Raw genomic sequence first — 144,179 nt, 5'->3', positions numbered from 1 at the left:
AGAAGAATTTAAACTGATTTTTTCTTAGCATTCTTCAAATCATACCAGACAAGTTCCTAGTTCTTTTCGGAGTTTTGATAAAGATTGTATCAGATCCTTCATTATATGTTTTATGCGATTTTCTGACTCTTAGGGTTTTCATTTGAATTCCTCAAAGATTTTCTCCAGAGCAACTTAAAAAGCAAAATTTAAACAAAGAAACCTTCCTTTGATTGAAAGATTCAATTTCAAACATCTTAATCCATACAAGCCTAATAAACTCAAATCTCCGGATCGTCTGTCTCAAGAGCATCGTCAAGAGGATTCAATATCAAAAGGAGATACCGACTTCATGAAAGTACATCAATATTAAGCTGCTACTTGTGTCTTTCATCTCAGCAGCAGCGAACTCGGCATGATACATTCAATAATCAATAAAGAACCACAATAACCCGAACGAAGACATATCCTTTTCTTTATCCATCGCGTATTTTTACCTTTCTTTCCTCGCCTCATAAACAGGTCGTTGGCATTTTTCTTTACACACATGCCAAAAATATCTCCCCACTGGAATGCATTGCAAATGTGGCAGCGGCACGCTAGCCTACCCGATCGATTGCTCCATCTCCGTACGGCATGCCTCCACACTTTCTTTTCCATCAGAGCATGTTAGCAAGTCAATTATTCCACGATTCCGATTCTGCCAGCCCTATCGGCAAACGCCGCGAGCCTTGCTTATCCCTTAAAAAGCTTCCCTAATCACCAGAGCAGTTCCATTTCATTGGGCTTGTGTTGCCCATGTGCTCGGGATATCACACTTTTCCTTCCGAATCGATGTATTTATTGGATAGAGGCAGCAGGAAAACCGTGCTACCAGTGAATGGGTATGGTGTGTACACATAGATAGCCGTGAAATGTGAGCGTGCTAGTTAACGGAGAAAAAGGAAAAAAACAGTTAAGGGAACGAGTACCGGGGGTACCGGAGCGAGTAAGCGAACGATGTTCGGTGTCTATTAAATTTATGACTTCTCTTCCGGTCTCCGGTCTCCGCGTTGGTCGTGTTAGGTGTTCATGCTCGTTCCTCTTTTACTTTGCTGCTGCGTTCTAAAACCTCCTGAAGACGATGCACTACCGTCGCACACGAGTCTTTCGAAGCTCTACAACCAGGACAAGCATTTTTTCCCCCCTGAACATCGCTTTTCATTGTGTCGTATCGATGATGAGTTTCGACTACACGTTCCACCCGACATTGTTCGAAGTTGTGTGCGCGAAACCATCGTTTTATGGTCCATCTGTTTTTTTTTTGCAATGGGGCTGAAGTAGAGTCCGTAGAATGAATGGTTGTGCTGAATACGCGCATTGTATGCGTAAAAGGTGGAACCGTTCCGATGACTGAAACAAAGGACGTGAAAGCTGCAGAACTCAGAAGAGCAAGTTTTTGTCACAGAAAGCCTTTTTTCATGCTGCACAAATACTTGATACTGTTGTAAACGTATGAAGTGTAAGCAGAATTTAAAATAAAATTAAACTTTACGAGTAAAGCTTCATAATTTAGTTCATTTTTATGGCTTTTCTTTAATGATGCAGATGGATAATAAAATTAAACTAGCATTTTCCCAACGGACTCAAGCTAACCTATTGGATTAGATAAAATAAATTCAACAAAAAAAGAATTTTTCTTAAAACCAACAGCGCGGATGAGCCATCTTCGCGACCTTCAACTTTTCCGAAGCCGGAAGATGTGAGCCTCAGCTCGATCAGCTTAGTTCGCGTTTCGTAGCAGCACGACAAAGTAAAAAAACAACATAAAGAAAATATTGATTCACTTTATCCTACTTCCGCCCTTTGGCCTGCAAACTTTTTGCTCGCGCAACAGAAAGAAGAGAAAAAAGAGAGGCAGCGGGGTAGAAAGAAAAAGTTTTCCCTCCACTTCACGGTTCTCGTTTCGAGCTTCACATCGAAGAATCGAGAGAATGGTGTGCCAGTTTTGTGACAGGTTCGCGCGACAACACTGGAATACATAAAGATGCAACCGATCATAAAAGCGTCGCCTCATTGAGTAGGGAGCAGAGACAACCCCAGGACAAGGACTGGTGGTTGGCTTGAGAAAATGGCCAACGGCACCTCATCGTTTTCCCATTCAGTTCCTCCCTCAGTCACCACAGTCTTCTGAACGCGTGTAGCTTATTTTGCACAGTGCAGAAAATACACTGTTTTACGATGTTTGCAATTAGTCATCGATGGGAATGGGAGGAGCACCGCGGGTGAGTATTGCTGGGAGGGGGAAAAAAGGGAAGCTTACAATCAACTACACCATATCGGAAATGCATGACATTCCAACAGTATCCTGTACGGGGTGAACTGTATCGCACGTCCCAGTTTGAGCATACAATCGACTCACACTAACACGCACACAATATCATAAGCTGTCAAGAAAGGTCGAAGAAAACATACAGCAGCGGTGTCGCTTAGCTCGGCAGAAAGTCGGTAAACAGATAAATATCGAATAACGTTGTTTCCCGGGTGGTTGTTTTCTTTTGTGAACGCACTCCGTTCTGCCGTTCTCCCACACTACATAATGCTTGGCCCGTTGGAGCTGAAAGCCGGGGAAGCTGTAGCCGACCCCCACTTGCACACTTCAAGTTGTCACCGATACTGGGAAGGGCCGGGGGAGGAACAAACCTGTCACATGTTAAAATTATGACAGCCCTAGAACCTGCGCTCCATCGATCGAGGGCCGAAGAAACGACACCTCTTATGTAACAGCGGGACACAGACGGGTGTTTGCTGGTCGTATTTAAATTAATTGCATGCTTAGGCTCGATGATCGAACTGTCGATGGCTTGAACACTGCCGGACGGGTTTAAAGCGATCTGTAAATACGGGCGTTGGTAAGTTGGTGCTTGTAAGCCATTGGGATGGGGCGAAAAGGTGACAATAACTTTCACGCCTCGTCGCATCAGATTGGTAGAAATGGTGGGGGCGATGGGGCGAGAAAGCGTGAAAGAGTTTTCTGGAGTTGTTTTGATGGACTGGTAAATACGATTAGTGAGACTAATCCTTTCTCATGTCGATCAGTTGTCAATGTGGTGGATCATTCACTGCTGAGTTTCAGGCATTTGACATGTACGAGATGTTATTCGGAATGTCCAAGTAAATGGTACATTGAAAGACATGTTTTACTTTTTATTACTTGTTAGTTTGTGCTTGTTACAGTGTTTTGTAATGGGATTCCCAGATATCGTTAAGAGAAACTGGTTCTGAGAACCCATACCGGTCTTGAAATTTATTCTGAGTTCTAGAACTCGAAGTTCAGAAGTTTAGTCTTTAAACTGATCCCGAGTTAATTCTAGTGCAGAAACTCTATCCGGATCAGTTTCCTACACAGTAACTATTCCGATACAATAGCTGACTTCGATGACATATAAGTTAACAGACTTAGAAATCAGCAAAGAAGTTCAATTTCACTTCTAAAATGTTTAATTAGGCAGTCAATTCAATAATGAACGACTTTATAAGCCTAGAAGTGTTTGAAATGTGTAATTTGCCATCAAACTCATAGAATTTGAGTTTGTTTACCTAACCAATATTCTGAGACAGAAGGAATGGCGTAACGCACAGATAGGTGAACGCACTTTTGAAGTCGTCCCACAATTCACCTATCTGGGGTCAAAGGTCAGCAATGACAATAGCATGGAAGCTGAGTAGCGCGCAAGGATGCCGGCTGCCAACCGGTCATTCTACAGCCTGAAAAATCAGTTCACCTCAAAGAACCTGTCGCGACGAACGAAGCCGGGACTATATAGTACCTATATAGTTCCGGTATTCACATACGCCTCTGAGACATGGACACTGTCCACAACTGACGAAACCCTCTTAGCCGCGTTCGAGAGGAAGATGCTCAGAAGGATACTTGGCCCCGTATGTGTGGAAGGACAATGGAGGAGCCGATATAATGACGAGCTATACGAGATGTACGGCGACCTCACTGTCGTACAGCGTATTAAGCTCGCCAGGCTCCGGTGGGCTGGCCATGTTGTACGCATGGAAACGGACGACCCAGCCCGTAAAGTCTTTGTAGGCCGTCCACAAGGACAGAGGAGGCGTTGTAGGCACAAATTGAGGTGGCAAGATGGCGTGGAGGCGTCCGCCATTAAGGCCGGGATAACGGAATGGCAGACGAAGGCGCGAAACCGTGAGCGGTTTCGGACACTCCTGAGGCAGGCCAAGACCGCAAAGCGGTTGTAGCTTCGGATAAGTAAAAAAGTAGACAGCAGGAAAGTGAACATTTCTTCTAAATCAATCATTAAATTTAACATCTATTATAATACGGGTCAACATAATCAGCTCAGTGTGGTACACTGTTAATAATCTTGCATTAATTCTCTTGCATTAACTGAGAGACCTTACCTTTAAAGATAATTCCTACCGTAGTTGATTGGATGACTACAAAAAAGCATTTGATATCAATTTTATGGTTTTATCGTATCGTGTTAACCTAGTTCCCGACCACCAACCGAAGCAAAATGGTGTATTTGGCAATGTTATCAGATTTTCCACGGAAGTCCTTGGATTGATATCTTCAATTGTATCGTTTACTTAAATAAAAGCTGTTCATAACAAACGTTTCTGGATGTGGATTGCTCATGTCATTCAAACTCTCCAAAATTGTGATTCTCTAGCTGTCATCGTGCAGTGAAGAGGGAATTATACATCCCAATCTCAAAACGCAGTTGCTCTGGGATCCAACTGGGATATACAAAGCTTTTCCCAGTACAGTTGCTGTACTGCCTTTGGCATGTCATCTGTCAGACTTATTCAATACGTTCGCAACACGGAAGTGTTTGCCACAAATTGCATGGCAGATGAAACAACTGCTGTAGATGGGAATATGACAAATTGTCACTACCCAGATCTTCTGCATGTTTCACACACATTTCATAGCTATTCCAAAAACATGAGTATTTAACATTCTGCATCTCTCAACAAATTGTATTAATGCTGTACGCACCAAACGACATCACCATTCTATAGAAAATTCGTACACAATGCCCAATTAATTTGGTTTTCAACATTCAAAACACAGCCACCCGGCTGCTCCCGCAAGCAATACCACCTGCTCAAGTGCATAAACTGACCTTGGGCAACAGGACACACGTACAAAAACGCGTGTTTTGAATCCATTTCCACCGGTGTGGCACGCCCGGCAGACCAACCATTTCAATTACCCATTCACCGCCAGGCTTTTCTTTACACGCAAAACCCACCAGAAAAACTCGCCTGCGGCCTGAAACGTGCCAAAGACAATGTACTCCGAGCGTGTGTGTGTGTGTCTGTCTGTGTGCCTAAAGTGAAAGCTGATTGCATCGTATTGTAACAAACACAGGTGAGTAGTAGCAGCGCAGGTTTCATTGTAAAAAGGAAGTAAAATGTACTAAAAAAACCCAGCCAGTATGCTGACGGCGGTGACGTGCAACGATAAATAAACACCTTGGCATAAGCCTCACAAAAAATGGAATAAAACGTTCCCATTTTCTTCTCAGGTCACGGGAAAACTTGAAAACTGTTTGAGCAAAAGATAAGCTCACCTTCACCGTCACCGTCAAGCTCAGCGGTAGAAAGACACCCGCGCGATACAGCAGCGAACGCAGAAACGGGCGTCCGTGTGCACTTCAACCTTTGCTGACTTCATTTCCATCCATCCATTCCTTCCACATCCATCGTCGGTTGGGTTCGTCCATCCGTTGCAACGGAATGCGACTTGCTTTTTTGCTCTGCTTTTTTTGTCCACGCTTAAAGAGGGTTAGGAGTCGTACGGCTTCCGCATTTTTGGAGCCGTCCCCGAAAAGAAAGTGAATGAAAATTCAACTTACACAACAACCCCCTTCCGTTACTCCAGCATCTCCCTTCCCCTTGCTCGTTTCATTCGTAAAATGTTGGCACGTAAATACGGCCACCAGCAAAAAAAACGAAAGAAAGGATAAAGCCGAGCTCTGTGCCACCGCCTCCCCATGCCATTCAAGCGACACCCAAACGCTCACGTCACACAGCGCGATGAGTTCCGGGGCATGAGTTGCAAGCGACAAAACCACACGGGAAAATGGTTTTGTTTGTACATGCGCACTGGCCCAACTCCCAACGATGTGGGGTGGGAATTTTCCGCGCGATGAGTTACCGCTGAGTTGCCACACGGCCGGAGCTGGATGGAAAAGGATATCGCCACGGCCAGTCAGCCGTACAAAGCTTCGGGACGGTCCGCTCGGGCTAGGAGTTGTGCTCGGGAGTTCACCGTGGCAGGACGGATCACGCGGAGCCATGCAGCCATACACAGCAGACAGCAGGCAGGCACACACACGTCCATAGGAAGGTCTACACAAGCAGAGATTTGGAAGGTGCCAGGTGTGCGTTTGCAAAAACCTTCCCGGGTGAGATAACAGATTCTTCAAAAAAAAAGAAACAAAACAAAAAATCTAGCCCACACAAAACGGCAAAATCCTGGCAGCGGTTTTTTTTCCTGTGCTGGCACGTGTTGTTTGGCTCGGTTGTGAAAGTTTCGGCACTTGATTTGGCAACAAATCGATCGAGCGTGGGCACACAAACTGTGGCATGCAGAAAACACGCTTAAATCCTTAATCGATAAGGTGAAAATGTGAAAATCAAGGATCTAGGAATGGAACGTCGTTGAACAGTGTTGCCGAAAAGAAGGAACGGCCTCTGTCCCGTGCGCGTGAAGAGATGTACTTCATCTCAGTGAGCGCGTTGCCAGCGCGTTGCTGTAATGGGCGATGGGACATATCCAAGCGGCCAAACACGCCCGGTCGGGTTGACGCCGACCACCAGTGCGGTGTTTAGTGTTGTTTTCGCGACGGTCGGTAGTGGTGCCGCAGTGCCCAGTGCTCTTGTTGAGAACGTGCTACACAGTGTCTGTTTTGACTCTTTAAAGCAGCGGCTTCGACCGTGCCACAATAAATCGAGCATCGAGGATTAGGGCAACCGACTGGTGAACGCTGACTTTATGGACCACTTGTTCGAATCGCTTCCGATTCAATACTGCCGCAGTCGCTATCGCAAATCGCTCTTGATTGGCTGCCACCCCTAGTTGTTGCGCCAAAGGAAGACGTGGGGGGAATTTTAGATAAAACCCATCCAAACGACCAGTTGGACGCAGTTGGACAGAACTAGTGCTTTCGTGGTGTGTGTGATAGTAAAGTTTTGGATCTTGCTTGTCTCAGCAAATCCCAATCCCTCCTCGTGGGTGGTTTTTGGCTGGGTGGTACAAGCGTTGTTGGGAAAATCGAAGAAAACAAAACCCCATCGAAGACAGCAAGGACCGGCAAACAGGGGACAGAAATAAATAAAAGTGTAGCAAGCAGTGGATCGTGTGCGTTGTGCGTCATATGCGTAACACGCGAAGCAAAAACAAAGCAATTCAAAATCGAATCAATGTGTACGAGCGCTGTCTTGACACACCATCACAGCACTGACACAGAAGACACCGAAAGGGAGAGAAAAAAGGGGGAGGAAAATGTTAAATTACCCCATCTTTAACGATTGAAATCGTTTGCAGTGAAGCAAAACGCTGTCGACTGTTCGCTGCTCATTACAAGTGTAAGGAGTGGGTCGGACAAATAACGCAAACGGCGCAAAGTGAAGCAAAGTGAGTGAGATAAAAATAAATCCTACCGTTTTCCACCACGCCAGGGTATGCCAGTGCAAGATCACTTTTATGACACATCTCGTGCAATCGCGTGAAGAGCAGAACAAAACGCAAACTCGAGGTCGTGATTTCGTGTGTCGTCGTGGAACCAGCAAGCCGCAAGTGATATTTGAAATAAAATCGGTGTCACATTTTATTACCCAACCGGTGTGTTAAAGTGCGTGCGTGTGTGTGTGTGTTTATATTTATATGAGCGTTTGTTATTGTTATTTTCGTTGTGCTAACACACCGACCAGTTCCAACGCTTGATCGCCGGGTGCAAGCAAAAAGCAATCAAAATTGCACGCAAACTCATCATGGCCTTACAGAAGAAGTTTTCCAGCAACGATATGGAGCTGATATCGATCAACAAAGTTAATAATAATGGTGGCGGCGGTGGGGGTGGAGCAGGTGGCAGCGGGCCACCGAGTGCCACCGATCCGAACGGCAACGGGCTGTCGAGCATTATGAGCGTCGGTGGGATCGGAGGGGGCAGCGGCAGCAACAACAACAGTGTGAAAATGCCATCGAAAAAGATCCAGTTCAGCAATCCCGAGTTTAGCATTACGCCGATCGAAACACTGCCGGGCAGCACGGTACGGCCAGCGCCGAGTCGGCGAAGGTAAGGTTTAAGGTTTTCCTTTTGGAGGAGGGAGAAGAGATGAGGTGTGATTGGATGGTGGCACACCGCAGTGCGATTAAATGAGACAGTAATTGCTTTCTAAATGGGCCATCGGGCCCTTCGATAAGCTGCCGAAGCCGCCCCTGATTAGCATTTGTTGTCGATGGGTCCCGTGGGGGAAGGGGAGCCTACGAGTTCATAACGGTTTGCCAATGCGTTGTGTTATTGTGTGTGAATCGGGGTTTCGAGTTTGAATGAAGTGGAGGAATTGTGTTCGGTGGGTGTGCTTGGAGGCTTGAGATGATTGCGTCAGGATGTGAGGATAAGGAGAGCGCATAACAGGGAAAATTAAATGTATTCTCCTGAGAGGCAAAAGCAACGGAAGTACAATGCAGCGTAAAATTTGTGTTGGAAAAAGCTCTTACTGATTTTTTATTTATCAAATCCCAATCTCAAAATATTTTTTTTAAAGAAAGGAATACCTTGCCTCAGAATCAGTAGTTAAATAGAGCAAAAATAAAATTTGTAAAACACGAAAGGATTATCAACATATTTTGCAGTATGAGGAAGGGTATTTTTAATCGGCAATAGCAGAAAGTATCATGTAACAGGACAGTTATTTTTACGCTTTATGGCATTAACTTCGGAGCTTACCACCCCTTACCCGAAACCCGAAACCCTTTCCATAACCTTTGGAAAGTAAAAAATCATAAGGTCTTTTTGAGATTATGTCGTAAAGAATTCAAAATTCTAGAACAATGAGAACTGAGAGAATTATTTGACAAAAGCATCATTGTCGTTGCTTCCAGCTCAGTTGATTATTACCACAGAATCAGTTTTACATTAAATAACATCAATAACATAAGATTTACCATCAATCAATTGTGAAGTACAGCTTATAAAATTGATGCTTAGTGCTAATTTCTAGATTCTAAGTCCTATTAGTAATACCAAGAGGTATCTTCTTCTTTGGCACAACAACCGCTGTCGGTCAAAGCCTGCCTGTACCCACTAGTGAAGTGAGCTTTGGCTTTGAGTGACTTATTGTTACCATAGCAGGATAGTCAGTCCTACGTATGGGGGCACGGTTTATTCGGGACTTGAAGCCATGACGGGAATGTTGTTACGTCGTGCGAGTTGACGACTGTATCACCAGACCGCCCAAGAGGTATATTTACTCAAAAATTAAAGTATTCTCATCTATTTCCGCTATGTTTTTAAATCTCGCAAGTCAATAATGGTTAGTCAATTATTAGAGAAAAACACAAACCTTTGGCCTTTTTTCTAACCGTTTAAACATGTTTACCAGCGAATCGTTCGTTGTGTATCAAAATTTGGAAGAGGATTTATTCCACGAAATGCACTCATATTTATAAACTATATCTGCCCTAGCTGAACGCTCTAGACTTAACGAAACTATTTCAATGTTTCGTTAAACTTTCGATCATTTGTCAGGGCTGTTCCTGGACAGTGTTAATTTTCCCGATCATGCTCCATTTACCTCAAAATACTGTAATCCATAGAAGTAATGCCTAGGCTTAAGAGTGGGTTTGGTACAACTACCCGCTTCAATGTTTCATAGTATTTATCGACTAAGAATTAGTTTTTAGTTCATATCAACTCTCATTTTTGAACCTTTCAAACTACTTTCAACAAGTGCGAGCTACAGCATGGCTACCACAAACTCCAACCAAATGATGGTTTTGGGAAGACTTATAACATTCTCCATGCTTGGAACTTATAAAACCCAATTGGGTACCCAATGAAGGATTAATCTTTCTTAAACACTGTGCCACAGCAAGGCAAAGCACACACAACCCATGACCCGTTTAGTGCAATCTTTGGATCGTTAGGTCGTTAAAATCTTAAGCACTCATAAAACCCGCTCGCATCTTTGTTTTACCCTTCTAAAACCCTACCCAAACCAGACGCTGCATATAGATGTCACAAACAAACCGGGCGAAAAATGCACAAACCCATTGTAAGCGGGTCCCGCTCGTGTGGCAACCGCAACAGCTTGCCGAGCAAACAATTAATAAGAAAACGGCAACTTGAGCCTTCATCAAAAGGCATGCTGCACAAATACACATCAAACAGCCACAGTCCTGTCGCTGGTAGACTAACACGAAACGAGAACCGAGATGTTACGTAAAAGCGTTCCCCCTGCTGAACAGCAGTGGAAAGAATAATAGCTTGTGACAAAAAAATACCACAACCCGTCGCTCCAGCATCAGGAAAAAAGGAGAATAATCTGAGGAAGGGGAAAAAGTGGCCAGCGAACCTTAGTAGCGAACAGTAGAAAACGTGGCGTAGAAAATGTTGCTTACGACAAAACGAACGCTGAAGCTGGCTCGAAGTTGTCGAGTTAAAATTAAGACACCTCGTAAAGCCCGACAGTCGAGTCGTTCCCTTGCAATGCCCTGTGCCGTGCTGTGTGTCCCTAGCGGTGTGGTTTTGTTGCTGTGTGGTTGTGTTGACTTTAAGCAAACTAAAGCTAACCATCCGATGCCGCCGGGAAGCCGAAACTAAAGGCTAACACTCACGGTACGATGTAAATAATACTTCCCCATGGTTAGCTTCTAGGGAAGTGGGAGAGACCATTTTGCTCGCGTCCTTCCTTTGCACGATCGTTTGATAGTACTTTCAGTGACAATTTTCACTAGCAGTGGTAAATTGTATCCCTTTCCCTGTATCCCAACGGTTCCCCCGGTCTTGAGTGTACCTGCGCTGAAAGTTGTAGTAGAAATAACCCGTGTGACCTGGTTGTATCCTTTGGCACATCGCGTTTTGCGCCCGAAAGATATGCAATCGCGATAGCCAGCGTGGTGAAAAACTACTACTACTACGAGAAGCATTCTTTTCGCTGCAAAACCCACCCACAACTTGTACCAAAGTTTCTGCAGCACTGCTGGAATGCTGCTTCAGCTAACCATAACCCTGCCCATCAGGCGTACGTGATGCACGTGGGAAACTTGCCCGCAACGGCCAGGGAGATGGTTACCGTTTTTGCACGCTCCAACCATCCAACCAGGACACAGCCATAAATTGTCGGAACTTTTACGGGACACAACGTCTGCACAACCTTCACCTACGCTAAGGTACAAAGAATTCTCTTCGCTTTTTTTTGTGCCTCCCCTTTGGATTGCACTTTCTTGACGCGTTCCTTGTGCTAATGGAAAATGCAACGTTTTAGCTACTTTATTACCAAACAGTGCAAATGGCAGTACCATCACCGTTCGTCTGTAGCGGCCATTTTCTCGCTCGTCTTTTTTTCGTTTTTTTGTATCTTGACCTAATTTCAGGAGCAAAATTTCTCCCGCATTTTCTGAAAGCTAACCAGCTAACCCGGAAGCAAATACCAACACGGGCGCACATAGCTTCCCAACGCCCCGGTGGGAATTGTGTGCACAGCAACATATCAATCTGTGATAAAATGTCACACGGTCGGTTGCAGGAACGGCCGGGAACGGCCGGGAACGGTGGTACCAACCGGCAAGTGTAAATTCCGTTTGCTGCTTTGCTGATTGGGTGATAAATATTCAATGCGATTGGTGGGACGGTGGGGCATAGGTGTGCTGGTAGATGGGAATGATGATTTCTACCCTCGGTCGGCGCGGCTCGAGATGAGCAACCCGTGGGGCATAAAGCAAGAGAGAGGGGGACAGAGTACAGTTTCACACCAGAAAGGAGGAAGCGATATAGATATTTTACCTCGACATGGTTGAATCGCAATCCAATTTCATATTTGCATTGATATCGAGATTTTTGCACCTCACCCATCGCTCCTTTACCGGTTGCCCGCAATCAACGGCTTTGGAGGGAAATGTATTTTTTACGTTTATTTCTATTTTATAGATGATGTGTTTTTTATCATGTGTTTTATATTCATTGTAAATGCGTTCATGATTACGAGAAAGATGAGCAATGTTTTGAAAGAAACAAGATTTTAAAGATTTTTACATATTTAATTTCATCACACATTTTTACATATTTCATTTTATGGTGTGTCTCTTGACTTATTACTTTAAATATTCGCTCAATAATCAGCATTTGAAACTTCATTCGAGAATGAACGAGGAATTAAGAATGAATTAAAAGAATCTTATGTTATACCTATATTGATGTTTGAAATACAGTCGTTGCCGTTAAATTGGGGCTCTAACTTACCTATTTTTCTCTCTAAGGCAATTTATGGCAGATTGTCAAAATTGCTGAATCTAAGGTATCTCGTTTTGACCGTAACTTACTTTTTAAGTTGAATTACAAATAAAACTGATTAAATTAAGCAACCAAGAACTTCGTGACCAAGTTTTTTTGCTACCAAGAATTTTGTTGGCATGTATTTTTAAGTGTTATGTTTTGAAAATTCATTAAATTTTCATTTCATTTCATTTAATAATTCAATATCCGCCATCAAGGCTAAATAAAGCAGACTTACAACTAAATAAACCCTGACAAATAAACAAAATAATTCATGAAAAACTAAGCCTAACTAAACTAGTCATGACCTAAGAAAACAAATTAACGAAAAAAAACAGAGGTAGAGTGTAGAGACTATCATAAACTTTATGAAAACTTAGAAGAATAATTAAAGAGAATTAGAAGAAAAAATACGGTTACGGAAAGAGTTGAGAGAGGATTTTATAAGTCTTTTTTCACAAAAACTCCTATAACACGGTTTTTGTACTGCATTTGTAGTGTAAAATCACAGTTGTAATAGATCTGTTCAAATGCCTTTTACATTTTTCATCATTGCTACAAGAGAAAATTGTTGATTTTCAAACAAAAATTGATGCGTTAGAGTATAAAATTTACGAGGACTGTCAAATATTCATCCCTTAGAGGCAAAATTTAGCGATAACGACCGTATTACTGAGCCCATACCGTTCCTGGAAGCGATCACGAAGCTGTGAACTTGATTTTGAAGCTGATATTGAACCTAAACCGAACTGGTACTGTACCTGGACCAAATTTCACATCGAACATATCGTGAATCTGTTTCAGTTCTGCAACGTATACAGTGCCTGATCTTGATACAGTTTTGATCCTGTAATTGATTCTGCAGCGTAGAATTTGGTTAGCGTATTGCTTAGCGCCTGAAGGTTATGCAATATGCCTATTTACAAATGCATTAGCCAAATCCCCACAAAAACCGTTGTGGAGTAACTTTTTCTGATGTTTAGGTTGGTAGACCCGGGGGATGTCAAGTATTTACAAATAACAGTCAAGTATACAAATAAAATTTATTTGAAAAAAAAATATAAAAAACTGTTAAATCAATGAAATGCCAATTCCATCAAAATTTACCACGTAATGCATTCAACTGTATAATAAAAAGTGACGTATAACATTATCTCTTTCTCATGTCACGATCATAGGTTTCAGTTGAATTGAATGAAATATATTCCTATTTATCAACAAACACACAAAATGAAGTCCATTTTCTCCTTTTAATCCACCAAACTGTGATGCAGCGTGCAGCACAAGCATAAACTAACGTGATGCGAGACTTCTGCAACACGATAGTGTACAGTGAACCTACACTCTATGTTTCAAGTCATTTGGCAGCACAGCATTTATGACAGCAGTAAAGTGAATAATAGCACCCTTTTGCTGAAACGCTGCAACTGCAACAGGTGGATATAGAGGGTGGAACCACCTTGGCAGGGCGTTTCAAGTTTTAACTGTCATTAAATTTATGTGCTTGTTTATGCCGTAGTTCCTTTCGGTTTAACGGCCCGAACAAAATTGTGATCCGTCGCAACCTATCACAATTTCAAAATGTAACTGTTAGAGCTCTTCACAAGAACAAAATCATAAAGCACTCCGAAAGAGTTAATTTACTTTATTATTGTTAGTACAAATGATGCTGGTTGGAATGAAAATGAAAGAAGGAAAAATGTTCAGGAAAATATAACTACCTCTATTATAACTTCAACACTAAGCAAGAGATGTGTGGAAAGAGATAAAAAAGCTAGAACATTAAAGCACCTGCCCTTTGGCTACTCACATTACTTTAAAAAGACACACGTAGCGTAGATAACCTTCCACGGTGGCTGCTGTATCCATTTAAACTTTTCAAACAATGCTCCTAAAATCAACACCGTTTAAAAGTTTGCCACATTCCAGAACACCCCTTTGGCGCATTGAACACCGAAAACCAGCAGTATTAAAACCAACAAAAAAAAACAACTTCTATGCTACGCAAAGAATATTCGGCACTGTGACCTCGAGAGTGCCATGAAACAAGAGTGCGAATAAAACTCCCAACGAGCAAGAAAGATAGATTATTCTATCCGATTGCCCACACAGCAGCAAAAAAAAAAAAAAATGACAAGAAAAAAGCCAATCCAAAGGCTTGCTTTTATATCCTCCGACAGGCGGATACATGCTTTTCCTCTTCTTCTTCACCGCTTTCAACCGGTTGCACCAGTAACAGCATACACAGTGCGCTAGCAGTGGAAGGAAAAGTTTTAGCTAAATGAATTGGTTTTCCTTTTTTTCTTGTTGCTTTCCTAGTGGGCTTTTCTGCCGATCCTCTCCCAAAATGTCAAGGTTACAGTGTACACGGGGTGCCGTAACGCGCGCGCCACATCGGGTTGCAGTTGCGCCCCGAAGCGGTCAATTTTATCGCCTAAAAAGAGGGATAAAAGGCAAGAGCAATGCGATTCAACGAGGGAAAAGTTTTGCCCGGTGCGCCTCGCTGCTTAATCGTTTGCGGAGGGCAGCTTACTTAGCAGATTTGCCCGGGAGGAAACAAAATGGTGAATATATTATGGACGATATGAGTGGTTGTTTTAATGCTGTCGAATTTGGTTGCTATTAGGATAATTGATAAAAGTAATCTTTTACAATCAACACTTTTGATAGGAATATAAGATCAACTTGGCAAGTTTAAAAAAATTGTTGCCAGCATAGTTACAGAACGCAAACAGGGCAAAAGCCTATTGGTTGACTATTTAGCTTGATAAAAAACATCCTTGTTTTCGTTTCTAAATCATCAATGGATAGTTAAAGATGGGTTTCTTTGTACTTCGGATTCCCCAACATACAAGGGATTTCATCAAGTTCATAAATGGAATCGTTCAAATCCCTGTCCAACCTATAGCTATTGAAATATACACTTTTAAGATAGCAAAAGAGGCAGTAGAGCATTATAATGGTTTCAAAGAAATTAATAAAATGTGAACATTTATTAGATAATGCAATTTTGCGATTTTTTAGGTGAACTCAGAAATAATGGAATAAACTTCAATGGAACTCAGTTGTTTTAGCAGAACTGGTTCGTCGAATTTTCTCTTCTTGTTCGCTACATTTTGATTTGCAGCTCCTTTCCCTGAATATGTCGTTTCAATTGTACAAAACACTTAAAAAGTTTGAATGGAGTTGCTTTCCCTCTGCCCTGTTACCCTACTTACTGCAAATGGGCAATTAAGACCACCGAAAAACACTTACAACAAACACACACACAGAGACGAATTCCATTTGCGTCATTTCGAAAATATCTTCCACGGAATTAATCATGAGCTTTTCCGCTTCATGCTCACACCACAGAAACATACACAGACACATACAAACAAACTCCCCAAAAAAAAAAAAAACACCGTCTCCATGTGACGCACGACACCAGATGCTGCTGCCATCTCGCCAGGCACGGTCGTACACAGTCGTACACGTGGCCCCGCACAGTAACCGAAAAGGTAATTGAGCTTGATAAACTACGTTTCCTGCGGATGGGAGGGGGGGGGGGACTCACTCGGATCGAACCATTCGTTCGCCCGGTTAGCGTTAACGCCGTGTGTCCACAACAGTCCCGGAGCAGCCGCTGGAAGATGTAGAAATCGGATGGAAAGTTACGCCCGGGAGTCACCAAAATGGAGTCCCATCGACCGTCCTTCACGCCGCTTTAAAGCGTAAACCTAATGGAGTGTTGAATGGTGTATTTGGTGGGCCGGATAAGATCGAGACGCTGAGGCAAAGGGACGATTGGGAGAAAATTGATGATGGCATTAAGCGAGCGCAGAACTGTCCCCATTGAGCAACAAAACACGGTACAGAAGCGGCAACATTTCGTAGAAAGTTTGCATGTAATTTTGAATTTTGCGTCCTGACGCCACCTGTTGAAAATCAAAGTTCCAAGACTAAATCAAATAACTGAGTCCAAAACTCTCATTGAAGTGAGTATTTTGGTTGGAATAATAGAAGCGCCCATTCATCACAGATAGCTGTCAGATTAGTGTTCCCCAAAACTGTAGGCCCTACCGAATGCCTAAGCTTTCCTTAATGCCTTTCGCTCGACGGTTTGTGTTTGTGTTGTTTTTTAATCATAATGTGAAAACGTGATTAAAACCGCTCCATAGAACGTCGTAGCGCAAACGTGGGCACCAAACGGTCGTTCCTTTTCCTAATCTGAAAGTAATTTATGTTAATGATAACTTCCACAATGTCGTGCGTGAAGCGTGCAACCAGGAGTGCTAGGCGAAGAATGGCCAACGGCCTCCCTCCTTGCCATTATGCATGCGCTTTTGTGCCCGAAAAGATGGAAACGGATAAATGTTGGCCAACACCGTGGTCCGTGAGATGCGTGAAGCTGAAAATAAGTCATAAATCAATGAAGATAACAGTCAGCTTGGACGTACTCCCAGCCACGCCTAGCAAAACGCTTGCCCAAGTGTCACGCAAACGCGCGTTCCCCACTGGAGGAAGCAATCTGAGCCTGAGGTGGATAGCAAAAATGAAGGAAATTAATGAGTAGTTCCAATTACTGTAAGTCCTCTGAGCGTGCAGAAGCGGCCACTTTTTAAGCCACTAAGGGCGTAGTGATTTAGTGGAGTGAAAAATCAATTGCTTATCTGTTTGTGCCCGGTGAGGTACCTCGTGGCCTCCCGTCACCTGTCAACGTGAGCATAATTTTATACGATATTCATCCACTGAGGATTGGTTGCCCTAGTAGATGAAGAGCCATCGGTAGCTCTCGAGAAGACGCATGCAACGTCGCTCAGGTCATTCCTGAACCAGCAGCATGCTCTCGACCTGAACCCAATACAGCCATAGTCACATATTTTATTCACTTGCAGCCTCGATGATTTAATCTGTGCCATAAATTTGCCGCACTGGCTACACTTGCGAGCCAGCACGGCCTGGATATCGCACCGGAGAAAAGGGACCACTTACCCAGCCCGTTGTGTTGGAATGCAGGAACGTTATGGGGAAATCTTTTGCCTCTTTCAAACTGAACGGCCGCATCTGGAGCATTTTGTTGCACTGCAGCATCAGGAGAAGTGGACAGTCATCCACTACTTCTGTGCCAGACCGTACGGAGCCAAGGTACTTGAACTACTTTCCGGGTTTTTGTTGGTGGATGGTTGTCCGACGAAGCGTTCGGAATTAATTATAACGATGATGATGTACGACACGAACCAGTTGACAGCTGTGTTTGCTTCCGTCTGTGGGGAAACGATGAGAGGAAGCAGATTAATTGAATGGCGATGTAGCTTCTTAAAAACAGACAACAATAAATGTCACGGCGCTTGCAGTCGTTGTGCCAACGACTCAACAAAACCCAGCCGCATTTTAACCTCTTCTTTCACCGTCTCTTCTCTGTCCATTCCACAGGGAGGAAGCGATCGTGATGGCCAACCTTCGGAAGCGTGTCGCGGCCTGTGATTTGAACAAAAACGTACGCAAACCGGGCGGCCCTGGTGGTGGTGCTGCTGCTGCGGGGACGTCAGGTGTAAATCTCGATGACATCAGCATCAATGACACAGGGCAAACGCAGGACGCGCTCGACAATCGTCCCCTGCTGCCGAAATCGACACCGACCGAACAGCGCAAGGACCGGTCGGGCGGCAAGCAGAACGGGACGGACGCTGCCGGAGCGTCGACCAGTGGTGGTGGTGGTGGTGGTGAAGACTCGCCCAAGGTAAAGATCGTGATGGACAAGGAGTTCATCTTCGAGTGTCTGTGCTGGCACAACGAGTACCGGATGCGGCACGGGGCGCCCGCGCTGAGCGTTTCGTCCGAGCTGTGCGAGTACGCGAAACAGTGGGCCAACCATCTGGCGAGCACGAACGAGCTGTACTACCAGAGCGGCACCAACTATGGGCAGAACATCTTCTGCTGCCCTGCCAACAGCCTGCTGACGGACCTTTCTGGTGAGTAGGTGCTGGGAGGCTTTAGAACTCGTTTCAAATATACATATTTTATTAGATTTTTCCAAGATGCTCAACAGGTAATATAATATATTTACTGCAAAAGAATGCCAGTTAACAGATGATCGACTGAAATATCAACTTTGTTTTAAAAGTGGTAATTTTGAGTTCTATTAAATGGAGGTTTTGCACTAGTGAACCTCATTATTTGGACCTTTTGGACTAATGAACCTTACTAGTCCGTTTGTTGATTTGTTGGTAGTGAATACGAGCAATAGTAGCCTCTACGTTCCATAGATCTAGCGTCAAAAGAATAAAAATTAAGATAAGAGTAAGATAAATTGGTCAAAATTTGTCTCTATGTGCATGTTTTGCACCTACAAGCGATTACGTCGACAAAATCTATGAACAATTGAATGGTATTATCCTACAAGGGGAAATAATCTCGTAAAGTATCAATTCAGATTTAACATTTTAAGCATTTTATCTTCCAGTATATAAATTTCCCGAACGATTTTTTGACTTAAAAATATCTTTCAATAGATACTATTAATTTTTAACCAAATTCAAACACAGCATCGCCTTCAAAGAAGTATGTTTTAAGGCTATGTTTAAATGTAACATCTGTACAAGAAATCTAGTTAAATGCAAGTATACCATGTATGCACAAAGTCACTCTATGTACAAACATCATACGATCTAAAATGGTTTTAGCTATTCTAAAAGAGTATTATATTATGCCCTTTAGGTGTGCTTCTTCAATTCATAAGCAAATAAACGCCTGAATGTATACAGTTTGCGCAGCAAAATGGTATTTTAACCCTTTGACTGACTCATGTTTCGCAAAAATGAATCAAAAAGCTGTCACCAGTCTCACTCAGATAAATTACTACAAAAGCGCTCGGCTGGCCTGACTGAGGCTCAGGCAAATCATTTATTGGTTTTATAATTGGCATGCTCCGATCTTCTTCAACAGAAATGATAGCATGTATAGTACAATGCTAATGAAAAACAAAACTTTAAATGATACTGTTTATACATAAGAGTTAGGATCTGAGGATGAGACGATCTGTTCGCACAAAACATTTCAAAATAGCCATGCTAAAATTAAAGTACCATAATTGCGCAGCCATCAACGCGTTGGTTGGAGTGAGTGAGAGGGCAACAGTCCTACCCTACATATATCAGATACATTAAAAACTTGATCAAGCACATATAGCCCTCTCACTAAAGAGGTTTTGAGGAGAAAATGAAAAAAAAGTCGTAAAAAAACTCGTTTAAAACCCCTAAATCATTTCGCGTTTGCTCTCCACCCACAGGTCAAGAGGTGGCCACGTACTGGTACAGCACCAGCCGACGGTACGACTACTTCAAGGAGCCCCATCTGCTGCACACCAACGTCAACACCGGCCACTTCTCGCAGATGGTGTGGCGGGCCAGCCGGTACTTCGGCGTCAGCAAGTCCATCTCCAAAACGGGCAAGCTGTTCGTGGTCGCGTACTACTACCCGGCCGGCAACGTTATGGGTGAGTTCCGACCGAACGTGCTGCCCCCGATCGTGACGAACGATCAGGAGGGCGGTCAGCAGCCGGCCCACACCCTGTCCCGGCCACCATCCGCCAAGGATCTGGAGAATCTGAGCGCTTCCCACTGAGTAAATAAGAAACGGTGTTCCATAATGTAACAGATAACGCACTTCCTGAGCAAAGCGCTAGCCGAGTGGATGAAGTCGGTCACGGTGTGGCGGGGCGGTGGTGCCGGGGGATAATCGTTCCCCGAGCGCCGCCGAGATGCCCCTTGCCCGCGCCGGCTAGAACACGATGCTAATGAGGCTCTTCGTCTGCAGCAGTTGTCGCGCACTTCTTCGTACGCAAATCCTCCCATGCACCTCAACCATTCCCAGGGAAGGTGTTTGGTGATTGATGACGCTAATGATTGGATCACTGTGAACGCCTCGAGAGGATCTTGATCCTGCTCGGGAAGAGTCTTCCAAACTCGATTCATGCTTACGCTTCTGACAAACTTCGAACTAGAACGTTCAAACACGTGAAAGAACTATCTTCCAACAAGACGTCTTCTGAGTTCCAGCGTACTGAAAACCATGTATTAGTGATAAAAAGGTTTAGAGCTCTTATTTTCAGAGCTGGAAAAGTATCATACTTTTTTGTAGAATTTGTGGTTGACTTGCTGCAAAACAACATTTCCGCCTAAAAGTAGGCAATAAGCGTTGCAAGAACATGCTTTTAAGCGACAGATAAAACGGTGTGGCTCACACTTTCTACCACACAAGTTTTGTAAGTTGGAACACAATTGAAGGAGTTTGAACATTTGGAAAACTCACCCAAAAACTAATGCTAACGCTTGAAGCGGCAAACGATCGTCAAAGCTTTTCAGAGAGATAGAACAGTTACGTATAGTACTACTTCCGCTAGTTGAAATGTTGCTTCCAGGTACGGTGCTTCCAAAGCCAGTTTAGCTGCCGTAACAAGCAAGGCCCGCTCTGTCCAAATCAAATCAATGTCTAGCTTACGCAAAACTAACAACAACTAAACCTTAGCCCATCGGGATCTGGATCTGGACACACCAAACTGCAACACTGGTTGGTTGGTTGGTTGGATACCTCCAAGGAAAATAGTTCACTCCGCTTCCGAAAGCTTTTTAACTGAGCTTTTTTTTTTAAACGAAACTCTGTGTGCATTAAACATTACGAGAAAGCAATTGGACACCGTTTTGAAATCGAATCAAAAACCGTAACAGAATATTCTCCTTCCTCTCCCCCTCCCCCCTCCAGTTTCTACTATAGAGTGTAAGGGAAAGCCGGCCGGCAGCTTATGTGAAGAACGAACCAGAGTGATGTGAATATGATGCTTGTTGTGTGCGCGTGTGTGTGTGTGTGTGTTTGCGTGATTGTTGATACATTTTTGTGTGCGCGTGCAAGAGAAGGCGTGAATGGTAGAGTTTAAGGTGTATAGAATTAATTAACAAAAAAGAAGAAAACAAAAACATTGCGAAAACATGACTCCACAAACGAGCGATAACGAAGGAGCTATTTATAGAGAACCGCGTTGTTTCCCAAAGCAAAGCAAACAACTGTGTGAGCAAGAGGTGACGAAGAAGAAGAAAAAAAAACGAACGAAAATTATGATCATAATGCTAGGATTTATTGCTGAACCCCGAGAAGTGATCGTTCGCACCGTGATAAGAGAGCAGCTTCGTCTAATTATGGCTCCAAGATGGGCCCAAAGCGACCCCCATTCCACACCCGTTCGCGTACGTCGGTTCAGGTTGCCGAAAAATGGGAACTCTCTCGTAACCACTCGGTTTGTTTTTTTACGTGCGCAATCCTGCCCACGTCATCCACGTCCGCAGAGTAACTGTCGAGCAGGGTTTTACGAGCATCAATTTTTCGAATCAAGCTTCTTTTACTCTATTTTTTGTTTAATTAAATTTCTCTTGTCCCACCCAGGTAGCAAAAAAATCGTTGCCGTCGTCTGTGAGGGTGGTTCGATTTGTGTGCTCCAACACAAGGTGCCATTAGTTATTCTTATAATTAACATAAATTCATTAAACAAATCAAAAGACGTAGGAGCAGTGAGAAGACGGTGAAGGTGAAAAAACAGCAGTACCCAGTCACCGGTTGATACGCATTTCCAGCATTAAACATCTGGGCGCCGTTGGGCTGCGGGTCAACATGGCATGCACGGAGTGTAGGACCCTTTTTCCTGGGACCGGCTGTCAACCGTGAAGCGCGAAAACAAAACAATTCGGAACATTTCTCCTCCCCCCAGAAACCCCAGGTAATTAATGTCCTCTTGTACCCTTTCCACACCATAGCGAAGAATTCGCAGTTTTCACCTTGCTTTTTGGGAGAAAGAAGCGTTGAAAGCAGTAAATGCGAAAGGTTGGAAACATTCGTACACATGCCGACTGTCTCATGACGTCTGGTGTGTGACAATTTTTGACTGCAGTCTTTTTGGCCTTTCCTTGCTGGTATTCTACAGCTGGTGGAAAGAAAATAGCGGTCACCAAAAACAACCGTAACAACATGACTTGATAATTTGTTGTTTTTCCTGCTGGCCTGTTCGAGACGCTTGATGTGCTGTGCTGAAAAGACGTTGCATTTTATCTACACTTGTCGACACATTTTGTGATTGATAAATTGAAATGAAACACTCACGCTGACACAATCGACACAGTCGCAAAGTTTTGAGTGGAGAAATTATTTGCCTTTTTCTCTTCATATTGCCACTGTGAGTTTCTGTCGCACGGGCTGCGGGGAAATGACGCAGCTGTTGCGAGTTTCACTCATAATTAACTCGTGGCTTTGCAGCATAAGGAGACGGCAAGATGTGTAGCTCGTGCGATACGCGGTTGCTTGTGGTGATTGATGACGTTTGAATACGATGTGAAAGGCTGAGCTTTTGTAATTATTCAGGAATAAATTAGAGTTAATGCGAACTGCACGCCATGTCGAGATGACATGCAAGTGCGGTGAGCGAGTGAGAAGATGGATTTGTTGCTGTTCAAATCAGGTTTCTTGTAAAGTTTGTGGTTGCCTGAGCAGAGTGAAATATTTTTAAATAATTTAAAAGAACTTTTCTATGCAAGGTATCAACTTCCACTTGTGTTTAAAAAAGAATTATGTGTACTTAACATTCATCCAGAAGGCGATATGATTCTATTTTCTTTTAACCAAAGCAAGACAACAGATTGTTGTTCTAAAAACGTAAAATTGTTTATAGGTTGTTGTTGAATTTTTGAATGATAAATTTACTATGCCAATCTGTTAACAGGCTGTGAAAGAGTAAAAAACTGCTTAAAGTTATTATTTTGCATACTTTCAGGCGCTTGGTAACATCCCAGAGGATAATATTTCATTTTAGCGTAGTGTGATGTATAGCAATGTGAAACAACAATTTAATACTTGGTCAAACTCTTTTTATGAACAAAAACTGAGACTTAAACTAGGACTGCAAAGCAACTAAAAATGGTTGACTTAATTTTTCACGGGAAAAATGCGCCTAAAACTATGCAATTCTCCTTACATTTATTTATTAATTGCATCGCTTGAAATAATAAAATTAATGAAATAAGAATCCTGTAATGAAACATTTCAACCAGTTATTGAACGCGACCAGATAATCGTTTTATAAATCCAATTAAAACTCCAGTAAGAATGTAGAAACGGTTTAGAAAGTTTGCGCACGCAGAACATTGCACGAAACAAACCTCATCCAAACCACCTTTCCCAACCCATTGCCAATGCAATGCCAATACCGATCGAAAAGCAAAACTTCATTAAAATTCACTCAACCCGTGATTGAAACTGAATCCGAACAATTCAAACCAAACAGTGGCTCCCCCTCTACCGCCCCTTTGCCGATCGGGCCGATTTGCACCTTGCAATTTGATTCTAATCGCACACGGGGCGATATAGCGCGTTTAAATTTATTTCACTCACGTTTTAAATGTACCCCACACAACGGCAACCGAGCCGAACCGTTCCCGTGGCACCCAAGCTTGCCCTTTGACTACCGCCCCCCCCCCCCTTGACATTTCTCGTTTTGATTTCGGATGCGGAAATGCGGACAAATCCGATTCCCGGGCTTAGACCTAATTCCGCCGTGCACGTGCGGCACACGCCGGTAGGAAGAAGTAGGTACGGGGACCAACGGACGGGTGTGCAACGATGCCTTTTCCTTCGGTGACGGATGGCGAACCAAAAAGAAAAAAAAGAGAGAGAACGAACAGAGCAATTGATTTTGCATTTGCACCCTGAGGGAAGGTCTCGTCGCTTTTTGTTCTTTTTGTACGCAAAAGAATGTTCTCGATCTCGGTGCGCCATGTGTTCCGAAGCCTTTTTCTAAGCCACACACTTTCGCAGCCACACCATCGACAGAGTGAGAAGCATTTCTAGTGAGGTGAAATGTTATGACTGTGCGATTGTGCACTTTATCATTTCACTCTGCCAGGCCCAGAGTGCACGCAGGATCGCAGACACCACTACCATCTACCCCCGGCTCGCTTGGCATTGAAACCAACCGCCATCCACACCCCATTGCACACGAATCGGTCCCGGTCGGATCGGGTTTGGGGTGGAAAAAAAAGCGCATAAAAAGCGCACACTAAACTTTAACGCTCCCGTCAGGTTTCCCCATTATCCCTTGTAGCCTGAATGCTGAATGTGTCGGGCGGCAACACATGCACAAAAGGAACTACCCCGCAAGCGATGCACTAGCGACACGGGCGACAATGGCGTTCGATTCGTCGACAATTGCATGCACGTGCTCAGTAGCGCCGCCACACATGCCACACACACACACACACACACACGTCATCGCATTTCCATTCGGCAATAGAGGGAGGGTTTGTGGTTCGGGAGGAAACTCATTGTCAACCACCTTCACCCCACACCCAACTCCTTGCAGCCTATTGTGTGCTTTTGTGCGCTTTGCCACTGTGTTACCCGTTACCGGGCTGAATTGAAAATGGCAACCTTTCGTGCCACTCTCCCCCTCTACCCCGGAACGGAACAATTGAAGCGAGAAAATGGAAAATTTCGATTAATTGCTTTTCTATGCTGCTGCTGTTGCTGTTGCTGCTTTCTGCCAGCTGCAGCCAGATGGACGGCTCTTTTCACAGACACGCTCCGTTCGTGTGTGTGTGTGTGTGTGTGTGCGTCTGGGTGTTTCATGTTGTCAAACGATAAATTACGATCGTGTAGACCACAGAGCGCAGGGCACCCGTCCATTTTGTGCCCGGGAGACAGAATGACACAGTGTCAGATAAATAATTAGGTTTGTTTAATTTACCGTCGGTCCCACTTTTTTACCCCCCTCTGGGTGTGTCTGTCTCAGTGTGTGTGTGTGTGTGTTTGTATTGGTTGCATCTCGTACTGCAACAATGCTTCGGTGGTAATTAGCTTTATCAAGCAGAACAATTACAGCGTGTGGCATGTACTTATATATTTATGTATTGTTCGGTGAATGTCATTGCCATTCTGTTTTTTCAACCTTGATTCCCTCCCCCGCTAGAATGTTTGCCACATGGGGCATGGTGTCAGTTGAAACTGTTTAGCTCAACGGGGTTCGATTGCGATTGTTTTTGATACATTACGAATAGAACATTTGTCTTACTTTGCTAAACAATCGAAAACTTAGGATAAGTTATTCATTATTAACCGTTACTTGTTTTGTACTTCCCTTAAACATTAATTATGTCAGCCTACTTGCAAAAGCAAATCTAGGACTTTGTGAGCTACCTAAGACATGGTATGTCGGTTTGTTTTAAAGTTCTGTATAGGATTTTTATCAATTCCTCTTAAATTTTTTGTCGACAATATTGTTGGAGTAGAGCTTTTGAATCATGTTGGTCCAGAAAATGTCGATGAGACGCAGCTGGGGTATGTTGGACCGGTTCGCGTACTAAGATGCCATATCGAAATTCAGCCGCTTCTCCAACTCCTAAAATGATTGTATTGAGTTGTGGCGTCATTACTCGACGCTGAGAGGCTAATAGATGCGATTTCTGCTTTCTGACATGTATGTGTATGTTTCGCAGGTACTTTTTTACTACCTGGCCGGTTGCATCGATCTCCCGGCTAAGCGAACGCAGCGATAGAGCAACTTTTCCCTCGGTCTTAATTTTCAGCATTGTTTTCAGCCTTCCAATTTTGTCTACTGACTCATGGGAGACTATTATTGAAAGTGCAATTAACGTTTCGTTAATACGGGTAAAGATGACCGATGAAAAATCAGAAAAAGGCAATTTTTCTGTATGCAAACGATGGCCTTGCTTTGCGCCTCAAGGTATGCAATATGGTGGGTTAAAAATACGACTTACAAGTTGTTGTTTTAAAAACTGATTTATTAGAAATGAAAGGAGATAGATATTATTGTGTTATAACTCGTGGAAGGAAGACACATGTGTTTCGTTCGTAGTTCAGACACAGAGTGCCGTTTATTCTCACTGACAGCTGTTTGCTACCCAACTAGCAGTTTCTGTCGATGGACAGCTGTCAGACGTATATGACAACTCTCTCCTCCTAACAATATAAAGTGATTACTTGCTAAAGTGTGAAAGACAATTCATATTTATATTCTAAATTAAAGTAATAATCCCTAATCACGGTATCTAATTGGTGGTTGTCGAGTTCTTGTTGATCTCCTAACTTGAGTTTGAGATTCTTCTCCACAAGCTAAATCTTCATTGATATTATCAGATCTAACCATCTTCGTTTCTGAATCATGAGGGAGTTGAAACTCTTCCATCCTATCTGGCAGATAAACTGATTCATCTATCCAAGGTTCTATGTTTTGGTTACTACTATGGTGGATTGATATTTCTTCAGGACCAGATCTCATTTGGTTTATGTGCCTTTTCCACATCCTTCCATCGTCTAATCGTATTTCGTAATGCAGTTTTCCTAGCTTCTTTGTAATCGTTCCAAATTTCCACTTTTCGGTCTGGGAAAGGAAATCTCTTGCTGCTACTCTTTCGTTTACTTCAAATGATCTTGTCGTTTTGTGTACTACTTCGGAATTGGATTTCTTTTCGATTTTTGGTACCATAACATCAAGCCGAGACCGTATCTGTCTGTTTAACATTAACCGCGAGGGACTTTCCCCTGTGCTTGGATGAGTTGTTTTCCTGTACGCTAGCAGTATGTTTTGTAACTTTTTTGGAATTTCAGATTTATGGCATTGCATAGTTTTAATTTTATCTTTAATTGTTTGTACATATCTTTCTGCCTGACCATTTGTTGCGGGATGGTAAGGAGCTCCTGTTTTATGGGTTATTCCGTTAGATTTTAAGAATGTTTGGAATTTTTCTGACATGAATTGTGTACCTCTATCGGTCACTAAAATTGATGGCAAGCCAAAAGTGGCAAAAATTTCTCGCATTTTGTCTATAGTAGTGTCTGTATTCATATCCGGTGTTATTTTTACTTCAGGCCATTTGCTGTACGCATCTACTAGAATAAGAAAATATATACCCATAAATGGCCCAGCGTAATCCGCATGTACTCTTTCAAAAACTGATTGTGGACGCTTCCATACATGAGTTGGTACTTTAGGAGGATCTTTTCTTACTTTTGCACAAGAAACACAGTTTTTTGATAATCTTTCTATGTCGTTATCCATATTTTTCCACCAACAATAAGATCTAGCAAGAGATTTCATGCGTGATATGCCGAAATGGCCTTCATGAAGTTCGTCTAAGACTCGATTTCGTAATTGAGGTGGAACGTAGACCCTAGCGCCTCTCATAAGACATCCCTTTTGAAGAGAAAATTGTGTCTGGTCGATTCCAAAACGATCGTTAATGGATACTGTTCTCCCTGAATTTAATCCGTCTATTAGTAATTGAACATTTATGTCTTTGCTAGTCTCTTTACTAAGTTCTTCTACTGATACGGGAAGATTTTCTATTTGATTTAGTTCAATTTCATCGGGTTCTTCTGTATCCTCCAGCTGAATGTCTCGGATTGGCAATCGTGACATTCCGTCAGCATTTCCGTGTTCTTTTGATGGTCGATATCTAATCTCAAAATTGAATGATTCTAGAAATACAGCGTAATGTTGCATGCGAGTTGCTGATAGCGTTGGCAAACCTTTCTGTGGTGATAGAATTTGAGAAACTGGCTTGTTATCGGTTATTAAGATAAATTTTCTTCCATAAAGATATCGGTAAAACTTTTTAACTCCGAAAATAATCGCATATGCTTCTTTATCCACCTGAGTATATCTTTGTTGGGTTGGTGATAGTGTTTGAGATGCGTATTGAATTGGATATTCTTTGCCATCTGGATAGATGTGACTTAAAACGGCGCCAACTCCGTAGGGCGAAGCATCTACTGCTAGAGCTATTGGTAAGCTAGGATCGTAGTGTACCAAGATCCGTTCAGATTGCATTTCCTTTTTGATCCATTCAAATGCGTCCTGGCAACCTTCATGCCATTCGCAAGGAATTTCGTTTTTAAGTAAATTATTTATGGGATAGATCTTTTCACTTAAATTTGGGATAAATCTCGCGTAATAATTCACAAGGCCTACAAAAGCTCTTACCTCATCTTTGTTCCTTGGTTTTGGCATTAGTTGAATGGCAGTAATTTTCTCCTTCATTTTGTGAATACCGTACTTGTCGATTCTGTATCCACAGTATTCTATGCAATCTGCAAGGAAATTACATTTGCTATCATTCACTCTCATATTATGGTCTTGAAATCGTTTTAAAACAGTGCGCAGTCTTTCCACATGGGTCTTGTCATCAGGAGCTGTTATTTTAACATCATCTAAAAATACAGAAACGCCTGGAATTCCTTGGAGAATCTGTGTGATTTCTCTTTGGAATATGGCTGGGGCAGAAGCAACCCCGTACATTAACCGTGTTGGTCTGAATAGTCCCATGTGAGTGTTCAGTGTTAAAAATTCCTGATGTTCAGGTTTAACTGTCATCTGTAAATATGCCTGCGCTAAATCTATTTTCGAGAATTTTTCTCCCCCAGCCATGTTAGCAAAAAGCTCCTCTATTGTGGGCAAAGGAAACTCGTCTATTACCAAGTTTTTGTTCACCGTTAATTTATAATCTCCACACAATCGTACACGGTTTCCTGATTTTTTTACGGGTACTATTGGTGTAGCCCATTCACTGCGATTGACTTTTATTAAAATTCCGTGATTTACTAAATCGTTAATTTCTTTCTCGACACTTTCTTTTAATGCAAATGGTATAGTACGATTTTTTAGAAATATTGGCAACGCATTTTCTTTTAGGATAAGAGATGCTTGAATATTTGAAATCTCTCCTAATGACTTACGAAAGACTACCTCGAATTCTTCTTTTAATTTTTTTATCACTTCTTGATTAGTATTAGAATGGGTGACAATTTGATTTACGTACGAGTTCCCCTTACTTAATAATTCGTTCCAATCAAATTTCAAATCTCGCATCCATGTTCTTCCTACAATAGGTCCTCTTTTAGACTCTACCACAAATAGTGTTAATTTTGTTTTAGCATTTTCCACTATAACACTAATTGTACCAAATAACTTTATAGATCCTCCACAATAGCTTTGTAATTTTATATCTGATTCTCTAATAGGGATATCTTTAAACCATCTTTGTTTGTCGTTCATACTGATAATAGAAAACGGGGATCCTGAATCTACTTCAAATTGAATTTTAGTATTATTGACTTTTAGTGTTATGTATATTTTTGCGGTATGGTTTGCATTTTGGTATAAATTGTTGATCAAAATTGAGTTTACCTCTTCGTTCTCCTCGCTGTCTTGATGTTGTTCATCAATTAACCTCACACTTTTGCTTCTATTGTTCGTGCGACAGACGCGCTGCAAATGTCCAATTTTCCCGCACTTTTTGCAGACGGTTCTTTTGTGCTTGCATACATATGCAAAATGTGATTCTCCACATCTATAACACTCGACGTTTTTCTTCGTTGTGTTGCTCACGATGTTTACTTCTTTCACTTCAGCACCTCTGCTATTCAGCACTTCAGCACTTCTGCTATTCAGCACTTCAGCGCCATCTCCGGCGGCTTCCATGGCTAAAGCAATTTGCTTAGCTTTTTCCAGTGTTAGATTTCTTTCTTCAATCAGCCGGTTGCGTATTCTTGGATTCCGTACACCAAAAACTAGCTGGTTCCTGAGCGCCTTTGTCAAATATTGCCCGAAATCACAATTAGCCGCCACTTTTTGCAAAGCCGTGATGAACTCCGTTACAGTTTCGCCTTCAGTCTGAAGTCGTTGACGAAACTTCCATAGTTCCACCATTTCGAGGGGTTTCGGGTCGAACAGCTCATCCAAACACTTCACTATTTGTTCGTATGTTTTGTCTTCTGGTTCTTCCGGAGAAATATGATCACACAATAAATTGTATGAATCAACACCCATGTAATGCAGAAGCATGGCTTTTTTATTATTCGATTTCACCTCAAATACCGACATTGCTCCTTCGAAGCGTTTCACCCAGCGGGCCCATTGCATGAGCCCTTTGTTAAAAGGTTCCATATCGAATTTTGCCATTGTGGTGCGTTGTTCACTCTGTGCGATGTTCTGCTTTGTACCACTGCTTGTTGGTTTCTCTTCGATCATGACACTGTCTCCACTTATACCCGATTGTTTCAGCTTTTCTTTAACTGCGTAGCGCTAGCGTTCCAGGGTTCTCAGAATTTGTCACTCGTCGCCAATTGTTATAACTCGTGGAAGGAAGACACATGTGTTTCGTTCGTAGTTCAGACACAGAGTGCCGTTTATTCTCACTGACAGCTGTTTGCTACCCAACTAGCAGTTTCTGTCGATGGACAGCTGTCAGACGTATATGACATATTGTTTGTAAACTTTACAACAACAATAAAAAACGAACAAAGCAGCAACACATACGCATTTGAAGCTGCGATGCTAAAATAAGAATTCTTATCTAATTCTACTATTATTCTTATAAGAATTCAGTAATTTAATGAACATGAAAAATAAAGGACAATCTAGGGACACCTCCGTTTGCAATTGCAAAAGAAGAGAATTTGCTTTTAGTAAAATAATTTAAAATTAAATATCTTTTCACCACAAACCAATGGCACTGAATGAACTACTGAATGATACATTACATTTGTGTCATTTATCTTTAATACTTTTTATTATTTTCCTTTACTTCACGAGACACCCAGAAAGGACAGCTAATTATTAACGAAGTTACATCGGCATTACTTCCCTTCCCGCTGCAATGCAATTGCATCAAATGATTGTATATATTTTTAATTATAATTGTTCCAACGAATTGTTCGTGTGTTTCCGCCCGCTTTTGTTTGCTGCCTCTCGGCACTTCCGCAACCGTGCGTGTGCGCTGGTTTGTTTTTGTTGTGATTCATCCGCACCGGGGGTGATAATTATTCCGAACCCAACCCCTGCTGACACGCTCCACCCAAAAAACACGTGAAAATGTGCGATGCAATCATGAAATAAGGGGAAAACTATCAACACCTCCATCGAGCGAGTCGTGCACGGCCCAAGGTCGATTAAATATTACACCCCAACTTACGCGCCACCGGGCGTCTCCATCAGCGGACCGAAGCTCGAAATTGCTGTGTTTTTCCAAATTGTTTCCGAGCCGATGGAAAAGCGTACGCATCGGCCACGGTCGGCAGTACACAGTGCGGCAACAACAACCCTGGCCAGAAACGAATAATAATAATTTCCAAACCACTAACCTCCTGCTCCCCCCCCCCCCCCCTGGTTGTCAACCCCTTTTTCATCATGCTGGCGCGTTTCGCGTAATCACTTCCGCACGGCCAGCCCAACCCGCACTCCCACCGCACACAGTGGATTGCGGGTGGATTGGATACGGATTGGATTCTGCACTTCCCGGTAGCGCTGGCAAAACAATCAACCCGTAGAAAATTAAATTAAACACTGCCAAGGAACTCCCTGGCCCCTCGTCGCGTCTACTTTTGCAGGCTTCCCTCAAATCATACGCTGCTGCCGCACGGACGCTGACGATGATGATGCTGCGGAAGAAAGTTGGCCGTCCGGCTAAGAGCTGCTAGCTGGCTGGCGGCTTTGCCCTTGCGGTTTCGATGATGCAGATGGCAGGCAAACCTTTGCAACAACAACCCGTTGCCTCATGTTGCCCAAGTTCTCTCCTTTCCAGAGGGGAGTGTTCCCATTTTTTGAGCGGAAGCGTTGACAAAACTGTGGGCAGGACGCACGATTTGTGATTAAGCATAACTTTTCGATTTTACGAGCGTTCGAAGTAAGCCATGGAGCCGCAGAAAAGGGAGGGAAGGGTACATATTGCGCAGAACAGAAAAACAACAAACGCTTTGCTTTTGAAGGTTGGCGGTTCGGTACATTTCAACTCAGCCGTAAGTGGGAAATTGATTGGGTAATTTCATTACTCGTTCACACTGGCGCCATTTTTACGTGAATCTGGGCGGTAGCTATTGCGCTTAATGGTGAAATGATTGTGCAATGTTGGTGCAGTTTATCCATTTTACTATAACTTAAGCTAAGCTCGAGTTATTCCTAAATGAAAATAGTTCTTTTTCTTCTCAAAAACAGTTGCTAATTTATATCGAAACTGTATGATAACTAAACTTTTCTGAACTATTGAAGGTTTTCTGACTAGAAAACGAATTTCATTAAATTGCTACTAACGTGTGGAGTAGCGAATCGATGCCTTGTGATTGAAATCTTGGCATCATCTACCCCATATACAAGAAGGCAGACAGGTTGGACTGCAACAACTACAGGGGTATTACGGTGTTGAATACTGCCTATAAAATATTCTCCCTGATCCTTCAGGATCGCCTTGTCCCGCACGTCGAAGAGATAGTCGGAAACTATCAAAGAGGTTTCCGAAACGGAAAATCAACCACCGACCAGATCTTCACCATGCGGCAGATCTTGGAGAAGATGGCTGAAAACAGACACAACACATACCATCTCCTCATTGACTTCAAAGCCGCATATGATAGCATAGCCAGGGTAAGACTGTATGACGCTATCCTGGCCAAACTGATAAGGCTAGTTAGAATGATTATGACCAACGTCACTTTGCCAGGTGAGGGTGGACGGAAAACTCTCAGGACCTTTTACTACCACCAAAGGTCTACGCCAGGAGGACGGGCTTGCTTGTTTCATATTCAACCTGGCGCTAGAGAGGGCCATCCGCGACTCGAGGGTGGAGACTACGGAAACCATCTTCTGTAAGTCAACCCAGATCCTGGCATACGCGGATGATATAGACATCATTGGTCTAAGGCCTATTTGAAGTATGGTCAATGACAAGTAATTGAGCATTTTTATATTCTCTCTAAAAGAAAGTTTAAATTCTTGGCAGAATATGGATATTCATCGGGGAAATTAATTGCCTTCTATTTAATATATTAATCGTTACGCTTTTATGTTTTTCTTAAATGTTTCGAAGGAAACTTAAATTACCCGTTGAGCATCGTATGGCTGACTAACTATTCTTTACATTCTATCAAATCCTGTTAAAGCGCCCCTGAAGTAAATTAAATATCCCTAAAATATCATGTATCTTTCTGAGGTATTTGATGTTTGATGCCTACACTCTGAAACCTGACTACTGTTGTAGCCTATCTTGAATGCTTCTTGAGAATTAGTTTCAGTTTAAAACAAGGGATATGAAAGGTTTTGGTCGGAATCGATTCTAGCTAGCTTCGAAGTTCTTTTGGAAACGAATCACTTTCCAGAAACGGAACCGGAGCCTGAATCGAATCCAGAATCGGCTCCGGATTCGTAATCAACTTAGAAATTGGAATCGAGTTTGGAATCTGCTCCGGAATCGAAATCGGCTCTGCGATCAGAATTGGCTCCGGAATAGGATTTAGTTTGAGCATCTTGAGAAGAGTAGACGTTTGGGTCCTATACAGTTACAAATGTGTCGATAGCCTCAAAAGATAAAAATTTATCATCTTATTAAATTATCCATTCTCATGGAAATTCTGGAACTGATTCCGCTTCTGAAACTTCAGGTTTCAATTCCAGAACTAATTCTGATTCCGGAACCAATACCAATTCTGGAGCTAATTCTGATTCCGGAACCAATTCCAATTCTGGAGGTAATTCTGATTCTGATTCCACACCCGATTCTGAGTGCGGAATAGGAGTCGGTTCTGGAACCGGAATCGGAATCAATTTCAGAATCGGAATCGGCCCCGGAATTGATTCAGAACACGGAATCAGAATCGAGTAGTTTCGATTCCGAGCTCCCATCACTATTTAAAACAACATCGGACACATCAGACAACACGCTGACATGTGTGCTGACATGTTGGCCATATTGGACCTTCCCAGCAATAAGCTACCGAAGATTAAACGAAGCTTTACCATTACAACCCCAAAACCGACAGCCATTCGCTTTAATTCTACCATCAACCTTTCCGTGAGCCGTTCCACCGGCTCCGACATCAATTTCTAGCAAAATTAATCACACGAAAGCTTTCTCTCATCCACCCGCACGGAACATACGGCCAAAATCACGGCTTCATTCGGCCTGCAACCGATACGGGGATAATTTTTCAGCCTCACGCGCCCGTTGACAACCCGCTGGGAATGCCCGAGGGGAAGGGGGGCAGGAGGTGGGTTCACGCGTGGTGCACAAATTGTTACAAATTACCGTCCCCTGTGGCGGTGGAAGTAAGAAAACAAAAAGAAAAAAAAGGAAAATCCCATACAACAGCTCCATTAGATGGGTGAAGAAAAGCTCGTAAACGAAACCCCTCTGTGTACCGAGCGACGAGAGACTGACCCCGTCTTGGCGTGTGCCGTCCCCGGAATGCTTGATAAGTTTGACCACATCGGCCGAGAAGCGACGTCGTTGTCGTTGTCGATGATACGAGCTGGCCGTTTCAAACCGTTTCGATCGTTCGTTGGTCTCACACGGATGGCAGTGTAACGAGCATATAGTAAGGCTTCTTCTCACCATCACCATCCCAGTGGAGTGGAAACGATGAGATAAAAACCGAAGCCAACCGAAGAAAAAGAATCGAAACAAGGGTCTCAATTATTCATCCTGACAAAAGATTTCGTCATCGAAGCATGTAGTAGAAAAGAAGGAAAAATGACAAAGAGCCCACACCCCAACTGGAACCTCCGAAAGGGAGAGTAGAGTAACAGCGAAAAGGCGGGTGTGAGCATAGATGGAAATAATAAAAAAAGACTTGTTGCATTTTTTATACCCCTCCCTCCGACTGGGTGGTGCGATATGAATCTTCGCCATGCTCGTGGTGGAACTGGTGGCGGTGCCCAAGCGCATATCGATGAAAATGACGATAACGTGTGTCGTTCACATGCTGCTTTTTCGTTGCTTTCCTTTCCCCAGCTTTTTTTTTTTTTGTTACACGGATGCTGTCGGTGGAGGAGGGAGAGGCATCGGGCAACGGGGGTCGGCGAGAGATGGGTGTTGTAAAAAATGGATCACTTTTGAATTGAAAGCATTCGCGTAGAAATGGGGAGCGTTCGCTGGCAACGCCAATGGTTCACGTTCGCGTGCGCGAGGCGGTTCGAGTAGTTTTCCATATCAATGAGCATGGGTTGTAGAATTTATGTTTCTTTTATTCGATTTTCACCCAAGAACATCGGGGCGATCGAGAAGGGTAGAAAGCAATCCGCACTCCAAATGGCAGTGAGTTGGGCAAAGTAATGCGACACAGGGGAATGGAAGAAATGTTTCAATAACACGCTAAAGAGTTGCAGATGAGATCTGCAGCTGGCACATTGTTTGTAGTAAAAGTTTATGATCCTTTTTCGCTTCAAATACTGTTTAATAATAAATTGAAACCTGCGTTCTATATTTGATGCAATAATGAAAAAACCTATTGCTCAGCAGTGGTTGATCATAAATGCCAATTGAGCAAAGCAAGAAGCTAATCTCATCAGATAAACTGTCTGTATTAAAAGATAACTGCGCCTATAAAATTACTGAACTGACATCAGATACAGTTTAAGTTAGCACTATTCTACGCTCTATCTACTCTCTATTCTACACAAATTCTACTTTTTTCTATGCTATTTCCTACGCTAATTCCTACGCTAATTCCTACGCTGAATTCCTTTCCTAATTCCTACACTATTTCCTACGCTAATTCCTACTAGAACTGGAATTGTATCGGTTTCATATCCGTAACAGCTCCAAGTATCGTTCCAAATCCAAATCCGGAATAATTCCTGGAACTGTTCCTAAAAATAAATGACATCAGAAGCTTTTTCTGGATCAGCATGGGATTATGATCGGTTACAAGACCGGCATGTGTTCAGTATCAGTTCCAGGTTTTATATGGATTTACTTTCAGTTCCATGACCGGTGATGGTTCACGATAAGTTCCAGAACCAGTATGGGTTCATGATAGGTTCCAGGGCCGGTATGGGTTTATGATCAGTTCCAGGGCAGGTATGGGTTCATGGTAGGTTTCATGTCCGGTGTTGGTTCACGATTGGTTTCAACTCCGGTAAGGCTTCAAGATGGGCACCAGGGCTGTTATGGGTTTATGATAGTTTGCCAGGGCCAGTATGAGTTCATGATAGACCTGGACCAAAACCGGTGTGGGTTAATGATTAGTTCTTGGACATGTATAAGCAATATTATTTCCAGAATCGATTTGGGTTCAGTATCAGTTTCTGAACAGGCATTGGTTCAGTAACCGGGTGGAAGACCGGTATTAGGTCAATTGGAGTTCTTGAACCAAAAAAGGTTATGTTTTGGTGTCAGGACCAGTATTGTTTAGATTTGCCAGTAAAGGGAATCTTTTAAATTTAGTTGCGTAGCCCTGTAACCAGGCCCAATTAACTAGTGATAACGAAATGTTATTAGCTAAGGGTGTCTGATATTACCTATATTTTTCCTTTTTTATCTCATGTTTAGTTACTGGCTCATGTTACTGTTACTTGCTAAGTATATCGACCCATGCTCTAGTCTGCAAACTCCAAAGCTTTATTTTGCGCAAATAAAATATCAATCCGACGCGACAGCATTTCCAATCCATCCTTACACAGGAATCACGGAACCGTCAGGTGATCAAAACTAATTTAAATCATGCTGCACAACAAAAGCTCTTCGAGAAATTGATGCTCGTACACCATTCTGCTGAACTCCCATTACGACAATCAAGATCGTTTCATCGTTCCTCAAAAAAAGCAACAAAAAAACAGAGAGAAAAACACTTCCCGAGAACTTGTTCCCGGTGTGAGACGGTGGTGGTGGTTTAGAGTTTAGTTCCGCGAAATCTTCAACCAAACCAAAGCTTATGAGCAAGTACTACCTTGCCCACAACCGTCAATACAATCCAAAACCACTGAGAGCTTTCAACTGATGGGAAACTGAAGTAAGAAGAAGAAGAAGCGAACAGTTCCGCGAAAGCGAACAGGATACATTGATTGACATTGACGCACAATCGCCAAAGGCAACGGGAATAAAGATCCAATTTATGCTTCACGCTGTACAGAGGGCGCTCTCCACTGCTGTTTAGCCCCACTAACCAAACTACATAACCTTACACTCGAACCACTAAAGTGAGACACTAAATTAGGCAAAAAAAAATGTAAGCTAAATTTAGACAAAAAACAAAGCGTTAATCTACCTATCTCTACCCATGTAAGTGTCGTTCTTTGTGCTGCTAACCGATCGACAAACTGCTGCTTTTAGGCAAAAGAAAACATGTCAACACATGGCATACGAGCTTCGTGGACATATGTCGTGTTTCAATGATTTGTAGAAGCTTCTAGTTAGTTAGTAAATGAAACATCAATCACAACCATGCTATGAGTATGACAGCAAAAAAAGAAACACACAAAACTAGAGCCTGTAAATGTAAATGCAATGCAATCCAAATGTACACAACAAACCAAACCGAAGCTAAACAAAATCCCATACACATTGCCTTACACATTTGCCTAAAATCAAAACACAAAGACAAACAAAGAAAGGGGAAAATTGTCAACAAAAAAAAACAACAACAAGTTACATCATTCAATGCATCAACGTAAATTATATAGTGAAAATATTAACACAAATATCCGCTGATAGGTAAAGTGTGTAACGTATACACGGCAAGCAATGAAAGCGTCTAAGAGAAACTCATCATTGTCGATTTCAAGAAGAAACAAGTTCCGTACCGGGTAGTTCATGAGTGTGTGTGTGTGTATGTGCAAAATTCGTCAAGCATCCTTTCGTGTTTCGTGGCGATCCGTTAGCACTGAACACACAAGGGTTGCGGGCCGATGCTACCGTAGTAGATATTATCGTTATCATCGAGTGTGAGCATTTTTATGACTATTATTATCATTACTACGATCATTATTGCTGAGCTGTGCAGGCACCGGACCTTGCCCGGTTCGTTATCCACCGCAGGCGTCAGTGTGGGCGGCGTGTTGCCGCTTTAGATATGTAGCCAATGTTAAGCAAGTTTTTAACGCATGTTTTATAATGGCATTTGTTGAACAATTTCTACCGTTAAAAACGGATGGGCGGGTGTGCGATGATTGTAAATAATGCTCACGCAAAGGGGCGCGTTACACACTGAACCCTTTTGCCAACACAAGTAAAGGGGGAGCGGGGTAAATGTTTGCTCCATCGTATAGCGCGAGAGAGTCATGATAATGATCATTTGATACGTTGTTACAAATCAAATTGTGATAGTTGTAAATGTGTATTGCGCTTGTTTTATTTTTGATTATTTTTAATAAGTAAAAATGTAATACAACAAAGTACAGTTCAACTTACCACATGATAGAGAAACAAATGAAGAAAAAAAAAATGCAAAACAAACAACCTTACTCACAGAAAGGAAAGATAAATCAAATCAAAATCGATTCTTAAATGTACTGCATACAAAAACAACATAGTTGTAAATAAAGATTGAATAAAGAGAAAATAACAGAAAAAAAACAGCATACATATGCAACGAACTCTATAGCTGGCTGGTAAAAGCAGAAAAGCAGAAAGCAAAAAACCGCAATGTATACAATGAAACGCTAAACCCTAAATGGCACTGTTGTTATGATAATAAAACACAATTACAAAACGCTAAATGCGCGCTGCAAGTTAAACAAACGATTGAAGTCGGTGGGTGCTTCAAAAAGGGAAGAAAAATGAGCAACAACGAAAAAACTACTACAAGGTAAAAAGGTTTGCAAACAGTCTGAAAATCAAGCGGCAAGCTGCTGGAACAGAAGGATACAATAACTTATGAACAGAAGAAGGGGAAGAAACAGAAGAAGGGGATGAAAAATGATAAGTAAACGTAAAATTATGGCAAAAAAGGAGACAAATGAAGAAGAATGAAGTAAAACAGAAAATGAGATAAAAGCAACATAAGAGTAGAGAAACGAAAGCGCTGCAAATTAAACCGCTAAAACACCATTTAACATGAGCATAACAGTTACGTTACCCTTAGTAGTAAGTAAAAGCAAAGGAAAACGAAGAAAACAAAACAAAAATATGAAAACAAAACAAAAAGACATCAAGAAATTAGCAAAAAACCACCAGCATAAACGTAAGTGTGTGGGGGGGGGTCCCGAAAGAGTGAGAACAAAAAACAAAAAAAAAAACTAAAAGAAAACTACCAACATCACGGAGTCACCCGGTCCTCCGGGATAGAAGCGGAAGAGATAATCGACAAAATAGTAAACTAAAGAACTAAATCGGTTGAATCGGTTTGTATTCTGTAGTGCTACCCCAGGCATTTCGATCGGTCAAAATAGCGTACTGGTTAATAAATGACATTATTTACTTATAACAATGTTGCGTTGCGCGCTTGTCCCGTTTTTTGTTGTAGTTTGGCGGGTAAGTATAAAATCAGCGGCAAGTTTTGCACAAAACGGTAACGCGGTACAACACGCGAAAGTAGCAGCAGCAGCAATGATGGCTTAATTATCGACCCAGAGTTGAAGTTTCTGCGGTGGAAATGCCCCATACTCAACAAAGTACCCCAAGGTAGGTCGCGAGAGATTGCTGAAAAATACTACGGCACCAGAAGCGAGCGGTCGCCCCGGAAAGGAAATGGCCAGCGACACCATCGTCAGCACTTTGGCACGTGCAAATCCGTTCTCATAGGAACGCGCAATGCGCGATTTCCTCCTGCCCTGTTGTGGGTGTCCCTTGTAGCCATTTTGTTGTACCCTGGTTTTTCCTTTGCGCCACCTATACATTGCGGTGTTCAGTGTGGCGTGTCCGACAGGCACGTGAACTATTTTTAAAAGCTTCTTTATTTCTGTTTCGTGACAATTATTAATTGCTTCTGTTTTAAATTCCACCACACACTGCACAGAAACGGGTTTCTATTTAGCCGGTTTTTGCAGTGGCAGGAGCCCCAGAGGTCTGGGCCCTGTGTCTTCTTGGCATTGGATTACAAACTACTTAAGCACTTGTGTATTTGTGCGAGAAAGAGAGCTATTCAATAGAACCGGAGCCGGTGCCAGCTAATGACCGGGTTACCGTATTGCCAGAAGCAGAAAGAAGCAGAAGCACATGCTACAAGCACAGGGACGGATCGTTTTCGTGGATTAGAGCGCTTTTAAAACCAGCCGTCACACAAACATAGCATAGTAACATTGTTTCATAAAGCTCTTTCAGGTCCGTTTCAGAAAAGCTATATAACCCTGCATCGTTTTGCTTACATTGCTGCACGAAACTCCTCCTTTAGCCTGTGCCTGTGCCTGCGGTAATCAAATCCAAGCGACTGTCGGGGCTTAGGGTCTTGGAGGTCTTGGTCACTCGCGAAGAATGCGCCCAAGTTCAAACTGCACGTTGCCACCACTGACCACCGAGAACCGTGGAGGACTGGAAGAATCCAAGCGGGTCATCCAAAGGCAAAAGCCACATAGCCTGGCTGTCACGATACGACGACTGTCCAAACGCCACGAAATGCTGTTAGTCGGTTTGGTGTTTTTTTTTTTTTGAAGTCCCTAACCGTGGTTTTGTGAAACCAAAAACGCTGCCAAAACGGGGTTTGAGATTGAAGGGAGCACTAGAAAGAAATAGAACACAGGGCTAAAGGGACAAAAACATACACACACTCACAAAGCCACACAATCACACATGAAAGGCTGGTTGAAACCCCGGAAAGGAAGTTAGGATTTATGTTTGCCACGTGCAACTACTGCTGCCTTTTACTTGGACGAAGGGGAATGGACAGAACTGTGTGTGTGTGTGTGTGTGTGTGTGTACGGCCATGGCGGGTGTTGAAGTTGGATGGCAAAATAAAATGACACTTCCTGGCGCCGTTGGTCTTTTCGCGTATGCACCACAGCAGCGCAGCGTTTCTCTTTGTGCGGTTATTAAAACACGGCAACGGAATAGATTGCGGCTTTTGCCGTTTTGAAAAGTGTGGCAAATGCTTTCTTCTGTTGTAACTGATTTTTATATGAGCAAACAAACGAAGTTCCTATTAAATTGGTTAGTGATATGTAGGACAGGGCCAATTTCCGAATAAATAACTATAAGAAGTAAATATTGTGAATGCATCTGTTACTATTTACACACACTTTGCACACTAAACGACGCAGTGGCTTATTATTTCATACTTAAAACATCGTTAGAAAGTATCATTTTATGTCACAAATAATTTCATAAAATAAGTAAAATGTACCAGGTGGCAAATTAAACTCTGGAGGTAAGTAAATAAATATATGAATACAAATAGGTAAGTAACTAAATAAATGAATTCTTGTATAATAATATGAAATAAAGGCAAAAATAAATGAAAAAAAAAACAGTGAAATAAATAAGCAAAGAATGCAACTGTTCAAATAAATTGTATGTCATTCCTAATAGTATTCCTATTGGAACGATCTAGTTTTCAGTTGGAAATGTGTGGTGTACAATAAGTCCCACAGAATCCACATCTCTCAAGATTCCCACATGATTCTAAAAGGGAAAATACTACACCTTTTACGCAAATTTTGCAAACATTTGTTGAACAGAGAACCTATTCAGTGGCGAATGTCTTTGCGTTGCATTCAAGCGCTTCTAAACTCTTTGTTCCATGTTTTGAACATGCAATTGTACAGTTTGCACGTGCGGTTAATTTAAAACCCCCATTCACTTGAGCCGTTAAAAGCACTGCAAAGTACTTTCCGTCAGGGCACACGAGAGGATTTAAAACTCCACCACGAGACGAGGAATTAGGTTGCACTTTCAACTTTGCTGATCGCATTTTACATGATGCATGCAACACACGAAAGTGCAGTTTCCCGCAAATGCTAATAAATTCCCCCAAGCGTGCAGCGTAAGGTTCTAAATTCTTCCCATATTTTGTTGTAGCTATTGTTGTTGTGGCACTGTAATAAATGCTAAAACACCATTACATCCACCACACACCGAAAGGATGACACTGAAATTCCCGGGGAGAGGAAGGAATGGTACGGGTGGCGTTGTAAAAACCGATCAATTTCACCATTGCGGCGGGCAAGCATACGGTTGTAACACGCATGGTTACCCGCTGCGGGCAGTCCTTGAAAGTGGAACTTCAAATGCAATAGAAGAATGAGAAAAACCACACAATTTACATACCAGCAGCAGCACCAGCAGCAGGGTGCTTTGCCATGGGTGTGTTGCCATGCTCCAAGTGTGCACTCGATACACACCGGTCAATCGGACGGGAAGTGCAATCACCAGTAGCCATGCAAATGGAAAGCACACCGGTAGTAAGGTGGCAACGCACCACGTTGCCATCGTTTTCCATGCGCTCTTTCAAGTGCATTTGTACAGAGGTAGCGCAGTAGCAGAAACTACTATTTGCAGTCAATTTATTATTTATTCAGACGGAATGTGATCTGCAGGTGTGCAAGAGCGATTGCCAGACGATACACCTACACCTTCCATGGCGTAACAGTGAACGTTGTGAGGGCGGTGGCTCGATTCTCATTAGTCGCTTCACAGACGCACCCCAAGCGGCGTGCCATCAGCGTCAGCAGTTAGACAGACGCCGGTAAAAGTTGTAAATTCGTTACCGAGCCTTGGAGAGAAAAAAAACAACCGCACCAGAGCGATGGGCAGAGTTTTGTGTTTGCTGCGCTTGATGAGCACATTGCTTGTGGTGCTGTCCATCGTGGGTAAGAAGGTCAGTGCTGCTCCACAAGTGACTGAGGCACCTGGTAATGTCGGCAGCACTTACTCTCCGATGGCTGACATTGGCCGGTTGGCTACTGGGGCCACCAGACTGTTTGGACAGTTTTGGAACACGGGGACGCGCTTTGGGACAGAGTTGTCCCGCCGGACGTTTGATTTTTTCCGAGTGAAATAGTGACAATGACTGGGTCGAAGCAGTGATGGATGAATTCTTAATTCAAAATATCTTTAAATAAATCTGTCTTCAAAATGCAAAAAAAGCTTTTTCTAGTGTTGTTAGACTGTAAATATCACATTTTGTCTTATACGTAGGCTTATCTACATGGTCTCCAGCAAGAAGTGATTATCCATAGTTGTGACATAATGTTCTTTATCATACAACTTGTTTTGGAGTTGTCAGAATGTATTCTGTAAGAGGAAAGACAGATATCAGTAGAGTTTCTTTACAAAAAACCTGAAGATTGTCAACTAACCTTGTAACATTCATATCGATGTTCCCTCAACGACAAAAGTATCTGTTTGTTATTTTATTTGAAAAACAATGGACTTATAGAGGACGATGATCGTAATCAGGTAGAGAAGTTCTGCTAGACACAATTGTTTCTCTGGATAACGTTTTACGCAGCGATATCTTCATGGACATCTAGAGAAGCATTCGAGCTTCTTAGACCCTCTAACTCATGTATCACACACTGATATCTACGAGGCAGGTATTATTCTAGCAGAGATGCCGCTAGTCACGATATCTTTGATGTTTAAATACATGGTTGATGTGGCCATGTGATTCCTGCTGCCCTAATGAGTTGATGCAGATGTCCATCAAGGAACCCATTCAAAAGGAACAGAAAATAAGAGAGGTTATATGTAGCCGAATATGAATCAAATAAAGTCCACGAACAACGTTCTTCAAGTTTTTTGCTGGTTTGTGTATCAAAAATCATAAACCAGCAAAAACTAGTATAGATAGAATGAAAATGAATTCTTCCCGTTATTTCCATTAATTCTACATATCTTATCTGCCACCATTTTTTGAGAAGATTTCAAAAATTGTCTTCACAATCTCCCAAACCAAACAGTTGAGTACAAGAATGAACAGGTCTTGCATGAAATTGTACAACGACGATACCCATTATAAGATGATTATAGATCAATGTGACGTTGTCATGTAGTAAACTGAAGTCAGTAACTCCTACCTTTTAAAAAAATGTTCCTAACCTCTAACACTTTGACATAATAGCCTATACTTTCAGTTTGTAACACACTAAATTTGAATATATAAATCTTCTAGTTCAGAACACAGTAACGATCTGAATAGATGGAGAGAGAGAAAACTACTGTTATAATAAAAACCGTACGTGTGCACTTACTCCTTTCTGTCCACATTCTGCCAGTTGATGTCTAATAAACTACGCTAGCAGTTGACTAATGATACGATTGCTGGTTGCCACACCGTTTAGCGCGTGATCTTTATAACGCAAGATTTAAATAAACTTTGATCTAAAGGAATGACATCCGCTATCGTGTCTATATGCACAGATGCGCTATTGGCACTTGTCTCGCCATATCGCAACAATCAACGACTCTCAACTAGCTCTATAAAACGAACCTTTCCCAGATCGAACCCAAACATTTATTTGTTACAGATCAAGTCAGATCAAGTTGTTACGTACCTGTTGTAAAATGAAGTTCCTTACAATCACGCTACTGGTGTGCCTGCTTTCCGTTGTGTGTTGCGAAGAAGCTAGTACCGCAGCAGAGAAGGAGCAGGCGACTACCGAAACTTCCGACTCGGAGGAAGCCGCCGAACAGCCGAACGTAGAAAAAGACGACAGCCCGAAGGACAAGCCAGACATCGACCCGGTCAACTTTCTTGTGGATGTGATCAAAAACGGGATGAAACATGCTTCCGGCTTCCGCGATGCGATCAGCGTTTTGCCCTTCTCGTTTTCAGGCTAAATTTTCGGATTCTTCTTGCAAAAATCAGGAACAAAGCATGAAAAATACAAGCTGCTTCTCAGCGTGAATACTTGACAGTGGATGTTTGTTTGTTTTTTTTTTTGTTGCTGTTTTTTTTGCTTTCCATTCTGTTTTATAATTTAAACGCCCTAGTAGGACAGATTTGATGATCATACGAAAAAACTAGACACAAAAAACATACTGAGTGCGCGAGTTACATACATACATACACAAACCCACACGCACACCTTGAACGGGTATTTTGATAAACTGCACCACTTTTCAGTGCGTGCTGTGTGCGGGTTTTGTTGCCTTTTTTTCTGCAAAATTAATTACTCCATATGTACTGGGCTCGGGAAGGGGGAGGCGTGTGCCAAAACCCAAGAGAGCAAAAACACGTGGCATATCCGAAAAAGGGATTGGGGTTTCTTCCTCCTCCATTTCGGAAATGCAACCTGTGCACATTAGCTAAAGGGCGCGGTTTTGATATTGCGCGCTGAAATATATCTAAACAATTATGATTAAAAAAAACACTACACTGCATTACACGAAAGAAAAGACCCACTCACGACGCACACAACACACACTCACACGCACCGTTCTTCTTTGCTATCGCTGTCCGGGATAGCCGGGAAATTAAATAAATACTTTTTGCGCCTCTCTGCTCGCAGTGCACACTCTGCTCGATCACCTTATCACTTGCCGTTAGCTTCAACTGTTCTGTCGTTCTCGCCTGAGCATGAGACAGAGAGAGAGCGAGGAAGGAAAATAATGCTACCCTAATCTGTACTAAACTGACGATACTATGTTAGTACGCTTGCTAACGATCCATTTTGCTAACTGTTCCCATTAAACCTAGCTGGGATAGAAATAGTAAGTGAGGAATGAATGAGCCTATTCATAATAATGAATTTGCCAATGTAGAGGGCATTGTGTAACGTTCTTTTCCCTCGTCTGTTCAAGATTCGTTCCAAAACAGAATCAGAAGTCGAGAGAGAGAGAGAGAGAGCAAAACTAAATTCGATCGTCTTCGATCGCTACCCTCAAAAAGGTCATCGAATCAGTTTGAGATCTCGGTTCACGTCTTTCATTGTGGAGCCTGCAGGGGAAAAGCATACATCTCCGGGGGTTATAAAGATTATCGCACTACTCTCTACAGCTAACAAGTACGAAGAAGGAACAAATAGATTGTTTATGTGTGAGTGTTTGTGTTGTTGGATGTGTGTGTTGGCTATCCTAGCTTTTTGTAAATTATTCCGCTCGCTTAAATCACTAAACCGAATCAGTACGGAAACTGTTGCCATATACACGTATATATAAGTATAAAAAAACGCACAAACTAAGCATATATAAGATCACGTGCGACCGGTTACGCGCACCCGGTTCGGCAGAGTTTGCTAAAATTGTTTGTTTTTTATGTTTAAAAATCAGTACGATCAAAGGTGCGGAATACTTTTTGCTTATGTTTAACTGTCCCATCTGTACGCGTTGCGTTTAATTGCCGCTCTCTGCTAAACTAACCTTGTCTTGTATTCGACTGCACTGTCAATACGCTACGGGATCAGTGCGAACGCCTAACAATGGTCCTGCGTGCAAAACGGTACGTAGACTAGCCCCGATGGATATATTTTTCCTACTTCGCACTGGAAGTGTTCGAACCTTCCCTTTGCCTAGCTGTACTGCACGCATCGCTACTTCCTACCTAGCTCTAACTACTAATACAAGAGAGTGAGAGAGCACCGTTCCATTCCGCAGTCTCGTAGTAACCCAAAGTCAAACCCAAATGTTGTTGAACCGAGCAAACGTGTGTCCTTAGCTGTTTTGACTAAAGCAACAACAAAAAAATGGCAGCATGTTGCGTTGCGCGCCCTAAGCGGCGTTGGTTCGATCTCTTTGTATCTGTTTATGTGTGTGTGTGTGTGTGTGTGTGTGTGTGTGTGTGTGTGTGTGTGTGTGTGTGTGTGTGTAAGTGTGTGTGTGTGTGTGTGTGTGTGTGTGTGTGTGTGTGTGTGTGTGTGTGTAAGTGTGTAAGTGTCTATGTCTGTGAGGTGTTCTAAGTAGCTTAAAGAGAGTATCTTTTCACAAAAGGTTACCATATAGTACATGTAATGTATACCGTAAGCAATAGAAAAGATAGCCTTCCGGTCCGGTCCCGTTTGTGTATGAGATAGCCCGAACGATGGAATAAGAAGTAGAAAATGTGCACCGTCGTAAAATGGCTCTATCCTCTTTTCCCTACATCCTTTCAGTGCCCAAAACGAGAACGATCGATCGATAATAGCAATGTACTTGATAACACGCATTTACACACCAGCCTGAGGTCCTCGGTACTGTTCGCCTTCTGCTGCATCACCATCTTCCCTTTCTTGCTCATTTTAACACTTCTTTCCCATTTCCGCTAACATTACTCTTCCGCAAAATTGACAACACTGCTATGCACATTAACAGCCGCTCATCAGCGTGTTATGCTTCTGCTGACTATCGTATCACTCCACTGCTGCAGAACCACAATCTCTCAACAAGCACCGTGCTGTGGTGGCCGCCAGACAACCGCGCGTTTGAATTTCATACTAAATTTCACACAATAGTGTGCGCTTATTTATGCTACCGCACCATGCGGGGGTTCGGGACTGCTGCCTGACTACGGGAAGCCAATGGTTTTAAAAGCAATACTGCTAGCTGCTTTCCGCTCTACATGCGAGCGAGCATTAATACATTTTTATATCTCTCTCCTTGCTTGCCTACCAATGGATATGCGGTAGTGTGTTTCATGCAAAAAAGAGACACACACACACATACACTAGTGTCATTTGTCTAAGCATCCCTACAGCAAAAGCACTGCGAAAGGTAGCTTACGACGCTGTGGGTCGTAGCCCGCTGGTACAAAAGTTTCGTTTCCTATTCCTGCCGTGCGTTTAAAATCGATTGTTGATAAGTCTACTGTTTCCCATCCCTTTTAGCCAAAGGGGGGAAAGAGAGTTCAGATGGCAGTAGCGTTTGGGGGGGGGGGGTGCTTGAAGCTTCTCCGTGCATCGGCATGAATGATGGCGATGAGTTTGGATGAAGCTAATACACACTACGCTGCAGTTGGGAGGAAGAGGAGCTTTACTGCATGATCATGGTACCAATCTTGGGCACAAATAAAAATGCTGCCCATTGCGGAAACAATTCTAACACGCACGCATTCTTCTATGACGGTGAAGATGATGACTGAAATGCTGCTGCAGCGATATACTTGCACACTTTTCGCTATTTTGTTTTAATCGTTTTTCCCTTCGTGCGACTGCTATTTACATACCACAAACATTCCCACATACACACACATACACACACCTATGCACCTCAACACACACACCCATACACGGCCCCCTGTATCCAAATTACACAGCTGAATGTGCGGATGGTGTGTGAATCGAATCGGATAATACTAAAATCGTCAATAACCATCAATCAACACTCATTGTTTTTCTCTTGCCCACCGTCCGAAGAAGGAGAGGAAAGGGGGGGTAGGAAGGGTCCTGCCCAGCCGAAAATATCACATGCCACAGGGTCTGCCCCTCGCACTCATGCGTACGTTGTGCGCCCCCCACCGCCCTTACTTTGCCGCGATCGTGGCCGCACTGGTGGTTTCGTGGATTTCACCATCGCCGCCGCCTCCACCATTGCTGGCATTATTGCTACCACCGTCCAGATGGTACGCGCCACCGTGCTGATGGGTACGGTGGTTAGCTAAACCGTGCGACGGCAAAGCATCCGGCATGTTGTCCTGCAGCTTGGCCTCGGTTGGCCCGGTCGATGCGGCCCCGGTAGCTGCCGGCGTGGCCGGTGCGGAGGTAGCGGAAGATAGCCCAGCCGGTAGCACACTGGCCACCACCACCGGGGCGGGAGGTTGTTTGGTTGGTGTGGTGGACGGGTCCTTCTTGCTGGAGGCGGTGTCCGACGCCGCCGCTGCCGTCGACGATTTGTTGCGGCGGAAAAAGTTAAGCCCACTCTTTTTGCTGCTCGTTTTGGCCGCCTTCGGGGTGGGCGGTTCGGGCGCACCCTGGGCACTGTCAGTGGTCGGGGCGGAAGACACGGGAGCGGCTGGTTCGCTGCCACCGTTCACGGTCGGTTTCTCCCCAGCCTGACTGCCGGCGTTTAGCTGTGCGTTGTTGGCAGTGTTGTTGTTAGCACCACTGCTACTATTGCTGTTAGTAGTAGTGCTGCTGCTGCTGCTGCTGCTAGAGCTGCTTTTCGACGAGCGAAACATAGGAAAAAAGGTGTGCCCCGAGGAGCTTTTCGTCGCTTCTTTTGCAGGCACCGGTGCGGGCGTTGCGCTGGCTGCTGCTGCTGCGGCCGACGTCGGGGGATTCGTCGGTGACGTTTGTGGCACGGTTGGAGTAGATGAAGCGGAAGAAGACGAGGTCAGTGTGGAGTTCGCGTTACCGTCCGCGTTAGGCAGTGTCGTTCCGTTGCTACCGTTGCTCGCCGACAGTCGCAGGCTTTCCGCTTCCTTCGAGAGAAACTCGTCCAGCATGGCGTAGCAGCTGGATCCGTTCAGCGGCGAGCCATCGGTACCGTTAGCACCGTCCGTAGCGGAGAGCGTTGAGATCGGTTCAATACTGGTCAGTATGGAGGAGTTGCTGTGGTTGTTGTGAGTAATTGCACTTTGTTGTTGTTGTTGTTGTTGTTGTTGTTGATGATGATAAGGGTAATGATGTTGCTGCTGCTGCTGGCCAGTTGATAATGGAAAACGGCCTTGCTGGTCGGGTGTGTTTGGAAGCTGATCGTACTGTTGCTGATATTGCAGCTGCTGCTGATGCTGCTGCTGGTGGTGATGTTGCTGTATCGTCTGCTCGTAGCTGGGTGCACTGTCCGGGCCGAACTCGGTGTACACGACTAGATTCTCGGGCGGCCCGTTGTCCGAGCGGCCCTTATCGCGGCACGCCTGCACCGCACTCCACACGTCTTTCAGCTCGCCGGACAGGTCGCGGTCCTTGAGTATTTCAGGTTTTCTAAAATGGGAATTAAATTGAAAAGAATTAATTGTTGAATGCAGGTTATTAGAAGTAAGTTAAATAAAAATGGCAAATTTTTGTTGACAATTTGGTTGCTTTTAATAAATTATTAAGCGTGGAAATGGCAGGGCGCTGAATCGCAATTCCAAGAAGTCTAAATCTTCCCAAGGCTTACACTTCTTAGTTCAGTGAACGCTTGATGGACCTGCTATCGGTCCTGGAACTGATATCGAATCCATACCAGTCCTGGAAATGATAAAGGTTGCCTCTAAATTTTGACTCTAACGTATTTTAGTCTTTAAGACACCAATTTTTGACAGCGTGTCACTATTATCGCCTCTACGACATACATTTTTGACAGTTCGTATCAATAATTGTCTCTAAGGCGTCAATTTTTGACTGTCTATTGTTATGCTGTCTATGACAATTGACTATTGTTATGCTTACAAAATTTAATCCAATATCTGAAACTGTATGTTCCAAAATTATTTAATTTGGAAGGAATAAAAGGCATTAATAATATAATTGACAGAATTTGAATTTGAGCCATTATCATGCCAATTTTGTAACTTTTAATGGAGTGAAAAACGTTGGCATGTATTTCCAGGTATAAACAATGGCTTTAGACTTCATTAAATTTGTTTTTGTGAAGTAAAATTACTGTTGTCACAAATTAGTTCAAATATCTTTTAAATTTATCTTCCATCATTCCTAAAAGAATGAAAAAATGTTGACTTACAGACAAAAATATGTGCGCTAGAGTCAATAATTGATGCCTTAGAAGCAAAAATTGATGCACTCTGCCAAAAAATGGTACCTTTAGGTCGTTTTAAACCTTGCGTGAAAAAGAACATGATATTTACATTGAATATTTATCAGAATATGACTCATCGCACACCAAAAAAAAAAGGATATTCAATTGAAATAATAAATTAAATACATTTCCTTACGATTCCCCGTAGTTTTTTTTTCACCGTGAATAAAATGAGAAATCACAAAGAAATGCACTTAATTTATTATTTTTTTATAATCAAGATAGTTGGGGAATTGAAAATCCTTTCTTTTGATGTACGATGAACCATATTCTGATAAATATTTATTGAAATGTAGCAGAAACCCCCAAAATTTCATGTTCAATTTCACTGAGGCTCGGAGGCAACGGACTTTAGAGCCAACATTTGGCAGCAGCGACTGTATATTGGCCCTGAAACCGAATTTTAACAAAACCTCAACTCTAACTCTAATCTAACTCAAACATGACCCGGTTAGAATTCTAGTTACTTCTAGGTGTCTGCTGCATAACTTATTGTAGAAATCAAGTAAACTTTGTAATGACAATACTGATGAACGATAATAAAGACAAATACAACATTAGTTACTGGCCATCCAAAATGTATAGTAAATCGAAAAGTCTCTTTCTTATGGGAAGTGAACTTCATATGATGAAAATTGGACTCTATAGCACCATTTTTGGACAGGCTCCTTGGAAATTCCTATTGGATTTGTCTAATAAGGGTGGAATAGAGTTCAATTCTCGTTGCATTAATTCCATTTCACTTAAGAAAAAGTCAATAAAGTGTCCCACAGCTATGAGAACTCTTGAAAAACCCGGTATCTTTCTACAAATGTTAACATCAACAGTTAAAGCAACCTTTTCATTACAGAACATATCAACAAAATGTGGTTCACTGGAAGAACCACTCGATTCTCTAACCAATGGAAAGCTTCCTGCTCCTTCATAACTAAAAGCGCAAAAGGTTCTCGAAACATTCCGTTCCAGAAGTGCAGCCATAAAAAGATGACTGCTCATACACTACTCCCACCATCCTTCTCCCCATCCCACACTACATCCCCGAGCAGCAAGCACGTCGAGGGTGGTGGTGCTCCACTACTCACCTCGACAGATGTAAAGAAGGATTCATGGCTTCCACAAACTCGCACATCAAATCGACCAGATTCATTCGTTCCTAAAATAAACAAAAACAGAAAGGAAGAGATGTACCAAACCACAATGAGTCTCGGTGGCGTCGTCGTCGTCGTTGCACATAAAAGCCGGCAGCGGCGTGCTGTTTGCTTTATGCGATATGTATATTTACCGGTGTGTCGGGGCATTTACGACCGGCCTTCTTCAGCACCTCCGGGCTGGCCATTACGGCGTAGACGAGCGGTGGCGCTTTCGGGCTGCCGGGTGGAATCTGCGAATTAAAATACAAAACAGAAGAAAAATAAGCGTCGAGTAAGAAGAAAGCCACAAGAGCGGCACACTTTCAGCGTACGAGCGCAACAACAAAAGTGCCGATCGGTGTAGGTTTTTTTGGTTCATTTCTTTCCCTCGGGGCACGGGAAAGGCAACATGATGTCCCTTGCGGCATGGCCCGAAAGCAGACAGCGCACAGCACACCGGTCGGTCAGTACACCTCGAGCTTTCAACAACGTTGCTGTTGCTCCCTCTCTTGCTGTTACCCCCCTCCAAAAAAAGTCCACCAAAGCATAAGCATCATAACTTTACACAGCATTAAATTTCACTTTTATCTACCTCGATCTGTTTTCCCTACCGTGGAGAGTGCTCTCGCTTCTTCACGTTACTCGCAAAAGTGTCTTACTGCTTCTTTTGTCTCTAATAAAACATCCAACTCGGTCGGCTTTTCTCTGTTCAAGCTGCCCGCTCCCCGCGCTTACTTCCAGATTGTGTGTCATTTTCATTTCATTTTCCTCATTTCTCCATATTGCACACACGCACACACGCACATTACTTCTTTTCCGGCCGCACACGGCCGTTTATTCAATTTTCAGTTCGCTACTTCCACACCCCGCCTCCGGTTTGGTCTGGTGGCCACCTTTGCATGACCAATTGTTGCGCGCTTTTGCGGCGTGGTGGGGGTCTCTCTTTTTTTCTTTTCATTTCCTCGCGAGCATAATTACAAAGATACAATTTGGCATCCACTCAGCGGAAGAAAGAAGACTCGAATCAGTTCCAGTACAGCTTGCTTTTTCGACCACAGAACGATCGCGCGGTTGATTTTCTTCGGTTCGTTCGTTTGACTTCGAACGGAATTGACGGATACAATGACGCACAGAAGGGGATTATGATGGTGGCGCCCTACAGCGGGTGTTAATTTCTTTGTTTGTAAACTAATTTACAAATTACACAAAACATTCAATTATGTTATTTTGAAATCGGAAAAGGTTATTACAATGCATTATGCAAAGCTTAACAAAAACAGAGGGATTTAAATAAAAAAGCACAATTTCCCAGGAACGACCAATTAATCTATACTGAATATGTAAATATATGTATCATTTGTCGATTTTTATGTTAATAGCAGCCACTTTTAATTAAAATATCATAATAAACCCCATTTTTGCCAACCATCAAGAGTAATTAGAATGTTTAGAGAAAAAAAACGCGGAAGCTTCAATCAGCAGCAGTAATTAAAATTTCGATTCAACACCTTTCCTTCTCCTCCTCTTCGCGATTCGTGTCCGGTGTGAGTGGTGTTCGCGTCTTAATGCGATGCGTCCTACTCTCTAATTCATCCGTGTCCATGCTAAATGGTGGCTCGAGAAAGTTTTATATATCGAAGTGCCGTTGTTGTTGAGGCGCAAAACTTCCTGCGAAACAGCACACGAAATAAACTAGCTACGTTCGATTAAACTTTTTCCACTTGCTGTCTCTCTGGTGGTGGCGTTCTGCGTTGTTTTTTTTTATTCGCCATTGCATTTCATAATTAACTTGATGTACCAGCCACGCTTTATGTAACTAAGCGTTCGGTGCGAAATTACCTTTTACTCACTCACGCGCTGTAGGGTGTGGTGTTTGGTAAGAAAAAAAAATCGAAATTCATCATTAGTACAGCTCGATACGCTTTTACTTGCAGCATCTCTGCGTATTAGCGCAGCCAACGACAAAGAAGATCTTTGTTGCAAGATGCTCGCGTAACCTAACAGGGCGCGTTCGTTTATTGTCTAGGTCAGGGGTTGGCAAGTTTGTTAACGTTTGAATATAGTGCGGAGTTTAATCAATTCTATATTACACGCAATTGCAACGTGAAATGTCAAGGTTTCTAATTCAATTTATTCCACATTGCATTTAATATTGGTAGAAAATATAAGAAATGCTCATGTTTTAAAAGAGCTGCCTGTTATTATTACTGCAAGCTTTAAGGCATTCGCCGCGGGAAGGCTTCTAGTTTGGCTAAAAATCTCTATCCATATTTAACTAAAAACATGTTACTAAAAGTTCATATGAAAATCAATTAGTGTCGTTACCAGTGCTGCAAAATGTCTCTGTCTATATCATAAAAAAACTCTGACTGAAACAAAGTCCATGTCAGCGTCACGTACTCAATTGTGATAATCAGAGGTGATACTCAAAACGATTGGTGTCACCAGTGCATGTTTCGTGACATTTTTGGTGTAACCAATGCATGCTTCGTGACACCAACGCTTGGTCAGTCACTATGTCATGACTTGATCAGTTCTGTACAATGTCACTGACATAGTCATGAAACAAAATAATGTCAGCGTCACTAGCTCTACTGTGATAATCAAAGATGATGCTCAAACCGTTGTTGCGATCATCACATACTTGGTGACATTGTGTGCAACCAACTCTTTGGCGGTGATCATCCCGATCTGCTTGGGACCACACGCCAAGTATATTGCAAGAATGTCGTGAATATCACCGACAGCAAATGTCATGACCAAGTGAGTGATCAAGAATTGGGTGCTAAAAAAAATGTCATCAATAATGTGATTGGACCACTGAGAGTCTAACCACTGAGCATCTCAGTTATGTACGTGAGCTGATTTGAGCTTCGTTTAAGTGGCAGCATTGTTCATAGTCAGAAAAAGTCATGATCATGCTTGTGATGATCATGCATTAAGCTTAGCTTGTCAGTCAGAGTATCGCGGTTAACTCAAGCACTCGCATGTCATGTTCGGCATGACATGACGTACTTTCAATGAGTATCAGCAATGAGCATCAAGCTACCAAGGATATGTTCATTGTTTTCGTTGGTGAATATCTCGTGATGATCATGACATTTTGCAGCCCTGGCCGTAAATTAAAATTAGTCTAACGTCGAACTGTACCACACAAATACTCTCGTTGTCACCTATTTTGGTCTTTAAGGCACCAATGTTTCAATGTAAGTCAATGGCTATATTTACAAAGTTTAACGTTTAAGTTTAATGTCTGAACATGTCTGAACTCCTTTATGGACAGTTAAAAAAATAATCATTTAATAGCACGAATAACTCATAAATCGAAATTACTTTAAAAATAACCTTGATTGGCCATTTCTTACGAGTAAGAAAATACACCAGCTTTACCAAAAATATAAAAAATGTTACAAATAACCACCAAGGAAGCAAAAACTAGTAAAAAAATGCTTCCCAAAGTTTACTTAAAATGACATTAAAGCTTGCCCTACTGTCCCGCTTGCAGCCAGCGCGTGCCGACCACTGCACCAACCGGCAACAAAACCCACGTGTGACGTCGTGCGCGCTGCTTCCTTCCGGGGTATTCCCTCTTACCCATTGGCGCACTGATTTCTCCACTTCTTTGTCCATCCCAATGCCAAAGTGCCTTTTTTGTTGTTGGTATCGTTGTTCCACCGAAATGATGCTCATAAATCAATACACACACACACACACACTCGTCGTCCCGCTTTCCACTCCGCTTTCCCCAGGCTTACCTTGCCCACTTTCATGCCCCCGTACAGTGGTATCGGTGCGTCCGGATTGTCCGGGTTGGCGATACGCGTCCAGCTGAGCACGTTGATGAACACCTCCTTCCCGTCCAGCGTCCGCTCCTTGATGCACATGTGCGGCTGGGGCGGATTCTTGAACGTTCTCGAGGCGCGCGATCGCCGATGGGGGAAATTGTTCGGTATGCCATCGATGGTCAGATCCTGCTGCTGCTGCTGTTGCTGTTGATGGTTTGGTTGTTGGTTTTGCATACCACCACCACCGCCAGCACCGCCCCCGATGTAATTCTGGTACTCGACCGGATGATGGTTCGGACCGTTCTGCAGCGGAAAGTCGTGCTTGGGCGAGCCGTTCTGCCGGATTGCGGTCCCGAAATCCGGCGCTGCATTCATCGTGCCCGGGTAAACCAGCCTGACCGTGGTTGTGGTGTGGTGGAAGGAATAAAGGTCGGGAGAGGGGAAGGGCGACTGGGAACAATCAAACTAGCACACTCGAGCTCGCACCACACACGGAATAGCACCACACATAGAATCGATATAGCACGCGGAGGAGCGTCCTCACCCGGGGGGTCACCTTTTTAGCGTTTCGGCTGCTCGGTTTGGCTGGCACATTCGCAATAAAAACGCACACCAACTCGATTCGTGCGAGCTTTTTGCACACCCACTACACTGGCGCGTGGATTTGCTTTATCGATAAGTTTAGGGCACCACACGGCCGATGTCTTCTTCTATGCCACGCGCGCTGTACAAGACCACCGCCAGCAGCGCACTATGAGTGAACTGAAACTGCGGGTTTTCTTTTCCACTGACTCGCAGACACACAAAAGACAAGAAAGCTGGTCCTCCCTGAGCTGCTACACACACACACACACACACACTCACACGGCTTCACACACAAAGGATGCAACGGTGGTATGCCCCGTGCAACAAAGAATCTGCAATCTAGAATGCACCGGCGCGCGGCTGCCACGACGGACGATGGAAAGGAGTGGAAGAACAAGAGTTTTGCGACACCAGCACCGCCCCACCAGCACCAGACAGCAGTCTCGCTCACCACATCACATCGGCATGTGCCCGCACACTTTCACACTCTCTGGCCAGCGCACCGCACCACGTGTGCATCTTTTGCCCTCAAACCCCCGGCTGCGCGGTTTTGTCCCCTCCTAACGCGCCACTTCTGTCTGTGTCTGTGTTTGCTTGCGAATGTATAAGGATGTAAACTCTTCTTAGCGGTACTGCTACACTGCTTTCATCCGATTTCCGGTCGCCCACCAGCTCAAGCCACGGCGTTGTTTCTTTTGCTCTTTTTGCGTTCGCGCGTGATCGTTCGTTTCTAATCACGACCAACCGGGGCGGTCACCGTCGGGTACGGTAATGTAATAAAACTGCATTCTTCGCCGACGGGTCGAGCAAACACTCTGGGTGTGTGTGTCTGGCAAGTCTGTCTGTGTCGATACTCGAACGTTCGAGGAAGCTGCAGCGCATGTAGTAGGCGAGTAGCGAGGGTGCGTAAATGTTGTCTTTCCTTTTGATGCTCTGCTTCTGCCACTCAGCTCAACGGGAAGACAACAAGCACAGCACAGAGCAAATGGGGGGGGGGGCGGGGTTGGGGTCCACAGGTGCATCCGCCAGAGTTTCGCTCCGACACACAGATGATTTCCGTTCGGGTGAAGCTAGAAAACAAGAAAAAACAAGAAAACAAAGAAAAAATAGATGAAAATGTGCGTCATTTTTCCACGCCGCTTGCTCTCCCTCATCAATGTGTGTGTATGTGCATGTCTCTAGAAGCATAAACTTATGTTGCAACTATTTTGGGAGCATTTGTTTACTCGCTCCTACTGTGCGCGACATGCATTAGACACATGTACACACACAGACATACAGATACACACACATACAAATACACCTGATTCCTCCCTTCGGCTAGAGCCACCACCGAAAACGCCCACACCTCTACCTGACCGGAAAAACAACAAACCAACACCGCAGCGTGCTGTATTCGGGAGGAAAATTCATCACCCCCGTCCTTCCGCTACCTTCTACCTCGATTTTCCACCACCCCTTATGGGTGCGCTTTATTCCTACAGTGTGAGTGGAAAGGGACAAAATAGGGAGACAGGCGGGCGGTGTGAGTGAAACGGAAACACAACAAATCGAACCAGACGGGTGCGATCTAGTGCGTTAGAGCGGTGTCGCCGGCTGTTGCCCGCGACTTTCTTGACGGTGTTGGTAGTGTTTGTATTATGTTGCCATCACTAGCCACACACACACGCACACACAGCTCCTCATCGGAGGAGCCTTTGAGTTTTTGCTGCCTCTGCTGGAACTCTTTTGCTGAATGGTTCTATCGGGCTAGGAGAGAGGGAGAGGCAAAAAACATAACTTTTTTTTTCTTCTCCCCTTCCTTCAATGATGGATTGTGTGCTTTTCCAAACGACGCAATCTGCACATCCGTTTGAACATTTTCACAGCCTCCCCCCAACCCAACCTTGTCCCACTACACACACACGCTAGCGATGGAAGAATGTCTCCGGTGAAATACCGGAGGGAGAAAGTTATGCGACGATGATTATGCTGCCTGTGGGCTGTTTTGCCTGCGGGAAGCGGGTGAATGTGTGAATGTGCTCCAGTGCTAGGCCATTTCCGTGGGCCAACACAACCACCGCAGCCAGCAGCTTGCCTCTAAAAAGCAAGGAAAAAAACACTACAAAGAAGCACGGCAGCAATTTTGCACCCTTTCCCCTTTGCTCCTTCAACACACCCCTCGCACCAAACCCCTTTTGCGATGGGGCGTATCGCACCGGGGACAATGTTACCATTCGATCAGTTTCTTACAGCACAATTAAGGCCCGATTAAGGCGTTTGCACAGGTTTGGGTCTGCTGCTGCTGCTGACGATGATGTGTTATTGGAGCGACACGCGTTGAAATGGGAAAAACATAATTTGTGCACACACTCACACACACACACCTCGAGCCCAACGGGAAGAAGCAACGGGCGACAACCACACGACAGCGACAGTCACCTACGGGGCACACCAACAAAAATGCCACTCTGTCTTCTTTGCTTTTTCTTCTTCGGCCAGGGGTGTTCGAAGTCTTGGTCGCCGCGTTGTTTTTTGTTTTTGCCAACACTAACCTTTCCGCACGAATTTTCACACTTCCTGGCTGGGTGGTCGGAGAAGCAGCACGGCCCGCTGCACGGTCGGCAGAGATTTCATTTACAATTTCGCTCAAGACTTTCCGTGTGCGTACGTTCGATGGCTGTTTCACGACGAGTGTGTTTTCTTTCGATTTTGTTTTCCACTGCACGGTGGGAAGGGTTTTGCGGACACGCGCTAATGACATTGTGTTGTGAAATCCGCAAAATTGAAGCACGGTGGGAGTGATTTCAAAACGACGAAAATCATTGTCTTAGTCATAGTTCACCCGTTAAACTGGAAGCTATTTACTACAAATGAGTTGACATTCATGAGATTGTGTGTACAAATGACTAAAGCACTACGAAAATCTATTAAAGCTATTATTTTGGGAAAATGGTGAAATATTTTCACCTGATGAAATATTTCAGGCCGCAACGACGGAAACTTTACACGATGGATTTAAAATTACCGTTTTGATGATGTGTTCAATTCGATATCATGCAAACTGTTTCTTACAATGCTTTTGTATATTTTTTTGTGTTACTTGGTTGTTCAAAGACAATGAAGGAGCCACAACAACGATGATTCGAACAAACTATACCGCGATCACTCTGTCGTGCAAATTCGTTATGCTCCAGTCGACTTGTTAGGGAGCGCTCTAGAATTTATGGTGTAGGACAACCGTCAAAGGCAAACGTATGGCACTCTATGCCCTTTAAACCAGTCAGATGAATTACCATGTTTGACGTGTAACCAAGTGCCATAGGTAAAATCCTTGCCGACCAGCCACAAGCAGAGAGGAAGCGTGGTAGACCCAAGTTAACAAGGCAAGATGGGAACCATGAAGAATCATATCGATATAACGATAGCGGATTAGTAGACGAAGGCACAAGACCATAAGCGGTTTCAAACCATTTTGCCGAGGACCAACACCACAAGTAACTATGCCAGGAGACAACAGGATAAGGAAGAAAGCAGGTAGCACCGATGCACACCGGGTTCGATGCATCTCCGGGGTTTGCAGCATAAGTGTACTATTGAGACGTCATTGTTGAAACATTCAACATAATCATGTTTTTCTCGTCAATATCTTTTCTTTTTTTTTTCAAAAACTCTGCAGTTTTGATGAGCTTAATTTATTTTATCTTAGAAATCAATACAATGCAAATGCAATACAATGCAGAAAGTCTCACATCGACAACAATGCCACTGATAACAAAGTGTAACAAACTGTTTCAGCTTCTAGCCATCGTATTATCCACGGACAGGACGTACGGGACGTGGTGGTGGTCGGGCTCCTCCTACCGGCTGGGATCCTCCTTGCGGTCGCGCTGGGGGTCCTTGCGGTCGAGGTCCTCCTTGTGGACGGGCTGGTCCTTCCGGTCGCGGTGGGGGTCGTTGTGGTTTTGGAGGAGTTGGTCTAACAACAGGCGGCCGTTTAATTGGTCCTTTGCTACCAGAGCGTTGTGCTTCAGCCAAACTCATCATCGCTAGGATGGCGAGCAGTACGAAGAAGAGCGTTATCTTCATGTTGATTGAATGTAGCTGTGATTGTAGCTAGATCCGAACTTGACATTAGAGCTACGTTCATACCGTTTTTATAGCAAAATTACTGGAACGCTATCCAAAAGATGATCTACTCTGTGTCTGTTTGCTTGCTAGTTTCCCAAACAAATTTTCAAAAATGAGACTGAAAAGCAAACAAACAACCATAGACCAACCAGATTCTAGAAACTACTAGAGCTATGACGAGACGCAATTCAAGACTAAGTAAATAATGTTCAGGAAGAAGCATTCGAAAAACTCGTGTGACGCATGAGAACAACAGTGGCATCCCTGATCACATCCCTGATGAGGCATTTGATACGACACAGGTGCCGGTGGTTGCAAAACACTTGGCACGAGTTCCTATTTGTTTGTTCATTTTAAGACGCATGTTGTGATACATGTTTTGATGATATTTTGTTCCATGAATATGGTTGAGGTTGTTTTGCAAATGGGGTTAGTTTAAACAGTTGAGTATACTATTCCGTGTGTAAGTAAATCTTTTATGGATTTGAAAATCTCACTTGGAATTACAAAAGCGTCCTTCAAGGTGAACTAGAATAATCTAAAATCTTACATTTCCTTAGAATCGAATAAAATAGTTTCAAACTAGTTAAACGTATGCATGCGATGTTCAATATTTCATTCATGATTTATCACCGAATTAAATCATCCGATATACGACTTTCCAGCACAATATACATTTAGTTTCAACCCTATCTCCGCAATGATTGCAAAAGCTTACTTTTGATTCAGATTTTAGTATGAGGTCTTTCTGTTAAAATTACGAAGCGATCTTCAAAAGGCGAGCGGAGCAAAAATTTCTTTTTCCCTCCATTCGTCATCTAATGGATCAATGAACTTCGTACTGTGCATTTCAAAGTCTGATAAACCACAAGGTGAACGGCGAAGGAATTAGCGTTGATTGCTGCAGCATCGCCCTACAACAGTAGGCGATGACGGTGTAGGAGATTGCCCACGAAATATGAGCCCCAGGCACAGGGCGAAATTTGGCGCTGCCCTCTATTGACATCCTGCTTTCCATCGGTCAATTTTCGATGCCAATTTCGATCTCTTTCCCTCGGCGATTTATTTTTACCTTTTCCCTTGTTCGGTCGAATGGAACAAGAGTGGCCAATTTTGATTGACGGCTGACCGGTTTTGATCGATCGATTTTTCTCTAATCTGTCAGTGCAGGTTTATCTAACCATTTCCTGTTATCGCTCGGTTGGCCCATGACTAGGGGCGGGCTCATGACTAGTGCTGGGTTAATCAGATTTTTTGGTGATGTGATGCATGCTATTAGTTGATCCAATCTCTTATCATGTTAGCCTTTTCATTATCGATCGGTTATGCAATGTTCGAACGTTATTAGAATTATTGTGATGCTTAAGTAAAGCGCGTTCGTGATAGAGGCGATCACATGTTGCATAAAATAAAAACCTAAACATGTGCAATCATATGAGCGATACAAAATTAGAAAACATTGTTCGATCACATCCATCTTATGTGTGATCGCTTGTTTGAATGATCGACAAGTAATCGAAACCTCAACTTTCAAGACGATGACTGACATTGCCATTCCTTTATACCGATGGGCGCCCACATCTTTCGTTATTTATGCTTCATTTCTGTTTGAGAAAGTTCAATCTCCATACACCGGTTGTCTCGGTTCGCCCAGGTAAGATAAACCACCGCAATGGGAATTGAAACCAGAACGCACCTCACGCAACCGAAGCACACCTGGTAGGTTCACGGCCTTCCCTGGTAGACCTGGTTTCAATTTCGTGTAAAAGTGCGGTGCAAAAAAAACAACAGCTCAACTCAACTACAAACGACTGAAAGCTGAAGAAAGTATGCGCGTGTGCGGTACGGGGTATGGGCAAGACCTTGCATACATTATTCAGCGTTGGCGGTTTGCTGTACCATTTTCATTGCCAACCTACCCGCCCGATTCGAGATCATCCCCTGTGAGACGTGTCGTTTGGCATCGGAAATCGCTTCACTTTCATCTGTCACTGCGGTTCGGTTGAAGGTGGATGATTGCTACGATCATTGGCCACTTACCCTAACCGGATGGCAACTTGACGCTTTCTGAAGCGGATACGAGATGAAAGAGATGCGCTAGGCTATTGCTTTGGTATGCGAAAGGTGGGAAGGGTGTGAATGTTTGTATTTTGCGTGCCATTTTGTACAGATAATGTTATGATTTGTGACAGTTGGAGAAACATGACAAAAATGACTCAAAAAAACTGATTCTAAAAACACACATTTCCGTCACTAATTAAAATGTGATAATATCAACTACTTTTCTTTTTACTCTGGTAAATGTTTTTGAGATATCAGAAAACTGTTTCAGCTATATTCTTTTGTAAGAACATGTCAACGAAACATGTAGACGGATGGTAGTCTTAAAACGTACAAATAAATCGAAGTTTTTAAAATAAACACATGTTATTGTAACAGCCACTGCTTGTGTCGTATCAAATGCCTCATCAGGGATGTGGAGCCACTGCATGTTCTTCGCATGCGCCACACGAGTTTGCTCTTACGGAACTGTATTTGCTATCTCTTGGGTTGCACCATGCGTTGTTTCTAGTATTTTCTAGCTCTGATTGGTCTATAGTTGTTTGTTTGCATTTCAGCCTCAGTTTGCCAAACAAATCTTCAAAAATAACAAGCACATAGACACAGAGTAGATCAGTATCCTGTAATTCTGCTATAAAAACGGTATGAGCGTGGCTCTAATGTCAAGTTCGGATCTAGCTACAATCACAGCTACATTCAATCAACATGAAGATAACGCTCTTCTTCGTACTGCTCGCCATCCTGGCGATGATGAGTTTGGCTGAAGCACAACGCTCTGGTAGCAAGGGACCAATTAAACGGCCACCTGTTGTTAGACCAACTCCTCCAAAACCACAACGACCCCCACCGCGACCGGAAGGACCAGCCCGTCCACAAGGAGGACCTCGACCGCAAGGACCCCCAGCGCGGCCGCAAGGAGGATCCCAACCGGGAGGAGGAGCCCGGCCACCATCACGTCCAGTACGTCCTGTTCGTGGATAATACGATGGCTAGAAGCTGAAACACTTTGTTGTCAGTGATTATTGTAGAAATGAGAAATTCAATGCAAAGAACAGTACCGATGTTTCAATAAAGCAAGATCCTCAAAATCCTGCATGATTTGTTATTTCCACTGTCATGCTTAATTAGCTGCTGTGTAGTGCAGTTTGATATATACAATCAAGGAAGCTGAAATCAATAACGAGACACTAAATGGTGTAGCGGCGTCGACTTTTGCAAATGCCTAAAATGGTTCGAATTCCATTCCTGAAAAGAGGGAACCTCTTGCAAGTACTGCATGGGATGCGGATAAGATAAAAAAAAAATCTGATATTTCTATATACCTACGTCCTAAGTTCTCTTTGTCTGCTCAATTATTATGATTCTTACTTTTTATGACGAAATGTATGACAATCTGTCATACATTGATTTTTTAAGCTATGTTTCAGATTATTGATGCTTAAGTTTCCTTAAGCTTCCATGTGCAATATACGAGTATCAGATGAAAGAGGTACGACAGTACTTAACTTAGGAATGCTAAAAGCGGAAAGGGTGCAATAGGAGTATTTTAGACACTATTTGTACAAATGATAATATATGATAAAGAAAAAAAAAACTTTAAATGGTAAAAACCTGTGTCAACCACTTTCATTTGCAAAACAACCTCAACCATACATATACATAGAACAAAATGCCAAAAAAAAAAATGGATCATAACATCTGCCATTAAACGAACTAACAAATCTGAGCATTTGAACGGTGTTTCTGTCTTGGATTGCGTCATGCGGTATTTCTCGTATTTTCTAGCTCCGGTTGGTATATGGTTATTTGTTTGCATTTCAGCAACCAAACAGACACAGAACACATGCTCCTCTAGAAAAATTTACAGTAATTTTGCTATAAAACATTAGGAACGCGAATGTATTATGAAGTTCAGATCTAGCAACAATCGCAGCTACATTCAAACAACATGAAAATTACGATATCATTCCTACTGCTCGCCATCTTGGCGATGATCAGTTTGGGCGAAACACATCATACAGGTAGCTGGGGAAGTAGTGTTCTTAAATATATTCTTAAAAATAAGCCTCCAAGGCCAATTCCTCCAGAATTGATACGTTTCTTCATGAGGAAAAGAAGACCAGTCCGTCCGTAAGGCGGACACTGATCGCAAGGACCACCCTGAGCGTAAATCATCCTCAATCTCAATCCTTTAGTCGAAGGAAGTCCGGTTCGTATTTTAAGTGAAAACTGTTTTCCCACAAGTCAACTCCCTCACTCCAAACTACTTCAAGGATTTCAACATTTTAAATGATATTCTACTTTGTTTTCCACCTTTAGCAATGAATGTTCCCCCAGCGTCAAACTAATACGTCAGCCAGAGCCATGAGCCAGAGGACAGAGCATTTGCAACACCAATTGGAAAACTTGTAAAAATAAATAAATAACAATAATAATAATTGTGCATACCAAGAGACCAAAAAGTGATAGTGACCAAGGAGTTAGAAATTAAGCTATGGTGGATTTGAGAAAAAGGAACATAAGTGATTTTTGTCTTTATAGTTCTTACAACGGCGATCGATCTGTGGTCCACGCGAAGGATGCAGCCCCGTAAATCAAATCCGTTCAACACCAGTAATTAACCTTCCCGCCAGTTGCTTCCTCAAATAATGTGAAAGGCCAATGCCGTAGAAAGAGTTGAAGAGGAAAATGGGTGATTTCTTTCGTGATCCGAATATGCGAAAATGAAAAAAAGGTTAAGTTACTCTTAGTAACAAAATTCGAATGGTTTGTTTCTTCTAATTTAGTCCCCTTTATATCCCCGAACGCCCATATAATTGTAGGTTGTTAATGTATCATTTCAGAGGATAAAGAGTACTTTAGTGTATGTACCGTACCGTATGACCGTTTGCCGAGTGAAGTTCCAATGTGTAAATCAATATTCACCACTCGCGAGATTTTTTTCAATACCTGTCACATTTTGAAGATATTTACATTAATTGTCCAGTTATTCTTCTACATGATTTTCAACACATCACAAAGAAATTACAAACTCAGTCCAGGTTGACGCATGTTGAAAATCATGCGAAGGAAATGAATAACTCAAATGTTCATGCAATTTGTTTAAATTATGAATTTTGACCCACGTTTCTAATATTGAGGGGTTGACACTCCTGTAATGTAAGATACTGCTGCTTTCAAGCAAATCTGAAATGCTGTTTGGCATTCAAGCAAACCACGCTACTTAGCAGCAATTTGAACATGTAACATTTGGTAAGCGTTTGTGGTACAAGTGTTGGAAGTTTTTTCCTTTTTGCATCAGGGTGACGATCTGTTCTCAATGTGTCAAATAAGCAACAATATAGTACGCGAGAAATATGTATCAAACACAGCTTTATTTAGTTCTTATTAGAAGCGTTTAAACAGTTTTCAGTTTTTCACAACTTTTGAGATCCTCTTTTCATGCATGTCCAACATGTCTAACGATTGTTTATACTTGCTTCCAAACATACCAGTAGAAAATTAGACATTCTATTAATGTTCTGTAATTTTCCACCAACATACACCGGTTACATATTTACACAGGTCTTCTCAATCCATCCAGCGGCAACTCAAACCGGATTCAGTTTGCGAGAGCGCGAGCACGCGGTGGGTTCGTCGCTTACCAGCCCGGCGTAGATGATCGTGCTTCATTCGGGTTTTGAAAGTCAGCGCAAGCACACACGGCCGATCGGTGTGGCAGCGTGGCTAACAAAGTTTCAAATACGCAAGGCAAACGAACGACGAAGGAAAAAACAAACGACAACAACAACAACAACCGATCGCGCGGTGGAAACTTCACGTAAACGCAAACAAACAAACTGTTGGGCGACTGTTCGGTGTCCTCCCAGCTATGTACACTAAGGTCGAGCGCGGTTCCGCTGTGGGAATAACCCAGTGTGTTGAAGTTTTTTTTCGCTACCAAAAATTCCAAGAAAGCTGTTAAATTTGTATCTGTGTGTGTGTGCATATGGAGTTGTGTTTTGGTGATAAGATGTACAAAATGTGACTTGAGTGAAGAGTGGCGGGTAGCAGTAGTGTGTTATTAATTTTACAAAAATATCATTCGATCAGCTTTAACTGATCTTAAGTGAGATTGGTAGTTTTATTTCGTTAAGTATTTTCCCCAACAATTTCAAAGTGTGTCGTGTTCAGTGATGATTGCTGATCAATCCTCTGGTTTGTACAGTCACAGCACATGCTCCCAGGCAGCTCCTCATCGAAAGCAAAAGGTGACATTACACCATGTTTGGCAGCGTGTCCACCACCGTCCGTCCGCTTGGCAGTGCCCAACCCGCGAAGGTGTGTTTCTTCGCGTGTAACCATCGGCGTTGGCTCATCATTGAAAGCATCAAGCAGAAAGGCTGGCGGCAGGCAGATTGTCCACGGCCTTTATGGTCATCTTTCGGCGCTGTGTTGATGGTCAATGCGCTACCGTCGCCCCGTCACACTTGCCACTGCTAGAGGTCGCCTCTTCCGGTGGTGATGATCGCGTAACGCAGCGCTTTTTGTGTTTTGGTAACGTTTCGTTTTGTGGTGCTGTTTCTTCGCGCCAAACAGGTTTCGGTGTCTGTGGCTCCGCTTGGTTGAAGCAGCCGTCGGTGGCCAAAGAAAGATGTGATGGTGTGTGCAGCATCGAAAAAAAAGCAAACTAAAAATGATTTCTTTTTGCGTTTTTATATAGTTTGGTGGGTTTGGCTTTTGGACCGTGTCTTCTTTCAAATTTTTGCGCCGCCGGGTGACCGCGTCAACTCAGTGATTCCGTGATGGGCAACCAGGTTGAGGTTGTGGAATGTTTTTTGTTTGAAGGTGATTTTTATTCGAGCGTTATCAAACACAAAACAACACCAACAGCGGACTGCACAAGCCGGCCAACAGTTTGGAGCGATTGCGAATACATTGTCCGACACCGGGTTAGGATTTCAGTTTGTCGGGCCACTCCTTACACCCGCGATACGTGATTAGTGATACGTAGGTTGTGAAACACATTGCTCCAAACGTGGAACGAAGCCCCAAATTGCTTCAAACAAATGAGATGATCTTTATGATGAGCTTTTGTGCGTTGAGCATTCCTTCCCCTGTGTGTGTGTGGGCACCGCGCGTTAAGTGACAAAGAGCCGACTGGTTGCAAGGCGCAGCGAGTGAAAGTGAAAATTAACAACCCTTATCTGGTAGTTTTCATCTCGCATCTTGCGATCGCCCATCGCGCCAGCCAAATCTTCGCCGAGAGGCACGTCGTTTGAAGGGAAATTGTAATGATTATTTCGAGTGAAAATTTCCTCTTAGACCGTTCCTCTCTGTGCAGTGTTGGGGAGTGTTTTAATTGTGCGGTGAATTATGCATCTTGTTTTGATGATTGTAGGGTGTGTTTGTTGAAGTGTGTTTGCTGGTGAAGTGAGTTTCAAATAATGAGCTTTTTATTTATCTTGTTTTCCGTCCTTAGTGATTTACTGTGCTTAGGAAGAACGCGACGCTGTCCAGAGTGTTGAATGGTGCCTGCAAGTGGTGATTGAAGATACATTTTGCTGTTTGATTTTGATAGCAAATAATTTCGTGTACCAATAGCACGAAGCAAGTGAGAGTGATCTTTTTGTGAGCGTGTGTGTCTGGAAAACGCTTCCACAATCCACGCCAGACGCCAGTGTGGTAGCGATAGAAAGAAGTGAAAATCTAATCTTCCCGACGGTACGCTGGTGGTACAACAAAAAAAAAAACAACCCACACTACGTATCCGTAATCATAACCGTAACCATATAGTTGCCGTTGCTGTTGCATCTAAAGACTGCAACAAAAGCTTAATGGAAAGTTTCGGAACGGTTGTAGCTGCTTGTTGAAGGTTTGAAGCTGTTTTGATGCTGGTAGGTAGTTTTTCTTTTGTTGTGTTGGGAGCTTTTCCAAGGGTGAGGTCATTTTTTTGATGGCATAAATGAGAGGTTTAGTTTTTCGAAAAAGGAATTAATTTAATTTACTATAAAAGGACTTACTTGTTTCATGTGGGAGATAACTACATCATTTGAAGTATGGCTACACATTAGCAAATTATGCTATAAAGCAGAATAATGAGCAAAATATCAATGTTTCGCAACATCTCATGGCTATAGAACATATCATAAGTCGTAATATAATTCTAACTCAAACTCTAACTCTAACTCTAAAAAAGGACATTCAGTGGGCTAAACACTGCGTTATCTATTTTGATGACATTCTCGTTCCTTAGTTTAACACTACATCTTAAAAAAACCCAATGGGGAAAGCTAATCATAAAGAAAGGAATAGAAAATACAAAATATTGGACCAAACTAAGGATAAATTGAAATTTTATCGATAAGTTTGCTTCACTAAAATATATTATTGGATTTTAAACATCCCCAAACATCTCTAATATTGCCTTTGACATACAAACATATTTAAAATAAAACATATCGAAATATTAGAAGATTTTTTGTACTATTTAAAAAAGCTTTAAAAATACTTTAATAAGGCTAGACTACATATACACACTAACACTCGTTGAAACTTGATAGATTGAGAGAGGGATTAGTTATTTAAACAAGGGAATTATTGTTAAATTAAATAGCTTGAAACGAAAGGCTTAGTAGATTGAGTTTAATGTTAATCTAAGCTTATGGTTTCTTTCAAAGTATATAAGTATAAATAGACACAACAACCGATGCTACATATGCTTTTGGATGTTCTATCCATTGTGCTAAAATATTTTATTTAAGTATAGTTTGCATAGTAAATTATGCTAAAATTAATAAAACAATTAAGCAATTAGGTCCCACCTGAATATCTAACAGATGTTAGTATCATTTAGGTAAAATGAAGGCAGAATTTGTGTCTCGTGCCTGCTTCCACTTATGCATCGCGTTTCGTAATGGTTAATCTGTCATTTAAGATTTCAAACAATGCCTTGCTTATCTTAAGAAAGCTTTTACGTACCATTATTAAAAGCCATAAATTAAGCCGTTTGCCTACACCCTTCGCGCACAGGGCTTTTTTCCCGTTGTTTGTTAACGTTTAATTAACTCTTCCCGCCTAGCTGCACCCGCAACAACAGCAGCAGCAGCAGCAAAGGAAGGAAAAAACTAGATCAATTACACACGAACGGAACGCAAACCGCAAACCGTGTTCTACAAACGTCAAAAGAAGCCATTCATCATACGGGGGTGTTTTTTCCTTCTTTTTTTTTTTTTTTGCTCACTTCCCCATGCCCGGATACAACGCCGCACGTGGAATGGTAACGCAAAACCACATTCTAGACACGTGAGATCGCGTTCGATTGCGATAACTTCGGCGTGTGTGTGTGTGTTAACAGTTTTTAAGCGATAAAATACGGTCGAAACAAAAAATGGCCTGCCAAACGCCTCACGATCACAACAGTTCGATTGTTTTCTGCTTTTTTGTGAGGTGCTTTTAAACACCCCATAGATGCAGTTGTCCTGTTGGCTTGCATGCAGTTTCCATCGGCAAAGCCGCCTGGTCTGTGTGTTACACTCCATACTTATGGAATGTTTCGTGGAATCTGGCCGGGGCGAGGTCACTGTTGGATGGAATTCGCCTTCGGGGTTGGGTGGTTGACTGTCGTTGCCGTGGATCTGTCGCTTTTCTTCGGAGCAGTTAGATGCAGAACGATCTGGACGTGGTGGCAATATCGCGATCTCGTAATTATTTAATAGTGCTCTGTTTTTGATTTCTAGCTAATGATTGGCGCTGGAAAGTAATAATTAACGAAACCGACTCAACACGTCGTATGGCATGTGCCTCGGGGTAAAGGAACACACAGGGGGCTCTCTTTTGGTAGTGGAGAGCATACACTTCACCGATCGATAAGACAAATGTTTCAAACGAAATGCTGAAAGAATTTAAATATGTTGGACCAAATATGGCGTAGTTTCACTTGGAAGTCTCACCTGAATCCTGCTTTGTCTGTAACGTTATATTTATTTAACAAATCTATCACTTTCAGTTCATATAAGACACAATTTTTCATCGTATCGGATCACTTCCAATTACTTTTAATCGAGGAGAAATGACTTCCAGAGATACTTTTTGTGACTTTATGAATTTGAAATGTGTTCGTCCAGGATCATCATCGAGCATTCAACCACTTTTCCAAACTCGATCGAATTCGGGAACGATCGTAGCGATTGTCAAAACGATAGAAAATGGTGTTTTGTTAATTGTTATTAACGGTCGATTCGCTGGCACAGTGTTATTTCTTATGATTCCCAAAAGAGGGCGACACAGACAGTGTTTAGTGTGGTCAACGTCTACCACTGATCGGGTTGAGCATTCCCGAAGGATCCCGATCTAGGCTAAGCGAAAGATGCAAGGTCACTCTTTCGTCAAAGCCCACGACAAGTGATGGATTTTTTAGCGTCTCTAACGAAAAAATAAATAATAAGACAGCTTAAAAAACGCTTGTTTTAACTAAAAAAATAATAAACAACTGGCGAAAGAAAGGGTCCTGTTGCAGCGTGCAACACATTGGATGTTTTTCGAACAGTTTGCCAAATTATACGCATAACTGAGCAGGATACTCATCAAATAAATTTTAGCAATCGTTAGTTCAAGGCAACTGCAATTCTCGTTCCTCTTGGATTCAGTTTAGGAAAGTGGCTGATTGTCTCAATTTGTTCATCATCAAACTTTCGGTTTTATTTGGACCAGTTAGAAGACGAAGCAAAATCCAAATTATCACTTTTTTAATCTAGAAAACCACTTCTTACAAGTCTCTTCAGCTCGAGTATGGTTAATTCCCGCTAAAATACCATGGGTTTCAGGAGACATTATCTCACTTTTGTCTATAGTGAAGCAGAACATCCATGGAAAAGAACATCCTTAGGGATAAATATACATTGATCCTCATGTTTAATGTCCTCTGTTATGACAGTTCTAGGTAAACTGGATTCGCGTATTTCACTATTTTAGATAGTTAACCTTATTAGGCTTTTGACAGCTATCCGTTAGATTTAAACTGGTTGAATATAGTGGTAAGACATCTTATTTTTTGCTTTAATTAACTCTAAATGCCTATGTCTTGCTTGCTCCCTTAAAAAACTTTCAATACGAATGGCTTAATCATTGCTTATTCTGAACTATTCTGAAACAAAATAAGACCCAAAAAATGAACAGCCTAATAAATCAGATCCACTTACGGTTAGAATGGGGCACTCCATAAGCTTATCTGCAATTCCCAAGCAGCCGTTTAATATTCATAACTTTCTCAGCCAACACATGCTTCACACATGGACACCTTTGCCGAAAAAAGTACGAAATTTCAAAATCTCATCAAAATTATCCCGAGCGCGAGCTAAACGTGGCTTTGTCGGAACATTAAATATATCACTTCGTTGATTGTCAGTGCGATCCCGGTTTCAACACATAAGCCCGTGGTTGTCAGGCTGATCTATTACCGGGACTGGGTGGGGCTTAACGAGCTCAAATTAAAATTCCCGTAACATCTTTCTTCACATAGCTAAGCCTGTTTGGTAATGATTGCGGAGAATTTCTTTTGCTTCCCCCTACTAATGACGTTTAGAATTAATCTTACGATTGGTGGCCACACTCTCTTTCTGCGCCTTCATTCTCCCCCACACAATTCGGTTGCGCTTCGGAAGTGGAGATTAAATTCATCCGTTCCACCGTGAAGACGTAACTTTGAAACGCTAAACTGAGCGATTAATTCATCGCGCTCTCGTACTTATCTTTATCACCTTCTCGGTGATTCCTCCCCCACGAAAAAAAACCCTTCACCCGTGTCCCTGAAAATGTGGCGCCCAAAATGGAAAAATTAAACCGTACCAAGTCGCCTCCGCCTCCTTCGAAAAGCAAGGCGCTACAATTAACGCACCGACCAAACAAGCTAAACACTACGTGCGGCAGCAGGTGCTTTTGGTGTGCGTTCCGTCCGGTGTGGCCTTCGGTTGCGTTACGGATTGTTACATAGTCCACCGCGACTAGCTGGAAAAACACCACCAGCAACGGGGCAGCTGGCAGTGCAGAATTCATAAATCAGTAAGCAGCATTCGAACAACACCACACCAAGCAGCAGTTGCGGCGAGAGGAAAACCCTCTCCGCCTTCGGCTTAAATCTTGATGCTGCCGCTTCTTCAACAGTCTCATAATTAAAACATCACCCACGGTTTGGCCCTCGAATTCTAAGCGCATAAAATTGCGCCAAACACACTCATGAAAAAGACACCTCAGCTACTTAAGCTGGCTCTTGGGCGAGAAGGGGTATGTGTGGAAGGAGGGGGGGGGGAGGGATTGAGGTAAGTTTTCCTTCACTGCATCCTCCACCCGAGGCACCAGAGAGAGAGAGAGAGGGAGCCGCTTTTCAGCTTTTCAGATGGGCAGTGCTTCAAACGAAACCCCCCGGTAACTGCAACGCCGGCCAAAGCGACGAACCTCCTCCGCCCCACAATGGCCGACAATGCAATACGTTCGAAGGGTTGCTGCGTCCTTCCATGTAGCTGTATTTCTACATCAGTGAGCAGCTCGGAATACAATGGTCAATCGGTTTGTGTTCGGTCGGGCAGGCCGGCATCGGTGTATCGCCTTCTTACCTTCACAGCCAAATAATGGCCCACAAAAAGGGTTTCATTGAGAGGCGAATTGGAAAAGCTGGCAGTACACGCATCTCTTATCCGTGGGTTGTGGCTCTCAATGGGTTCGTTGCAAGCGAATGTACCCCAAACCCTCCCACAGTACAGCTTCATCCATCTAAAATGTGCACATAAATTGTGCCCACGTGTGGCTTTTGTTCTGTGTAGCATTCTCCAAACTAAACCGTTCTAAGACCGCCCGCCAAAACTAAGATAACGTTTCAGGGGGAAAGGAGAGGCTGTAGAGGGAAAAAAATGCGAAACAATCAAACGGAACGCATACGCGCATGTGACAAAGCGTGTATCGCACCAGGGTTGACGGTGGTTTGACGAAGGTCAACAGTTCAGCTTTACTTCCGAGAGGAACAAAACGACCCCGACGTTGACGTTGAACTGCATGTGTTCTACACAATGCAAACGGTGAAGTGCATTTCGCACTTGTCAGCAGTGTTTGTCAGCGTGTCTGGGAGCGTACGGAATGACCCTTTCTTGGGGGAGGGTTTCGCTGACCCGGGGAAGAAGCGTGACTTTACGAGCGTTGCCTGTCCATGGACGGGGCCATTTTGCTCGACGGGGTTTTTATCTTCCGCCTGTGCTTGTGGCAACATTTGTTTATGGATGTTAATGGCCATTGTGACTAGGCTGGGGGGGGGGGGGGGGGGGCTTTTTAAGAGGCTGAGATTGTTTGCATTGTGTTAATTTTGCGCCACTTTACAGTATCCGTAAGGTGTATGTTCTAAGTATTTCCAGAAGAGGTTTAATGTGTCTACGCGTTTGAAGTATTTTTACACTTTCGAGCTTTGAATCGAGCGAGAGGGGTTTATTTATGATTATTTGAAACTTGGCATGAAAACTTTGTCTGATTTTACATAAACTTACTTACATTAAATATCTAGTTTTATCAAAATTTGATGTTTAATGGATTCATTTGATTAAGAAAACAACAAGCTTGCGTTAAAATTGTTCATCATGATATCTTGCTTATGGCCATAAATACTACCTATATGATATGATAAGAGACAATCAATCGATTATTCAATGGCAATCAAATTTAATGAATGGAGAATTAATAGATTTTTATATTTTAAGGTGAACGATATCAAATAAAGCTAAAAAAAGTTTAAAGTTGACAATAATATTTAACAGATCATGAAAATGAAGCTGTAAGGCGCCTAACTATTAAACTACTATTTTATATTTTAACCTATACATTGGAAGCTTCGTCCCCTTCTTCACGCAGCCTTGCACATTGCAGCACCGGTTGCATTCGTGGCACTTTATTTTATTTTGCATTATTTTGCATTCGTGGCACTCCGATTTTATTGGCATCGTTTTGTCATCATTGGCGAAGAGTGCAGCATATAAAATGAAGCTCGTGGTACCACCTGTACCAACACTGCAGCACTGGAAAATGGCTATAAATCTCTTCGTGTAGCATCTAAACCATCGCCACCAGTAGGCAGGGAGCAGATAGAAATGGGGCTAGACGTGGTAAAAAGAAAACCCCCCGCTCCGCTCACAGTTCTAGCGCAAAATCGCAATGCGCATCCGAGCGCAATCAACGAAGTTATCAGGTCGTCAACGGGGCTCAACAATTACGTCGTTAAACGTGACAATCGACACTGCGCGAACTGAACGCAATGCGAGGTTGCGGAACCGCGGTTGTTTTTTTTTTACAGCCCTTTGCGCAAAACAAAACAAAAAAACAGAATTGCACGAGAACAAGTGTGTGCGTGAGTTGGTTTTTCTTTCTCTCTTTTTGGAGCGCAAACCCACCCACCCGGACGTACGCTGATGATGGGGTGGGCTAATGTTTTTTTTTATCGAACCGCGCAGGGAATCATATTGCACATTGCGATTGCGCGAACGGGAAGCCCCAACAGCGATTGTACGGCGGGGCAGTGCAGTGGCAGTGCGTTTGCTGTACGTGACGATGAAGGATAACGGACGGGAGGTGCAACAGAACGGTTTGCTTTCACGCGTGCCTGGCTGGCCCGGGTTGCGCACGCGAGCCTTTTGTGGGGGGGAGTTGGGGTGTTGGTGTGTGTTTGAATTATGACCATTTTGGCTCTCACGCCCCTTGGAAGCGTCCGCTGTACGTGACTTGGGTGGTGGCTGTACAATTAAGAAGCTTGCCCGCGGGTGTTTCATGTGCAGTGTAGGCATCGCGGACTTATCTTTAAAATAACATTTTTAATTTCATTTAAATGCTTTAAACTGTAGTTTTAATCATTTAATATAGTGATTGTTATGAACCACAAAATCATTATTTGACCTATTGCAGTTTATCATCATTTGCAACACTTAGTCCAATGTCAGGTCATCGTGTCATCGCAATTACCCTTAATTATATATGTCCAGTGGCACAAAATTGGGCAATTGAGGTGATCCAAAACCCCCTTCGATCCCAAGTGACACCAAACACCCACAAATGGGTTGAATTAACCTTACTCACGCATACTGACCCCCACCCGTGCCACTGGACGCTTGAGGATACGCATGAGCAATGTAAGGGGGCTTAAACCGAAACGCAACCCCCAGACGCCACCGTGTCTAGAGCGAATAGCTTGAGCTCCCGTTTATGTGCGTGTGTATGGCGAGTATTTGGAGCACAAAATCGAAACCATACAGATGGGAAAACAAAATGAAACGAACGCGGGCGGGTTGAATGACATTTTGTACGTACAAATGGACATTGCACGTGTAACAACGGATCCGGTGCGTGCAGCGAACAGATATGTGGAGGTTAAATTGAATGAAAAAGCTACGGGAATGTTTACATAGGGTTTTACGGTTTGATGTTACTGTTTACTGAAAGGATGCCTTATAAGGAATTTTAGGGTATATTGCATACTAAAGATATAGATATATAAATTAGCAGATCCTAAAACTCAGCCAATATTGAATTGTTATATTTATTTATATTGTTCCCTTTTACTTATCACAATGGTTTTTTATTATCGTATTGACAGTTTTTAGTAATATAATTGAAGAATTTAATACGATGCTACATTCAAACTGAACATAGGTCTTTTCATAGGGGATGTTAGCTGGAACCGCCCGCGATGTTTATATTTTTTCTCAAAATTAAATTTTTGGGCTTTTAGTGCAGATTTGTGATACAATTATGTTGTTTAACAAAGAATAGAAGTTTATCTTTGCTCCGCTGAAAAATGGATTATTCATTGAGTTGAGTTGAGTAGTTGGACCTGCTCAGTCAAACCTGCTAATAGCTCAATGAATACAAGGTTTCCAAATCAGTTTCGAATGTAAACATTGTTATTCACCGCATGCAAAATGTTGTTCCACATCGCGCTGACATTTCATTTCCATCATAATAATTTTTAAAATCTACAGCATGATTTTCAACACGTCTCAAGCTGGATTGAGTTTGAGAGTTCTTTGTGGTGAGTTGAAAATCATGCGTTGAAACTGAAATTTCATTTTGAAACAAATAATTCATTTGACAGCAGTAGAAAACCATTTTGGGTACGGTGAAGTACAATGTTTACATTCGAAACTTACTTGGAAAACTCTGTAACCCATGTTTGGAGTAGAATTTTGCTGCAGAGCAAAGATAAACTTATATTCTCTGTTAAACAACATAATAGTATCACAAATCAGCACTAAAAGTCCTAAAATGTAATTTTGGAAAAAAATTAAACATCGCGGACGGCTGCAGCAAACATCCCCTATGAAAAGACTTCATATAATGGATGAAAATGATTGTAGTGGAATAGAAAATTATTTCGGGCCAAATGAAGTAGCACGTCAGAATAGAAATACGTCTCAAGTGAGATAAATTGTGCAGCTCACATCGAAAAGCGATTTGGTATTGCATTGCTCTTCGAAATAAAAAAGATTAAAAGTGCTGAAGTTATAAGATTTTTAGCCAAACTGAGCGTAAAAAGTCAACGATTGAGAAGATTCATTACAATTTAGAAGGATGCAAAGAGCGGACTAGAATACATTGATTCCTAAAGAAAGGCCTGGACTTTTCTTGCATTAAGAAATGATTCTGCCAAAAGAATTGTTTGTGTATATTTCGCAGTTTTAGTTAGAACTCTTGTTTTGAACCATGTAATAAAGAAGTTCATTTTTTTTGCAAGCCCAATGTTGTCAGTAAAATGTAGATTTCCTTTCCGATTTATTGCCTGCCATCATCATCATCAAACAGCGGACCAAGATCCTGTTTCATTTTCATTCACTCAACACCCTGCCAGATATCGATCTGCACACCTTAAGCCAGCTTCTTGTCGCTCCCTCCCGGACGTCTAATTGATTAAAACGTCTATTCTAGCCTATAAATCATTCACCCTTTCTGTTCAACGAGCAAAGAGTGAACGCTCAAATACACGCGTACATTCCTGCACCGATCCGAAGGCACCATAAATAAGTCACTTTCGATGCGTGGCGATGCAAACCCGTTCGGTCGATCGGTCGGACCGGCAAAAGCAGATGATCCGCGGCGTGTGAGTCGATTGCGCAAAGCATTCGACTGACCAACGGTAGAAGGTTTTGTTGTTTAGAAGCACGCTTGCCACATCGCCGCCACATTCGCACAGTGGCCCGCAGCAAATTATTGCTCTTATTTCGAGAAGGTGCTCTCATCGTGTCAGGCGCACCAAAGCGCGGACGCGACCGTGTGGTAGCTTCTGGTGGTGGTGTGTTGCGCTGAGAACACGTCCGAAGAACCATTAAAGTGAATTATACGCTCTGCAAGTGTGCAGTGCGTGTGCTTCTTTCTTTCCATTTTTTTTTTTGGTATTCGTTTTCGTTCACCCCTCACTCACCCCGACTCACTTTTTGGGTAAGGTAAAGGGCCACTCGGGGCACCGCGAGGAAGTGAAGGACCGACCGATTAAAGGCATCGCTGAGTGCTCGGCGCTCGAAAACAAGATCACCGGCAGCAACGGCAGATCGTTGAGGCATCTTTCACCACCGCTCGTGTGCTTAAAGGATGCCGGGGTGGATGGATCGGCGTACGCAATGAGCTGAGGACGGCATTGATTGGTTCGAAGGCAAAATTGCCACACCGCCGAAGGACGGTCCTGTTGACGCACTGTCGAGCGATCCTCTCGGGGCGGTTTTTTTTAAGGGTAATTGATTTTTTTTTCTTCCACGTCAAAGCAAATACGATCGTGAAGACAGTAAATGAGGTGAGATTATTAGTGCGGAGTATTAGAGGGGTATGCGATAGGGTATTGCTTTCCATAGCTTGATGGGTGAGCGATATAATGTGCGTGTTGGGGTGAAACAATAATGCAATCGAGCATAATAAGAAATGTTTCATTCATTTGCTGGATATAGGAATGAATGTCCATAAACTTCAAACAGTATTTTAGAGGCATTTTTGTGGTATTTGTTTACCCTAACGTAAGTACTTCTTCAACAGAAATCTTATTTCGATCAAAACGTATGTTTTTATGTGTTCATCAAGATGCTGCTAAACACGTCATCTCAAACCAGATTGCTTACATTTTAATTGCATTTTTGAAGCTGTTCTTTTCACTGTTTCTCAACCTAAATTCACCCAATTTGAAACAAAGCACAGGCGATCGATTTTCGCATTCCCAACTTCCGACCAAGCTACAAGCGACTTTGCTATCGTTTCCATCGCGTTTACATTAAACAAAAAAAAAACAACTTAGTCATCACATCGATTCAGATCAAAGCCGTTGACGGTTAATGTACCAGCACGTGCGGCGGCATGGCTTTCGGGTGTGCTCACGGCTCACTGCCATTGCCCACTGGTACCGGTGCTCGATTTTCACGCAGCGGAAGCGGGGAAATAGAGCCGAAAACGGAAAAATGCCCCTTTCCTCTTGCTCCTGCCCTGTATGCCAGCGCGGCAGTACAGAGTACGAATTTCTCCTCCACGGTCCGCAAGGAGAAAGTAGCATCGTTTCACGGGCGGGCTGAAAGGCTGAAAATGGTTCGGAAAATCGGTGCAGCAGCTGCGCTTGAAAGACAATTGCATTAAGGCACACGCAAACACATACCGATACACACACACACACTGTTGACAACGGCCCGCTTGCTAAAAACAGTGGAAAAGGCGGAAATTATCCACCTATCGTTGGCCACATCACAAAAGACTGTTTGCGTAGCAGCAAGCGACGAACCTTTTGGGCAAACGTTTCGCGTAACGTATTTCTTGGTTTTTGGCAAGCAGCGCTATAAAAAAAAGACACGGTAACAGTAAAATCGTTCGGAAATTTGGCTCATTGGCATTGCATAACTGCCAACGCACATTGACTCATCGCCTCGGTCATGAAAGACAATGTCGTGCTTCTGATTAAAAAAGAAATAAGTCAACAGATTGCAAGTTTTGCGGAACGTTTTGTTGTTGCTCTTCGGTTTGCTGGTCAGTTCGGCTCTATCTTTATTCGATGAGGAATGAGTTAATATTTTGTTACAAAAAAAGGTGTAATAAAATAAAGCGAACACATGTTACCATATCGCGACGGTGTGTGCCTTAACAATGCAATTATTAGAATTTCAGAAATTAGTTCATAAATGTTTAATACCCCAGCAACTGTGAGCCGTTTTTGATGTAACATGGCGAAAGGTAGTGTTAAACGTAAAGGTTATAAAACATTTTTAAACGTACCCAACACAGCTACACAGTTTGTTTTGTTGCCATTTTTGAAAAAAAAAAACATCAAAAATTCAACCCTCCTCAGGGCGGAAATTGATGACGGAAGTTCGTTGAAAAGAAACAAACATTTTCGTTGCTATTCCGTTGTCCACCTTTTTCCATCAAAACTGAAAAAAGGCCTGAACGAAACGCCATACCGTCATGATGCAATCAGCCGTGGGTTTGGGCTTTATCAACAGCGCTTCTAGCCTGCAGCAAAGCTATAAATATTGAACTAAAACATCGCCAAACGCCATCAACCCCATTCCGAAGCCGTCGGCGAAGGGAACGGTCGGGTGGGAGCGATTGTGGAAGATCTCAGTTACCATAACTGGAGCTCATTAGAAGTCGATCATAAACATGTAGCCATAGATCGGTGCCGTATGTTTTGGGGCAATTTTCAGTAAGCCACAGGTCCACACGCGTATGTACCTCCGTTTTCGTGAAAGTGGTTACGACACAATGGCACGCTGTTGTTGTTTGGGTTGGTTCGCTCAGCTTACTCCTCGCTGACTGAGCTGTCGGGAATTATTGTGAATAAATTAGGCCCACTAAATAGGCAGAACCGACAGAACCGCCATTCAACGGGCGACGCTTGGGTGTGGTTGATCTGTTGAAGTCATCTAGGCACACAACAGAGAACGGCATTCTTTTAGCACATTTATCAACCTGTCCCGCCAGCTCGTTCGATCGGCACGGGCGGTGAAGGATGTTTACCCTAAGCGTGAGGTAGATTGTTTGTTCCGAGCGTTGTTGTTATTCTTCGGTGAGAAGAATGGCGTGTATGACGTAGACATGTTTTGAGCTAACAAAATAACAAACTGCATTGTACGCTCCGTTATCAGCATTGAAATGTCTTGAAAATGCAGCGAAAAAGCCCGACGACAAAGCAACCTTCCCACTCCGCTGGCAACCGTTGGCCAAAATTCCTCTGGTTCGGTGTGCCGTCCCGTAAAAACGCGCAGTGCCTCAGTCCTCGGGCCGAGTGGCGTGAAACTAATCGTTGCATTTTTTCCTCACTATCATCGACTAGGTTGAATGCGATCTCGCGCAAATGCAATCACGGTATGCCGGCCCCGTCGATGCACTCGCTTGCATAACGGCTATGCCACGGCCCCATGCATTTGTGTGAGTGTGTGTGAGTGTGCTTACAGTGCAGAACTAACCGTTGGCATATTTAACCAGCTGCCCCACCCTTTACCGCCTCCTGCGTAACCTCAATGCAGCGAGTAGGTTTAGTGCTGACCCAATGCACCGCACGAATGTGTGCGTATGCGAGCAGGTGCGTATCTCCCACCCCAAAAAAACCCACCCCATCACACCAAGGCTGGCAAATATGTATGCGTTTTGCGGGCATGGAGGCAGCGGGGCAACAACAAAAAGGTAACGCACCGTGCTAGACCGTGTCTAACGCAACTGACTGATGACCGATATGCCCGTTTGTTTAGAGCGGCATGCCGTTTTACATCACCCGAGGTGGCCCCTTTTTTCGCACTGGCTGCACTGGCTGCACACACGCACAAAGAACTCGGCCGAAGCCGACCTTCTTTGCCGTGGAAGGAATTGCAGGGTTTTGTTTTTTGCACAGTGTCTCGTGTTGATCGCGTGCCCTGAAGTGTGTGTGTGTGCCCTTTTTGGTATCGATGTCGGATTGATTAGCCACTTTCGGAAGCGTTGCTAGGGCCAAAGGGGAATTCCGAAAGGGGTTTTGGGGACAAACGGAATGAAAGGGCGGGCATTAGTTAAGAGTAGAATGTTCTTTCGAAGCGGTGGTCTTCTGAGTTTTCCTACAATTGTATGTATTTCTTGGAATTTCTTTGGGTTTCTTTGGGGTTTAAGTTTATCTAGGTTTTTATCTCCATTTCTTACAGATTTTTCTAGAATTTTTCTAGAATTTTCTAATTTTCTTTCAAACATAATACATATTGGACATATTTTAACGAATTTGGAGCTTCTAATCCTTAATTGCTTTAAACTCATGTTCCAATTAAAATCACAAAAACCTTAGGATGTTAGGATTTACGATTGGATTGATAATAAGGCAAAACCTTGAGATAAAAGATTCAATATATTTGATAGTTCGGTCGAGACTAAATGTGTTGAAAATACGACCGAAGCCGTAATAATGTGAATCTAAATAAATAAATAAATATTTCATAGTATTATATTCTGCATTGGCACGATCCTTCCTAGAGAATAATTCAGTTCTTTTCTCCCCATACTGTGACGTGTGGACAGCTTCAGGATAAAAAGCATACAAAACAACGATTCTCCAGAATAGCAATACACCGACTACAAGGGACGTCATCTGAAAAGTTAGATTACTTGTCACGGTGCATGATTTTTTGGTCTGCAAACACCTTAGAGCATAGACGTAAGACATTCTTCTTCTTCTTCTTTGGCACAACAACCGTTGCCGGTCAAAGCCTGCCTGTACCCAGTGGTGAAATGAGCTTGGCTTTCAGTGACTGTTTGTTACCATAGCAGGATAGTCAGTACTACGTATGGGAGCACGGTCTATTCGGGGCGTGAACCCATGACGGGCATGCTGTCTAAGTTGTATAAGTTGACGACTGTACCACCAGACCGGCCCAGACGTCAGACACTACAGGCTACTTTTGTCGCGAAGTTAATCAGCGGGAACATCAGGCTCTCCCTACAAGCTAGAAAAACTGATTTTTTATGACTGGATATTTTGACTCTAACATTAGTATAAACCAGCTCAAACCCCAATCGTCACACGTTTCTTCATTGATAACGATGTAGCTCAGTTTGTAGATAAAATATATGTCTATGTTATAACCAAATGTCCCAGCGAACCTATGCAAGACACTAAATGACAAATAATCAAATAAGCTTATAAAAGCTTATAAGAATAATGTTTAAATATAACTGACCTATACGCTTATCTTTCTTTCCAGGTGTCTTTAAACCCACTGGACTATACTGCATCGATACAAGCATACTCGTCATTGAAGAGAAATCATCATAAAACATCACAGCAGCTGCACAGTGAGTGACGATTCGGGAAGAATGTCGTGATAGTGTTTGTGTGTTTTATCCTATTAAAGATCAATCTGTGTCCCTACCATCAGCTCGAAACCAAAAGAAAAGGTGATAAAAATAGCGATTGCAAGTGTCCGGTGTGCGTGTGTGATAAGACCCCCTCAACCCCCCCTAACCCCTGCCTCAACTTTAGCACCATTCTGCCACCCACCGGTGATAGATGCGAGAGCAGGTGCCGTACCATCCACACAGCCACGGTGCACCGGCAACGTTGGAACGGCGCCATGGGTGACTCTCGCGGGAAGGCCGCGCGGCCACTCGTCCTGCTGCTGCTCCTGGTCCTGGTGTGCGGCAGGCCGGGTGGTCCCGTCGGTGCGACACCCACCACCCACGACGAGCCGTATCTCGTCAGTTCCTCCTCCTCCGTCCCCCCGCCGGAGGTGACGGCGAAAAGCTATGGCGGTGGAAAATCCCCCAAACCGACACCGACGGCCATCCCGGAGCCGGAGCTTTCCACGCAGCTCGATGCGGTACAGCAACAAAGCAGCAGCAGCAGTAGCACCGTCGGAGCACATTTAAATGGTGAGTGAATTATTGAGTACGCGCAGCACTTAGGAGGGTATTAATTAAAGCAATGATCGTCGCGCGTCTGCACCACGGTCACCAATTTCGCAAGCACCGACCGTGCATTTGTATCCGTGGTGATCCGTTCGTGAGCGGCAGGTTGGCGCGACCAACGGCGTTGCGGTTTGTTCGTTCAAGATGGGAACCGAAAAAGTAAAGCAAAAGAAAAAAACACTCCATGCACTCTACCGGCTGACTTTGTGGCTGTGTTGAATGGGAAAATGGCGGGGAGTAGCGCGTGTGGTTCTGTTTCGTTTTTTTTTTTGTGCAGCTCACTTCCATGCGCGCATGCTCTCTATGGAACGATGCTTTTCGATGCTACGGATCCACCAGCTGAAACCACCAAACACCATTCCGGGCGCCGGACGGACGTTTGGCTCGAGTGTGTCGTAAAATTTGAATGTGACCTGCTTTTGCTCGGATCCGAATGTCTAGTGCCACTTTCGAAAAGGGCGATCGAGTGGGAGAGGCAATGTCGGGGAAGGGAGGGATGCAAACCGAACTGTAACACACTTTCGGAGGGGATTTTGTTTTTTTGCTCTTGCGGGTTGCGGGTCGGCTTTAGCTGGGAGATCTAGTTCACATACAGCCAGAACTGAAAGTGCATCCTCTTGAGTGTCATCGGTAAGCTGGGATGGAAGATGGCGAAAGAAATAACGCATTGGAAAAGCGCCAAGCGTGCGAAGCTGGAGTCGGTGGAGTGGAATTAATGAGATTGAAATGGAAATTTGGTTCAGCATGAGGTGAGCAAAAGCATGTAAATCAAGGGCTTATGTGTATATTGGCACGATTGGCAGTATTTATACTAGACTCTATTTTCAAGAAACATCGAATATTCACAACAGGCGGCTAATTTCAACATAATTGGTTTAAGGATGATCGAAGACATTTCCAATAATGGGCCAAAATTGGTTTAAACATAACTCAAAAGATGGGATTGTTTGGGAATCTATAATCTTGCAACACATGATCTTCAGAATGAGTAAAGTATATTTAAACACAGTATAGCTCTAATGAACCTTTGTTGCCTTAAAGTTTTAACTGCACCTGAGTATATTGATTTAAATCAATCTACAGATTCTTTTCAAAATCTTCAAAGCTCTTTTGAATCGTCTTGATGCCAGTTCTTGTTAGGTTAGGTTTATTAAATAATTAAGGATAATTATTAAGTTGCTTTAGCAGCACTAAAGACCATGTAGATAATTGCAATTTATTACATGCATTACCTAAATCAAGAAACTATCAGATGTTAAGATTTGTGACCTTAGGAAGCAAAGTTTGCTTTCGATCAACTCATTTACCAAAGTCTGGTTTGGATTATGCAGTTGAGCTTCATTCTTCATTTCGCACTGGAGGAAACATAATAAATTAATAATAAAATATAGCAAATAAAAGAGCTATAAATTTGAGTGAGAAGAAAATATAAAGCATTTCCTTTGAGCACGAGGCTAATGAAATAATCATTAGCTGCTTTGTTTCTGCTATCTTCTGGAAAAAAGCCTTCGCTTAAACCACCGTCTGCAGACCGATACAGACAGATCCATCCCTTGATTGCACACCCATTAAAAGCAGATCAACGGCCGACGGTGACAAAAGACTGGCTGGGATCGGCACAACAAGCCCTGCGGCTCCGGATCCAATTCCTTTCGACCGAAAGATAACGGGATGAGCGTCCCCTGCCGAGAATGGGGACCTTTCCCCCGTTCCGCGGGGATAGAACTTCTCCCCTAGATTGCACGGTATGGGCCATGGAAGGAACCATGGAAGGAACGAACGAAACCATTTCACACACACACACACGTCGCTTAAGCAAAGTATCTCTCCTTCTGGGGGCCAATAACTCATTTGCTCTTTGTTGGGCCTGCGTCATCATCGCGGATGGTCGCATCGTCGCAACGAGCCCGCGATACGATCGGCAATAAGTCAATGTGCGCTTCATCGCGCGAATGGGTACCGTTGCTTCTCGAACGGTTCTTCTGTACCCGTGGTCCGTGATCCCCCGTGCCGTGGAAAACACATTTTACTAAATTACTCCCTCGGAACGGCGGCGAAGGGTTTCGGATGGCGCGCTTGCTTTCCTTCTCATTGGCTTTCCTTCGCCCCTTGCTGCTTCTCTATTCTGCAATGCAGAAAGGGGAGGCGGCGGGGAGGGCCCTAGAGACGGTTGAACGAACTGGTTCTTGTCATCGCCATCACCATCAGATGGACAGATGTGCGATGTGAGAACTTAGTTACCATCTAAGGGACCGCGGTTTTTGCTCACTTTGGCTCTCCTGCTCTCTCTCTCTTTCTCCTCTACAAGGGTTGCAAAATCATGCAATGAAACCGTTTTGTCACCACGGGCATGCCATACGATCACACCGATTCCGGCGCGAGCGTTTGCCTATTCGGCGGGGCACTCGTGCAAAACCGCCAACCACGGTACCGAAGAAATGCCGCAATATGAGCCGTATCACGTTTTGCGGTATCGAATATCCGGTGCACTTTGCGACCGGGTGCATTCACCTTCTTTTGCGCCCCATGGCGTGTGCAGTGCAGTTGGTTTTGTAAGGAAGAGGAAAAAACACACGCAAACCAATTCCTGCCCTGTACGAATGCACTGAATTATGGTATTTTAGACCGGTGCGGGAGTTCCGATAGCAAATTACGATTTTACGCTCCAGTGAGCTGACCGAAACTGAACTGAACTTTTTTCGTCTGATTTCATTTGCGTTACTATCATCATGAAAATGTTGTGAACAACTACAAACAAAAATTTGACAATTTTCACTTACCTTGAGCCAGAATTGGTTAAGATTAATTTTTGCACCAACAGTGGTCGAGTGCGGTTCGTCGCTTGTTCGGTGGCATAGAAGTCGTTAGAGTTGTAAAAAGCATTTGGGTCACTTTTTGTCGTTGGAAAGCCAAACTCGACTCAAAGTTGAAGTTCGTCAGCGATAGTTGACAACATAATGTGCAGCAAACAAAAACTAATTAGTAAATTGCATGTGCTTGATGGCTTTATGCTTTTTTAGAGTGATTGGTTTAGAAGCGTTGTTATCAACTATGGATTTTATTCAGTAAAAGGAAGATAAGTATAAGAAGCATGATATTAATAATATATTATGATTTTACTATAGTTGAAATGGCAAATGTATTCACTAAGTGTAAAATAATGTACTACAAAATAAGGGTAAACGAAACATTTTTTTTATTTTGATTGTAAATGAATCAATGACAGTCGTTAAAATACATGCTTACGTGTAGCACGATGACTAAAGAATAAATAACATTTTATAATTTATCTGCCATTAATAAATTAGTTGTATGAGCTTCTTAAGCGACTTTACAACAAAATTTAATAAGCTACAATCTAACCTACAACGGCCTGTCTCGATGTCAAATTTTGAATTTTGTTGTACAATTCACAGTTGTACAAAAATCAACTTTTCTGGCAGCGCTGCAAGTTGTCATGTATGAATTGTGGGTGTTAATATTGTAGCTCTTCAACTCTTAGTTGGAATAGTTGGGCCAATATGATGAATTACTACAGAATGGGTTGTTAAAAGATGTAAAATATTTATTTCATTGTTTGTTAGATTTCCTCAATTAAAAATTAATTCAATGAACTACAATCTAACGCTCCACTTAAAAATGAATAATAACTAAACAAGATATCAAAATAATACATCTAAAATCTGTAAATAGTTTGTAGTTATTTTCACTGCTTGTTTGTTGTATTCCTTTCATACATTTCACAGCCACTGATCTTGATCTACATGTTATTATTTTACTCCATTCATTCCACTGCACTTGACAGATCAATTTGAATGTTTTTGTTATTTTGTATTCAATGCCCTGCACACTACACATAAACTGCTCATTTGTTCTTAAAACAACCCCCCCATCGGTTTCAATAACAAATCCATTCAAGTTCCTCCTCTCCCTTTGCACAGTTGTAACGCTTTGCCCACCTGAGCGACTGACCTTCACGATCCCACCTTAGACGACGGTACCTAACGGACGCGGAGAAGCGATCACATCCGAACCGCGCGCGACATGGTGGCAAACAAAAACACCCACACATTGTGTGTCCCTTGCCCTCTCGCCTTTTCCTCTCTCGTTCTAGCGGCATTCAACAACCAGCAAATAATCATAAACATTCATCGCTAGGTTGGAATATTTGCGTAGCACCGTTAGAGCAGCCGACCCGGACCCGGTTGTCCTTCGATTCTGTGTTTTGTCGTCGGAAGGCTGGGGTCTTTCGGGGTGGTTGCTGCTGCTGCTGCTGTTAGTAATAGCCCGAGGACCATCTCCGCAGCAGGGTGTTGTGTTACTACTTGCTCTCAACAACAACAACAACAACAACAACAACGCCAACCGGTTAGAACAGTTGAGAAGGAAGGATCGCTTCAGCTACGGCGTACCGGACCGGTGTCCTACGCGCATTCCCTTTTGCAGCGAAGGGGGTTCGTCGCTTTCACTTTCGCGCAAGTTTTCTGTTTCCGCTCGAAACGTCAAAAACGGTCAGCCGAAAACTTTCACTGAAAACCAGGCAGTGGCGGTACACTTCACGGTGTGATTATTTGCGTCCGACCACCCGCCCGCCAGTGCGTGTGTGTGTGTGTGTGTGTCTGTATGATGCGCTTACGTTTAATTAACGTGTGTGAGCGCGCGCACGTACTCAAAGGAATGAGGAAGGGCTGCCAAATTGGTTTGATTTTGGTGGGCGTCTGTCCGTGTGGTGCGTTGGGTTTTTTTTGCTGTATAAAAGCATAAAAAGCATACCCATTCGTACAATCAATAATCGATTAAGCTTGATTGCGTGCTGTTGCCCCGGCGTGTTTCGGACTCGATGGCAGTCGGATATTGTTGCAAACAAAGCAATAACAAAGCGGAAGGAAATTTAATTCAAGCTTGTCAAAAAAGTTTCACAAAAAAACATCTATTGTAAATGATTCTCGAACACACTCGGTTGAACAAACTCGTTGGCTTCATACACTCAGCATTTGCGTGTTCCTACCCCGGCCGCGAGTTTGTTAACGATCGTTAACGAAACAGCTAAACACACTTTACACACACCCGACAACGTCCCAAACAGTACGCACCATTGTCGCCGCCCGTTTGGCCATATTTGTGCGAACGTTTGCATACATTATAACCTGTTCCGTTGGCGCACCAGCCACACAAAGACACACACTTGCCATTGCCGCTCGGTGTGAGTTTGTGTTGCCGATCGTAGACGCGACCTACCGGCGACCGTCTAACGCTCGCGGGGCTTAGAATCGATACGAAAACTTGTCAAGGACTGTGCGTTCCAGTTCCGTTGCGGTTAAGGCTGCCCCCTGACCCGCGAGCTGAGGCGTGTGTGTGTAGGGGGCTCTATAGCAGCCGATAGACAGACAACGTGTGTTGTCTGCTGCGTACGAGCAACGCGCGATACGTCAGGCTGGTTATGATATTGTTACTGGCGCGCACAAACACAACTTCATTACTGGGGGTCCTTTCTTGGACAGAATATGAGGTTTTTGTGATTCGATACTTGTTGATGAAGATATTTATTGCTCGAAACGTATCGTTCAATTCGGTTTTGGAGTGATAAAATTGCTGTCGAGATCTAAAAGGTACGGTTGATCTAATCTTTGTGAGCAATCGGAAATAATCATGGAGTTGTTTTGAAGCGAATAGAAGGTTTTATTATTTGATAGAATTGTTAGATTAGTTTAGCGTTTTTTGTTGTTTGTTCGATGTTAGTTACAATATATAAATCATCTATTATCTACTTAAGAGACCTTATGACCTTATTAGCATTCGTATTCGTATTTCATTAAGACATCTGGCTTCGACTAGCCTACATAACCATACCTAAAACTTGCGCCTTATTTCTATCCTGCCAGAAACTAAGTTATGCTGGCGAAAAAGTGCTACGTAAAATAATCTTCAATTCTTCTAAGTAAATATGAAAATCTACACTGTTACCTAAAGCGTTATAACATCTAATCACGCCAGACAGTGCGTCCCAAAAGCCTAACACTGTAGAAGATAAGCATGCAACTAATTATGGCCTGGGTCTAAGTGGTCTAGAAGGAGAAATTAACTTTAGGCAAGGGAGCAGAAAGGGTGCATCAATGGAACCACACATTAACTGTATGTAATGAGAGACATTGAAATGTTTAACTTCTATCGTCTAAAGATTCTAGTCCAAAGAGTACACACCTAGTTCTATAAGAAGGGCAGGAGACACTACGGACGGTAAAATAGGTTACATGTAAATTTTTGCTGCATAGCTTTGATCCTATCTATCCTATATTTTTGCTCAGGAATCATGCAATACAAGCATATTCATAAGTAGGACGAAAAATCGCAGTCAGTACAACCTGGAACGTCAAAATGTTTTCTTTGTGTATGCTAAGTTCAAGAACAGATCAAATCTAAGAACAAAACTGCCACAAATGGCTCATATAGTGTTTAGTATGATATTATGTATTTTTAGTTTATTTTGTGTTCTTACTCAATGTTTCTTCATTCCATGAGAAAGCAACTCAATGTAAATCCTCCTATTTGGAATAATCCGCTTAATTGAAGCAACTAAAGCTGCGCGCCCCAAAAATCAATCAATCCTCGTTGGTTTAAACCGATCGGTGCCCCCATTTTTTTCGACCATCGCACCCCGATTAGCAAACCATCGATTCTGCAATCGGCCACTGCCACCACCGTAATGAGCACCCTTTTGGCAATCGACCTTACTCCATGATGCACGGGATGATGATTGCCTGCTGTGGAGAGTGTAGTGCAGCCCAGCAGCCCATCCTATCCGCAGGCGTGCGAACCTCATTCGCAAACGAAAACTCAGTACAAACAGCCAATCCAGCTAATAGTAGTTTGCCCGCCCGGGCTATTGTATCAGTTCCACTTGGCTACTGGTAATGCTTTCCTCCCAGTGGATGATGGTCAAATAGGATCAGTGAACTCCGGCTGATTGTATAATGATCGCACAAAACCCCCACGGATGCGCTGCTGGGTGGTCATGTTGCACAAAACCCTTTCATCTTATTGTCTACGCCTCGTTAGACTGCTGTTGTTGAGGTCGAAGAGAGCATTGATAGATTGAGTCTAGAAGGTGGATACATTATTACGCCTTTTTAGCAAACTGAACCCATTCTACTCGTTTGCACAATTAGCTGTGAGTGTTTTTTCTTCCCCCATCGTCCTATATTATGAGTTTCCCGTTCTGTGGTGCGATGTAGTTTCGCTTGCCCTGTTTTAACCTTGTGTGTGTGTTTGCGGTGTGAAGTGTGCTTAATCTCCAGACAACCCGCAATTCTGTGCCTTCATCTTGCACTGTCTATCGGATTTTTCATGATTGTTTATACACTTTACGCTTCATTTGGGAAACTTCTCCCTTCAGAGCTTGTTTTACTTGTTCCTGTGCATGTTTCCAGTTTTTTGCAACAAGTCATTTGGTGTGGAAAAAATAATATCAAGCAATCCGTACGAAACAACAGCCGACCATCAATCGGTACGAGCTCGATCGAGGAGCGGGACAGAAAATGTAATTCTTCTGTTTTGTTGTTTGTTTTTTACGTCTATCTGTCTCCCTTTCCCTTTTCCCTTTGCACCGAATCTAATCGTCCGGTGCAGACGAAAGCGGGAGAAGGAGACTCCCCACAAACCATGAACAATTGCAACGGCCAATTAAGCGACGAGCCCAAGAATCGCATGGAGCCAGGTACTGTTGCCGTTGCCTTTCTTGCTGCTCTCGTTCTCGTTCGATCCGGACCGATTCGGAGACAGTTACAAAAGCCGAACCTAAGCGATTCGAGCACCGCAACAATTGCAGTTGCACAAACATTGCAAACCCCGGTGCGAGATGCTCTAAAGTAGAGTAAAGTAGCACCGGGAGGAAATGGAAGGAGAACACACAGTGCAACGCTGCCTCTGTTGGTCGATTGTTGCAAAAGGAGCGGTATTGCTAGAAGAAGTTTAACGTTTGAATAACTAGAATAACTATTTGCATTATTAGTATTAATTTCTATTATTAAAAATGACTTTAAATTAATGTGTATCACTCAGTTTTCAAAAATAATTAAAACTATTGGCCTGAGAATATCATCATTGGTATACGATTCTCGTTTTTCAATTAGCCAAACTGCTTCACTAATAAATCTGCCCCGCTCATCATAGCAGAACCGCATGCTTCCCATGTAACATCGTGCCCAATAATTCCGAAAATTCAATTTAAATAATATTTCTCGTCCTTCTATGCAATTAAGCTTAATGGTTTTTGGCTGCCGGATTCTAATTAGAGTGATCGGTGTGCCGCCGTGCACTAATATAACAAAAAATAACTCCCCCAAACGCATCAACAAAATGAAGTTATAAACTTGTTCACACACATTAATCATCTGCTGCTCGGCAAATTGACTTCCTCGTTACTTGTGGGTTGTTATTTTTGCTTCTCTTCTTTCTTTTTTTTGTTCGAAAATCGATCACCGTGATTCCGTGTATGATTTGTGCCGGTAGCAAAGACCGGATCCACCAAGCTTCATGCACCCCTTCAACCCTCACGCTTCAAACTACACAGCACATCATTACTGTTGATCGACCAAAAATCCCAAGCCGAGATCGTATGCCGAAACGTGCGAAACTTCGCATACGATTCTTCAGTGGCTACGGTGAGGTACAGGGTAAGGGTTCGTTTGATTAGTTTCGGGTCGACGTTAGTCAATGCGGCGCGTTTTTGGGAACGCGGTTCTGTGCGGCATCCTCACTACCGTAACGGAAGAGAAGATATTGAACCGTGAATGTGACCTCGGCACGGCACAACATTAATCTATATGTACCGCTGCTGCGGTGTGTGCGGTAGGTGAATGAAAAAGAGACGACAGCCGAAACGATCGTTCGATTGGATGGTGTTTTTTGTTTGGTCGTTTTTGGCTGCCTACTGTGCAATATTGCGTGTGTTCGGTGCCGGTCGTAGATGAGCACACGGGGCAAGTTCGCGAGTCAATGCCAAACATGTGAGCTGTTGCTTCGTTATGTGTTTTTTTGTATCGAGTTACGGCAAATACAAAAAAAACGATAAAGCGAAAAACCCACTCAACATGATGTTGCCGTTTATTCGGTATGTATGTTTCTTCGTCTTTTTTTTCGGTCGGTTTGTTTGATTTGCTACCCCCCAAATTACCGCCAACCCCAGAGATGATACCGGTAAGGTTCACGAACGGAGAGTTTCGTGAGAATGACGATTCCCCGTGCTCAATGTGACCCCTCTTTCGACTGGCTGAGATGGAGAGGAATGGGGCCTTATCCACCTGACGCTGCTGACGTCTTTAGCGACGCATTAAAAGTGCTGACTGGTGCGAAAACGGCTCGATGATGAGTACGTGAACCGGGAAGTAGTGGTATTGCATGGGGGTATGTATTTATTTCTAGCAAAAAGAGGATGCCCCTTTTGCTGCCCTGTCATCGTCTGAGTGGTTTTTGGGTTGAGGAAATTATTTGCTGTTTTTCTCTCGGTCTGCTATCTAAGAGCACAGAGAAGTGTAGAATTTAGCTGAAAGCTTTAGATGAAAAACAAAATGCAAAATTGTCTTCCCATTTTTTGCGAAATGATTTAAGTTTAATTGATTTTTTATCTACATCAAGATAGCGAAGGTTGTGCTGGTGGCACATACATTAAACACGTAAATGAGAAGCAACAAAAAAGTCATCTTCAAACAGCTTCCCTGTTGTTGTTATCACTAAGGGTGAGAAGTGTTTGTCATCAAGCTATAAATCTAATAAGATAAAGCTTTTCTGTTCTAAATGCAATAGTGTTAATGTAAATAGTTAACGAATGATCAAAATCCTGTCACAATTAATCCTTATACAGTAGGTGACCGCTTATTAGATGTGTCTTACTGGATTTTTTTTTAATTAGAAGTTCGCTAACTGGAGTGATTCTCAGTTGAAAATCACATAAATTTCAAAACATGAAACATCCGGAATCTTACGAAGAGAAATTCATAGCAAATGTGGATTTTTCTCACAAATTAAACCTCTCTGTAAGTAGTTGCCTATTGCACTTTTAATAAAAACTCTGCTTGATGATCATCATAAAATGAAACAAATAGAATGCAATGATGTAGAATTAGAAATAACTAGAATGACTTAAGGTCCAAGATGATCTTTCTTTCAAATTACTTACTGTACTTTATGCTTTTTGCTAAAAAAATGAAAGCCTATTTTCATAAAGTAAAATGGCCTAATCTTATGTATAGAGTAGAACTGCGCAAACACTAACCTACATTGTACTCCCACTCTATTCAACGTTATTGTTTCCCAAAGTATAATTATTGTTCTATCTAATCTAGCCATTTTTTTCATTATTATCCTCAATTTGCAAACGATATTAACGTGATATGCAAACAATCACAGGAAAAAAAACCATTTTCCCTCTATCCGGTAACACGATACCTCCCACTCCCTCAAAATGTATCATTTCACTTCGAATCGGCAACACGTAACGGGAACGCATTTGCCCCATTACTGCTTAGTTTCTGCCGCTAGAGCGCGGCGTAGGCGTTCAATCGTAGATTTGCCTAAATCTAGGATTTTGTACCTAATTAGACTCGCTCACTGTTTCCTCTGCAAAAAAAAAACCACCACCCCACACAGCGCGTGCAAATGAAAATTCAAATTAACCCCGAAAAGAGGAAGCAGAAAGATTTTCCTACACACGGCCGTACACCGACGTCATCACCGACCTAGGGAGGCGGGGTGGGCTGCAATTAATTGAACGCTTTCACCGTGGTGCGCAGTGGCAGAGCCGAAAAGCTGAAACTCAAATCTACCTCCTCGAAACATAAATCTCAAACCGATCGATCCCGTAGGCTGAGCGTAAAAACAGAGTAGAGGCAAAGCATGGAAAACATGCCAAATGCATAGGCCCGGGCGCTAAAGCCCCGCTTTTCGGTAATGAGCCGGCGCTCGCTCGCCCGGAGGTATGTTGCTCATTAACGTACCCATTAAATAAGCATCAGTCTGGGGTGAGATGGGGCGCAGCGGGATTGTTTTCTTTTCTGTTTTTTTCTGTCTGTTTATTGAAAATAGGAAGAAGCTTCCGAATGGAGCTAACGGCGCTCCGCAATGGGAGGATATGGCGAGAGAAAAGTTTGCTCCGTTGCAAGGTTGCTGTGTTTGCATCACAATCATAATCACATCACCGGCGTGAGGTTGATATTGTGTCATGCCTTTTTGGAGGTGATTTGAGGCTTTAAATTTCTCCAGTACAAGTTCAAAAAGCAATGTTTACTGTAGCACAAGCATTTCTTTTTTTAAATAATAAGATCCCAATAAGAGTACAAATTGATGATGTCTAACTTCAATCGGGAGAATTTCGGGAGATCAGGAAACACTTATCATTTCCCTTATAGCACTTGAAGAAAAATCATCTCGATGGTTTTAAAAAGAACAAAGTATTCTTACGAATCCACTACAATTCACCAGGCTCCTTCCTTTGTAACGCTACTGTTGAATCACTGAAATGAAGATCACACTAGAGCACACAGGAAGTCCTCACAAACATCCCATTTTGTTTCGGTTCATAATCGCATTCAAGGTCCAACAATAGCATAAAATGACGTCACATCATTAAAACAGATTAAGTTATAACGTCTGTTGTCATAAAAAAGCAGAACCGGCGTGGCGTTCACTTTTGCATAAAGCAGCCATGATTGACAGCGGCGGAGAAGATCTTGATCGTTCTGGCGTTGGTAACCGGAACTAAAGTTAATCTCTTCATACAACCGTACCTGCCCAGCCGCGTACCAATGCGCGCTTTGCACCCTTAATTAGCTAATGCAGCCAAACGTACAGCGCGTGACATTTTAATCGCATTTTTGCTGCCGGTCAATCGGTCCTGTTCTGGGTGGGTGGGTCGTGCGCTCGCGGCCGTGCATACACACCCGCCAAGGATTTGGCGTAGGGGAAGGGTGAACAAATTTGCAAGCTTATGCAAGCGAGCTTTCCTAGCGCTTACCGAAAGACACATTTATCGGTAACGAGCCGAATGAATCAAGTCTCCTTATGTGTTTTCGCAATGTTGACCTCGCGTAAGCGTTCGAATAAAAAGAAAACGGGTTTTTGCACTCATATTTAAGTGCAAATGAACGATTTTAACGAGACACTGCACCTCGCTGCAAATGCAAAATGAATGCAAAAAGAACACACACACGTTAATAAGAAAAACAATTAAATAATGTCGATGCGAATGGCCGCGAAGATGCCTCACCACGTACCTCTGCGTAATTGGATTTAATACAACCATTAAGCGTGATGGAAGCGTACCCCGTACGGAAATTATCTTTCGTTTTTTATCCCTCCTCGCTATCCAAAACGTGCCGCCATTAACCCTTTAACCTGCGTAGAAGTGCATCCTCTACTGGATGCACCTTGTGCACCAAAGCGTCCTCCTTTGCACTGTAATTTACACGTTCTGCTCATTACGCGAATGATGCTGTGCAGGTCGTTTCGTGACTAATGCGCTAAAGCGTTCTGATAAACGGTCCTGTCTTAGGGCTTAGAATAGATCCCTTGTTTCCCCTTCGCTGTCTCTCCCTGCCACATGCGCTAATCACACAGGTTTGGTCAGGTAGATCGTGAGACGTCGGCTCGGCTTGCTGCAACGCGCTGCGCACGTCAGCGGCCTGATAGCGTCATCGCCAGCGGTTCATATATTAATATAAAATCCTTAATCACGTCGTGTCCGGGGCTGTTATCGTGCGGAATAAATCTTCCGCACCGGGGTCCCTGCTTCGCCGCACCGGCGGAAGATCGATCTACGACATTGAACTTTCCACCGTGCGCCGTGATTCTGCTCTAACGCTCACGTTCTGGGTACCGCTCGCGGGCACACAATTCAATTGTACAGCGCCGAGAAGAGTGCGCGCCACTGTACGAATGTGTACTTCCCTGCCGCTTTGTGCTGATTGCGCATTTGTCGTGATTCCATTGTTGGCGGGTAAGCATGTGGGGTACAAACTATAGAATGCAGCTCCAAAGCAGCTGAAGGAATCCGATGATCTCATACTGCTCGGAATGAAGAAATACAGCTCTAAATGAGGGGATTTAAACTCATTCCACTGCAGGCGAAGCTCTCTTTCATTTTGGCGGGGCGTTTTTTTTTGTTGCAATCTTCAAACAGATTGTTTCCAAAAATATTCGCTCAAAGCTACCGGCAGACGGGATCCGTCCATTCGGCCTGCGTGATTTAGTGCGCCCTTTCTCCTCCGTACACAAAACCCTTCCCCGGCACTTGGTGGTGGCGCTAGTGATCGATCCAGCCAATCGATCATGCACAAGCTAAAAGGCACATGCTTTATGCACTCACCTACTGGGATCAACCACCACCGGCCGCCCCCCCTCATCTGCCACGCTGCTCGAAGCTGGTGGAACATTAATCTTTTGGCCGACCTCGCGTGTAACCGCGATGCTGACCGGTGCTGACGGTGTTCGTGGTGCGAAATGGTGCTTGAAATTAGATTATACAGAGACAGAGAGAAGGGGAGAGAGCGAGGGCAAGGGAAAATAATGCTCGCATGCAATATTGGACTGGTGGAAGGTGAAAAAAGGAGCGTGAGAAAATTGCTATCAAATCAGGCTGCAAGGGGATTTATTGGTGTTTTGGGTGTGTTCAAGGGGAGGGTGTTTGCATGTTGTGAGTGACTGTGTGGAATAAGGGGATGTACAATAATTGTTGAAGTTATAATTATTAAGCGGGGGTTTTGATTGTCTCAAAGTGCAAGGACATAACAATTGCATAGCAAATATTAGAATTTTGATTACAAATAGATTTAATTGTTTTTATCTGGTCTGGTACGTCACTCTTGTCTTCTCACCTGTCAAATCGGATAAAATAAGTAACAACGTTTCTAAAGCCATCTGAACACAATAAAAAACTAATTGAAACCCGTTCAAAAACATCAGTGGTACCTCAAATGATTCGTCAATGGTTGATTGGATCAACGTTTGACAAACAATGAACAATGTTGGAATGAAATTAATCATTAGAAATGAAGTGAAACGGGCTTTGATTTGTTTTTATTAAGAAATGTGCAATACATGGTATTGTTTCGTTGAAAGAGTCGAAGAAGCTTACAGTGATCTTAATAGATCTGGTGCAAGAACTATGTTCCTTTCTCATACGTTTATTATACTTTGTGCATCATAATTATTGTAAAAATAGGCTTTTAAACAATCTACCTAAATTTTATCAAAAGTAGATGTCTTTGGAGCAAACAATCACCAACTATAGAATTTCGTGCGTTTAAAATCTAGTAGCGAGTGTAAAATTGGCCATATAATTTGTTAAAAAAAACACCCCCATCCATTCTCCACCCACCTAATAAGATCGTACGCGCTACGAAACCAAAACCCACCACCCGATTGCGATGATGATCCGCAACCAAGATGGAAAACCCTGACGCCCCGATTCCCATGACCTTCGCGTATCTTTTTTGTCTTCTTCTATTGCCCCTTCTGCCACCACCCACAGCTACGCCCGCAATCCCCATGCCGAGCACTGTGCACTGCCTTCGGGTCGGTCGGCGTTTCCAACTTCCAAGCAATAAATCTTGCTTCTTCTCCCGGTGACAAAATGCCGCTGTTTCGCTGTCAGAATCTTACCCCATCTCCTCAACTCCCTCCCCCACCCTGCCCCGCATTTGGTGACGCCCGGGCGCGTAATTATTTCCAGCATCGGGCGCGTTCGTGGGATCATAAAGTAGCCGACGTTTAACTGCACTTGACAGGCGGACGGATCGGCGTAGAGGTGGCATTAATACAGCTGCCACCCCCCCCCCCCCCCCCCCCCCCCCTCCCACCATTCGTTTTGGCTGGGTGACATATCAACGAGGTCAAAATTATAGGAGGGAAGCTTCCTCGATCAATCGAGCCGGGGCCCGACCCTCCCACCGAGTGCATTTCCGTTCGTACACACGTCTCTTTGCAAAGCGCGTTGTTCGACAGTGGTGGCGGTATGGAGGGGACAATCACAATGAGATGATGGTTTTAGAAGTGTTTATTTTGTCGTTAAGGGAATCGGGAAAAAAGATCCAAATGATATAGGAATGTATTGTTTTGTCGAGTTCGCATACCGGTTGCAATGGCACGTGGACGTTCTAGCGTTCTGGCGGGTAATAATAATAAACTCATATTTCTTCCCCGCCTCTAAACGCGCCGATGCTAATCGTTAGAAGGAAATAATTACTAAAAGATGTAAATCTCTCTTTATGCGAAATGTCAACACTCAGTTTGATTGTTTTATGAGCGCTACTGTGTTTATTTATGAGAATTTCTGGAATGGTGTTTATGTTGTTCTGTTCGGTATGGTTTGGTAGATCTGGAAAGGTTATTAGAAAACAACTCAAAAGGTAAATCTCGAAAGGGCATAGAGTTTTGAGAGGCATGGACTATTCGAGTGTTTTTGTTTTTTTTTTTTTGCAAAAATGAAAGGTTTTCCATGAGTTCTCATAGCTGTGGGATACTTTGTTGACTCCTTCTTACTTGAAATGAACTTAATGTAATGTGAATTGGATTCTATAGCACCCTTGTTGGACAAATCCAATAGGAATTTTCAAGAAGTCTGTTCAAAAAGGGTGCCATATAGTCCAATTTTTATCATATGAAGTTCTCTTCCCATAAGAAAGAGTCTAGGGTCTACATTATAATACTACTTTTACTTCATCTAGAATAGACAATAACCCAAAGAATCGATGTCTAGGCTACACAGCGAGAAAGATAAAACTTCAATTTTTTGGTGTTTTTTTAGTATTTTACAAGGGATGCAGTAGGAGCAGTTCCTCAAAAGTAAGCTAATGGGGTTCGTCGCTTGTTGGCCAATTCCTATAGGAAATCCAGCTCTTCAACTTTCTGACAGTTTTGTTTGCTTTTAGTAGATGGGAAATTACTTGTTAATATACTTAGCGTGCGTCAGGGCCCTCCGGAACGTTTCTCTGTATTTTTAATAGTATCAAAATTACTAGTATTCGAATAGAAAGCCTAAAGATAACGATTCAAAGTGGTGGTGTTTTAATATTAAACCAAAAGAAAATAAAATAATTGACGTTTCCTATACTAAACCCACAAAAACTTATTGTGAGTCTACAATCTTACAGAAACTAGCGATATGTGTTGTATCCAAGACAATTTTAACAATTTATGTTGGAAATAAAAATCATTTTGCAGTTGCCTTTAAACCAATACAGTACATTCAAACTCAAACCCACTGATACTTTAACTTAATGCGATGAAGTCACAACATGCCAGTTCACCGTACTGTCCCACCATTGACGCTTTTTGTCACCGGTTCACCGGGTAACAATCGAACCGTTTGCATACATCATGCGAACACACACACACAGCAGCGCGCTGGAAATAGTATGGCCACATCCACTGCTCAACAATGCAACATCCCTCACATCCCTTTTCGGCTTGCCCGAACCGTTCGTCACTTCCCTGCCGTCGATCAATCGGCCGCCAGTGACGCGTGCCACCTCACTGGGAGCGGTTCTGGTGGCCCATCGGTCAACCGAGAACCGAGTAGCAAGCGACGAACCCGGCTCGATCGATCGCTAATCAAAATTCAAACACAATCTACCCCTGCGCGGAACAATGCCCCCGAGCCACAATGTCCGGTGGTGGTGGCAGGGACTGGTGGCGGTGGTGCATCAACCCAAACCGATCAGCAATACCTGGCAGAAGATGCAGAAGAGGAAAAAAACACACAGAAGAGGATGGTTTTTTTTGTGTGTGTGCAGAGCTCTAACAAGCGTGAGGGGAGGGAAAACAGTCATAAAAAAGTGCCCCCACCACCACTACCACGTTGCAATCAAACTGCGCAAGTACAGGGTGGGTCTGGCATTACTATTTTTTCTTTCTTTGGGGAGGACTGTTAGATGACTGCAAAAAAAGGCGTGTTTTTAGTGCCCCCGCAAGTGCAGTCTTCTGCGGTGGTTAACGCATGGTCGGTATTACTTTCACTAAGCACAGCCGTGGGCCGATTTGATGGCAATGTGCGATTTTTTCCGGTAGATTATCCAAACCGTGGAAAGCTTCGGCTGGGATGTGCCGCAAGGATCAGCTCTATTGATTCTGAAAATTGTACCATATAATGCTGGTTTAGGGAAGGGTTCGGCCTATTTCTTTTTCCCCCAATGAGGCACGTTTGGAATTTGGACCCAAAAAAGGGTCCCAACATTGCATAATACCGTGCATAATCCATCCATCTACTGTTAAAGAAGGAGAAGCATGGCGTAATGAGTTGCCGTAACTGCTGCTGGATTGGACTATTTTTTTTTCGTTGATGCATTCTCAACAGTCACCACAGCACGTGCTTCTTTCGTGCGGGCAGAGGCAGCCCTGCAAGCAGTTCATTAAAAGATACAATTTAAATGCCATCGTCTGGGCTGGTGCTCTGTTTGTTTCATCGCGGATTTTTTTGTTGTATATTTGCTGATCTCCTTCTCTTTCTCTCGCGAAGTCCATTTGAAACGATGAAATGGTTGATTAGTGCGGCACGGCACAATAAAACAAAAAACTCACACAACTGTTTCGCGTTCCGCTGGGCTTGCTCGAGTGAAACTGGGAAAGAGGTCTGGGGTGGGGCAATTTTCTTACCGATAGGGTACGCGAGCGCCCAACCCATGCAGACAGCACGGTGCACGGTTGAGAAAAGATCGCGAGGACACACAGATAAAGGAGGACACACACGCGATTCATGATGGTAGCGGTGATGGTGGCTGGCGAGGGTAATAATATGGGTTTGACTTTAAAAATTAAATAAATCCCTTTTGCCGATACAAACATCTCGATCGGTTGGCACCGCTCGCCTGTGAGAACTGTAAAGTAATTCCGTGCAATTAACGTGTCGTTATGAACCAATCGGACGGCGGACACCGATCGAAGCAGCCATACACTCGCCATACAAACACACACACACTGCTCGGTTGGGTTGCACTTTTTTGCAATCGGTGCGCTGACATCGGCTAATGGTGGTGGCGCAAGTCAAATCGATCCGTTTGGAATGTGCACCAGCGGGAAGGTGTTAGCCACCGGGCGGCATGACTCGACAGTCGTTCATTGCTTATCGGTTTGGGCAGGGAAACGGTTTTTGATTAGTTAGATGAGTTGTTTGTTGAATAATATAAGCGATTGAAATGTAAATAGTAAAGCAATGCATGTGAACGCTCTCAATAAATCTTGAGCAAAGATGCACACACAATTTTAATTAAAGAAATAGCACCCAAAGACCAAACCCTATTAATGAAGAATCGGAGTGGCTTGATCCGCCTCTACAAATCTAAAATTTTTGATCTGATTTTTGAGTTTTGATCTGAAATTGATCCAGTTCAATTAACAATAATAACAACTATTGCAGAAGCTTATGACATTTGTTTCAATCTGTTAAATCTATGAAGCTTTTCTGTGGAGAGACATCAATTTTAATAAACATTTATCCAGAAACTTTCATAAGCTACGCCTTTAAAGTAGCTTGAGCTGTTTCCCTCATAGGAAGTTTCAGTTGCTCTCGATTATCGTCTAAATGATATCTTAAGCCCAATCTCTTCATTTAAAAGCAAGCATTTTTTAGTTCAATATCCATCTAAGTCTTAGATTCTAAGATATACAAAGACATCCGGCAAGTAACGACCTATGGAAGTTTTTCATTGATTGGCATGAATAACATACATTAGAATTACAGTATCTCTGGTTTAATCAAAAGCTTGTGATTTGTATATATTCGTCTATTTAATCTATCTGACAGTATAAGACTACGACGAAATCATTAAAGAACCATTACTCTCCATCTCAGACATTCGAAAAGTCAATCAAGGAATCACTTATCTTTGCATGAGTCAAGATTAAATACAGGATTCATTTAATATTTGATGGCGTTGCTGTGGTCATCAGTCAATAAGTTTGATCATTTCCTGTTACCATACGTGACAGACAGCAAGGTTGTAATCAGTAGTCGGTAGTTATTTATACGTCTTAGCCAATGCGCTGATATTCATAAAGCTCTCTGCTCTGCCTTAACAGGGAAAAGCAGTATGCAAAAACGGAATATTCCGTAATTTTGTAAGGGCAAAACACACCATCCAAACAAACCCACTTCATGTCAGTCAACCGTTAACGAGCACATCAGCGAGGAACAATCCCCCCGAACGGTAATTGAACTGGAACACATGAAACAAGTGATCGAAAATGAAGCCATCCACGGTGAAAAGCACCTACCGCTACAGAAGTGTACATACTTCCGGAATGCCTGAGTACCCATGTTTGCTACATTGAATGATTCCTTTTGTCCCGCATTTTGATATGTTTATACAAGCACGAGAGAGTTGTCCCGATCCTCCAGCAAGATTAATGATGTATGTTTTGTGTGAAGCACATCCTAGTCTCTTTTTTTGTTGCTGCAGTTTTTCCCCTTCAGTCTAATCAACATGCAAAAAGCGCTGTATTGAGCATCTCGCAATGAAACGTCCATTCCAACAGCCAAACGCTCAGTGCAACTCCCAACGGGATTGGCGGTGAATGGGTTCGACAGCTAAGCCTTTCAAGCTTGGTGAGGTTTTGCATAGCACCTTCACTCACCATCGTCATTATTTATTATCGATTGCAATAAAACTGCAAGCCCACACTCCGGGCGCCGGGTGATTAAAACTCCTCTTCACACTGCCGAACCACTTGGCGTCCGCTCGTCTTTGCATCGTCTTTCGCTCGAGTCGTAAATGGCCGGCACTAAAATTTGGTTTTGCAAATATGCAACCATAAAGGCGCTGAGCTACTGTGATTGTGAAAGGACGGCACATAACGCATCATCATAACCGGCTTGTTTATGGACCTAGCGGCGTAGGGAAGCGCTGGAACGATAAATTCTAATCACCTCGACATTTCAGTGACATCCTGGTGGAGCAATGCATTACACTTTTATTGTTCTTGTGCAGGTGCGATCCAGTCGCTTGTTTGTTTGCAAGATCCGCGTGGACAAACCCTCTTCTGCTCCCTTGCTGTAATAGGGTGGTGAATTGCACTCTACCTCCCCTAATCAACCGTTATTACGCTCGATTCATAATTGAATATCAGCGAGCGCTCACACGGAGGATCAATAAATCTTCGACCCACCGGTGCGGCCCGGTCGATGGGAGCAAAACCACCCGCTCCAGATGAAAGTGAACCTGACCCACCGGGTCCGCTACGATCTGCAGTGCCGCTCCGATGCCAAATCGGCCCGGGCCCCGGTTAAACGGTATAAAAGAACAAGTGAATGTTGTTTCGATCATCGCTCATGCACCGGCTAGAGGAGTGCTGGCCGATCCGGCCAACGTGAGCACCGATCGAGTGGAAATCTAATATTCTACCCTACCCTGCGGGGATAAAAGGGTCTGTGGTGCGATGGCTGTGCTGCTTGCTGATTCAATTAATTCGAACCTCACCCTCTTTGCAGCGTACTGGTCCGTAGGGTGACTGTTTCGTGAGGTCGGGAGTTTACGGTATTGAAGGCTGCAAACGGGTTTGTCGATGCATTCTAAACCGAGTGTTCCGAGTGATTTTTTACGAGATCGGATTCATTTTTTCCCACGAGCTGACCGGATATGAGTTGTTTGTTGTTTGTCATCGATTTAGATGGGGTCGATGAAGAGCGATGGGGTATGCAGGGGAGTTCGGAACGCTGGGAGTTCCTGTAGGAACGGGTAGTACTTGTTGTTTAGTGCAGGGGTCTCCAAACTACGGCCCGAGGGCCGCATGCGGCCCTCAAGAGCTTATAATGCGACCCACGATGACTTTGCCAGTGTTTATATAAATATACGTAATGATTATGACTTTTTCAAATAAAATTGTATTTTTTACTTTTCTTAGACAAAAATCAATCTTTAGTAATACCAAACTGTACAAGTAGTGTTATTTTTTTGTTATAAAAATGAGATTTAAACGTTCACCCATCAGTTAAAGGTAGTGTCAAATGGCCCTTAACATAGCTATTTTTGAAGCAATGCGGCCCGCGAGCTGAAAAGTTTGGAGGCCCCTGGTTTAGTGTTTACTTATAGACACATCATTTTAGTCTCTCTGGCCGAGTCATCTGATTAATCTGATTGTGTTCTTTCCTAATACTTGGTTCTTCAAACACGTTAGAATTAAAATCTGATGTCTGTTATTACGATCACGTAAGATCTACAAAGGCTCCTTAGGAAAGTGGCCAAATTTCTATTTTCAATTTTGAATTTATTTTCTGGAAAGCACCTAAGAACTTCGATATTGTCTATACTATGAATATATGTCAAAACAACTTTTCAAATATAGTAGCAAAGTTCACTAAAGCCTAAAGAATCACCACCATTAATCAGAATTCTCAAAATTAATTGTTCTATTTACCATCTAACATCTAACTTCCGTGAATATTAAAGCAACGATGATATCTTCAGATCACAATACATGATTAGGGAACATACTTAATAACATGCTACTAAACTTGTTGTATAAATTGCGGACTACCAGTATCTGTATCCCTGTATAAGCATAAAACATTGACAAACGAACTCCTCAACCACTCAACTCAATTCCTACCCATACGCGAATTCCATCTAACGAAGAGTCTAGCAGCCATATGTAATCCTCCCTTCAAACTCACCCGAGACCTTATCGCCGTGCGCCGAAAAAGGCTTTCAAAGGCCTTTCCCTTAGCCCCGCTTCTCCCACGACCGACAAACCACCTTTTGCGAAGCAAAAACAAGGCATCGGTCCCCTTGGGACAGAAACGGCAAATCGTTACATAACGGGTATTCCTTTATGCTCGGTTTCGTCTACTACAAAACCACCTACCCCCGAGAATGGGAGACGAGGCGAGGCCACCGGTTCGCCAAAGATGGACCTGGCACACGTTGCGGAAGTCGTTGCGGCGCACGCGACGGACGCGCAGTCCGCTCGGACTACGGCGCGGGCAGTGCATCACGCTTCACACATCACACACGTCCGTTTGACTTTGCTTGCGTATTGTAATGCGCTGCCCGCTGTGCCATGGGGCATAAACTATATGATCCATTATAATATCCATTATTGCATAACGCATGGGATGACTCGGCGGGACTTTTTAGCGGGAAGCGACCACAATTCACCGAAGAAGCAATATGGGTTGATTGTTTTTTTGTGGGTTATTTGCAGGAGCAATGTGTAAAAGTAAGCACTTTTATTCAGCACATGGAGTTTTTACGTAAATTTGGCCACGTTTGTAGGTCGCGTTGGAAGCGTGCTTCATGGCACACTGCCACAGAAAACATCACAAAAGAACGTTCTCTACTGGCACCGGGATGGGTTTGTTTGTCCGTCGCGTTCAAGCGAGATAACGCTCCTATTGGGGTCAGTGCAATTAAAGCGAAATAATCATCGTCCAGCTAAAACAATGCTCTAACGATTGCACGCTGAAGGCCATCGCTGACTTAGGCACACGGTACAGCATCAGCTTGGATAGTCTTCACCAGCGTACACCAGCGCCAGTTTGCCGCATCGAAAATTGCAATGACATAATTAAGTCTCCAGCCACGACCGCTACTAGCCACCAGAACCGCACGCCACTCGCTCGTAGCTTCTCACAGCCACAGGCTGGGTGAAATTATTGTTATGAACGGTATGGATGAGGTCTTTACGGGCACGGAGCAGCACGGAATATCTACACCGACCACCAGATTCAATTAATGTTTCGCAAAACCAAACAGCAAACTCATTGCGCTCTCTCAGCGTACACTCCAGGAGTGTCTCGACACTGTACGTGAGATCCGTCAAGATAGAGGATCGATCGAGCCGGGGTGTCTAGAATGGTGCAACCCAGCATAGACCGTTAGTACACGCTCAACCAAACGACATCGGAACGAGAAACTGGGCAGGTTGTAGTGGCAGCCCTAGAGCTCTTACCCTCCCACCTTTAGGCACACCTTCAGTACTGGCTGTCTTACAGTGGATTGCAAACAAAACAAGCAGTGCTCTCTGTCGTCTGAGACAACCCGGTGGACAATGGGTTTTAATTCGGTGTTTTGTGTTTGTGTGTGTGTGGAACCGGCGGAGCGGTTCCTAATTTATGTCTATCGGGGCAGGTTGCATCGCTGGGTGGATGGAATGGTAGTTACATAACTGGTTGGTGCACGCTACCCCCGTATTGGGAGTCGATAAACATCGGATGGTACACGGATGACGATCGCTGGGTGGGTGTGGTTTTTGGGGTTTGCTAGAAACAACAGATCACTTTGCACGGTTGTGCAAAAAAAGAACTACTCCTAAGCTGTCTGACAGGTCTGTAATGTACTCGTATTGGGTTGGGGGCAGGCATCGATGTTGGAAGATTAAGACATCATTTCGGCAAATGAAGCGAACGAAGTGGATCGAAAGATTGTTCTCGATTAGCAGGGTAGGGATAGAAAATTAGGTGCAGTTTAGAATGATTGGTTATTGCTAGATATCTCACACCGTATGAGGTATATATGGGAATGGTTTTGGTGTTGGCAGAACTCATTTTGTTGACAAACTAAAGGTGGTTTGAAATTTTGGAAAAAAAATCATGTAGTTCTAGCATTGGGGCCCTTCACGATTCTAGTCAATTTTTTGTATGGAGTTTGACAGTTGGAGGCTGAAATCATGTAAACACTCCATAGAAAACCACACGCAAAACTAGCCTGCAATTTTCAGTCTAGATTATTCAAGCCTCAAAGCTAGAATTAGATTCGAGTACCTGCTCGAAAAATGGCAAAACAAAGGTGGTGTTTACATTTATCCCAAGGTGCATTAAAGAGATCTGGTGATGGAATCCAGAATTAAAGTGTATGTAGTCCAGGTGGTCTCATAGCATGTTTTTATAACCGAATTTGAATATCACTTTTTGACAGGATGGGTGAAAATTTTTGTTCAAACAAGCTTTCTGAAGGCTTGACGAATACACAAAACATCTGAATCTTACTTCAGAAACAGAAGTGATGAAAATCAGCCTTCTAAATTCATACACCTTGGGATAAGCCCACCTGTATATTATACCCACTTAGATAGCTGCTCGAAAACTGCTATACAATACTAACAGCAGACAGGCTGAAATTTCAGCCTACCAACTTAAAACGGAAAGGACCCCATTAACAGTTGTTAGTACTATGTACGTGAATAATACAGTTTTTTAGTTAATTATTAGATAGTCAGTGATACTTCAGCGATCATCACTTAACAGTGCTTGTGTATCCGCCGAAAAATATGCTTAAATATTCACCGCTTTTTCGAGATAGTTGTTTCAGTTTAATTCACTGGTTAGTACTTTATGGATGATCTAAACCAACTGTGATTATAACTGCAACATTAATTAATATGTTTGGCCTACATTGAGCAACTCTTTCGAACGATACATGTCGAATAGTATGCAAACCAAACACCTTTCGTGAAAACTATATATAAAGACTATACCATATGAGTACAAAAGTTTTTTACTCCATAATTTACCAGTTTTTTGCTGACTACGTATGACTACATTTCTTAGTTTCAAACTATTCGCGCTTGAAATGGTTGAGTCTAATGCCGGAGCAAATATTGCCAAAAAAGCTTTCGCCTTTGATCTTACAGGGTTTTCCAAGAGTTTTCATAGCTGTGGGACACTTTATTGACTCTTTCATATGTGAAATGAACTTCATGTAATGGGAATTAGACTCTATAGCACCCTTGTTGGACAAAACCAATGCGAATTTCCAAGAAGCTTGTCCAAAAAGGCACCCTTTAGAGTCCAATTTCCAGCTTATGAAGTTCACTTCTAATAGGAAAGTGTCAAGCAAGTGTCCGACAACTATGAGAACCCCTGGAAAACCCTGTATAGTTTCAAACCATGGAAGAAAATAAGCCACAATTTAAGCACTTAATTTTAATATATTTAATATTAGCTTGTATGGTGAACTAATCGAAATTACTTTCCCCAACATTTATTATAATCACCTTTAACATCGCTCTTTACCAAACACACACACCCCCGGCACCATCTGCGGTGCTGTGCTAGTTAACAAAATTAACAAATTTTCTTCAACCCTGAGAAACTTTCCTCCTCCCGATCGTAGCATAATTACAGTCCCGCACACTAATCACCACCACCGCGGTTCCCTTCCTAGCCCGAAGATCATTTTCGCTTCATTTACATCTAATTACTGCACGACGGCTGCCCATGGTTAAACCCTAACCAGCACTCCACTGCAATTCGTGTCGCTTTTCCAATTTCTTTTCTCTCTATTCGCATCCAGCACCGTTTGATTAACCATTTATGGACACAAACATTGGAGATCTGCCACCGGGAGAAACCAAAAAAACAAAACACACCACGACTCCCGGCCGGATCCTAAAGTACGTCCCAATCCCTGTCCGTGTCGGTTGATGTCAGCTTAAATTTCTCTGCCCTCGACACCGGCTGCTGAACGGTAGTTCAGCCTCTTTAGGCAGCAAAGCAAACGACGGTTAAGTTTTAATTCCTCTGCCAGTAGCATACACACACACAAACGCGCGCAGAACAAAACGGTTGCAATTTAACCAAATGAGGTCCCGCCGTCTTACTAATCGTGCGGCATGCATCTTGCCCCCAACTGATTGGTCGGGCATGCATTCGAACCCTAGCCGGCCTAAAGAGCTGGCTAATTATTGGAATTAGATTTAATAAGTTCCGAGCAGATCGACGCGGGGACAGGAGTGACCTGCAGATGCCGCCATTCAATTAGGGCTGCTTAAATAGTTGATCCGTTTGGTTGACCTTTTTGGCATTTTGCAAACAAAAAAAAACCCTCCTGGTCTTGGCGAACGCTTTTATCGCTGTTTGCTGTTAATGCTTCTAGTCGGTGTACACGGTGGCACAGTGGAGCACAGCGCCGTACCGTACCTGCCTGGCGGCTGCCTACTGCAAGACAATTTTCCCGTCAATCGAAACCACAACCCCCCCCCCCCCCCCCCCAATGGTTAAACACTTTTAAGCAAAGTAGACCAAATAACAGACCAGAGGTCCGAGAGGTTCTCCGCTGGTAATTATCGCGTTCGTCTGCGCGTTCCGTCTCGCTTAACTGTTTCGGACAACCTCAGATGCTTTTGGGTTGCTGTTTGTAGTAGCTAGTTCTAGCATCTCAGGCTCGTTACCGCTACGGTTACTGTTTCACAGAATTCACGCATTTGCAGCCTCAACTCAATTCAATCGATTTGCTCGTAACTGATCGTATTTCGGGCGAATTGTTTTTGCCACTCAACATGCTGGCCCAAAGGCAACACTGGTCCACTTTCAGCACGCGGAGCAGTTTTTGTTACGGTCGACATAAACGGTGCTTGCGGGTCGCGATGTGTGCCTGATGTGCCCAAACGATCTCGGGGTGACCGTCTTCGCGGGAGACCTTCGAACTTGGCGGCGCGCTTAGAGTGTCCTCCAGGTGACGAATTGTTTGGTGGCCTCCGGCTACTGACCACCACACACACATACACAGAGGCAAACAGCCGCTATGCGTCAAATGGATCGAATCAATTATGCAAGCATCGTGGCCACATGGCACTGAATTCAACCGCATCAAACCCGCTGGTGGGTAATGTTTTAAAGTAATACGCAGCCGAAAAATGTTGGACCTTAGCAATGGGCTAGTTCTAACAGTAGTTGAAGGTATTATTTCAAGGACTAAGGTTTGACACGTTTCTTCAAACACTCTTTGTTGAAGATCTGGCCATCATTGTACCTTGTAAATAAGTATTAGGCTTTTAGTATAGATTCTACTTTATGTTTACACAACTACAAGTAATCTGCTATTTACATCTTGATGCCCCTTGGGAAATTGTAGGTTCGTTTTCGTTGATTCTTCAAGTCCCGCAAGTCTGCTGGTCACTTGCAAGCTGTTATGGGACAACAATAAATTACCTTAGCCCAGCTGCAAACCAACAGCATGCACTCTCTTCTACCAACCTCAGCAGCTCGAAAGCACAACCAACGAAACACTTGTGTCGTATGGAATGGACATCTAACGAGTTTCCATCTAATGCCAGTGCCACTGCTCAAACTGAAAGCTTCAGTGCATCGGTACCCCATGCATCGGGGACGATAAAATCCACGCACGTTGCTCTACCGGTCAACGCAAGAAAGATGCAAAGATGTAGTGAAGATGTAAATTGACATCGGTAAAATATTCATCAACAGGCGTGCGCGAGTGCGCATTCGAAAGCAGCGTGACCGAACGGTACATTGCGGTAATTGAGCACCAGCAACAGGAGCTGTTACGATCCGGCCAAGGACGTCCGAGCAAAAGCGATAAATATTAACGCCTCTTCGAAAGCCTGACAACCAATAGATATTCTAAAACCATGATCTCAACCACTCATGCCCACTGCCCTGCAGCATTTCGATCCGCCTCGCTCGATACAGCCAACAGCAGGTTGGCAGAAGAATGCGCAAAGCTTTCCGTTTAATTAGCTCATAAAGCGAAAAAATGCCACCGGAGCGCGCACGGGCATGATCTTTGCCGCAGTCTGGACTAGATAAAATGTCACTCAAAGATCAATTGTCGCTGATTCTTGCCCCACCGGTACGAATCGGCTCGCACGGCTGCGGCGGCTGAAGATCGTGTAGGAACATGGCGCTACTCACACGAATGGTGCAGCCATTCCCAGGAATCGTGATAATCGTACGAGGGCTGTTAATTGTGATCAACACGATCACACCTAGGTTCTCACGATTGCCCTTTCGCTTGCGCTGGCTGTGGGGCCCGTGGGGCACCAACAAAATGTACACATTGGCTGGGGCGTTTGGTGTTGATGCATCGTGTATGCATCCAGTATGACCTGCCACTTGGTTTGGTTGGTTCTTGGGCAGCTTCCGCTTCGTTAGAAGTGATGCGAAATGAGCTAATGCTGACGCAACGCGCGCCAGGGGCGTACAGGGTTGGCCAAACCGTTTCCGTTTGACGGAACTGACACCACCGTCGATGATTAATCTTGTTAATTCCGAACTCTACAATCCGATCACGATCATCACCGACCGAGTGAAGGTGGAGCGAACTAGTGCGCTGCACTCATAATCCAGTTGTCTTTGCACAAAAACCAACGCCCTTACAAACAGGCGAACGAACAACGGATTAGCGCTTGGAGGTGATGTATCATTCGCAACTAAGTAAAGGATTTAAGAGTGTTGAGGCTGTTTGCTAGATGAGTATCACTTCACTTAAGCTGCTTTGGATTGGAGGAACATTGCACAGTAGTGAAAGGGTGGGAACAAAATTTAATACAATATTTATCATGTTTATGTGGAATAAACTCCTGCAATAAATTCCTGAGGAACACCTGAAGATATGCAGTAATCAGCTCACAAGATGTCATGCAATACAAATTTCTCAGAAAGTACATACTACAGAGTATCATTCAGATTGAGTTTCAGTTGATTATTATCTTACAACACTGAGAATACATAATTTCTAATGTTCTTTTCGTTTTTTTTAAAGACCAATATAGTTGACATGTGTCCATCTGGTTCTTATTGGTGTAAAAGATGTAGCCTAACAATAGTAAAGCCTTAAAAACAATATTTTCCATTCAAATGTCTCAGCTCCATGTCACGATTGAGTCCGCTCCTTCTGGCTCTCTTTCTCCTACAATCCGACAGCAAATTGCTTGCCCTTTTGTTACGCCTTGCCACACTCGTAACGATCGCACCGCTCCGCCAACCGACACAATGTAAAACCACAAATGTACACACTTAAACTTACCGACCCGAAAATAAAGCCATTTGCTTCGCGTTGCTCCAGTAAAATTGCATCCCCCCATGGTGGTTAGATACATATTCTAATTACAGCATTTTTGTCCATTTCTTTTTCTTCCACTCCAATTGCAGGTAAGCGAACGATTACACCTCCAGACGCAGGCACGACGCGCGCGCGCGCCCGAGAATGAACAACAAACGACGACGATGCGATTCAAACACCTCACTGCGGATGGTGTTGTGGTACGGGTGGTTGGTAACAGTTTTCCATTTCCTCGCATGATTACCACTTGGGTGCACCCTCTGTTCAAGCGCACGCCAGCGCGATAGCTGGCTGATGGTGGCGCTTACCGTGAGTCCACACTACACTCGGTGACCACTTTGGGAAGGCCGAAAAAATTGCGCTATTATCATAATCGCGCACATTGCTCGTGGGTTAGGGTTGCGCTTGTGGTATCTTCACGCTTGCGGACGTGAAGCTTTGCTTTCCCACCCTGCCCCCGGTCGGTCGGTCTGTTGATACACACTTTTCCGCTTCCTTTCACTTTCACGGACGGTTTGTTTAGTTGCTTTTTTGGAGGTTTTGTGTTATCGAGTCGCGGTAGTTTGATGGTGTTATAACAGCCGCATTAGTGTGCGGGGGGAGAAGGTTTTTTCCCTTTTTCTTTTGCTTGAAGGAGCTTCCTCGGCAGCTTGAAGTTACGGGTGAGCAATGTTCAGCCTTTCGTTGTTGGCTGGCTGAAATCGTTGTTTGGGGGGGAGGGGGGGGGGGGGTACTTTCAAGTCGATTGTCGTATGCGCTTAAGTGATGATCGCAAAGTGTACACTCCTCCGGGTTGGACAATTCGTTCCACCAGCATCATCAACATCATCATCGAGCTGTGTGTGTGTGTTTTTTTTCTGCGCTGGAGTTTGCGCTCCCTGCCTAAGCAACAATTAAGGCTGGTCGATGGGTCAGAGGTCTTGCGAGATAGCTACCAGACGGCTTACAAAAAATACAACCCCCCAAAAACGAAAACCTCGCCGCTTCCCAGAGGCAGAAAGGAAAACCCCCGAAACACACGCCACTGCTGCCGGTGTACTGCTTTCAGCACAATCGCGATAAATCAGCGGCTTGATGGCCGTCCAAGCTCTCTGCTCCCTGCGGGGCAGCGCGCACCAATTTAGCCCACAGCCCGCAGCCAAGACGGCTGCTCCGATACAATCTGCTTTAGATTCGTTGCCAGCGCGGCCTTCACCGAGGGTGGGACGTTTCCAGCCTGTAAAAATTTTCCCCGGAGGCTAACACCGGCAGCCGTGTGGTCAGCCGTGATTGTTAGATTATGAAAGGATGAATATTATTGGAACATTTATCTTTGCTTCTATTGCTTGTGTTTTTTTTTTCTTCATTCGTGTTTCGACGTCTGCGACGATTGTTCGTGCGACCCGTTTTTTTTTTTGTGCGGCCGTTACATAATTTGCCATCAGCCAAAAGGCATCACTTTAAGCGCGTAATTATTCGTAGCTTCCAAACGTTTGCCAAAAGAAAGAAAAAAAACACAAGAGCTCGCGCCAAACCATCAAAAACAGGGAAGCGAAAGGGTTCACCAAATCTGCTCTGCACTACAGTGCCGCAACCAAAAAACGGGCCGCGTGGAAAACATCGTGTTTTTCTTGCTTTCATTTTCCACACGCATCACCTTTGAACCTCCCCGAGAACGGGGGAGGGATTTACGGGCGTCGATCGTGCGAGAGATGTTGATCGGATTGTGTTGTTGTTGTTTTTTTTGGCAGTGTTGATTGAAACGATTACTTGCATCACCCGGCGGCTTGGGTTCACTTTAAGGGATATACTTGTTCAAAACGGTTGCGTTTGTGGGTCAGCCAGCCAGCACCCGGGATGAAAGCCCCTGTGCAATATGGTGATTTTCTGCATCGTTCCGATCGGTGGCAGCGATAGGCGGCGATGTCCATTATGTCGGTTTGGTGAATTATGCTTTTTTTTTTTTTTTGTTGCTGCAACGCTGGCAGCGGAGAAGTGTCTATCAAATCAGTGATGAGAGGTTGATTAAGAATCAGATAAGTTTTATTAATGGAGCAGACGGGGGTTTTCTAACCTAAATTTTGAGCTTCGTAGTGCGGTTTTTAATGGGAAGGACTGATGAAACTATCTGTTGCTAATGAAGCATTTGCTGTGTTACGATATCTCGCAACGATCAAGATGATCTCAAACAACTGTTTCTGAATCTTTTGGGTCATAACAATGATTTCTTGGTTGTTTTTTTCAGTTTAATGTTAGCAATTGAATATAAATATCATCATGTATAATTCCAGTAATACATTCTAGTAGTAAAATTGCTAGTTCTGCAAGCCATAATTGTCCAAAACGACCTTGCAATGGGCGCTGATGGAGCTGATGAAAGATAACTCGTATAATAAATCTACATTCTGTTATCGATCATCATTTTCATCTTAACCTTGGTGTTGATCGAACCCTGTGCTATTTGATAATACGGGTAATGATTTAGATATCTTATCTTTGGTACTTACTTTATAACATAGGCATGCATTAATGCACCATTGATACCAGGAAAATAGCTCAAGAACACATTTAATAGCTCAATCTTCAAACAACGACTTCTCTCAAATTTATCTCCGTTGAAGCATTATTGATAAGATCCCAATTGTTCATAATATTTTACAATTCTGCAACTCCTTCTCGTACAAAAACGAAGTAATAATACAATTTCATTCATGTGCAGGCGCCTCTTGTAACGCACATATCCATAACGTAACCTTTATCTCACCTCTCCGGCTTCGACGATTACTTACGCCCCGCTCTGTCATCTCATCTCACGGTCACGCCACACGCAAACACAGAACGGCAGCGTCATTATCATACGCCCCGGTAGTGAGACACCCTTTTTGCACAGGAAAAAACCTTCCTTCCTTACGACGGCACCACTTCATCCGGCGAAGCCGTCACCCGTCAGGGCCATCTGCTCGTGCATCTTCGCATCGCATTTGCCCGGCACGCCTCCCTCTCTCGAAAGGCGGACAATCGGCCGCTCGTTGAATCGGTTCCCCTGGCAGCGACAGGAAGACCGGACGCCGACCGGACAATTATCATTGAATCGTGCGACCTCTCGTGTAGGTGAGGATGCTGCTGCTGTTGACGAGATAATTCTCACATCGCTTCGCTCGGGTACAGTCGGGGGTCGTCCGGGAAGTTGAGACGATCGTGTCCCTTTTGTGTGCTACAGACCACGCGCTGGAGCATCTTCACCCGATCATAGTGTCAACTTCATCAACCAGCAAAGCGGTGGAGGGGCTGATGTCTCGTTACGCGAAGAAATTCGAGTACATGATTTATGAAGGCCCGGCCCCGGTGAAGGATAAAGCTGTTATGAATATGTATTGCCGATGCGAATTGAACGGCGACTACATTCCTTTTACGGCTGTCTACACCCGGAATAGTCGTGAAGGGTGAGGTGAAGAGGGTTGCTCGGATGACTGCTCGAACAGTCGCACTTGTGCGACAGGGTTCGATTTTGTCACAAACGAATCCACCAAAGTGTTTGATGTAACTCAGACGGAATCAGGTTAACCTAACGTCCCCAAAAAAAACAAAGCCTGTCGATCGCAGAGTGTTCACCTTCTGTGGTTCGATGTGCAATGCGATGCGTTCCTCTTGAAGACGTCTTCTCGTGTGTCCAATGGTAGTGCGGATGGGTCGGCTATTGAATATTGATGGTCACGAAATGGTGCTGATGGCATGGATAGATACAGCCCCAGAACATAGATGGGCATTGCACGCCGTGTGCTGCCATGTTGCGTTTCGTGCAGCTCGCGAATGCATCGACCAGTCTTGTTTAGAGACGTTATCAAAGTCTCATGCATTTGGGTCACTTTGTCCTGTTGGGGGGATGGCTAGCGCTAATGCATTGGACCGAAGAACATCGCGAGGTATGAGGAGCTTCCTCTAGAATTGGAGAAGATCTGCGATTCTCGATCGTCTTTAGTGCATTTGATTGTTTAGTACATTGGACTGTAGATCACCGTGTGGTATGGATGTATTCCACTAGAATTGGTGGAGATCTGCAGTGCATTGGATCGTCTAGTAGAGTGGACTAGAGATCACCGTCAAGTATGGAGATCTTGGAGAAAACTTTGTCGATTTCGTCGATGTTCTTCAGTGTTTTGGATTGGAGTCTAGTCACTGGAGCTGAGATCACCATCAGCTCTTCCTCTAGAGTTAAACCTCTTTTTACAAATTTGGCCCAGATATGCACCCCTCGGTCATCCTCAGTGAAACATTCCCGAAGTAAACAAGACTTACATAGATATCGTCTTGAGTAACATATAATTGAACCACAACCACTGTCAACTTCTCAAGGACACACTTTTGATTCGGCTACGACACATTCTACGATGCCCCAACATGTGTTTGTCTAGCGACACGTACGTTCAAATCATATCGCCACGGGTGATTGGTTCGATAAAGAGGACACCGTAGTGTCATTACGCAAGCCTCAACTCGGTCAACTACGTTAGCACGCTACGCAACTTTGCGTCCATAAATTAAACAAAAAGAAACACCACATTTACGCTTACACGCACACACACAACTCTCCCTCGTACGAAACCGATAATGGTTTGTTAATCACAACTCCCTCCATACCTGTTGGGCTATTTTTGGAGCGTCCGTTGTGTTTTGCAGTCTTTGTGTTTAGTCATCTGGCAGGTTTGTCTGCGCGCGTAGCAGGCAGATTTCGTCCTACCAAACCACAGTTGGCATCTGAGAAAGAAAGGATCAACCTTAGCCCCACTCAAGTGAAGGTGAAAGTCATACGAGACGTCCGTCATGGTATGACGTGTTTAGGGGGTTTGCTTTTTCTTCATTTTGCAACTCCACTGTGGGTTTTGCAGAGCAAACAAATGAATGATGGATTTCGAAGAGGTCGAACAGTAACGTAACTTCGGGCTCATATGTGTGTTTGTGTCTGGTTCAACAATGGATCACCCTAATTACGTCAACCGCGCATGGTGCTCATCTTGGAGCGGAGGGCTTCCTAAGGAGGGAAAGGTTAAGAAAGTGAGCCGATCATTAGCATCCTAACGAACGGGCGAATCAAACAAAAGACCCCTCCCCTGGACGGAGGGAACACATTGTGCTAACACTAAACAGACGAGACGTTTGATCATCGGAGCTTTGATCGGAGGCCTTCTTTTGCCTCGAGAAATATGATTGATGCTACTGGCACCGTCCGTTCGGTAACTACTGGTTTAGTATGACGGGCATGTAGGGCAAACCATGCCTTGTTTAATAATGATTATTAGCCCATACAACGGCTGGCTTGAGGCGGTTCCGAAACTGACCGAACAAACGATCGGACGGGCAGATCGGTGGCAATGTTTTGAAGGCAAGTTGAGGCATTAATGACCGTCGTAAAATATGAAGTAATTCAAGCATGATTAAGCCTATTTTATTCATGTGCAAGAGTCTCGTTTAGGAAATCGCTTAAATAAAGCCAAATTCTAAAGTCTAAGCCCATCCATTGCTGATCAAAAATGATGGCGAAAGATCATTGTTTGTTTCGTGCTGCATTCGCGATGTGTGAGGATCGCCCACCTCAAGGAAGGAATGCGGTGTGCCGCTAGCCGCTCTGCCGATGCCCAAAACAAACAAAACAAAGCCACCACTACTCACTCACGACTTTCAATTCAATTCAATGCACCGTAACGCGTCTAACGAGTCGCGTTTTGCGAAATTTATAAATTATTCCACACGAATATGGAAATCAATTCCCATTTTCATCCTCCAATTGTAGCAAAAACGCTCCTCTTTCGATACACTCCATTCCAGCACGGGCTTGGCATAGAGAGAGAAATCTAATTAAAAATTCAAACTCCAAAAATGCTCCTCACCTCCTTAGCCTTTCTACTTCCCTTGCGCCCCTTGCAATTGAAGGCGGATTGGTTTCGAGTTCCGTTTCAGGTTGACAGGCATGATTTAAAGGCATTCATAACCTGGGTTTTGTCGCAGGCTAAAGCCGGTCAACAGGTTTGCGTTTACGGAGTAACGAATTGATGTAATGCTTTTAATACCAAAAGAAAAGGGTGAAAACGACGAGTTTTGAAGCGGTGCTGCCCCCACGCTCAGTTTTAAAATACGTTTCGATTTCCATTAATAAATCACACCCTTTTCAATTTTCCAAATAATCAACCGATCCGAAAAACGTCCTGCTTGATAAAATGCATCACCGCACGGCATACGGCGGGTAGCGACACGCGTACAGCAAGATGCGTGTTAAATAATCGTTCCGTTCAAGTAACAAAACGAATTCGTTTAGGAAAAATTGCTGTGAGGATGAAGCCAGGCACGGAAATGGAACGTACCCATCGGCGGCGGTTACAACAAAAGCGTTTTACGAACGAGATGCTGAAAAAAACATGTTTCCTCGGGCAGAGCAGTGTAGCAAAGCTGTTAACATTTAACATTATTCGAAGCATAAGCTTCTTTTCCACCCGCGTGAAAATTAAGGGCACATCCGAGAAGGGGTCCCCCAGGCTGGCTGCTCACATGTAGCATGGCCAGCTTTTTAACTATGTGTAAATGAAACCTTCTTCATCTGCATACCTGTGTGAAGGTTAGCTTCGGATTTATTAGCTCTTTTAATCATCTGAAAAATCCATTTCAGTCACATTTTGATTTAGTTTCTTCGTACGATTTTAATCGATTGGTACTCTTTTGCTGAGTTTAAATGCATTTTTTCTTCATTATCATTACTTATGTTTGGAAGACTATAATGTTTAATATTCTGGGTCATGTTTTAATTGCTTTCAGTATATTTTGATTGTTTTTATAATTGCTTCTATCAATTAATATATCTTTCTCTTTCTTTTTTTGTCCTTTTTTCTCCTACACTAACGATTAAATGCTTTTTTTAGTTCTCCCTTTGGTATATGAATCGGCATTCTTTTTTACTTTTTCTTTTCAATCCTTTGTTAAGTTTATTCTTAGTTTTTTTTTATTATTGTCCTTATATTTTAACTTATTTTTTCAAACCTTTGATGTTTAAAGTTTTAAAAATTTAAAGTGTTTAAAGCATTTTTTTTTACTTTTTCTTTTCAATCCTTTGTTAAGTTTATTCTCAGTTTTTCATGATTGTTCTTATATTTTTACTTCTTTTTGTCAAATCTTTGATTTTAAAAGCTGCGCCTTGTTTGAAGGCTTTCGTAACATTCAATTTAAATTTGATGATACGTTTGTTCAATCACTTCCGTTGCAATAACATTGTTTTATGAATAAATTTCTATTTTTCCTAATTGTTTGATTGCCTCGTTCTCTTTTGTTTTGTCCTGTATTTAATCATAATTTTGCTTCAAAACACTTGTTTGGATGTTAATGTCTTGTGGCTTATTTATTCTTTGATTCTCTTGTCTTATTTCTTACGACAATGTCAACAATCCATAAATTCTATGAAATTAAATTCTTATTTCGAACTATTTAATCATTTTGCTTTTTTCTTGTTTTTTTTTAATAATATTTCATCTCACGATATATTACTAAAGCTTTTTTGGACCGTTACTTCTGAATAAAAAATATTACTAAAGCCATTTTTTACTTTGTAATACCCAACTACCATAACCATAACTCGTTGTATTGTCTTTCTTTCAAATCTGCAATCCACAACCCGACTTAATCCGGCCTGCAGTGTGCCGCTTCAATACATTCACACATAAAACCGGATCCTTCACATCGATTCCAGCTAACCAGCGAGTGTTTCGAACCGCTCCGGCCGACCCGGGACAACAATTCCACCCCATCATGCCGATGGTTACCCTTTTGGGAGAAAGTAACCTTTAGCCTTTAGGCGCAGGCCGTCCGGGTCTGTCGGGGGAGGGCAAAGCGTGGGCTCAAGCAAGCTTTTCCATTTCCATCCTGAAATCATCGCGAAGACACCGCACCGCACCAAACGGCTGCCACTTAATGCGCTCTGCACGCCGGTTTTCTCCTCACCGCTCCTTGAATGCTTCACACATTGGCTGTGCACGACAAAGGCACACTCACGACATCGGTCGCTGCTGCTAGGCCGGAGCGGAGCGCACTTTGCACTCTCCGCCTTTTTACTTTCATTTTGGAAGCCATATTCCGGCCCCCCCTCTTTCTCTTTCGCTCATCTTTGTTACACGAAATTTGGGGTCCATCCGATTCGGTGCTTCTTTGCAATTATGCAACAACCATCAACCGCCACCAGCGTCACCTTCTCGCCGATCCGGATTAACGCCGGGTTTTTTAGAGTATCGAACGGGTCGAAAGGGGAAAAAAATCGGTGCAAAAGGTTGGTGTGTCGTAGCGTTAAAGTGAAATTGATTACCCGAAGCAGATAAAAAGGGCAACGGTAGTGAGACGGTGCTTCTTGACATTTTCGCAGAACTGATGGGGTAGTTGGCGGCGCGTGGGAATCGAATCGAAGTTTCAATCGATAGGGTAATTCCGAATGCAGAAGGGTTGACTTGAAGCGCGATACATGTTGCAGGAGAAATGAGTGTAAAGAACGATCGAAAGAATTAAAGATCAAATATTGGAAAACATGTTCATGGAATTCCTTTTTGACTTTATGCTTTTTATACCCTTTTCCTTCTCATTAACTCTTCAAGAATTCATCCCAAAAGTCTGCACAAACCTTAGTTAAAATAAAATTACTTAATCCACCACTTTCTCTCCTTTTCTGTAAGCTTTCTCAATAAAAAAAGTGCAACCACACTGCTCCAATCACACTGCCGGAAACAGTACCAAGCCAATGGAACCCAAAAGCACCTTCAAACCCGTCTTCCATTTTCGCCAACTGTCATCGCTTAATGAGCAAAAGCGGCAAGCCGCATGCTCGCACGAACTTACCATAATTTCCACCCCGTTTGCTTCTTACGAAATCGGAAAAACGGAACCGGGGGCCGGGAAAGTGAACCCCTTTTTTTCGCAAAACGGCCATTCATGCACGTGGCCTCCAGTCGCGGGCTATTGACACAAAATGACAGTGCTGCGGCAGCAATGGTTGATGCCAAATGGACGACTTTTACAATCCGCACGATGACGACGACGACAAAGACCCTCACGAATCCGAGCTCATCTGCCTTCTTCATCGTGATCGTGATCGTTCACCTGCCCTAACCGCGTTTGTCCCCGTCCGTGCGGCACACCATTTACGAGTCCGGAAGTCCGACCGAGATGCTACCATTTTCCTCCACCTTCGTGCACGCTTTGTTCGGAGCTATTTAAGCCTCCGGGTTTGCTGTTTTGCTGCTCTGGATTTTTTTTGTGTTACTATTTCTGTGCGCAGTGGTTGTTTGCCTGCTCGTTTTTTTTTTTGCCATACCGTGGGAGAAAGTTTCAAGCCGACGGACGGTTTGGTTTTGCTACCGGACATTAGCAAACGCTACAGTTTGTTATGTGTGTGTGTGTGAAAGCATGCGGCTACAGTGTAAAACCGCGAAAGAAAAAAAAACAAAGCGGTGAAATCTTGCCCGAACATCCAAATGCCGTATCCAATTCCATGCGGAAAACAGATCGAGCGCAGCGGCAGCGGCCCCAAAACCTGCTCTGCTTGCGCGCGCTGCTAACGATGAGAACCCCGCGGTGGACACTGGCTGCAAGTGGAGGTTACCGTGTGTAGTTGCGATGTTTGCTGTTTGATTTGTTTGCCAATTTTCGCATCAATACGTTGAGTGGGTTTTTTTTTTTCTTCTTCACTTTACTTCAATTGATTTCAGCGTTTTTTTTGTGTGCCTTCTGTTGTACCTACTTTTGCGAGAGCGAACCAGCCTGAAACCAGATTATCTGAGCGTGCAAGAGCGCATAATTCGCATCAAGATTGATGGTTGAGCGGCGTAAAACAGCACCAAACGCATCGGGCCCTTCAAAACTTGCGGCCAACGGTGTGCTTCCGTTGCGAGACGGCGAGCGGCCCGATGGGGCAAGCCGCCGAGACCACCCGAAGCCAACGCTGCAATACCAACATTGCACGTGGAAGAGATGTATAATTTCGATAAAATTTCATTAATGATGGTTATTATCGCACCGGCGGCGATCCTAGCCCTAGCTGCTTACGGTTTTGCCGTCTGCTGGCCCGCGGCCTGTGTTCCGCTCGGCAGCTAGTACCAGATTTTGGGGCTTGATTAATCGACGATGTACGAGGCCAACCTAAACCTCAATGTGGATAAATGAAATTAGTATAATTTTTTTCTAAGATGAGTAATTGAACCGAAACCGCGGCGCCGTGGCGATGGCTGCTGCATGCGCATCGGATTGGGAAATTATGTGCGCTATGGTGGCTGTACTGCCCCCGTCCAGTGTGTGTGTTGCTTGATTGAAGAAGGAAAATCCGTGATGATCATAATTATCCCTTTGCGAGCGCACGAGGGAAAATAATGTTTTGCAAGTTCGTCGCTTGCACTGCTGCTGCAGTCTATCGTTCCGAAGCGACCACGTGGGCAGCCCAGTGGGCTGTTCTATTTCTCTCACTAATATTCTTTTGATTATACGCTCGATGGTTTGATCATTTTTAATAAACTCTACCATTTGAATTGATTGCCCGGTTCTGGCTGGGTTATTAGTGGGCAATGGTGCATAAGGTTTAAATGATGTACAAAAAATGGGTTAATCAGAGATGGCATAATGAGTGGCCGGAATAAATTCTTTTAGATTTTAAAAACATGTTATTTGCCATTTTTCAATCAAAGTTTTGTATAATTCGTTTGCTAAATTTAATTGAAAAAAAAAATAGTTTTGTAAAGAAAAAAAACAAGCTATTTGCCAGTCTATTAATATCAAAGGATGCGAAAATGGATTTGGGTTGAAAATTCAAAAATTGTTCCTACCAAAGCTCGTAAACCATTTTTATTTAAAAAAAGACCCCTTCTTTCCACCTTTCAAAATAATTTCTACCTTTTGAAGCGCTTTTTAAATAGATTCATGAGAAGCTCTTCGGCATGGGAAACATGGAACTTTGACATAGTTTTTCGTTTTGAAGGAAAGATGTATCTTTTGACAGTTAATAGCTGTAGAAAACATTTTGAAATTGTACGTGAAATCTTTTGACAAATATCCAAATGACCTTATGAGTGTAAAAATGTCCCTCAGATTATAAAAAGGAAATGAATGTGTCCAATTCACCAAATTTTTTAAAGCAAATGCTCTATTTTTTAAAATAATCTAATAGTTAATACAAGAGGTAAATTCTGTAGTCACCTTTTTTACAGGGTTTCCCAAGATTTATTGGTTGGTTCCCATCAATATTTGGTGGGTTCCCATATTTTTTTTGGTGCGTTCCCACGATTTGTTGGCCGTTTCCCAGAATTTTTTCGTCCAATTGTATTGATATCCAATCGGAAAATACCAATAAATTATGTGCACGTACCGAAACTCTATGGGATACGATCAAAAAATCGTGGGAACGCACCAAAAAATCATGGGAACTGACCAATAAATCGTTGGAAACCCTGTATCACTTATGAGCAAGCAAAATGAGCGCAGAATATCACATGATGAATATGTCTTTTCTTATTTGCCCTAACAAATTAGAATTAATATTCAGCTGTTTAATCCATCTCACGAAATAGCAGAGTGATCATTTACTATTTCTAAGAGCATTTGATCTCAAAAAAGAGTAACTGAAAGTTTGTTTTTTTCTCATATGCGTTTAAGTTGTTTCCTGTCCAAATCTTTATTCCAATTTGTTTGAATAATAGTTATAATAGCTCTGATAGTTTTTTGAAACTAATAATCGTTCTATAAATGGTGTTGCCAATGAAAAACAATTGAAACACGGTGTCAACCGATGTACATTTTGCATCGAACATCGGCTGCTGCTACAATTGTAACATGGTGACGCACACATCACCCTGCATTTCCATGCGGACATCGAAGCGCATGCATAACAACGACTGCAGCATGCAAAAGAAAAAGCATCACACCACCAGATGTAAAAAAAGGAACTCGTGGGAACACTTGACAGATATACTACCATTCCCTTTGCACTAGAAATGTGCTCAACCAGAACCGGCCCGGCAACGGCAAGAAGGGTCAGCAGCTCTCGCGCCAAAAGCAATATGTAATAGCAACACCCCTTCTTCCCCTCCATCTTCTGAACGTCAAACGATACGCGTGGCTTGTGGTCGTGTGTCGTGTGGGTACAAAACCTCGAGAATCGGCGCCGCCATCCCGGCAAGAAGTTGCACCGAAGAGCGCATTAACATGCGGCGGTATGCCCCCTTCAACCCTGCTACGGGAGATGATGGTCCAAAATGATGGTCCACTGTTGGGTTCCAGTGTTTGGGTGGGGAGCTGACTCAAACAATCGTTGGATCGCTGCAAGGGAAAACTGTAGCCGGCGGAGTGAGTGTATGGGAAAATTTAATTTACCACCCCAGTGTGGTGCATTGCACACTGTAAGGCCCGGCAAACGCCGTTGGTTGTTTTGTGACCATCATCTACCGCCTGAACCCCCCCCCCCCCCCTCCGCTGAAAGCAGATCTAACGAGATGGGGTTGCCATTTTTGCCGCAACCGCAACGAACGAGTCCGCGACGCTCGGACGTCCTACGGTGCGCTAAGGAGCGGAGCACCAGCGATCGGAGCCCTATGGTGAATTAATGTACAGGGCCCATACATGCACACACACATACACACGCCACACTCCGGTGGCGAAGTTTCTCTTGGTCTTACCATCGAGATTGATGCTCCGAGTGCGGAAGATGAGCTTACGTAATAGGGTGCCCCGCTCGGGTTCGGAGTGCACCGTTGGGGAAGGGAAGAGGGAGGTCGGTGGCAAGTGCCAAAGGGAGGATGTTGGGCTTGGGCAATGTGTTATGCTGATGGTGCAGCAGGTCGTCGCTGCTTGCCTTTTCGCATACTGCCATCGACGGGAAATTAGCGATTGGCGCGCTGGAGCTCGCTGGTGGGTGACGTTTTGATTTTGTCGTTTGTTTTTTTTTTCTCCTTCTTCTTCTACCAGTTGCTTTGTTTTTGTGGGTCAAAGGGCTTGATGATCACGAAAATCTAGGCAAAGTGAACGACGGGAGGGGAAGATTCGTTGTTTGGTAGATGCACACCCCAGGGTGTTTGCCTCCCTACGGGCGATGCATCGAATTTGTTGCACAATTACGCAATGGCGACACATAAGCGATGTAGATGGAGTGTGATTTATGTCACAAAGCAAATAAGGAATAGTGGTCGTTTATTTGTTTGGAACTAAATGTGCTAGTTTTTAATATAGTTTGGTGTTAAAATAAGATTTACATACAAACCAAAGATTTATTATACATAATACTGTTATATTCGTGATTTCGTAACGTGATCCTTCTTTTATTATTTATTGGATCGATCAAAGTTATATAAATCATGCTAGCGACATGGTCAGAGCATTTTGAATGGTCAAGGTCACTCATTCCTTGCGTGGCGTTTTTCGTTAACATGAAGTCTTCAAGATATTTATAACCATTTGGCAGATTTTATGGCATAAAGAGCCAAAATATACAGCAGAACGGCCTATCTAGACCATTCCTGGTCCTCTCTGAAGTCCTCCTGGCCTATCTGAACCAAAAAAAAGAGCTAAAATTATGTATTAATGTCACTAGAAGGTGATGTCTTACCGATATCAGTTTTTGAATAGATACCAGTCCTAGAACTTATGATGTTCCGGTGTTTAAACAGATCAATAAACTAATGGTGGTTTATCCTCCCTCTCTTTCTCCTGTTGGCCTGCTCACGATAGAGTGTGACATGGTCCGGTCACCAATCATTCTCCAGGATGCTCGGCCCCTGGCTGCAGCCTTCCATCCATGTAGACACCCGATTTCCGACAGATCTCGCTTCATCTGATCCAGCCATCGAGATCGCTGTGCTCCCCTGTGCCTTATGCCGATCTGGGGATTGCTGTCGAACACCTTCTTCGTGGGGCATGAGTCCGGCTTCCTCATTCCTATTGATAAGGAATTAAACTATCCTGAATTCGGAGTAGTAGCTGATACAAGTGTTTAAACCCGATCCGCAATTGACATTAGTATTGGACCTGAGCCTCCTGAAACTCATTACGGTGCTGGACTTGAGCATAAACACATATCCACTCATGTACCTCATGATAGTATTGGATGTTGATCGTGGAATTTATATTAAGCCTACAACGACATTCAAATTTATCCGGAATCTATTTTGATCCTAGAACTAATCTTACACTCATAACGGTCTTAGAGCTGATCCAGCACCCATACCATTTCTGAAACGAATTCGCATCCTATATTGGTATTGGAGCTGAAGCTAAATCTGATATCAAAACTGAGCAGGAGCTGAATTGATCCTGGATCGGATCCTAAATCCACACAGGGTCAAAGAACTTATTGTAAACTTATAAAGGACCTGAAAGCAATTCCGAGCCTACACTAATGCTGGAATAGAGCCCGCGCCTATGTTGTCCTTGGATCCGATCTTGAACCAATAGTGGTTTTGAAAATGATCATCTGATCCTCGAGCCAAACCGATGTTGAAATTGATCCGGAATCTATTTTGATCCTAGAACTGATTATGTACCCATAACGGTGTTGGAACCGGATCCATTATTGGTATTGGAACTCAAAGGGTCTTGAAATTGATGGTACTAATTATTACTGATTCCAAATCCATACTGCTATTGGAATGGGTCTCGCGTCTATATTGGTTTTGGAATTGATCTTAATCTTAATCAACTTTAATGTTGTGTTATTCATTAAAAGCGTTTTTCACAAGAATGTTAAACACAGAAATACCCTAACTAGTGTCAATCAATTTCCCTCCTGTTGTATTGACTAAACAATTATACTAAGTTTAATTAGCAACCACAAGAGGCAAGAGAAAGTATTTGTTTATCATTAAGTCTCCGCTTAACTCAAATGAGCGTAGGATGGCTTGTCGTACAAAGCTAATACTTTCACACCTCAATTACCGTAGTCGACTCGTAGGCTTGTGCTGTATTAAAGCCTTTTCGTCATGCTTTTACTTTTCTCGCCCTCCCGCTGATCTCCCCTTTTGGTGACATTGACCACGAACAGCGTGCAAAGCCGAAGCAATCGTGCGGCATACACACCACACAAAAAAAAGTTCAATTTCTCCCGCAACAATCCAACAAATCAATCACTTTCTGCGCCCTGGCCCAATTTCATGCGTCCCCGGAAACCCTTCGGCCTTTAGTGGCCGTGAGCGAAAAGACGGCACGAAAACCGATACATAAAAAAGGCGAGTACCGCACGACAAAATAAAAAAAAATCCCATAAAGCTCAACCAAAACACGCCGAACCTGCCGGGGCCGCCCCGATCGGTTGACCCACTGATCCTGTTCGTTCTGGGTCGAATGGCGTGGAAGAAGTGGAGGAAAGAGGGCTCAAAGCCCAATTCCGTGCTTTGCATTCTGTTGCGTACCGACCATCCCTTTTAAAACCGGTTTCGAATGGGGCTCGACGCATCGAATGGGTGTGCGATACGGATGCAATTAATTTTACTTTCCTTTTCGAAACGTTCCCGTTTGCGCAGTGATTTAAATGGTTTATTTTTCCGTAGACATGTTAAAAGCCTAAGAGCGCTTTCCAGTGCGATCTGTCAAACGAAATCCAAAGACAATCCGCAGCCGTAAACACTGTCCCGGCCCGTTTAGCGATCAAGACATTATCGTAATTTCCTCCCCCAAAGCAGGCCTGTGTGTCTGCCTCGATCGCGATCGTTGTGTGATACCGTGCCTTAGCCTCCTACACCACCCACCGGACGTTGTGTTGCTATTGCTGTTGTTGTTTTTTTGTTTAAAAAAGCGGCAATTTCGCAAAACAACAACACACGCCACCGCTGTCGTCATTTCCCGCGGCCCGTTTTAGTGCGGCATTATCGGATCAACGGTGCCAGCGGCTCGTGCACACTAATGCACCACGGTGCAAACGGTTCACAATGATAGGTGTGAAATCATTACCACGCAAAATGCAATTTCCTTCCCCCGGGTTTTGCTGTTTGCAAAAATGCAAAAACCGGCGGCAGAGTGAAGAGAGGCGAACGAACGCTCGGGTTTATCTCCTTCGGCTAGATCTCGAGCCATACACCGACGTGTGGCACATCGCTTGTTGGGGCCGGATTTCTCTTTCCTCCTTGTCTTTTCCCTTCGTGTTTCATCTCGAAAGGGTGGGTTGGTTGGTGGAAGTTTCCACACGTCATAATTTGTTGCTAAACTTTTATTAAACATTAAACACCACCCACCGGCTCCTTCGCCGGCTTTCCGTTCTCTGCCGTCACTGTCATCAGACTGCTGACGCTTGACGTTTGGCAAAGCAAAAAAAAATCCAGCATGTATGTATGTGTGTGTGTGTTTGTGGCTTGGTGGGTGGAAAGCTAAAATTATAATCGTGCGCGTGACCGTTCCACCGTTGCGGCAGCATATAATAATCAACAATTTTATGCTAATGATGCCCTCGAACCACCCATCATTGAGCATCATCTCTGCTTTTCGCATTACATTCAATTGTATGCCACGAGAAATGGATGGAGGGAAGGGTTGTCGGAGAAGCGGTGGGCGAGATTGGGAGGCTGCCATGGAAAGCACAAGCGCCTTGGCGTAGAAAGCAACCTTGGCGATGAAACAGCAGCATGCGATCTTGAGCATTTTTTTGGTGGGTGTTTTTTTCGGCTTTTTTAAGGTCCGAAAATCGATCTGTGAAGAGTTTATTTGGTGATGATTTGAAGGTGAAAGATGGTAGAAAATGATGCTTTTGCAATGCTTTATGGAAGCGTACCGATTTTCGGTCTTTTTGTTTTTGTTTTTCGAACTAAACGTGTATAAATTGGAATGTAATGATGTTACCATTTATGTTATTATTACTCTAAATGTAATAATTTTCTACTGTTCATAGTAAAGTAAAGTAATGTGGATTAGTTAACACAATAACAGCTTTTGTAACTACATTTCGACTCCAAATCACCAATTTGTGGCTGTTTACATCAAATATTTGCGTTTGAGGCATCAGTTTCTCAGCAAATTGACGTCTTCGTCTTGGATTTTGTTTCGAAGGGAAAGTTCCGAATTTATTGCTGTGAAAGATAAAAAAACTGTCAGAAAATATCAATAGTAAATAAAACACTTAAATTATTTTCATTCAAAATTCGTTAAAGACATTTACCAACAAGACTGAAAAGAAGAGATAAAACTTCATAATTTTCGCATCACCTTGCGCTTAGTTATCTACCTGCCTTAGTATCTACGCAGTGCAGCCGCCGCACCGTGCCGATAAACGAAAGCAAAACAGGCATTACCCTATCACGACTTTCAAACCCGGCAAATACAGCAGCACCAAACAAACTTATCTTTCGTTTATCAAAACTCACCCGCAAAACGCATTCCGAGGAAGCAGTGCTACAAATATGTTATCTTCACCCTAATCTATGCGTCATCGTACCATGCGCGTCACGAGTTGCGCTTCATGGCATGAATCGTACGCCCCCATCTAGGTCGCCATTTTAATGGTGATGTTTTACCACCGCACAATCCCCTTTTTTGTCTCAAAAATCAATCTCTCAACTGTTCAACGAAAGACCAACGAGAGACGCTGCCAAATATGATCCCATTTTGATTTGCCCACTTCGAGCGCCCAGAAATCGACACAGAAAAATTTGATCGCACGAGCTGGAAAAGCTCATAGTGCTAGATTTTGTTTGCACCTCCCACTCCTTCCCCGCAATGGCAATCGAGAAAGAGTGGGAAGGATGGCTTAAGAGCCACCGAAACCGTCCGCAACTCAAGACATTCCAACTGCCAGAGAAACGGTTAAAAACCAGATCAATCTGACATGCCAGTCAGTAAACTGGGGCCGCTTTTTTTTTGGCTTCTTCCTTCCTTCCTTTCACCTCTGCTGCTCTTGGTGTCGTGTTGGTCACTGACGAATGTTTCGCGAGGTTTGACCTTTCCGAGCAGCTCTCCTCCCCAAAAAAAAGCCACCCGGATCCATCACGTTAGCCACCCGGATTGGGCCTGTTTCGCTAGGACTTTCAACGCGTTGGAGTTGCTGGCGCGAGCAAGGCAGAACCGATGGTAGAGAGGACCGGCGGGTTCTCTCGAAAAACGACCCAAACTGCACGATTTGTCATAAACTCGAAGCCGACGATCGGTCGATTTAATTGATTTATGCTGTCCCAGGGACGCACGCATGATTGCGTTTTATGCTCGCCGGTTGCGTGTCCATGCGTGAGCTGTCAATGGAAATGGCCGGTTTTTCTATGCTGAACGGTAGCCTGTTGCGGATGATTTTTGCTGCCTCCGAAACACTCCGGCAGAGTTGTGTTGATGGAAATTTTGGAATTAAATTAACTCGTCATTGCTGTTTCGCGCTTGGTGACAGGGACTGACCTTCTTGCCGGCACGCTAGGGACAGATGAGGTTAAAGGAAAACTCATTAGCCAATATCATGCCCAAGGGTGTGTGTGTGTGTGTGTATATGTCGATGGCGCACTGTGGAATGGGTTGTTATGAGTCCTTCAAGGTTTGAAGATGATGTGGTTTTAGATGTGAGCAAAGTTCTTCGGTAATTAAAAACTAATTTATCAATTCATAATGGAAAACAAATGAAATAAAATCTGCTTTTTAGGGAATTTTCCACTATTCAACTGCGATTTGGTATACTTTTTACATCCAGTCATACTGACTAGTCATACTTACCAGACATTAAGTCTGAGAGACTATATAAGTCAGCAGCTACTTGTCTTAGCTCAATTAATTCAAAGACAGATGGTTACATGCATATCCGTTGAATATGCGATATTTTTGTTCAACAAATTATTCAAAAACCACAAAATTACTTAACGACATTCTTCAATCAATGTATTCAAATATTGACATGCATAAATTACCCCACGATTTGATGCTTCAACCAGTCCCCAACCTGAACCTGAACCGATAAAACCAATCATTTCCAATCAATCGCTTCCTCAATCGCTCGCCCGCGTTTGCGTAACACGATGTCAACATCAGAGGAACACCGAAAAAAACAGGGACACTCCGTCCGTCGGGGGTCCGACTTTCTATTTCCTTCCTTCGGCCGGTTGCACCAGTTTGTCGTGGTGACGATGATGACTTTGGGTTTGGTTGTATCTATTTTATTTGTATCCCTCAGTCCGCATTGACAGGAGAACACGCCGTTTCTGTCTCGATAATGAAATGAACGATGGCAACAAAAAAAACCTTTGACACATAAATTGAGGAAATCTTTAGACCCTTTCGGGTTGAAATTACCCGCCGGCTGAGGGTGTGTTACTAACCCATTGAAGGATTTGTTGGTGGGAGATGGAAATCAGCTGTTTGCCCTCCGTGTAGGCTGGATTCATGGGTGCGCAGACCACTTGCGCGGACCGTGCTTCCTGGCTAATTATGATGTTGGTACGTTGCCGTCCGTTGCCGCCAGGTTGCACACCTCACGCGATGGGATTGTTGTGCGCGCGAAGTGATGGTGGTCCGCAAAGGAAGGAAATCCCGGACCGGCAACAAGTGCATACTGTTTGTCTAGGTGGCTGCAATTTTATGCGCACGCACACAAGCACAACACATGAACCTCCCTCTCTATGCAACGATGCACCACACCGTCGATGGGTGCAAAGTGCAGCTCGAGTATGCTTCGAGTGCATTGTGTTTTTGTTGCCCGCTGGGAGATTATGCCGCCGCTGCAGTTACGCGAGTGAAATATGCGAGAATGCACATTTGCGATTGTCACTCCTGCTCCCACTCCCCGTGGTGTGGGCCGTGAGAAGCTTCGAGATGAGAATAGTTCACCTACCCCCAGGTGCTCTGCCACTTCTACCACGCACACAGACACATACACTGCAGCTTGCGAAAGAGTCAACAAAATGGCAAACCATAGCGTTTCGTGGAGGACGTACGTACCACATGCGTTATGCGAAAAATCGGTTCCGTACGCAAAAGGCACCACGCGCCGGTTATGTGTCGTTCGCGGTGGGGTAACAACCACAAAGATTTAAGATTGTTGAACTAGGAAAATTATGAGTAAGAGAGAAGAAAAGAAAAAACAATCAAATTAACAATGGCTATGGTTGCATACGAAGTAAGATATGAGCAGTGTAGTGGTGGGAGCTCGGAATCGGACCTACCCGATTCCGATTCAGTGTTCAGAATCAATTCCGGAGCCGATTCATATGCTCGAACCAATTCTTATTCCGGAGTCAATTCCGGAGCCAATTCCTTAGTCGTTTCTGGAGCCGATTTCGGAGCCGGTTCCAGAGCAGATTCCGCAGCAGATTCCGGAATTGCCTCCGGAGTCGATTCCAGAGACGACTCCAGAATCAATTCCGAAGTCAGCTCCGGAATTAGAATCGGCTTTGGAATATGAATCAACGTGGGAATCACAATTTGCTCCGGTTACGGAATCAGGATTGACTCAGAAGCGAAATCAGTCCGGGAATCTCCTTGAGAATGGATCATTTGCAAGTAAATTTTGATTTTTTGCGACTATTAATACTTAGCATTATTGGACCCAAACACCTATTCCTATGAGGACGTCGAAACCGACTCCATTTCGAAGCTAATTCTTATTTTGGAGCCAATTCCGATGCCAGAGCCGATTTTTTTTTCCGTATCTAATTCCGGGACCGATTCTGGAGCCGATTCCGGAGCGAATTCCGGAATCGAATCTGGAAACTGATTCCAGACCTACTATCCGGAATCGATTCCAGTAAACTTAGGAGCTAGCTGGAATTGATTCCGACGAAGTCTTCATTTTTCGCATGACTAGAGCAGTGATAAATGTATTATATGATAAATAAATAGGAATTCTTTTGGACGCTTCTTAAAATGCAAAAAGAGGTAGCATTAAAGTGCATTTGTCTATTTTTGCCTATATTTCTTTGAAAAAAAGGTAATTATCTATGTGCAATGCAAAAATATGAGGATAAAATTGAGGTTTTCCGTGCATAAATATCAATTATATGTTAATGTAGGAAATTGGAAAAATCATCATAAAGCATATAACAAAAGCTTAAGACACTAAAAAGCATGCTTATTTATTACAATAACACAATTATCTACCGCGTTATGCATGAAACATTAAACGTTTACGTTTAAAATGTGCAAATATTTACTTTACAATGTCTTAAGCATTGGAATTGCAAACCAATTGATTAAAATCAAAACTATATTATTCTTTCCACAACTCTTAAAGTTACGCTTTTTGATCAATCGTCAATCATCTCCTCTTATGTGCAAATTAAAAAAATCCAAATAAAACACAAATAATGTACTCAATTGTTATCTTCATTGTATAATAGGTCAGCCTATCCCCTGTAATTAAAGGCCTACCTCTAATTAATCTTTAAATCACGTACATTTTCTCCACATAATAGCCCTCATAGCTTAGCACAAATTTACCCAAGCACTATCATAAAGCAGTGCAAATCCCTTTTTCAACCTGCTGATTGCATCTTTAATTAAACATTTAATCCCGCTTGCAACCACCATGAAGAGTGCTTTCTTCATGCTTCAGCATCACCTCCATCTCCACCAGCACATTCTTCCACGTAATAAAACAAATTAATTGACCCATCGGAAGCCTGATCGCAGCAGTACATCGTTATTGAATCTCCTCCGTTTACGCATCGCCCTAAGGAATGCATGCGAAAACATCGATGCAACTGCCCAGCGGTAGCAGCAGTACGTCCAAACAAAATGTTGCTATGCTGTGGCGTAAAAGGGGAAGTGCGAAATCGAAACGTTCTCCATTTCCTACTGTAGTGAGAGAGAAAAAACAAACAACACATACACACGGCAGCCTGCTACGTGAAAGATTCCATGTTTGCTGCGCACCTTTTGGCGTGCACTGCCGTTTGCCGTTTGCACGCCGTGAAGATGTCGAGCCTATGGGCCTATGGGCGAACGATTTCACTGACCATTGCGGTGACGTTGGCTAGCCTGGTAGTGTTGTCTCCCCCCCTGTGTGCGTGTTGCCATCGACCGCTGGGAACCGATGACAGATGTGACCATCCAGCAGCAGCATCATCTCGCCGCTTGTACCGTGCAACTCGTGACATTCCCAAGCCTTTGCCGGCGTTCCTTCCCGTTCCCTTGCCGATGGAATTACGTAAAGCGGAGCACGCGTATGGGAAAACTGCGCTCCATGGAGCTTTGTGTGTGTGTGTGTATGTGTTTGTGGGAAAAAAGCGTCTCCGCGCGACATCTGCACGCTGCCGGGGTGCGTGCGAACGACTTGCGTAAGAAACACGCGCCCGCCTTACGTTCCAAGAGATTAGGAGGAGTCGGTCGGGGTGACTCGCGTTGACGGTCTAGCGAAAACTTCCTGTTTCTACAAACGGCCCCAGCGCTTGTCATCGACATGCACGATCACTTTGTCTCTGTGTACTTCGCTCTCCCGCGCCTAGCGTGCCCGCGGGAGCCACAGCCACAGCCGGAGACATGTCGATTAATTTTTAGTGCAGCAAATTGAGTGCACTTTTTATGCGGACATTAGGACGCACAGACAAAACGTATGGAATTGAGCGTTGAGTAATGAAGGAGAGAGTGGGGGGGGGAGCCCTGTTGCTCTGTTACTGCTCGTGTACTTTCTCCACACTCAAATGGGAGCTTAAGATCGATGGTAATGTGTTTGGCATTTAATTTATTCCGAAACAGATCCATTCCATTCGATCCCTCGTCAAAGCTAGCTTTCCTCACGCACTGGCGAGTGTTTATTTTACGGAGTAAATTACTTAAAGTTAGAGCGAAGCCAAAGGGAAGGTGGTTTAATGGTGTGATTTGATGTTGCGATAGCAAAGTGTAAATGTTAGTGAGACATTATCGTTATCATACTTCCATGAAATTTGGGATTAAGTTATACCACTTATCACAAGTTTTATCGTCGTTACATTTCAACGTGCGTGGTGAGCGTTATCTTGCGGGAAACGTAAGCTAGGGAAAAGGCTGTACGCTAGGGCATCATGTTGCCGAACTGCGATAACTCCACCAGCCTTGAGGTAGTTAGTACGAATTTCCTGGAATCAATACAAGTTATGCACTTATAACCCTCGAATCGTATAGAGATGGTGACCTAGAGAAGCCTTTCAGATGTCTCATTTGTTGTACCATTTGTTTGTTTTGTCGTTGCTTAGTTTCAATGAAGATTAGATACTTATCTTAATAAAAGAAATTACGTATTTTTTGCTTTTTCTCGGAAAATTAAGACATAATATTCTTCTAGTCCAGTTTTTGAATTTCTTTTTATGGAGTCTAGGTCCTGATGAATAACGTTCAGCAAATCTTCTTCTGGTTTAGTAATGAAGTAATCGAATTATTTCTATATCTTCAATTTCATTCAATTGCAATTGGTCTATTTTGGGCTAAACTTAAATTCAAAACGGACTTACCAATCATTGGGTAAACTGGGATTTCTGCAACCATAAAAGAGCTTGCCTGGCGAAGAAATAGATCTTCATACCGAGTCACTTTTCGTCACAGACTTACGATTCCTTGGCAATATATTTCACGAGACAACAATTCCTTTTTGCCAAACAATCCTAAACTCACCGGGAAATAGTCTTTTACTTATAGGCCGGTGATTTGTTGGACTTTGACAATCCCTGAATGTGGCCTGAATTATGTCAATCTCACCTAAGGGCCACGTAGTCCAAGTTAACGATATTTGTTTTTTTATGTAACGCATAAACTAATACTAGAACATCCGTTTAAGCCACTTGAGTTTGATGGGTTTCAATTTATACTGAACTCTTGCGCACACACTAATCACTAGGTAACAGGCTGGAACGCGATATTTTTAAATTAAGATAGCTTAGAGTCTCCTACTTTTTGTCCTCCTGATATTTGTCCAAAGTGGGCACAACCGGACTGCTAAAAAGTCGAAAGTATGCATCTCGACACTGGATATAGAATCGTTTCCTAAAATCTCCAATTATGGCATTATTCCTCCAACTTCATCACTATACCATCGTGCCGCCATCTTACCTCCGTACGCTATTGACCATTGACCCGTTTCACATCCTCCAAACTTCATCGGCCAAACTCATCGCTACTTCGAAGCGCCCACTCAAGCCCACAGCGTGAGAAGACACGGAACAACCAATTACTACGATCGGCTCCCGGTCACAGGTCAGGGATTTGAAGCCGCCGGCAAACAAGCCTTCACCCCTGACACCGTTTTTTTTTTCGGCGCATACTTATTCAAATCATTGCCCCGATAGAGCTAATCAACTCAACGATAATCGTACATCCCCAACGTACAAGCCACCATCTTCATGATAGTGATGAAGATGGATCTAGCGTTAGGCTTGTCGAGAAGTTTAATGTATTTCACACGGTTACACAGCGAAGGTAGGGATCAGAACGTTAAAGCCTACAATTTGTGTCCACTGTTTGTGAGCGTTGGAGCTTCGCCAGCACATCAGCAAACGTGCAGCGTGTACCGTAGCTGCGCTATGTAATTTATTCTTAAGAAACAATAGAACACACTAGCCCTTCCACGGGTCAGCTCTTGCCTCATCTGCCCGAGGTCAGCTTATGACATCCCAGTGGTCTAAAACGAATCTTCATCGATCAACTGGAACTCTGCTCAATAAATCAGCCTCTCAGTCTAGAGGAGGTAGCAGATTTTAATTGACCAACCTTTCCGCTCTGTACGCGCAGTCAACTGCCAACGCTGTGCCCTCCTTAGTGTGGCCTTCAGTGTCGCAATGCTGCTAGATTAGCACCTGCCGATGATGTTGTTGACGTATTGCCACTGCCGCAGAGCTCGCACCGTCCAGCAGAGTTCGCTTGCAAATCTCTTTACCTCTGTTGACCCCTCATTCGATCGATTGCAAACCGCGGCTGCAAATCGCGGCTGAGTGACAATTTCGCCCGTCACAGACCGACGAGTGACTGATGACTAGAGGAAGTTACCTAATTCCCGAGCATGTGTGTGTGTGTGTATGTGTGCACACATGCTGACTGCCCTCCCGCTGCTGATCGATTCGTTTCGCTTTAATCGAGCCCCCGGGTCGGGGTGGCTCGCCAATCGATCAATCGATCATACTGCGATCGGCAGATTGGACAGATAGAAAATGAACCTCGCACCGTTGGGGGTATGCAAAATGTTGTGTATAGAGACGGATCGCTGACTCCAAACCGACGGCACTGATTGAGCGCACTCTAAATTGCTGTTTCAAATTAGTGCTCAACCCGAGAGTGAGAGAACGAGCGATAGAGAAAGAGAGAGTGATTTAATGGCTTACTTTTCTTCTGACATGTTGTTTCGTTTCCCATTTGTGTATGTTTGCAGGTACGACTGTCACAGCAACGGTGGCCTCCACCGAGGGAACCACAACGGCGTCCACAGCGACGACGACGACCACGACGGCAACGCCGGCCACGGCAATGACCAAGCGCAGGATGACTAATCGGGACAATAAGCTGATGTCGGTTTTGCAAGCCCGGCGCACCGCACTGTCCCGCGACCGGTGGCGCAAGGAGTACCACCATCCATCATCCTCTTCCGCCCTGAAGGCTCGGCAGCAGGCGAGCGTCGCGGGCAATCTGGTCGAAGACAGCAGCACGCCCGAATCGAACCTGATCGTACCGGTCAGCTCATCGTCGTCCTCATCTTCATCATCAAGCCGCATCGCCCCAATGGATGAGTTTCTCGACACGGACGAATCCATCCACGGCATGTACGTGGTGAATCCGCGCACGGGCAAGATTGCACTCCAGCAGACGGGCGCAACCATCAAGCTAGCCAAAGAGACGAACAACTTCATCGGCATCGTACCAGCGCCGATCGGTAACAAATCGCTCGAAATTACCAAGCTTACCTCGGCAAAGGGTGCGGCGGCCACCAGCGCTGCACCGATCACGTCCAGCCCGACGACAACAATTCACACCGGCGCCCGAAGTCTCTACCTCGAGACGCGCGGTAAGCGTATGCGCGATCGCAAAACCTTTCCACCGCTGTCGACGGAACGATCGGTCGAGGAAAGCGATCTCATCCCGTACCAATACTTCGGGCAGAAGCTACTGCCCGCCCATCACAAGGCGGGCCTGGATGCGCGGAATCAGGTGATCAACACACGCCGCACACATCTGAACAAGCTGAAGGAGGATGCGCTGGGCGAGATGAACGACGGTATCAAACCGTCGACGGAGAAGAGCAAGTTCTGGTCGAATCGCTATCAGTCACGAAACGTTGTCGCGCTCAACAATTACCTGCGACGGGGTGGATCATTGCCTCTCACTACGACGACGACAACGACGACGACAGCAGCGAGCATTACTTCAACTGTTTATCCATCGACCATTCCTTACAGCAGCTTACAGCCTGAAGGTGCTCCCGTACATTCGGATGCTCTTACGAATTCAATGATTGCGCTGAGCAATCTCTCCGACGGCAATGACGAGGATGAAAAGCAGGTGTTTTCGCGCAGTGCAAACTTTACCACACCGAACCGTACAGACCCGGACACGCGGTCTTATGAAGCTATTCCAAAGTTCAACACTCCAACGACGACCAACGCCATTGTGAAGTCTTCGTATGTGGAACCGGTAGAAAGTAGTCCTCTCACGACAACAGAGCTCCCAAGCAATCACAAACCCCTGCTGGATGAGTATGCCGGCTCACCCGGTGCACTGTACGGGTCCGGGTTGAGCTCTGGCATTTCCAAGCTCATCATCAACTATCCGGACGACGCCACACCGGAAGACTTCTATCGACCGCTCAGTAGCTTCGAAACGCACGCCCAGATCGTTAATCTTCAGGAAGCGACGGAAGATCCTGTACCGACGACATCCGTGCCCACCTTCGATGAAGACTACGATACACCGAGAAATCTTGTGTCCCTGCCGGATATTAATCAAATCTTCCGCAACCTTTCCACACCGACTACGACGGAGATGACGACGACGACGACCACGACGAGTACAGTGCAACCGACGACTACCAGCACGATGGCACCAGCTCCCGCACGATCGCGGCTTAACACGCGCGTCTACGTTCCTGTCAGTCGTTCCACAACGACCCGAACGAGTACAACTCCACGAACTACTACTACGACCACCACGACAACCACATCCACTACCACGGAGCAATCTGTGGAGGAAGAAACGGAATCTCCAACGACGATTCTAATTCTAACCTCCAAACCAACAACGGAAGGATCGTTCGCTTCAACAAGTTCCACGGAAGCTCCCGTAACGCCGGCCGTACCTTCAGCAACGCCTTCCGTGTACGTGCGGACAACCACCTCCCGACACTTCCGACCTTCGGCACCTCCAACGGTCGCCTCCCCACCGAAACCAACGCGTCCGACGACCACCACCAGCCCCCCGGAACACCGAACGGTTGCCATCTTCACCGGTCTCCGGCCTAGTCCCCCTGATACAGCACCTCCACCGAACGGAACGGAAGCCGGATTTAACCCCATCCTTTCGCACATCTTCCCGAAACTAGCCGGCCCGGTGCTCTCCACTCGCACGCCACCCAACCTGGACCTTTCGCTCGCCTTCACCTCACCGCCCCCGGTAGATCACAGTTCCGGCACGAAGAAACCGGCCGTCTCGTTCGACGGTGTGCTACTTCACCACAACAGTGACGTCGTGATCGAGATGCGCAAAATGAACACGGCCACCTTTGTGCTTGCCGGGCTGGGCATGCTGCCAATCGTCATCATCGTGCTGTACGTGCTCAAAGCGACCGTGTTTAACCGGGAGAACAAAGTGTCCCACGATCTGGAACGCTACATCCCGGACGGTCAGCCACCGATCAGCCCGGTGGTGCGATTGGAACAGTCCGACACCTCCAGCGCAACGGATGAATCGATCATGACGGAGCATGATTTTAATCGGGGCAATTTGCGCTTCAAATCCCTGCTCGGGGAGGGTAACTTCGGGCAGGTTTGGAAGGCGGAAGCGGACGATCTGGCGGGCCATCTTGGGACGACACGCATTGTGGCGGTAAAGACGGAACGGAGCGACAACGGGCACGGTGATCTGAAGGCGGAGGCTGAGATTATGCGCAAGCTGGGCTCGCACCCGAACGTGGTGACGCTGCTCGGTGCTTGCCTGGAGCAAGGTATGTGGAGGTGTCGCCGCTTGTACGCTTGTCCCCGAGCAACTTCTAATGCACTTTCCCTTTCGCTTTTACTCCACACAGATCCTCAGCTGCTGATCATGGAGTATGCAATGCGTGGCCGATTGCTATCACTGCTACGTGCGGCCCGCGGTGCTGTCAACGGGCTCGCCCCATCGGTGCACAACAATCGACCACCGATCATGCCACTGTCACCGAGGCGATTGACCGGCTTTGCCCATGATATTGCCCGCGGCATGGAGTACATTTCGGAGAAGAAGGTAACGAGTAGCCTGTGCAGTGTTCCGAGATTCAGATTGTTCAACCGTTTTCCGCTTCTTTTTATTTGTTCAGATCGTACATCGTGATTTGGCCGCGCGGAACGTGCTCCTCGACCACAACGGTATCTGCAAGATCTGCGACTTTGGTATGTCGATCGATCTGGAGAAGGTGAAATCGTCGCACGCCCAAATCCGAATGCCCCGCAGCCACCAGCACAGCGAGTCGCGGTTCAAGTTTGACCTCAGTGCGCGATCGTTCGGCATCGGTAGGCATCACAGCCATGGCCACGATCATGCGTCCCATGGACGGCATGGTGGCGGTGCTGGAGGTGGTGGAAGTGGAGGTGGACATAGCAATAGTCACGGGCATGATACGAAGAGCCGGCCAGCGCTGCCGATCCGCTGGATGGCACCGGAGGCGCTACAGTATCACATCTTTTCCCGCGAAACGGACGTCTGGGCATTCGGCATTGTGCTGTGGGAGATTGCCACGTTAGGTAAGGCTCTGTTCCGTATCTCCAATCAATCTAAGACATTGCATTCTAATCAATGGCTTCTCTCCTGCAGGTTGTACTCCTTACCCGAGCTTATCGGGCCGTGAGGTAGTCCGGAGTGTCCCGAATGGTGCCCGCCCGGAGGTGCCCGCCGACTGCCGGCCGGAGCTGTACGATCTGATGCAGCGCACCTGGCGAAAGGACCCAAGGCAGCGGCCCACGTTCAGTGAGGCACGAACGTGCCTCGCGCGGACACTCTGCCAGTGGCAGCTGGAGGACAACGATACCTCCAACACCTCCGAATATCTGGACGTGAGCGGGTTTAGCGAAGATCTGGAACAGGGCATGGTGTACTTCAACCGGCGAATATCCGAGTTTGAGTGTGAAATCTGATGGCAGCATAAACCTAGCGCACGTTTTCCTGGTGAAAATGTGCACTCCGTCGGGTTTTGTCTACCGCGTGGAGGAGGTTTTTATAGCAAACTCCAAGCCGGTTGATAATTATCGGCAAACTTGTACATATCTAGGCTCTCTGTTTTGTGTTTTACTCGATATAGCTACTACCCCATTCCTGTCCTTGCACCAAACCAATCATCTTCATCCAATTTTCAGTACACACACTCACTGTAGCTACGCGCTGTTTCCGAGCTCGGTGTTAGTACATTCCATTAAATTATCTTCATTTGTTAGTTGTGTAGGAACGGCTCTGCTACTTTGTGGGATAGCTTTAAAACACCTGTCAACAAGCGCACTGATTAAGCAAAGGAACGTTTAATGACACACAATAATGATATATGATATATTCTGCAGAGTTTGACGAATGGCAGGAAGGACAGTTTCGCAAGCGTCACCGGCAGACGCGCCTGTGCAAGTGATAGCAAAGCAATTTAGTGCACTGTTTAGTAATTGTTTTGTTTTGTTTTTCTCCCTTCCTCTCTCTTTCTCTGTCTCTCCCTCACTTGGTCCTTTATTCTAAGCTTTTGTGCGTACTTTTCAACAAATGTAGCATGTGGCAAAGATTGCAGGTAATTCTAGTAACTGCATTAGCTTGTCTTAAACCTTTACCTTTTTTCCAAAAATAGTATTTTTCGTCTTTCGTCCCATTAGTACATAAGATTATTTTATTTGTAATATTTTATACGTTTGAGGCTGTTCCGCTATTTTGTCGGATGGCCGTTTAGGATTGAGTGAAGTGATTGAAAGAGACAGTGGAGAAAAAAATATAGGTGTCTCCTTCAAGAGGTGATTGAGGAAGGATGAATAAAAAGTTTTGATGTTTTGTGACAATACCAGTATGGCGTGTTCTCTCTTGTAGGTTATCGTGACGTCCGAAATAAATCGTATGGAAGTGGTAAGATACTACGCGTGACCATTGTTTTAACATGCGTTCAGAGAGCATTAAATTATTGGTGAATAAACCTTAAAAAAGCTTCACTTCATCTAGGAGTTTTAAATGCATAATATTGAGCCGTACACTGAAAGACTTAGGTCCAACGAGAAGGCAATATTGATGGTAACTACATTTCGGTAGCTTGGAGTCTGTAGGTTTTGCTGGGTAATACTTAATGTCTACCAGGCGATAAATTTCGCCTAAGCTAAGAGTATGGTAGAAGTAGCAAAATTGAAGGTTAAACCGTACATGAGCTTAGAATAGAGTCAATGAAGGTCGGCTCCAGTACTTCATAATCATAATCAGACTAATTAATCATACAAAGAGCAATTCATGTCCTTTTGATATGACACAATCTTCATATTGATTGATACTTTAATGACAGTTATCAATCAATTTATTTTAATGATGAAAATGCAATGACTTTTGGAAAGTATGCTGCTATTTTTGTAAGAAGCGAAGCTGTCAAAAACGTTATCAATGCCTTTCATAGTAGCGGAATGAATTGAAATTATAAGTGGATAGTTACTTACGAGTACCACACGTGTTCAAATAGGAAATACAGGTGACCGTCTCGCCCCTTACTTTGAACCGAATAAATAAAGAAAACGATACCTTTAGTTCGAATTCGTGCTCTTGTCGGCAAATGGTCCTCAACGAAGAGGAAAGAAAGAAATTTATTGAGTGTGAACAAATAGCCAAATAGACTTATTTATACTTATCCGGCACTACAACCGCTTTGCGGTCTTGGCCTGCCTCAGGAGTGTCCGAAACCGCTCACGGTCTCGCGCCTTCGTCTGCCAGTCCGTTATCCCGGCCTTAATGGCGGACGCCTTTACGCCATCTTGCCACCTCAGTTTGGGCCTACCACGCCTCCTCTGTCCTTGTGGACGGCCTAAAAAGACTTTACGGCTGGGTCGTCCGTTTCCATGCGTACAACATGGCCAGCCCACCGGAGCCTTGCGAGCTTGATACGCTGCACGACAGTGAGGTCGCCGTACATCTCGTATAGCTCGTCATTGTACTATATAGGTACTATGTAGTCCCAGCTTCGTCCGTCGCGACAGGTTCTTTGAGGTGAACTGCTTTTTCAGGCTGTAGAATGACCGGTTGGCAGCCAGCATCCTTGCGTGCAACTCAGCTTCCATGCTATTGTCATTGCTGACCTTTGACCCAAGATAGGTGAATTGTGGGACGACTTCAAAAGTGCGTTCACCTATCTGCACGTCACGCAGACTTATTTATATTCCATGTTAAAACGTGTAAGCTATTGCCAGTGTTTCAACTCAACGTGATTGATTAATTACAATTATCTGAAATCCGAATAAACTTAAATAACAATCAAAGCAATAGCTAAGAAATTTCACAGCCTCATGAAACAACGACGAGGCAAAATATTATTCATTTTAAAATGCTCCAACCTGGCTGGCGATCGTTTTGACAAAGCTTTAAAGCTCACGATGATCGTTTTTATGCGCGCCATCTAGCGTTGGGTTCCAAAAACACTTTGCTTTTCTTGGCTACAGTAACGGACAGAAATTACTCCCTGCATGTTTCTTTGATGGTTATTCTCGAGTCATTTGAAAAAATGATTTCATTTTTTCTAGTACTGAGACTGTGCAAAATAAAGGAAAAGTGGCACAATACAAGATCATATAAAATATTCAAACAATATCGCTAATAAACACCTTCCAAATAAATCAAATATTACTATGATACAAGAATGACGGATTATCCGAACATTTGAGCCCTCTTGTCGATTTCCTTTGCCTACAGGTAGTCCTTGACCTATCAGCTATCCCGT

General features: G+C 43.7%; 4 protein-coding genes and 1 long non-coding RNA gene across 12 annotated transcripts; 4 read left to right on the top strand and 1 right to left on the bottom strand.

Moving 5' to 3' along the window:
* The first annotated feature begins 6,026 nt into the window (after positions 1-6,026).
* On the top strand, positions 6,027-21,123 carry LOC1277096 (uncharacterized). The gene is made up of 3 exons (XM_316529.5): positions 6,027-8,297; positions 17,913-18,451; positions 19,768-21,123. Exons 1-3 carry the CDS (start codon positions 7,993-7,995, stop codon positions 20,100-20,102), a joined length of 1,179 nt encoding a protein of 392 aa, XP_316529.5. The 5' UTR covers positions 6,027-7,992; the 3' UTR covers positions 20,103-21,123.
* A 23,529-nt stretch (positions 21,124-44,652) lies between these two features.
* On the top strand, positions 44,653-45,092 carry LOC1277095 (uncharacterized). Its single transcript, XM_316528.3, has one exon. The coding sequence runs from the start codon at positions 44,735-44,737 to the stop codon at positions 45,008-45,010; it is 276 nt and encodes a 91-aa protein (XP_316528.3). The 5' UTR covers positions 44,653-44,734; the 3' UTR covers positions 45,011-45,092.
* Positions 45,066-59,031, bottom strand: LOC5667296 (rho GTPase-activating protein gacF). Of its 4 annotated transcripts, none has more exons than XM_061641155.1 (5): positions 58,554-59,031; positions 55,707-57,391; positions 52,104-52,202; positions 51,904-51,974; positions 45,066-50,004 (listed from the first exon to the last, which is right to left on the bottom strand). In XM_061641155.1, the coding sequence occupies exons 2-5, from the start codon at positions 56,109-56,111 to the stop codon at positions 48,606-48,608; spliced, it is 1,974 nt and encodes a 657-aa protein (XP_061497139.1). In that variant the 5' UTR covers positions 56,112-57,391; positions 58,554-59,031; the 3' UTR covers positions 45,066-48,605. The 4 variants fall into 4 exon arrangements, with proteins under 4 accessions (XP_061497139.1, XP_061497138.1, XP_061497142.1 ...); XM_061641154.1 differs by having other exon boundaries at positions 58,856-59,031; XM_061641158.1 differs by having other exon boundaries at positions 58,688-58,821.
* Positions 59,032-64,569: 5,538 nt separating this feature from the next.
* On the top strand, positions 64,570-64,907 carry LOC133392168 (uncharacterized). The gene is made up of 2 exons (XR_009765499.1): positions 64,570-64,701; positions 64,812-64,907. It is a non-coding gene; the product is annotated as an uncharacterized LOC133392168 (long non-coding RNA).
* A 1,249-nt stretch (positions 64,908-66,156) lies between these two features.
* Positions 66,157-142,274, top strand: LOC1277092 (mucin-5AC). Of its 5 annotated transcripts, none has more exons than XM_061645139.1 (7): positions 66,157-66,312; positions 67,954-68,368; positions 82,682-83,348; positions 137,433-140,213; positions 140,295-140,491; positions 140,565-140,988; positions 141,059-142,274. In XM_061645139.1, exons 3-7 carry the CDS (start codon positions 83,051-83,053, stop codon positions 141,376-141,378), a joined length of 4,020 nt encoding a protein of 1,339 aa, XP_061501123.1. In that variant the 5' UTR covers positions 66,157-66,312; positions 67,954-68,368; positions 82,682-83,050; the 3' UTR covers positions 141,379-142,274. The 5 variants fall into 5 exon arrangements, with proteins under 5 accessions (XP_061501123.1, XP_061501124.1, XP_061501125.1 ...); XM_061645140.1 differs by having other exon boundaries at positions 66,157-66,375; XM_061645141.1 differs by having other exon boundaries at positions 66,157-66,407.
* The last annotated feature ends 1,905 nt before the right edge of the window (positions 142,275-144,179 follow it).

Source organism: Anopheles gambiae, chromosome 2, assembly GCF_943734735.2.
Source record: "Anopheles gambiae chromosome 2, idAnoGambNW_F1_1, whole genome shotgun sequence".
Classification (NCBI taxonomy): Eukaryota; Metazoa; Arthropoda; class Insecta; order Diptera; family Culicidae; genus Anopheles; species Anopheles gambiae.
The sequence above is the reverse complement of the archived record's forward strand: the minus strand, read 5'-3'. Positions and strand labels throughout refer to the sequence as shown.

What these genes read in the sequence shown, in the direction of transcription:
- LOC1277096 (XM_316529.5), top strand. Translation starts at nt 7,993, where the DNA reads ATGGCCTTACAGAAGAAGTTTTCCAGCAACGATATGGAGCTGATATCG. An exon ending in CCAGCGCCGAGTCGGCGAAG is followed by an intron (nt 8,298 to 17,912) that starts GTAAGGTTTAAG and finishes TCCATTCCACAG; the next exon opens with GGAGGAAGCGATCGTGATGG. An exon ending in CCTGCTGACGGACCTTTCTG is followed by an intron (nt 18,452 to 19,767) that starts GTGAGTAGGTGC and finishes CTCCACCCACAG; the next exon opens with GTCAAGAGGTGGCCACGTAC.
- LOC1277095 (XM_316528.3), top strand. Translation starts at nt 44,735, where the DNA reads ATGAAGTTCCTTACAATCACGCTACTGGTGTGCCTGCTTTCCGTTGTG.
- LOC5667296 (XM_061641155.1), bottom strand. Translation starts at nt 56,111, where the DNA reads ATGAATGCAGCGCCGGATTTCGGGACCGCAATCCGGCAGAACGGCTCG. An exon ending in GTAAATGCCCCGACACACCG is followed by an intron (nt 51,975 to 52,103) that starts GTAAATATACAT and finishes TGTTTATTTTAG; the next exon opens with GAACGAATGAATCTGGTCGA. An exon ending in CCTTCTTTACATCTGTCGAG is followed by an intron (nt 50,005 to 51,903) that starts GTGAGTAGTGGA and finishes TTCCCATTTTAG; the next exon opens with AAAACCTGAAATACTCAAGG.
- LOC1277092 (XM_061645139.1), top strand. Translation starts at nt 83,051, where the DNA reads ATGGGTGACTCTCGCGGGAAGGCCGCGCGGCCACTCGTCCTGCTGCTG. An exon ending in CGTCGGAGCACATTTAAATG is followed by an intron (nt 83,349 to 137,432) that starts GTGAGTGAATTA and finishes GTATGTTTGCAG; the next exon opens with GTACGACTGTCACAGCAACG. An exon ending in GTGGGAGATTGCCACGTTAG is followed by an intron (nt 140,989 to 141,058) that starts GTAAGGCTCTGT and finishes TCTCTCCTGCAG; the next exon opens with GTTGTACTCCTTACCCGAGC.